Genomic DNA, 144,179 nt, shown 5'->3' on the forward strand with positions numbered 1-144,179 from the left:
TGTGCAAACCCATTTTCACTGCATTTGCATTTACACCAATTGCAGGAAGACCAGAGCATCTCTGACTAGAATAACCTGAGAAAGGAGCGAGGGTAAATATTGGATCCTTCCAGATTTTGTCTCCATTAATTAAATAGAGAATACATTTAGCTGCTCTGACTGAACCTTAAAAGTCTGAATCAGGATACATCCCACTACAGCAGTGCCTCAGATAACCGGATTCAGCACCTGGTTCCTGCCATACCCAGAAAATGTTGAGCCCCCACTCTGCAAATTTAACTGCCTTAATAGAGAACAAGTGTTGACGCTCTCAGAATGCCAATGCATCTTGGTACAGCAAAAATACAGATCTGGCCAGCTTTTGACTCCAACCCTCCAAATTCCATTGCCTAAAGAGAGCTTAGTCTTTATTACAACACTTCAGAAATGCCAGCACAACAGCACCACAAAAACCCAGTTCTGGCACCTGGATCCTGCTAAATTTTGGCTACAAATCCCAGAAATGGTGTAATCAAAATAAAAAGCAAGTGTTGCTTCTACTAATCAACTGAAAAATCTGGACCTGGATAAATCCTGATACAGAAAAGATGCAAAAACTCGAATTTGGCACTGCGATCTTGCTGCATCCAGCTAATTTTTGGCTGCATACCCAAATGGGTATATAGTCTAAATTTAGTACACATGCAGTTTCTCTTAATCCATCAAAAAATCCAGATTCCTATGTATGAATTTGATGGTACAGTTTCTGGGTTTGTGGCCAAAATTTGGCAGGATCCGATGCTTGTTGTGCTGCTGTTGTACTGGAAGGCGTTGGTGTTTGGATTTTTGTGTGCTATAGAAATGGACAAACATGTTCTGTATTTAGGCAGTAGAATTCAGGGGTTTGAGGCCAAGTCTTGGCAGGTTCCAGATGCTGGTCATGAGTTTTTGTGGCACTGCTGTGCCTCTAATGTTCTTTGTTGTTCCTGGAATAGGAGAGAGCCAAATTGGTTCTCTATTGAAGCAGCAGCATTTGCAGGTTGGGGGCCAGAAAACAGTCTGGAACCAGGTGCTAGATATGGGTATTTGTGGCACTATTGCACTGGGATGCTTCAGGGTCTGAATTCTTTCTGAGTGTAAAACAAGCAGCTACATTTGTTCTTTACTTATGCAGTAGCTTTAAGGGAGCAAGGACCAAAAATTGGCTGGACCCACCAGAATCCGGCAGGATCCAGCTTTTACCTTTTTCCCTGAGGGAGAGAGGCAGCCTGACTGACAGGCAGAAATCTGATCCTGTGAAAGACACAGAGAGCCAATGGGAGGCAGAGATCCATCAGTTTGGACTGGAGGCCCCTGGAGGAGAACCCGAGGAAAAACCACCGAATTGAGCTCTGTCAGTGGCGCTTACTGCTTCCAAGGGGGAAGTGCTGGGAAATAATTAATGTTTTTATTAAATTTGGAGGGAATTTTTTGCAGCCGATCGCCTTGCGTTACCTTCAGGTGGGTCTTTCCAGCAACTTTTTACGTAGCTCCAGATAATTGCATGGTTGTGGGTTGCAAAAACGATCCTTTAAAACAAGATAGCTGCGTCTCGCTCGCTCGCTCGCTACTCCCGTTAGGTGCAAAGCGAGTCATGTTGTTCGCCATTACTAGTTCTGCACACGTTTGCGAATCAGAGCTGCCAGTTACACAGATCGCTCTGGGGATACAGCAGGAGTGTAAATAAATACCTCGCCTCTTGTTTTGCTTTCCGCTGCTGTAAAAAGTGGGTTTTGCTCTGTGTTTTAACCTGGCACTTGCTTAGAACCCAGGTGAAAGCAGGGAAGGGAGGGTTGTTTTTATGAATGGGACTCTTTGAGGTTAATTAGCTATGCAAATTCAAGCAGTTCATTCATGTTTTTTTTTTTTTTTTTTTAAATCTAAAAGCCATCTTGTATTCCCCTCTAGGCTGATTGGAGACCAGATCCTGAGGAAATCTTCAGGTCAAATGCTCAGAAAATAAAAACACTGAGCTAAGACTTGCGGAAGAGCTGCAGAATGGATGGATTTTATGACCAGCAAGTGCCTTACATGGTCACCAACGTGAGTGATCAGTTCAAAAGTTGGTGTTTATTAACTTGACGCCGACTTATTTCTCTGGGGGAGTTTTGCGTCCATAGTATCTGCTTTGTTACCGCTGTAGGGACGACTCTTCATCTAGGAGTCGTTCCTGCAAGATGGGCTTATCTTCTAGTTATTTGAATAACGCATAATTTTATTTAAAGACAATTTTTGGATCCTTTTTTTTTTTTCCAAAAAAGTAAAACCATGCACACGATTAGTGGAAGAGGAGGGCACCAGCAGCAGCTGCATGCAAAGTTTCTGGCTGTGTTTGCCTTCAACACCGAGAAGAATGAAGTTGAGGCAAACGTTAACACTTCTTGTTTTCAGGATTTTTGCAAGCAATTTTACAAATAACATTTTGAAACAAAGCAGCCTGCTAGAATGTCCTTATTCGAATTCTCCTGAAGAGTTTAAGCAAAGGGGATTTTTATGCTATTGTGTGCCAGATTGCTAAATATATGTGTTAGTACTGTGCTGCAGCTGGAACATATTGCATCTGTATCTATACAGATAGAGATCTACATGGATAAATAGGAATGTGTTGCATCTAGGCACAAGTATGAAGGATGTTAGGTACTCAGCATAATCCTCTGCTGTAAATTTGTATGTAGAAATTAAGAATAGAAACTGTAGGATAGTCATTTTCTCTGTGGAATATGTAAAGAATCCATGTAGGCTTTGTTTAAATGTGGAAATCAGAGGGTTGTATGTATATATATATATGTGTGTGTGTGTGTTTTTAAAGTAACTGATCTTTCCTGTTTATAGAATCCGCGTGGGAGAAACTGCAATGAGAGACCAACAAATGTCAGGAAAAGAAAATTCATTAACAGAGACCTGGCTCATGATTCAGAAGGTGAGGGCTCACTCCCCTCTCTCCCCCCCCCCCCATGTTTTATTTAATAACGCAGAGAAGCTTCATAAGAGCTAAATAAGACAAGAAAATTGCATTTAAGTTTGTGACACAAACTGGCAAAGGCAATTAACTGTTAAAGTTGCTATTCCTTCCTGACTCACCCTGTTCTGTTTTAGATATTGCTGCACATATGGCTCATAAATGTCACTCACTGAGGTGAGAATTTTGCAGTATCTGACACAGTGCCACAAGTTAAGGATACGCTACAACCCAACATCTTCACCTTCAGGCCTTGCCTACACTCGGCTTCTTTCTTTTTAACATTTTCCCCTATTGCTACCACTGGTACAACTCCAGTAGTGATAGCAAGAGTGCCAGTGCTAGTGTAGACCAGCGGCTGGTATTCTAACCACTGTGGTAGTGCAGGGCTGAAGGGCAAGACAAAACACCAGCAGTTTCTTCTGGCCTATCATCTACACTAGCATTTGCACTATTGTTACCTCCAGTGGAGTTGTGCTGGTAGTTCCTTCCATCCATGGGAAATTTAAGCAAGAAAGTCTAGTTTGGACCAGACTTGGGAGGGCCCAACCATTGTCGACCACACTCATATAATAGCCATGTTAAAGTCAGTGGGAATACTTGCGTGAGTAAGGTGAGCAAGATTTACTCCTACTTGACAAGGGTCAATGCAGTTTCTACACGTACTCGCCAAACACTATGTACACCCATGTAACCGTTCTAAGGGTAAGATGAGCAGAGACCCCTGAATCTGTAAAAACAACGAGGAATCCTTGTGGCATCTTAGAGACTAACGCAGGGGTCGGCAACCTTTCAGAAATGGTGTGCCGAGTCTTCATTTATTCACTCTGATTTAAGGTTTCGCGTGCCAGTAATACATTTTAACATTTTTAGAAGGTCTCTTTCTATAAGTCTATAATATATAACTAAACTTGTTGTATGTAAAGTAAATAAGGTTTTTAAAATGTTTAAGAAGCTTTGTTTAAAATTAAATTAAAATGCAGAGCCCCCCAGGACCTGGGCAGTGTGAGTGCCATTGAAAATCAGCTCGCGTGCCGCCTTTGGCACGCGTGCCATAGGTTGCCTACTCCTGGACTAATGTATGCTTAAAATCCCTGCAAAAATGCCTATTCACAGGACACATCTAAAGCAAAACCATTTGCTGTTTTTACTTAGTGCCAAAATAAACACAGGGCATCATCCCCTCATATGGATTAACATTTAAACATATATTAGATATATTTGCCAATATCATAGAAAAAGGAAGTATCTTTCTAAAAGTTAATAACCTTCAAAAACATTTGTTTATCAGTTCAGACATCATGCTAAGTTTTAGCTCAGAGCAAATTTTCATACTGAGTTGCTCAATCTCTGAAAATAGAGACCACAAATAGGATCAAATTCTGACCTGATTACACCCAGTACGAGCCCATGCATGTCAGTAAAGCAGCGTAAAATTTTGTCCATGGCCGTGGCAGTGCCACTTTAATTTCAAATCTATGTATGATGCTAATAAAGTGGAATCAATATGTAACATGAAAGAGTAACACCTTACTTTACTTCTATGTCTAATAGAGGCTCTGAGTGTCTTTCCTTTTACATTTCGTTTGCTAAGTTCTGCCCTTTACTTATGTTGGATATAGTGTTTTTAAAAAAATCAAACCCCTACTTAGGCAAAATTCCCATGGAAGTCAATAAGAGTTTTGCTGGAGCAAAGATTGCAGGAAGAGGCCTGTATTGTGTAAGGAGAAATAGATCATTTGAATGAGAGGTTATCATCTTAACTTCTCTCTGAGTTACTGAATAGGCATTATTTGCTATAAAAACAAACTTAAAAGATGGTGATTATTATTTCAGGAGTCAATTAAATATTACTGTAGCGTGTATACCTCTTATGGAAAAAAGAGTAGAATAATCATTAATTGCAACCAGGGTCTATCTGTTGTTTTTTATCAGTATGTAAGGTTGCCAAAGTAAAATTCACATGCCTTGTTCTTCAGGAAAATATTTCTTCTAGTGTAGTTTCATCTTATGAGAAGATTAAAGGTGTGCGTCTTTTATATATGTCTTTCTCTTTCTTCAGAACTCTTTCAAGATCTGAGCCAATTACAGGAGACATGGCTTGCAGAAGGTAAGGGGAAAAACTGCTTGTAAAAAGAGGAAAAACAACTCTGGAGGAAAAAAAAAAAAAGTCCTGAACTTGCTGTCTTAATGTTCAGCCCAATTAATTGAGCTCTAAAAGAGCCACCTCATGTGTCATGCATACATTAGAGCCTCTGATGAGTTTGTCTTTGGGGACTCTGGGGCTGCTCTACCCAGTGTCATCACAAATTACCAGGAGAAATTGCTTCCAGCTCACAATCACATCTGCTTTTGGCAAGAACTAATGCACCAAGACTTCAAGTTCTAAGCCTCTGTTCAGATTTTAATTGCAATTGATCAGGTTTATATTATTGTACCTCGAGAGACTGCATACAGCCAGAACTGGGCTTGCTGTTTCCTTTACAGCAGCACATATAATTATTTGGTGTTCTGGTGGAGTACTTTTCTGATGGCAGAAATTAGTTTCTCTGGGTTCATCAGGACGGGATGCTTCAAGATTTAAGTGCAAGTGTCTTCTTTCCACCTTGTTCACAACACAGAACATTAGGTGTGTATCAAATACTTAATAAGGAAGGAGATTTCTTTTTTCATAAGCTTTTTGATATTGTGTATAAGTTAATTTTTTTTTTCATGTCTTACTTTTTATAGGACTGTATATTGGGAACTAATTGGAAATCTGACATTTGTCATTTTACATTTTTTGATATTTCAAGTAACCCTTCAAGGCTCATGATATTGAGGTTGATGGTTTTAAAAACAATAATATTGAATCTGAGTTTAGATTAGCTATTGAGATATGGGTAATAAAAAGGAGGAGATACTGCTACAAGAGAACTTCAACAAAATTTAGAGGAGCTTTCTGCTGCTCAAGGTGTATTTGTTCACTTCAGTAATTTATGTTTATTATTTAATAATGTTTATTTTGAGCATGAAGATTCTTATGCATTGTCTGTCTCATATTACATCAGAGTAAAGATTTTTTTTTTTTTTGGTTGAACTTTAAAAGGAAAACTTTTATAGTCAATTTCAACATGATTTTGATTTAAACTAACATAATTTCTGTGAATTTACCCTGATTTAGGCACTGTGGGTATTAATGTGTTTTATTTTTAGCATATTATACTGGATTATACACTATTGTTGTTTACTGAATAGATGTTTGGTTTCTCTGGGAGTGGGGAGAATTGCATGCGACTGCTTACCATGGAAAGAAGGAAATATTGCTGGTGGCTACTTGGCTTCAGGCTGATTTTTTGATAACCATGCATGTAGTTGGTCAAGCTGTTAGCCTGTAAGTTTGTTTGTTTTACTGATGTTTTAATTCTCTTAGCATGAATTTTTGCCTTTAGTATATGTCTTTGTCAAGGTATAATCAAAAATTCTTTAATGAAGTTATGGAATGGTGTTGGAATATAAGTATTAGTATATTTTTTAAATCACTGAATATAGGGTGTATTGCAACAAGATAGTCTTATATTATAATCATCAGATAAAACTGTGACTGTCTATCTTATGGTAATTTTAGCAAGGATCTGTTATTGTGTCTAATCTGATCATTTTAACAAACTAGAAGGTTGTCCAAACACTAATTAAAAGGTATGATTTTTTTTTTTATGATAAAACAACTTTTAGTTTTATTTTTAGTGGCATGAATCTTCTTTTTGTTCCTGGAAATGATTAAAAAAAATTTATTCTAAATCAAAAAGATTCTTGGCAAGTTGGTAATGTATGTGCAGAGCAGTTTAGTAAACAGAAAAAAAATATGGAAATGAAGATTAACATACGTCATTTCTATAGGTATACAAAGGATTGTAGTGGCGATTTTTACTTTTGAACTCCTTTTGTTTCTTAAGAGTAAATGAATTTTTTTCAGTGCTCTAAGTTTTTCCTTATGTTTTTAAGCAGAGACTACTTTGACAGATCAAAGCTATGTGTCTAGCCCTTTGTAAGTTAGGCTGAGGAAAGCTTGTAAATATTGTTATTATCATATGGTAAGTATAAAAAGTTACTTTTTATCTGGAAAGAAATACCCAAACTACTGAGTTTTACATTTATATTTAATTATATATTTCTGCAGAGTATTAAACTTAGATATTATATGTATCCCACTATTATGAAAATATTTTAGCAAACTATAAATTTCAGATCACTACCATTTTAGTTCTTATTTAAAACAGACAATCTGCTTCCCCCCCTGCTTTTACAGGCTTTGCAGAGAATCTATCAGAACTCAAGAAAAACAATCAAGATCCTGTTTCTGATCCTATTTATTACCTCTGACACCTCTTGTAATGATTGTTTTTAAAAAATCTTTGTAAATAAAAGTTTGTAAACTTGCACTAGTATTTACAATATGCTGGTGTTAAGAATGCTATATTTTAGCTCTGCTGAAATGACTGCATGCATGACTTGTTTACCCATTGCTAGATTTGTCCATTTATGTCCTCCTGGACTTTCATAAACTAGAAATCTGCCAATTTGGCAACATCAGTAATGTTTACATATTTATTTTCATGATGCTCTGTAGCCAGGAAAGTGACCATGAAATTTTAAGAGCAATGGCAACTGACCAGGTTTCTCCCACAAGTTCAAAACCCCACTGGGGAGTAACCAGGTCAGAAAATCTGCTTATTAAACAAGAGAGTCAAGGGAGTTACAATGTATCACACGTGAAGAATGCTGCAAAAAATTATCAAGGCGCCTTTCGTACTTGGGACATGTTAGCCAGCATGTTTTTACGGAACAGGGTGATTTGTTGTTTTCTTTGAAGAATCTTAGTAATAAACAACTAAACACAAAGGGATTTATTCTCTTCTCAGTACTTGTACACAACTTCCATTGTAAATAATAGGATTTGCACATGTATATTAAAGGACAAAAGTAATCCAAAGTACAAAATATAAACAGATTATTGTATTAGTTTGTTTATCTAATATATTTATTACCACCTCCAACCCCAGAAACTGAATGCCACTTGTAGAAAAGTTATGATGTGTTATACTCGCTTCTGCAGTACTTGAATTCTATGAAATAAGTTGCTTTTTCTTCATGTTCTATTAAATGTATCAGGAAGAACACCCACATTATTTTGAGGTAAAATTTAAACTAAATGTGGTTTCCTAAAATCAGTAGGTGGGGGACGGAAAATAATTTTGAACTATTTCCTGATGCCATAATTTGAAAGTGGAAGGATTTTAATAATTGTCTCCACTATTAAACTTGGAAACGAAGAGTTAAAATTGCTTATCGCCAACCAAGATAAATATTGTTCAGATAATGTCTTTGTTTTTTTATTTAAGTATTGTGGCAGCTACATTTTGTCATGATAATAGTGTATAATGCCAGTATTGATTCTGTATATTTGGAATTATATTGCAGTTGGCAGATAGCAATTATTCAGTGACTTGAGATAAATTGGTTCAAATATTAATCTAATCCTATCTCATCATGGTTGCTTCTACATATTCTGGAACAAACAGAGGAGAGAAAACAAACTCTCTGCCACGGAAAGCCTACCATGCGTTGTGGAAGCATTTGGGGTGGGAGAATAATAGACAACAGAAAAGCACATTATTTATTAAAAATGTCTATTCTAGTATTTCTGTCACTAATTCCTGGCCGAAACTTGATAGAGATGAGTAAAAGGCTTCCAAAATGAATATAGGTAACTGAGCTATTCTGTTGTTTTAAAAAGTTAATCTATTGATCTGTATGATGGAGTTCCTTCTTTGGTAGTAACAATGAGAATTTATTACATAAAACTCATTAATATTTATTGTATTTTTTGCTCTGTTCTAGTGCAAGGCAATCGCTTTACAATAAAAGGCACAGGTAACGGGTTTGTTCTCCCACCACAGTTTGTAGCTAGACAGGCACAGCGAGGGTGGCTCTCCCAAGTTTTCCAAACTGAAGAAGGCATCCATACTGATTTCTGTAAAACGTTTATATTTCTGCTACCAATTAATGGCTAAGTTTGGGATGAACTCCAAGAAATGGTTTCCGTGATCTCTGCTACCATTGTCACGTTTGTATACACATGATTCGGTGTTGCCCAATGGATTATCCCTAAATGCGTATATATGAAAGTGATCACTTAATTTGCATTGTTCAGTAATGCTCAAATTCCCATTTTTAACAGAATATAAAACTTTAGGGCTTGACCCTCAGCTGATATAAATCATAGTTGCTCCATTGACTTCAGTGGAGCTATGCTGATTTACACCAGCTGTGGATATGGCTTCTTAGCTTTCTGCTGCCCTATAATGAACCCCACATTTGGTAAGAACACTAATCTGAATATCGGGTATACAACCATTAAGTATTTTTGTATCTGAATATATATGTATTTAGTGAACAAACATGGTCAAACAAAGACCGCTTCACGTCTTGGTTGAAGTTTGCCTAGTAGGGAATGTTCTAAAAGGGAATAAACATGTTAAAGATGAGACTTGTAGCACAGTGAATCACTTCCCTTTTTTGGAGTTCTGGACAGTTAGTGGATTTGACTTTTAAATACGCCTGATTTTAAATAGCTCTGCACAAAAAATGGAGAAAAATTGGATTTGGCAAAATGGTGCTAACCTTTTGTAAAATTGTTGGTCCTGAAAATGTACACAGTACTAATCTGGGGGTTTCTTCTTTGATGGAAAAAAACAGATTAGTAATTTTGTCCCATTACATAGTTACTTATTGACTATGAGGGACGTAGCAGATGTAAAATGTGAGTGTGGATTTTAAACCAACTTCTGTATTATTCTGCATAAAAGTTAAAGTCAAAAACAAAGGCCAGATCTCGCAAACCCTCTTCAGCTTAGTATAGATCATTCACAGCCAGAATGATTTGCAGGATCTGTCCCCTAGTTTTTAAGCTACACATAAGTTTATATGTCAGAGCAGGTCACTTGAGGGGAAAAAAAAAAGTTTGGTTGCTTTGATAGCACATTCGGTGTTCACTTGGTAATGATATTTTCCTTTTCGTATTCAATAAATGGTCATTGTCATGCCTTATGAGTACTTCTATATTATCAACTGTTGACTCTTTTTCATCTTTTTTATTAAAAATATGTTTTTTGTATTAATGTCTGTACTTCATATAACCTTTTAAATGTTCAAAACAGATATTGTATGAAACAAAGCTTACGGGCCTCATTCCTTTGTTTTGTGGCCTAAAACTTTATTTTAGGGTAAGCTGGAAATAGTGCTACTCAGATGTCTTCCTGTCATTTTCAGATTCTTTTGCCACACTGAGTACATCTTTGTTGTTTTGAAACAAATTATGTCTAGGTCAAAAAGTGAGCCTAAAGTTCTGAGAGGGGAGTAGTATAGAAAATGTTAGAATATCTAAAATAAAATTCTTAAGTGAAGCAAGAAGAAATGGCAAACTCTCTGCTTGTCCTGCAACCTTACATGCATGTGGTACTGAATTTCTGGCAGAAGTTTGTGGTTGGGAAAGGAAGGGTTAAATTTTATTGCCTTTTCCTTTATTAAATATGTTCTTTAGCGGGTCTGTGCTACCTCTGAGACAAAGCAATGAAATTGGTGTGTTTATGCAGAAAGTTCAAGTTTACTTTGCTGTTGCGTTCTGGAAGGGTGTGACATGAAAAGATTGTGGTTGAGGCCACATGGTTCAATGTGGACTGTGTTTTTGTGAATGGAGGCAGAACTCCAGTTCTGACTGCTTGTCTTGAGGAATTGCTTAGGAGATCAGCTGTCTCATTCACTGGCAGAAAGAATGACTCATACATCTTCTTCCTTGTTTGGCTCCAGGTCATTGTTACAGTGGCTAGAGCTGGTTTTAATTAAATATTAACTCCTTTTGTACTAGATATTTGTTGATGGTGACTTTTTACATTTTTTTTGTTTGTAATGAAAGAAAGGAAATTGACCCCCCAATGTCAGGTTAAATTGCTTTTCCAAGTTGCTTTCCATTTGCAAGATATATTCTAAGTTTAGCTTTGTAAAGTAATGTGTTAATATTGTCTCTGAAAATCAAAAACAGGTATTAAGTATTTCTTTGCTTTGAACAGTTGCTATTGGCAAGTTGATTTTAATTGAGTAGGTGATGAGACTATAAAATCCAAACTGATACATCCCCCTGTAAAACTAGGATTATAATTAACATTATTGTGCATTTCCCACACACCCATGGGACATAGTGCTGTAGTCAGAAAGAAAAAAAACTTTTGGTAATAATCTCTGCTAAGGCGACTGGCTGATAGTACAGATGTTGCCCACTTCAAGTATGAGAGTCTGAGACTTGATGGCAGCTTGTCTATTAATGTGGAATGACCTGATAGAGCTGCTTCTGCTATTACCAATAAAATCTACATGCTTAATCTCCTTGAAAGCCTTTTATTGGGCTTTTCCCCTCCTCCTTTCCTCTAGATCCTTTAATTAAATAGTGTGGGGAAATAGTCTCATTCTCTGGGTGGTCATTTCAGACATGTTTTCTAATAGTCTGCTAAATGGAGAGAGAAAAAGTTTTGTTGACTTGTGTCTTGTCCTGAATGTGGTGATAGAAGACCGCTGTAGCTGTTATGAGAGCTTTGCCGAATTGCAGTGTCTATGACTAAAGAAAAGAGGAAACGAATGATATATCCATATATAAATGTGCATGAAGTTGCAACACTCCCAAGTCACATTTTCCTTTCAGAGATCCAAGTTAAGATGAAGTTAACTGTGTACTTGCTGGTTTAACTTATTACAAAGACTCCCTTTAATTATCAAAACTTGGGGTACAAAAGCCCTCTTCTGTTTGAGTAATGTGATGGTGCACTCAATCCATTTCCCTTTTCACAGCTAGCTACTGTTGTAAAAAGTCTGTGTATTGGGTGGACAGTTGCTTGAATTTCTGTAATATGATCATGTATGAATTTCAATTCTGTTCAGTTTTTTAAAAAAACATAGTTGAAAAGGGGGAATAAATTGACAGTTCTGATTGCCATGTGTCTTATGGCTAGTGGATCCGTGACTCTTATTTGTGTAGTTTTCAGGATGGGCTCACAGATTTACTTCCTACAGCATTTGTTTTATTTTGGTGCTATGTGGTTTTTTTAAGCATCCCAAGAGAAAATGTATGGAACTATGTGCCTGACATTTTGTGCATTTTTTTTAATGTAAAAAGGAATTGTCAGCTTTGCTATGTTCTCCCCCCCACCCCCACCCCGTAGCTTTTAGAGAAGCGCATACCAGCAAATGTAGTCAAAACTATAATAGTTTTAAATACATTAGTCATCTCCTATTTTTACTGTTCTTGTATAAAGCGGTGTGTTTGGGTTTTTTAACTATTAGGTGTTCAGTAGTACCTTTCAGTCGTCAAACCCAATCCTTCTCTCATTCACCCCAGTGCAAATTAGGAGGGATAAAACCATTGAAGTCAGTGGAATTGTGCTGGTTTACAGGTAGAGACTGGAACTGGACCTTTAAAAGAGGTTTTTGGCCCTACAGTTCTCATCCTCTGGATAGGAAAACAAAGAGTCTGATTCACCACTGTATTAGTCCAGGTTTATGCTGGTGACTCCACTGAAATCAATCAAACTGGCATAATGCAGTGGTGAATCAGGCCCAGAGGCTGGAGTTGGTAATTTGCTGCAAAGAATGTAAAATATGGTGGGGACCCATTTCTGCAACTACCACAAATCAATCTTAAGTGGAGATATTCACATGTGGAGAGCCCATTTATTTCATAACTAGACGGATATTTAACCCCCTGCTAGCTGCATTTAAAAATAACATAAAATTATATATATATATATAATTATATTTATATTTCATGGACAAGGGGTATTGTATGGATATATCCTATTTATAAACAATAAAGTTAATGAATAGAAATGCTACACGGTTATATGTGCCCCAAAATTAAAAAAAAAATTAGGAATGTAAAAGATCCCTACGGTAAAGTTTGTTAACTGGGAGAGCTTGACTTCAGGATTGGAGTTTCCTGTAGCAGTCAAATATTTGGCATATTGAAGGGAAAATTTTAAACTTCTTACATGCACTGATCTGAATGAACCAACTGAAATTTACAGAGTGTTAATTTTTGGTTGACTTTACCTCTCTTGGGCTTTGCATTGCCCTTGAGTTCATCACTGGTCAGAATGCTGAGGTTTCCTTGGAGGGAAGAGAAGTTTAATGCATCAAAAAATTACTTGGAGTATTTGATTTAGTAAATTTGATGTGCATTCTGTAGAACTTTAATTCTTGTTTATTATTTATTTAAAAATGTCTTCAGATATACAGTTTTCTTCTTAAAGGGCTAGTTTTAGTGTAATATAAATGCTAGAAAAAGCTTCAACATCTGTGTTTTCCTCAGATTAACATTAATTGCCATTCACATATTTGTCTTAACACTTGAGCTACATCCTTGTTTATAGTTTATCCACAATTATTTTGTTTTTAAGGTGTATTTGCTTCAATACATTAGGTAGGATTATAAACATATTCTTTGGAATCATGAGAGTACTATTTTACTGCATTATGGGCCTGATCCTGAAATACTTACTCAAGAAAAACTTCCAGTGAAGTCAGTGGAAATTTTTCCTGAATTAAGGAGTTTAGGATCAGGTCCACAGAATATCTTGCACCTTTGCACTAAAGGATCAAGAGTGTCTAAGTCTAAAGAAATATTCTTACCTCTTGACTCACATGCATAATTCCCATTGATATTAGCAGGTGTTAGGTATATGTATAAAAGTGAACCAAGCTCTTCATATTTCCTAACTTGGAAAGCCTTATGAAATGATCAAACAACATATTTTTCTTTATTGCTTTTAATAGTTTGATATTCAGTGTGCCAATAAATGGGTATATAACCACTGTTTACTTTTTCATGAAGCATGTTGGGTTACTCTTGATTTACTTCTCTTTGGACAAGAATTGTCACATACTTTCAAACAGTTCATTTCATGTCACTTTGCCATGGAAGTTCTAGATGAGATAGTTTGACAAAAGAGCAGTATTTTTAAATTATGGCAAGCTGAGTTTTTGCTAACTATGGAATTATCTAGAAAGGTTACACCATGGCTGTCCCATGACCTGGTTTCTGCTAGTTTCCACCTTACACAATTAAACTAAACAGTGTTACAGCTATATGTCTAAACTGTGCTAAAGCCTTGGATGTTTACAAGGCATTAAGACAATTTGGGGAAACTGTTAATGGCTTGACTATGCAACAAAATGGCATTGTATTATCACTGGGGGACAACCATGATGTTTCAGATGCAGTTGGAGTTAGTTGTGTCATAAAGTTGCCTAAAAGTAAAGATATTACAGAAGGCAGAGGGACTCTGGTTATGGTTCATATTTTGGGCCCATCTGAAGACAAAGATTGAAATGAAAATTCTATGGTCCGGCCAAAGACTCTTTTGACCCTTTAAAACACAAAATAAAAAATGTTTTCTGCTATTTTGGCTGCGTTACCCCGAAATGAGTCCAGTTTCTCCTGGTGAAGGAACACGAGGGGTTTAAATGTAGAAAGATGGTTTAAACACTGGGATTTATTTTTGTGCAGAAGTCCCCTTTGAAAATTCATGCTAATGGATTTTAGTCATGGTTGAGGTTGTTCTCATGCCTTATTTCAGTCCTAATAATGGTTGAGCCAACAAAATCCTAGTTTTGACCTTGGCTGAGCTTCAAGGTTAGGACAATAATCTTCACTATGCTTTAGTGGCTTCTCTTAATTTATCCCCCCTTTTTTCCCCCTTTCTTCAGCTCAGGTACCTGACAATGACGAGCAGTTTGTGCCAGACTATCAGGCTGAAAGTTGTAAGTATAGTCTGATTCATCGCTTTCTTAAAATATATATTTTGTCTCAATTTCTAGTATTCATGGTCATGTGACAGTCATGTGGTCGTTCTATTTGCCTGTCAGTGACATCAGCACTAAGAATAGATGAAGCAAGTAGGGCTATGAACTGCAGCCAGTAAAGGTTGTTTTTGCTGAAGGTGTAACCTTTAGCAGGTGGTCCCATTTTTCCGTTTGTCACTGAAGCAGAGAAATTCTCTCTCATTGAGCTCAGTAAGATAGCAGAGCTTTCTGTGTCTCTTGAATAGAGGGAGAAGGATGGTATGCGCTGTATGGATCCAAGTAGTGTAAAACATAAGCAGCTAATCCCTTGCATAAAAATTACTTGAGAGTCTTGGTGGGTTTTCTAAACAGCCCTCTTGTTTTGTATTTACCAAATACAGCCAGTCTCTGTCAACATAGTCTATTAAGTTATATTACTATATACAGCATGGCTCCATGAACCATATGTTGCATTCCTATCTCAAGAGAAATTTCCGTTGGAGTTAGTAGGAGTTTTACCTGAGTTAGAAAAACAGGAATTAGCCCTATGTTGTGTTAATCCACCTGCTTTTTCTGAGCCTTTTTGTGTATGAATCAGCTGGACAGTCTGTCTGGTTTGCCACTCATCTTATTCATGCCGGAAACTTTTTATTTATTTTTTAACACATGCACCCCCAACTCTTCCCTTGCTGCAGTTCTACTTCCCTTTTTGAAGTCCCTTCCACTAGTTCTGCTCTGAGGTTTGACTGTCAGAGGATACATGAAGGCAGTGGCATGAGAGACGTTGCCTGGTGAGGCCAATACTGTCTTGCATCCTCTCTCCGCCCCCACCATACACATGTCACTCCCCTATAGCAAGTCTGGTCTCCATCAAAGGTCACTTCTAGACACTTGTCTGCTTATGGCAGTAGAGTTCATGGCTGCTTTTCCACTGAGCTAAATAACTTCTATTATTGATCCTACTAGAGAAAATTGCTGCAATCAGCTAAACTGAATACCTGTTAAAACTAGCATTCATGTATCATAAAAATACAGTAGTAAAAAATGAAGGCATGAACAATTTTATAATAGAGACGTCAAACAAATTAGAATTAAAAAAAAGATAAAGCTAACCTAGTTTCAGAGTTGCTTAATTTCCCTGCACATCTTGAGATTGTTCAAGATACTTAGATACATTTCCTTATCGTAGTTTCCATCGCGTGCACATAACATACATAGTTGGCAAAACAAGATTTCTTTTCCTAGACTGATTTTATTCCAACACTGAAATTGCTTTTATTTTTGTAATAAGTTGCCTCAAATAATTCCTCGCACTAATTCCTAAAGACACACAAATGAATATGGATAATAGTCATTTTGAAATTACTATTTGTATGAAGTTTTTCCCCTCTCTTCGTATAGCAAGTTTGCCCAGTATAATACCCGTGCAAAATTTGTCTATAAATTTCATTCTACATACACTGTTGTGTCCAAATAAAATTTGCACGGCACAGATCTCTTATATAAGAGTGCAAAGTTCTGCCAGGGCTTCTATTAACCCACAATTATTGTTCCAAAATAAGTCAATGATTCCTGGAGAATAATTTGTGAACTGTGAATGAAAAACCCCATCAAAGTTTGTCACTGCTTCTGGTGATAAAGAAATTCACCTAACATGGATACTTCATTAATGCTGTTGTATTTCAGAGTTCTTTAGCCACAGCTTACACAGTATTATCAAAGGAGCATTTATTTCCTCATTTCAGTTGTTTTCTTTATCTTAAGTAAAGGTCAGGCGAGCTTCCTGGAGAGTACTCTAGCAAAGGTTACAGAGTTTCAAACATAGACTCAAATATAATGTACATAGCTATGAGCTCTTCAGAACAGAAATGGGGAACAGCATAAACAAAGTCAGAAGAAAAGTACCAATGGGAAACATCACTCCCCCACAATTTTGACTACTTCCTCTTGGTTCAGAACTTGCCTTTACAATGTATTATAATTTATTCTGTTGTTTATAGCTCTGTAATGAACCCCGTAGCATGGCAGGAGCACACAAGTCTCACTGTATGCGAGAGGTAGAGTCAGCTGTAGGTTCTGTGCCAGGTATATAGGTGAGCTAAGAGGGGAGGTGAAGGACAGAGATGTGGCCAGTGGAATGGAGGTCCTGGCCACTGTGCCATCCCAGAGGCACCTGCCCCATGCTTGTCTGGATTTTAGAGGCCTAACTTCAGTGAGGTTCCTTGAACAAAGCCTCTTTAGTTGGGCTTTGTACCGAAGGGTGTGTGAGAGAGACAGAATTTCATCCAAGTTGCTTACAAAACATATTAAAAAAAACAAAACAAAAAAAACCAAGGTTCTGCCCTGCAGAATTATAATCTACAAATAGTAGAAGGGAGAACAAATTAGGTGCAAGAAGTAGTGACATTTTCTTTCTAGCTCTTTCCACTCAAAGATAGCCCTCAGATATGGTGTAAATTTGTGGTGTTAACTCCATCATGAAGGAAACTCTTGCTAATCAAATAGCAGCCGTAAGCAAGGTGGGAAAACTATTCCCAGCCACACCCCAAGGTAGTTGCAATGATGACAAAACTTTTCTAGTGCTGAAAACATCAGTGTTGGCAATGATCGAAGCGCTAATGTAGAAGAGATGTTGGCATTTGCTGGCGCTCTTAAGAACCATATCTTTTGACCAGTACTAAGCAGGGTTAGATGACATGGCACTTAAAATACCCTGGGTGCCTGCATCCCTCTATTTGTTAGGGCTACCGCTGCTGAAACTGAACTGGCATTTATGACAGTGGGAAACTTTATCAAAAATATCCTATTGTAGATACACAACCCACCTTGCCTGAATAAGTGCATGTCTACATGCCATGACGAAGCACATTAGAATGTCACTATCTGTTCACAAAAAACACGGTGAAACAGGCAAATTTCATAAAAAAAAATTAGTTGATAATTATTTGCTTTGCAACTATGTCTACAGCTAAGCTTGAGTGTCCGGCTTTGTTGCTTCATACAGCAGCAGAGAAATTCCTAGTTGGTATTTTGCAGAGCTCTTCTGCTTATTCTATATTTGAGGAACAGTGGCTTGATTTAAGGTAAGTGTATGAGAAGTAGCATATATCATAAGTATAAAAAATACTCCAAAAATGAAAAAAAATTCCATCCTGTGTTCTGTAAATGTTGTCTATATTTTTCACTAGTGCTCTCCTCAAAGTTCAATAAACCTATTTTGGTGTTGACCTCCAATGTGTAATTACATGCCAGGAAAAAGTGGTCTGTGTTATCTCTCTGGGATAAGATTTCCTATTGTTTAAAGTCCATTGACACATACTGATGATGGGGGCCAGATCCTGCAACGCTTTTAATTAATGGTAAAGATCTCAGAGATGCGAGGCTGAGGGAGAGTGGGCCCCAGACTTGCCATTGTAGGAGCTAAAATCGTATTTAATGATGAGGTTGGTTGAAAACTTGTTTAGTTTGAGTGGAGATTTTAAAACTTTACCTGCCCCTCCTATTGTTTGATGGTATCTATGAAAGACACAGGAGGTAGGCAGGCTTTGATAAAATTGTCAGATGGCTAAAGGATGTAGCTGGCAGTGAAAACTCATACTGTCAGCAACATACTGATTTGTAAAGTAACCTGGTACATTTGATTATAAACAGGGATTACCCCTGCACCAAGCCAGGAAGTCTGGTCCCTTAATAGCAAATTGTGTGTTTCGCGTTTTGTTTCAGAATTTTTATTTACATTGCTTTTTGGTGTTTTTCCATCCCTTAAAATGTAGATTCATGATAAACTTTTCTTTTGTCTATTACTGAATTTTCTTCTAATGAGAATTTGTGCTGTGCTTTACCAAGTGGACCAGGCTCTCTTTTTATTTTGTTTTTGATTATGTATTTTTTCCCTGACTGTTCAATGCTTTCACTTAATTCTGCCAAGGGGTAAATGTTAATATTAGACCTCAGCTGTTGACAGTAAATCGGTAAGGCTGGCTATAAAATTCTCTCTACTCAGTGTCCGATTAAACTTTAAGATAAGAAAAATACTCTTTAGTAATGATTTTGCATGTGATCTTTCAAGACCTTTTTTTCCTCAGGTTTAGCAAAGAAGTTCTTTCATTGCTGATGCCAGGATCCTTAAATTATTCAGGGGCTGTGCTTTTTAGATTCTCCAGCTTACAGTCTTTAAAAGCCTGTTAAAGAGAGATCTTTTACATAGGCTTCAGGTAGCTGTGTTCTTCTGTCATTTTAAGTAAAGGCACAGTGTATTCTATCTCCTATGTAAGTAGGAGAAGTATTAAAATATTTGCATCCATGTTTGTAATACACAAAATCATGGTTAGTTTTTTTCTGCACCATGAAATGAGAACTATTTTTTTCTTCTTGTTCTTTTGGTGAATTCAAATTACACAAACTACAATTTACACAACTGTAACACTTTCCTATCTACCCTCGTATATCTTGTGAGCGCAGTTCCTAGATGCTTAATAATCATTTAATTCTTGGCTATTTGATGCGAAAGATATTTTTAAATCAGAATTGGAAATATCAGTATAGTGTAAGTTCCAATGTTAGGCCCGATCCAGCTCCCATCAAAGTCAATAAGAGTTTTGTAAGGAGCAACTATATACTGCATTCATTTTTGTCTGTATTTATGATGCTGTGTAGTTTATTGGCATGTAAGTTTGCATCCCCAAGAAAGTCATTAGTGGCCTGAAAAAAAAATCCAATTTTTTTAAGTTCAACATTATGTCCCCTGATTTTAAGTGGTGATTCATTGCCTAGGCAGCTGGTAACTATGTATTACTAGAACAAGATGTCCTAGAAAGTGCAGTTGCTAGTGTTTTGGTTTTTCAAGGTGCAGTGACTAGATAGCTAACACCAGTGCACAATTTTCCTGTGATAAATCAATCTTGCTAGAAATGCCTTTTCTTTTAATATAGTTCTGCAGGCACAATACTGGAACACTTTGACAAATACCCTAGATAGTGGGGCTTTAAGAGTTTTTCAGTCTTAGCCCAGATTTCTCAGATAACTCTTACTAATTTCTCAGATAACTCTTACTAATAGTGCTTTCTGCAGCAATTTTGCTTTATTTTTTTGTGCTTTGCTATAAACGACTTCCTCTATTAGGTCAGATTTTTTTTGTCAAAACACTGATGGAATTTATTTGTTTAGCTTGAACCTAACTCTGAGGGATATTTTTAGGTGATCAGAACAAGGGTCAGGGAAACAGGACTCCTTGGTTCTATTCCTGCCTCTTGACTCTCTCTAACCTCAGGGCAGGTCTTCACTACAGGGGAGGGTTGATTTAAGATACGCAAATTCAGCTATGCGAATAGCGTAGCTGAATTCGACCTATCGGAGCCGACTTACCCCGCTGTGAGGACGGTGACAAAATCGACCTCCACGGCTCCCCGTCGACGGCGCTTACTCCCACCTCCGCTGGTGGAGTAAGAGCGTCGATTCAGGGATCGATTGTCGCGTCCCGACGAGACGCGATAATTCGATCCCCGAGAGATCGATTTCTACCCGCCGATTCAGGCGGGTAGTGTAGACCTAGCCTCAGACAAGTTGCTTAACTGCTGTACCTCAGTTAAGCAACTTGTCTGAGGCTAGGTCTATGAAGTGGATACAAAAATGCATGAATCCCTCACAGCAAAGTGGGACAGCTCCCTTAATCATCTCTTGTAAAATGATTTGAGATCCCTGGATAAAAGGCTTTATGTAGAAAGCATTTGTAATTATTATTATTATTTATTTTATTTCTATTACAGAGTCAGGTTAACAGTTATTGACTGGCCCTTACCTCCTGCCTCCTCACATGTCCTCACCTCTTTCAGTCTCTCCCTTACGATGACTTTCTTCCAGAACTCACTAACATTATATTTTAGCTGCTGTATTTGTGTGTGTTTTTTTTTTTAATTATTTAAAATAAATTCATTTGTGAATGGTGCCTTTTAGAGAACTCTGTGGGCTCATTTGTGGTTCAGCCTTGGGCATTAGCCTGTGCTAAGCAGGGTTTTTTCCTTTCTCTAGGGGATTTTTGGGACTATTCAAACCTACCCCAGCTCAGCCTATTCTCGCTTTTGCTAAATTTAATTCTTGGAAAAGTTTTAACACGAGGCCTTTCTGAGTCCATAATGCTTTTCATCTGTGGTCCTAATAATATCTTGAAAGCTTATGGATTTGTTTTGATTTTAGTAAGCAGATTTTGTTTTCTCTCCTCATTGTATTTTTATACTATATTTCTAGCTCTGAAGCCTTGTTATGGTTTCTTGCAGTGATATTGATAATAAATTAGGTTAGTACAATTGGGGCAATAGTCCTGTGAAACGAGTAGCTAGCTCTTATCCAGAGATGGACTTTGCTGCAGTCAAATCCCTTAAGTCTGAGCTGTTGCTTTTGAAATGGCCTTCGTGCGGTGAAGTGAACATTTACTGCTGAGTAAGGTTGCCTTTCACCATCCCAGCGGAGACTGCAGTCCTATTATGTTGATGTGCTTTGACTGTGTAGTACTTGGCAGTGGGGCCCAGATGTGAAGTGATCTGATAGTCCAGCGAGCTAGGGACTGTAGCACAATCCAAGTAAATGGACAGCATTGCTATGTTGTCTTGGTTTTCTCTAGAGTCCTCCAGGCACTTGTCTGTCCCTTCCAGGCCAGTCCAACCCAGTTTTTCTTCCTCAAAGCCCCATTCTCATTCATGGTTTTAGTGCAGATTAATGGCTTGGGTTGCACGAGAGGTTATCAGCTAATGAATAAACTTCAGTCATCCCATCCTGTGATAAAGCTGTCTCCTAGGTCAAAGATGAAGCATATAACCTTTTCCCCTCTGAAATGGTAATTTCTTAAGGCCGTCAAATAACTTCCTGAAGGCTGTTTACATAAAAACAAAATTTAAACATACTTTATTCAAAATGGGGAATTTTCAGTTCTGCAAAAAAAACTCCCATTCCCTCTCTCTGAGGAAGTTCCATCTAGAATTCTTTGGATCTTCCAATCCGGGAAATACACAAGCCATCCAGACAGTGCAACTTCTAGGCCCTTGCCAGAGTCCTTCTGACAGTTATAATTATTTTGATGTCTAAAAGGACAGTCATTTGTGTATAGGATCAAACGTATGAAGTATCTGTTATGATCTTGTTTGTGTTAATGAATGTAAATAGAAAAGTGGCTGATTTGTTTTCCTATCTTTTTCACAAACAAAGCAAAAATGCAAATTAAAGGGACCCTGTCAACCTATTTTGACACAAACATTTATGCTCCTTAAAGTTAACTACTTCCCATACAGTCTCATTAGAGAACATATTTTGTACTGAAGAAGGGGCCCAAACTAAACCCCTAAATGTGAACGTCATTAACCTTTTGGGGTGTTTGAAACCCAGATCCAATTTTGGAACTCGGGCCCACCTCTACTACTGTGTTTGTTTCCATGGATAAAATAGATATATATTTAAAATGTATTTCATTTGTTCTTCCTTCTGTTTGCTGCATCAGCAACTTAAGACAAATGTCACAGTCCCCAGCAGTCAAATCTGAGTTTTTCATAGGGAAGTGGAGGAGGGAAAGGGAAAAGGAAAGAATGACTGTCCCAGATACACTAAGTATTGACAGCTTGAGGAGGCTGTGATGCACAATGCATCCACGTCCTCTAAGGACAACCCGTAAAGCCGATGAAATACACACAATGTCCCTGATGTCAAGGATCTGTGTCCCTTCATTTAGGATCTCTTTGCTTCACATTATTGGGAAGTAGTCTTACTGGACTGATAAATCAAATGGCACTGGTATATAACAAATGAACATATATTATGGAGGAAGTATAATTAAGTGGTGGTCAATCTCATCAGTCCTGAATACTTGTTTACTAACAGTCTAAAGCTGTAGAAATAAAATGTGTCTTAAAACTTGTGGACAGAATACTGGAGTCTATTTAAAGGTATAGACTCTGAACTCGTAGTTTATATTTGGTGAATGGAAGCTTTGCCTGAGAAAGAATTAGGTCAATTTTTCCTAGCCCATCTCATGCTTTGTGTCTTTCGCACATCACCTCTTACCATTATCTGCTATTAGATTGACCTTGAATGAAGGTGAAGACAGGAGTAAATTAGAGCAGTGTAGAACATATTCATTCTTGTGTATCAACCAGTTCTCTATGCTTAGGGCTATCCATGTTAGAAATGAGTGAACCATTAGCAACTTTATTTCTGGTCATCTTACTCCTTTTTACTGTTTTTGAACTTATTCAGGAAATGTAGTTACTGGTAAGTTAATGTGGTGAAATATTTTGAGAGTTATAGCATTTACTGCCAAGTCATGGAGTCACTGAACAGGCAGGTTGCTTACTGGCTGGGTTTGTCTTCTTTGAATTTAACTTTAAGTATTATGGGTCATGATCAAGGATTCTGGAAATGTGCATGTACAAGAGACTTGCAAATTTTAGGGTCTTTATGCAAATGTTGCTGCTTTTCTACAGACTAACTTTTGGCTTAAAAATAAAATGTTTCTGACTTTTATCCCACTGTAAAGAAAATCTTCAGAATGGAAATTGATGTGATGTTTTCTTATTAATCCAGCCTTGAAGAACATTTCCTCCAGCCAAACCACTAGCAGGAGCTAAGGTGTTAACTACCTCAGTAAGTTTCACAGCTGAAACTATTTGGGACTGTTAGATGTATGCAGTACAGATCTGATGCGGTTGTGTGCATTGTGAGTTTGCGTGCAAAGGTTTAACCTGCAGCTTAAGAAACAACTGCATTCAGGCACATGTTGAAATATAAGTGTGAATTCAGACCTGAATCTCATTTACACTAAGGTCACTTTACACTATTCTGGCCTTGTAAAGGAGTCTTAAGTGACCTCCGTTCAATAAGAATTAGGCCTCTATTATTGTAGGTCGCCGCAAGTCCATTGACTTCAGTGGGCTGTCACTGCTCAGCAGCTCTGAACATCACTACACTTATTAAAATGTCTAATTTTAGGTATCTCTGAAAATTTTCATAATGGCTTCTTTCTTTAACTGCTTATAGAATTATAGTAATAATCAGCTGGCGATAAGTTCTCCTGAGTCACTGCAGTGACCTACGTCTTGTCCAGTGGAGACTGAATAGATTGGTTTTGCAATAGCTAGACTTTTACAGTCTATCAGAACAGAGGGTCCTGTGGCACCTTTAAGACTAATAGAAGTATTGGGAGCATAAGCTTTCGTGGGTAAGAACCTCACTTCTTGCATCTGAAGAAGTGAGGTTCTTACCCACGAAAGCTTATGCTCCCAATACTTCTGTTAGTCTTAAAGGTGCTACAGGACCCTCTGTTGCTTTTTACAGATTCAGACTAACACGGCTACCCCTCTGATACTTATCAGAACAGACTTGAATATAGAATGGACTACAGACTTAGATTTGAGCTTCAGTCTTCCTTTTTACTCTCTGGCGTTGTTTAAGCTGAGTTATTGCCTAAATGGTATTTTTGCTAATGTGTCATTTATAATGTGTCTACAATGTTTGCACATTTTCCCAAGTAAGGTCTCTAAATAGATCTCCCATTGATTTAAGGCTGAGACTGATTTCAGGGGAAAATCTACTTGACAACTTCCTAGTCTCCTGGAACAGTGCACAGGCTTCAGATGTGCAACAATGCTATTATGGAGCAGTGCAAGGATTAATGATGACTTGATATATATGTTATGGTTCTGTACCATAGTGCTGTGTTGTTGTTGTTTTTTTGTTTTGTTTTGGAGGAAGTAAACTGTCATATAATCAATCCTAATACTGTATATAAACTTCCCACTAGGGCCCCCAATTTCTTGTAGGTGGGATCAGCAACCCTCCAGGATGTCAATAAAATGGTAGGCTAGTCTAATCACCAAAAGCCCGACACTGCCTTGCATGCACAGCTCACAGGAGGTTAGTCACTCTGATATGTCTTCATTGCATAATTAGCTCAACACTTCCCTCCATTCACATAGAAAAAACGAGGTGCTTTAAGCCCAGGTTAGCTTACCTGTCGGGGGTTGGACGTGGGGGTTAGAGCGTGAGCTCAACTTTATCTCGGGCTGGAACTCATACACATTCACTCATACACAGTGAAGATGTAGGCAAAATCACTGGTCCGAATAGCCTTTCCCACAGTTCCCCTGCAGCTGATACAAATGACTGTTACTCATCACAAAAAAACAAGGGATATGTCCCAGATACCTATGGGTGAGTGGCGACACAGTTATGAGAATATAGCATTGCAGGAGAGAATGCTTATATCTGGTCGAGGCTAACCTTGGTGCCAATTGCTGGCTTAACTGTGCAGGGAAGACATATCCCTGAGTTCCTAGGTATGCAAAGGCAGCACACCGGACTGTATCTTACTTATCTGGTCAGCTCTGCTGGCCAGTGCAAAGGGGAGGGGCACCATGTGTTGTTGGAGTACAAAGAGAACAGCCACTTTCTGCCTGGGCTTTACCTGGGTGTAGCTTATCCTTAGAGAGTAATAGTTAAACACTCGAAGTCAGCAAACAAAATTTACACTGCTGTGTTGCATTCAGGCCTCAGTGATTTGGCAAATTTTGAAAAAAAGATGCATACCAAGTTCAAGGATTCTTGTTCTCTTTCTTGGAACTACAGTATATGATTGAGCAAGGTTAACAGGGTTGGAATCTGATTAATTACTTTTATGTTTGCTTATAAAACTTGATGTGCATTATGTGCATAGGGTTGCCAGCTTTTTAAATTCTGAAAACTGGACGCCACAGCAGGAAAGCTGGAACCTCCCCCTTTTCCCCCGAGGCCCCATCCATGCTCTGCCTCTTCTCTCTGAGGCCCCACCCCTGTCACTCACTGCTCTTCCCCCTCCCACTTCCTCCTTGCTCAGTACTGTCTACCTCCCTCCCCCGACCAGCTGGGCTCCCTTTGCTCCAGGAGCCTGCCTGCCCACGAGAGGCAGGTAGGAGGCAGCCCCAGCTGAGTAGGGGCTGGCGTGAGTTGATGACACAGCGCCTCCTCCCTTGGCCCCCCCACCTGTGGTAACTGGACTTTTGGTGTCTGGTCAGTACATATGACTGGACACTGTATAGGTCCCCTTTCCATCAAACTTTCTGGTTGAAAACTGGACACCTGGCAACCCTATGTGTGCTGTCTGTAGAATTTAGAGCTGAGCTATAGCATGTTTTGTTGACACATATTTTATTTTCTCTCGCTATTAAAAAGACACGGTCAATTTAAAAATAATACTTTGAAAATGTACTTACTCTTGTTATTTTTAATACTTCTCTACAACTGAGAGAGGCTAAAATAAGACTTTCAGTTTGTTTACTTTGTGCATGGGACAGCACTTTGTATAGTCAATGTTATTGTTTATAGGTTTCTCTATGGCATTTCCCTTCATAGTATCTAAGCACCTGACAGATATGAATGTGTTTATCCTCACAACATCATTGTGAGGTATGGAAATATCGTTATTTCGATTTTACAGGTGAGGGAACTAACATACAATGATTAAGATTTCTCAAGTTGGGCTACCAAAACAGAGGTACCCAAAATCAGAGGCCATCTTTTGAAAATGTAGGCCCAAGTGTCTTGCTCAGGTTCACACAAAAACCAGGAATGGAATCTAGTTTCCTGACTCCCAGTCCTCTTTCTTACACACAAGATTAGCCTCCCTCTCCTGTTTGCTCTGTTCTTTATGTGGATTTGTCACTAAGCTACTGGGAAGTGAGAAAGCATTTTTTAAAAAAACTAGAAAAATGTGAGTGGAAACTCCCCAGAATTGGCAGGCCTGAGTAGGTTCTGCTGTATGTCCTGCTAATTACTGTTTGTTCTTTTTCTTTTGAGGGTGGGGAGGAAGGGAAGTTTCTCTTTACAATAATAGTTTTTATAGGTTTTGCATTTAAGTGATCTATTCATTAAATGATGTGCTAAAAAGAAAAATATAGGCACAGTTCTGGTTAGTTCAGGGGCTCAGGTGAAAGTCTCAACCAAGTTTCCCAAAGTTTCCTTCAGACACCAGTTGTCCCTAGAGAAAAATAATAAGTTGCCAAGTTTGACCCTAAAGCTCTTCTGGAAGAATTCTATAGCACTAAATACAGAAATGACAAACCTACTTACTGAAAACTGCAGCAGGGATATTATCGATCTACTCATGTGAAACGGACAAGCAAAGGCCTGTCTTCTCCCACTTTACGAATGGGCTTAGGCTGGAGATAGGTATCTAGATGCCTACAGTGAGGCAGCAGTAGGCATTCTCAGAGACAGAAACATAGCTGCCTAGGTAACTCTTACCCTGAACACTTAGGCAGCAGGTGAGTTTAGGGGCTACAGGGTTTGGCAGGAGTTTTGTGGACCTGAATGGAATAAACCTGGCCAAGTGCCTTTTTGGAGTGGGGCCAGAGCGCTCTCAACCATGCTTGTAGCTGTTTCCATTGTTTCACACTGACTCAACAGACATTCTAGGCTTCCAGATGAGAATTCTGGACTCTTTATTGTATAGATGTGCTTATGGCTCCCATCATCATAATATCTGAGTGCCTACTACATTCTCTAGCTTAGTGTGAATGGCTGGGTACATATCTTGTTCTCAGCAGAGTACACAGGCCCTGATTTAGTGCCCAAACGCCTCTCCTCCCTGGGATTTGGCTTTATTGATAACTCACAAACAGAAACACAAGAGCTTAAACTTCCTCCTCAAACTTGGCTTCTTTTGAAGGTTTTCCTCCAAGACATTGTTTTCATTTCCTAAGTCCCAAAGAGACACTCCCATTCCCTGTCTGGACTCATTTAACCCACATACTAGCATGACTGTCAGAGGTAATTATGCTAAATCTTAATGTATGATTTTGGAACCTGGGTCTAGTGTGATGCAAAAGAAGAGTCTTTTGCATTTCTATACAGTTTTGGGGGCTGCCATCCTGGTACCATTGAATTAATCATTCTAAAGAATAATTCCATTATCTGTTAAATTCCATAGGTCTTCAGAGTAATTTATGTAGAACCCAATTGGTTTCATCCCAGTTAAGATAGGACTTTTCCATAAGGGGATCCATCAGTGGAACACCTATTTATCCAAAGGCCTGAATTTGGCGCTAATTGCTTCATACTCTATCCCTTCCTTCCCATCAGCAGTCTGAAAAATTTGTTGCATTAGCCCCATAGTTATCTAGCGCTCTGGCATTTAGCAACAAGTTAACTTTCTCCAAAGATGTTTGCTTTGGAGTAATTATTGTACTGAAGTCAGGGCATCTGCCACTAGTACCAGCGCTCTCCCCATCGCTTGTAATTGCGAGTCTCATAAACTCAGACAGGTAAATGTCTCGAATGAAACATGAAGGGGGAACATAAATCAGTGTAAAATACTGCCTGTGACAGCATTTCTGCAAGATTGCTGTGTTCAGAGACTAGCAAACTGTGTCAATAGCTGTAACGCATACCGAATAAAATATCTCAATGCATTTCTGGACTACAGGTTGAAACTTTATGGGGGTGGGAAGATAGGGGTATGTGAACTAACTGAAATCACGTGCCAAATTAATAATTTCCTTTTTTTACAGTGTTGACAGAATCTTCCCTAAATAATGTGGATTTTCAGTCTATTTGTAGCTAAAACAATTTAGACCAAATGACTAATAGTGTCCTAACAAGGTGTTTACTGGCAGGCCATTGAAAAGTTTGCTTTGTAATTGCTTAGTCTTTGTTGTTTTAGAAACAGGTTAACTTTCATTGGCATTTACTGAAAGCTTCCCCCATGCCCCAGTTAACCTGGCTTCCCCTTTGGGCAAGCTTACCTAGTTTTAAGAACAGGAGTACTTGTGGCACCTTAGAGACTAACAAATTTATTAGAGCATAAGCTTTCGTGGGCTACAGCCCACTTCTTCGGATGCATATAGAGTGGAATATATATTGAGGAGATATATATACACACATACAGAGAGCATGAACAGGTGGAGTTGTCTTACCAACTCTGAGAGGCCAATTAAGTAAGAGAAAAAAACTTTTGAAGTGATAATCAAGATAGCCCAGTACAGACAGTTTGATAAGAAGTGTGAGAATACTTACAAGGGGAGATAGATTCAATGTTTGTAATGGCTTTTTGAGCAAGAAGCTATGTGGCTAATAATATCTGGATTGATCTCAGTTGTGCCTTCAGTAGAATTACATCATCAGAACATTGCAGGTGTACTCCTCTAATTCTGAATGTAGCATTTTGTACTATAGTGACTGCATGGTCATGCAAATAAGGGCTTGTCTACACTAGAAAGATTACAACTAGTCTATTAATGTTTCAATTTAAAAAAAAATCTATTAAGTGATGCTAATGTAAGCTCTAGTGTGGACAGAATTATTCTGGTGTAACTGTGCTTTATACCAGTATAGCTTATGCCAGAAACTGATATAACTGCATCCACAGGAGGAGGGTTTTGTTGGTTTAACTATACCAGTATAGTTAAGCCAGCAAAACTTTCCAAGTGTTCCCTTCACATCCATGGTTTAGAAGCAACACATTAACTAATGAATCAGTTATATTATTCCCATGAATAGATAAATGCAGAGAAGATCCTATTTGCTAAAAGGATTCAGGAGGGCTGTTTTCAGCAGCCTGATAGGCAGGAAATTGGTGAATAAGAACTTGTCTACACGGGGACCAGCACAACTATAGCAGCAGAATAATTATACCATTATAGCAATGTGAATATAACTCCCCATGTAGAGACTCTCTCTATTCTGGAATAAAATTGACTTTATTCCAGTATAACAGGTCTGCTTTAATTGTACTGGAATAAAGTCAGTTTTACTCCGGAATAGAGTGTTCATATGGGGAGTTCCACCAGCATTGCTATAGCAATATAATTATACTGCCGTTATAGCTGTGCCGGTCAATTTCTTCATGTAGATAAGCTGTAGTATATACCAGCTCTATGGAAGGTAATGTGACATTTCTTTTCAGTATATAAGGTGGTGATGCGCCATAACATTCAACAAAGCATCCAGCGCAACTGTGGTGCCCAGCTCCACTGAAGCCCACTCTGTTCTTTAGCCATTGCACAGCAAACCTCTTTTTAGTCTTGGACCTGTGTTACTCAAAGGCTATTTGTTCATGACAGTTCATGCTGAAACATTTGGAATGACTGTGGTGGAAATTTAGAACTATAATGTCCTAGAGGTGAAAGGTCAGTGTAATTAATTAGCTAATTTAAATAAGTGCTTACTGATACCTTTCTTAGTCATTAATCTCCTGTTTCTTTGCAATTCTTTTTTTTAAATGTCACCCGTGCAGCTAGAGAAAATGATTCTAATATGGCAATGTTTGCTAATGTAAACTCCTCCAGTAATACAGATTTTAGTGAGGGCCATAAGCATTCAGTATTTTCATAGGTATCAGAACTGGAGGAAATCACCTTTCTATTTTTTCTCCTATCCTAAGTCTTTCAGTGGAACAGAAATTAACTTTCACTTACAATGCGATTTTATCTTGATCTACTACTCTGTTATAAATCTAGGTGAGATTTATAGTCAACATTTTTTCTCCTGTCATACCTTGTCAGGGTGAGAGCAATTAGGGTAGAGATGGAAGAGAGACGCCCATGTATTCTGACATTTTTTTTTGTCCAAAGAGGACTTTAATGACTGCTTTAGTCTGTTTCATGCTGTTATGTAGCATTTATGCAATGCAGTGTTTAAAATGTTTTTGCATATTCCACTGGACCATGAATCAATGTGCATTACACTATGTGTTATAGGCAGGGAGACAGAATAGTCATGTGCTTTGTCATATAGACTGAATTTTTAAATGTTACTAAAGTGCATTTGTGATTTGCATAAAGGTGGCAGCTCACTTCAAAGCTGGTTATTTTCCTTTTGTTTGATGAGGTTCTCTAATAGCTCCATCTTGCCCACATATTCCCTTATTGCCAGTTGGCTCTGAAATCAGGTGCTTGGGCTCATCATACAGAATTAGCTTCCAAAAAAGACGTCCCATGCTGTTTCTATCCACTGGACTGGTGAGGGCTGGAGGGATTGGATTTGAAGCCAAAGCAAAACTGAATCAGATGGTATAATATCTAATATGTATGCCAAGCAATTCCCAGTTCTTGAAGGTCCCATTTCTGGGACAGATCATTGAGAAGGGGGTAGTAGGTCAACTCCAATGACGTTGGATATCCTCAAGTTCCCTTCCAGTTAATCTTAAAACTGGATCAGTGCATAGAAATAGAGCTAATCATGGTGGCCAGTAACCACCCTAGGGGAATGGACAGAGGCCACATGTCCTGAGTCCTGTTGCTTTACTTTTTTCAGTGGCTTTTGCTGCTGCTGCTTTGCAGATACAGCCACAGGGTGGAAAGAATTACCTTATGGAGTTCTACAAATTTACTTAAGAACCATCAACAAAGTAGCTTTAGAAAACTCCTTTCCTAAACTGTGGAGTTCTACACGGCTCAGTCCTTCATCTCTTCTGTTCAATTTTTGTATGAAACTGCTGGGATAGCTCATGAGATTATGCTGATGTAACTCATCAGTATGTTTGATAGCCAGTCTGTGACTGTTCTCCTGTTATCTGGTAGAGACTGGGACCTAAATGAAGTCCAGTTGACTGGAGCTCAGACGAGATCAGATAGAGATGATTCTGATGGGCAGGCACTTTGAGAACCTGGTGAAATATATATTTAGCTTATCTGCTCAACCATTTTCAGAGCAATCAACAATCTTGGGACCTGGCTCATCTCTGTCTCTTCCTCTGCTTTCCCCAGTTGTATCAGTGGTCAGAAACACCTTTTTTCATCTCTGTCTTTCCAAGAGATTGCCCCCAGTCCTCTCAGATGAAGATCTTGTCTCTGTCATCTACACCTTTTAAACTAGACTAACTGTAAACCCTTTCAGCTAGTGCAGAGTGGGATAAGAGCATACCACAAGTAGGATCTGCTGTCTGCACTGTATCCCCGTCAGACCATTGGGCCACTATCTACAAAAGGTCTAGGTGGCCTAGACCAAAGTTATCCAAAAAGATCTCTATCTCTGACTTGCCATGTGACCTTCACCCATCCAGAATGCTGGCACTTACAGTTCAAGGGTGAAGCTCATATCTTCACAGATACTAAAGGAATATTTATAAAGATTGACATTCCTACCTAGAATGTTGTCCAATGAGTTTTCCGTGTTGTGTTCTGTTGTACTTGATACAGGACTATGAATACTGAATTTACCGGCTGTGCATTTAAACAGTAAGTAGCTGTTGGAGCATCATAGTGTTACAGTTCTCATGAGAACCCAGTGTTTGTTTGTTTTTAATGTCTGCCAGTAAGAGCCATTGTAGAACATCTTATCAGCGGAGAAGTAACCAACATTTTGCCTTTTTTTGAATGCACCATTATGTAATTAGTATACTTAAATCTTTTTTGGCTCAAAAAAGTCTACCTGTTGTGACAGAATTAGTCCCTACTTAGAATAATCAGGTGAGTGCTCCTCCCCCCCCCCATATAGGAGGTGAGAGAAATCACAAAAAACACGAAGTAGGGTCCCTGCCCTTAAATGTATTTCAGGTTGCATTTTGATACCAGTTTAGAAATGTTATCGCCTGTTTTGTCACAGGCATAATTCACATCTTTCTTCAGGCACTGTAAACAAGAGAAATGGTTTAATGGCTCCATAAAAGCCACTCTGTGCTGATAGCTGAGATTAGACCCTTTAGTAATGGATTCTTGTGTGTTGGGGGAGGGGAAGGGCTTGGCAGAGGTAAATGTACTGGAAAAGAATCTTTGAGAGGCTCTGATGTATCTGAAGTGCTTGCTGCTTTTCTCTGTGTGTATGGGAAGATGAATTTAAAGAGTCTGTGACACTGTTGGCTTTATCAGTACACAGGCCTTCCCCTTTGCTTCTGGCATTTGACTGACTACTAACTGATGTCATCTCAATCAGTTTATCACCTGGAATTGAAGTGACCTTAACTTAAAGTGAATGGGTTTTCATCTTCTAGCTGGTGTGAAAAACCCCGTGCCACGTATTTATACATGTGTACCATTGGTCCTAAAAGTGAATGAGATCACATACAAAATCTTATTGAAGGTATATTTACACTGGAGTTGGAAAGCATAATTTGTAGCTCAAAGAGACATACCCATGTGAGGCCTGATAGAGCTAACGTGAAAAACAGAAGTGTAGCTGCAGTGATGCTAGCAGCGGGACAGGCGGATTGCCCCAAGAACTTATCTGGGGTCTCAGACGGGATCATACTTGGAACAGTTAGCTTCTCCTGTTGCTCGCACTGCTGTGGCTACACTTCTACATTTAGTGTACGAGCTCGATCAGAGGTAGTATGGATGTGTTTCCTGGAGCTGGACATTACACCGTCCAGCTCCAAGTGTAGACATATACTTAGAGATGATTGTATGACATAAAGGTGAGAAGCAACCCAAAAATGTGTTCAGTAGATATGTCCGGAACGTGACTCATTGTGACTTCTCCATTACTATCTCTTTCTGATAGTGCACAAAATCCTCTAACCTATACGTATGGGTATAGCATTACTAAACGACTGGAAGTTCTCTAGTTTGCAAGTGTCAGTGATTTGATCCTGACACCATTTTTACACCAGCTAGTACATGCATGTCTCCATACATATGCTGATAATAAAGAGAGAACCTTTGGTCTATAGAGTGAAAGTGAACACTTAGAAACTAAGCTGAAAGCGAAGACCACTACACTTACCCGCTTTATGTGGTTTTTTTTCAACACACAACTTTTCTGAAAAGCGTACTTATTTTGTCCTTGGGATCGCAGCAGGAGTCTCAGCTCTGCAAACTGAAAATTAGCTTTGCATTCAAAGGTGAAAGACTTGCAGCCAGTTTCAGACTTTTTTCCCAAGTATTCTCAAGTATTCAACTCACGATTGACTTGAATCAATGGTTTCACGTAGTATAGAAATAATTAAGGGCTTGTCTATATGGACAATTAGTGGACAGTAAACTGGGTTATAAATCTACAGCGCACTTGCCTGCCATGCACTAACTGGCCACATGGACCTTGCTACTGTACAGTACAGAACCTTTCAAGCATGGTAGCAGGGTCCACACTCCAGCTTAATGTGCACTATCTGTGCAGCCAATGCTTGCTATCTGACACAGCTCCTTCCTAGGGCTTTCCCAAGAAAAGATAACCTATTGCACCATATTGGCCCAAATGAGTTACAGTTTGACCATGTGCAGAGAAACGTACTGCCCTATTTATCGCAGGTAGCAGGGCACTAAAGATACAGGCCTGTCGCATCTTATGCGCATTTAACATGCTCAATTTCAGCTTTACGCGGTCGGCAAAAAAAAGAGAAAGAGAAATAACGATTTTAACACTGTACTTGTAGTGCGGGCGATTCCGCCCGCCATTCAACTCAATGTAATTTTGGCTATATGCGGTTTTTACTTTACACCCTGACCACGGAACGTAACCGCAGCGGAAGATGAGACAGACCTGTACCAACATATAAGTCTTAGTCAAGGCAAGGTGATTTCTAATCACTTACAGACCTTTTAATAAAATTGCTCTCCACTGGGTCCTAACGCGAAGACTTCACTCGGGACAAGCCCCATTGACTTGAATGGCAAGTCTGCATGTGTAAGGTAGTCGTGATCAAGCTGTTGATTGGTAACAATAGTCAAAGGAAGACAACACTTCAGACCTAGTGGCAACGGCCTGTAGTGTGTATGTGTGTGTATTTATATGTGCATGCCATTTATGAGTTTATAGCACAGTGGAGTTGTTTGCTTTATTACCTTTTCCATACCAAAAAAAACCTTTTTAACATACACACACTCCACCCCAATGATACATTATAGAATGCAAATATAAAGAGAATACAAATTAGCACATTACATATCAAAAATGTGTATCATTTTATAAGGCACGTAAAGGCACACCAGTCTTATAGAGTGATCCATTCACTGCTAAATGCAATGAGCCAGATAATGCTTGTCTTATGCAAGCAGTCATGGTAACTTCAAAGGGACCACCACTACTAACATGAGCAGTGCATTGAGCAGGATTAATCCAGACTAACCTTACTCACAAAGAATCCCGGCAACTCATCCAAGTAAAGTTTGTAGGATTGGGCCCTTGTTTTTTAAAGGGGCATTTTTATTATTATTTTTTTAGTTTGTAGTTGGCCATCTATGAGTAATTAAGTATTTGGGGGGAAATCCTGGCCCTATTGAAGTCACTGGCAAAATTTCCAGTTATTTCAATAGGGTCAGGATTTCTGGATTTCAGCTGGTGTGTTTTGGGGAGGAAAGGCCTTGGTTGTTTTAAATACCATTATTTTTTAACTTGGATGTATGGGTAGCTTGCTCTTTTCCAGTAAGAATACAGATATAAAAAGAAGCAACCCCACTTTCCCCAAAAGTATTTCACGATTTAAAAAAACTTAAATTCAGTGAAGCAAAACAACAAATAATATTAAAAAATAGTTACAAGAAAATGTTGCAACCTACAATGAACTGTAATGAATGTATGAGGGGGGGGAGGCGGATGGCAGTAAAGATAAATAGGTATTGGCATTCTGAATGCTTAAAATTTGTCCATTGGGGTAACTCAGTCCTCATTAGCCAGCCTCAAGGTGTGATTTGAAAGGTCAAGTAGCCATCAAAGAAAAAATGTAACAAGTATATTCTCAGGCTCTCTTGTCCTCTCCTTCCCCTAAAAGTGCCCATTTAAGGAATGGTGGATAGAGTTTTGCATGACAAGGGGTGTGCCTGAGGAGGACTTTAAATTTTACGGCTATGTTATCTGTCCTGGCCATAGTTAAGATATGGAGATAATATAAAATCGCTTTGGACTGAACTGCTTTCCCTAAATGAAATGAAGGAGTTAACCTGTTTCATTTGATACACTTCACTCTCGCTCATAACTTGGAAGAAGGTGGGGTAAACTTTAATTAAAACTATAGCACAGATGTCTTCTAGCTCTCTGCCCTGGACCTAGCTAGGACGGTACAGTAAGCAAAATAAAATGTGCCTCTCAGCCGAGGCAGCAGGCTGGAGCCGTGTTCAGTGAAAGTAATTTAATTAGTGTTGATCATGACTCCAGATGATGGTGATTTGATAAGGAATAATTTAGTACTTAACAGCCTTTTACGTGCACCAACTCCATGTGGGAAGGTAAAGCAAATTGCACAAAATGAATGTGCTGCTTTCACTTGTGCCTGTGCCAGTGAGCTGGAAAACTGCCTGTTAGCAGACGTTCAGGCTCTCAGCACTGTGATGAAATACCCAACCAGTTCTGCATGCAGGGCTGCGGTGTGGGAGTCTCTGTACTCCCGTTATTTAAAAATAAATAAGGGAAGTCATTTTTCATAACAGATTAACTCTGAGGAAGCAGTAAAGTCAAAAAGAGAAAATAGAGCAGCATGTGGCCTTTGTGTGAATATGCAATTGTTGGCTTTTAAAATAAAAAACCTGTTGCATTCATAGGTTAACTCACAATAGATTCAAATCAAAACAATTCACAGACTTAAGATAAGAGTCACAGTTATTGGGCATGTCAGAGGTGGAACACAGTCTCCGTGGCCAGGACACACAGGATATGTCTACATTGCAATTAGACACCTGTGGCTGGTCCGTGCCAGCTGACTCAGGCTTGCAGAATAGATGTTTGGGCAAACTGGGCCACAGCCTGAGCTCTGGGCCCCTCCCAGCTTGCAGGGTCCTAGAGCCTGGGCTCCAGCAAAAGCCCGAACATCTATACCACAGTTAAACTGCCCCACATCTCAGGTCCCGTGAGCCACAGTCAGCTGGCATGGTTTAGCCAGGGGTTTTAATTGCAGAATAATTTGCACCCTAGCCTTAACATGGGTTAGCTAACACGGGTTAAAATAGTGGTAAAGACACAGCAACTCAGCTTTTAACTTGGGTTAGCAGCTAGAGTTATATAAGGAAGCGTGGGGTTGAACTCAAGCTGCTAACTTGAGTTAAAAGCCAAGTTGCTGTGTCTTCCCTGCTATTTTAACCCGAATTAGCTAACATGGGCTAGCTAACCCGAGTTGTGAACACCTTTTTTTGTGGTGGAGACATACGTGGAGTCTGGACCTACATGCTGACTCCTATTGGGTGGATAGGTGGGTGTAGGAGTTAGCACACAGATAAAGACCTGATCCTGCTCTCACATGGGTGTGAATTCAGATGTAATTCTGTTGAAGTGAATGGAATTACACCAATTTCTTCCTGTGTAAATAACTGAGAGAACAGTCCAGCCTTAAGAGGGGGAGAAAGTTGTATTTAAAGAAAGATTGAGTTTCTTCTTACTTTTTTTTTCATTTAAGACAGATTTACCCAAACTCTGTGATAGAGTGGAGAGAATTGGCAACTAATCAAGAGCTCTAGGGCCACAACTAATTTGCATATATGTTTACATAAAGGGATAGATCTTGCTCATTGTAATCATACATGGAGTCGCATTTCTTCCAACTTATTACCTGATTAATGAGAGCTAGATTTGGCCCCAAATCCTTTGATTAAAGGTAAATGCACACAACTGTTGTACTTGCATCATAGAAATTGTGGCTAAAGTACACCAGCAATAAAATCCTGTAGCATATCAGCATTGTTCTACCCTTCAGTGACAGGAAAAGCCTGACCATGGACCACATTTTGACCTCTGATTGAAATTTTGGCACCCTTAATTCAGACTTGCCCTTGGTTTTCCTCTAGTGCACGTTCACTTTTAAGAAGACTGCACGATCTGTTGCAATATATATTACCTTAGGAAAATGTATATGAGTGTGCACATGCTCAACTCCCCCCTGCCACCCTCCCACACATATTTGAAGGTAGCACATGTTGTCAAACTGTCACTTTTAAGATTACATGCAAGCTAAGGAATGATGTGAAGCCTAAGGGTACATAATAATGCTCTGATGCTGCACTGAGATTCTCTAACGTGGAGCCCTGCATGTGTTTGGAGTCCCACAGAAGTCACTAAAACTCCCCAGAGGTATAGGGTTGTAGAAGGATCCCAGTGTGATACAGGTGTCGTAAGCTGATATTTCAACAGGATGTTCTGGTGATATCATCGACCACAAGAGTTAAGATGAAAGGTTTTAGGCATGCTAACAGAGTCCAGAGATGGAATTGTAGCCTCATTGTGTATTGGACTGTATTTTTTAAAAAAATAATATATTTGTAAATTGTCTTTCAGGACAGCTCTTCTCTAACATTTTTATGCTCCCATGCCCCTATTCTTTTCCCCCTTAGTGGATTAGCAAAAGGGGTTGAGGTAATCCCAAGGTGTTCCTGTAGATGCAGATTAGCATCTTTTACCTTTGTTTTGGCTAAGGTGGACCTTGAACTACAGAAAAGGTTGAGGTTAGCTAGCTAGCCCTAACCTGACTTTGACCTCTTTGCCCAATCTAGATAAACCCGGTGCTTCTCATTCATAGCCCATTTCTGTCCCATCCCTTCCTCTTGCTGCCTTTGAATAAACTGGGTAAAATCCTGGCCCCATTCAAGTCAATGGCAAAATTCCCATTGTCTTCAGCTGGGCGAGGATTTCAGCTAATAAATCTTTTAGTGAAATATATAAGGCTTTTATTGTGTACTTTTCTGACATTACTTTGTTATTATAACATCAACTGTTAAGCCTGTAATCTGCTAATTTCATAAATTTTATTACAAATTTTCACATATTTTGTGAGACCACAAAAATTAGTGGTGCTGTATTTGAGGCTCATATATGAGAAATTAATTATGCAGTAATAGGTGTGTTACTCTTTAAAGTGAACTACTGTGCCTTTACAGCTGAAAGCTACCACGCTAATATTACTTAGAAGCATTTTGTGCCTGGGAAGTATTTTGCCTCTGACAACATTTACAGTAGCTAAGCCAAATATAAGTGGGCTGTTATTTTCCTGCTAGTGAGATGGGACCCTGGCCATCATTCTATTAAACAATAAAAGTGCTAATAGCCAATGCAAGGGATCTCTGGTGTCTATTTCTCAATTTGACACCCAAAGAAATGCCTGAAATGTTCATTTCTTAAACTGTGTCTATTATTACAGTGGTTTAATTAATTGTGTTTCATTAGCAGCATCTAACTTGCTTGATAATGCACACTGTTTAATACCATGCTTGGTTTCTAACTCCATGTTTTTGTTGTTGTTTTTTCTCCTTTCCAGTGGCTTTTCATGGTCTCCCAGTGAAAATCAAGAAAGAACCCCATAGTCCATGTTCGGAACTTGGCTCTGCTTGTAGTCAAGAACAGCCATTCAAGTTCAGTTATGGGGAAAAGTGCCTGTACAATGTCAGGTAAAATAGCCAGGATTACTTTTATAGTAGCTTCAGTGAGGACTGCAGATTTAAATGAGGACCGATTAAAGAGAAATAAAACCAAAATAGAGATCTTATAAAAGTTACCTCTTCAGCAGATAACAGACTCATGAGATAATGCATTTAGCTGAACACTGATGAAACTGTTTACAGTCCTATCAAGCACTTAATCATTTCAAAGCAATAATTTTCATTGAAATACTCGTGGCTGCACTCCTCCGCTAGATATAGCCACAGTTTAAAAAATGGGGGAGGGAGTCTTATTTACTGCGAGCTGTGTTGAAAGTACTTTTAAAAAGCATTATGCACTTTAGGCTGAGAGAGAGCTCCTGGTAACCGGCGAGAGATTGGCAGGTCTGAGCAACACATTAGGTATTTGCCGAGTTTTGCAGATGATATACGTGTGCATTCATGGACAATTACAGTATAAAAATAGTATATTATTAGGCGTTGCAGATACTTTTATTTTTTCAGAAGGAAGTGGTCTCCCTCTGATAATCAGGATAGATAGTAAATGTTTTAATTATTTTAGGAGATAAAAAATTTAGTTTAATATCATTGCATTCTTTATGGATGTTATTTTGGTTCACATTTCTGTCTTCCTTTTCTCCTCAAATGTTAGCAGTTGCTGGGTGTCTTATTGATGTTTTGGGAATCTTCAACCCAGTCAGCACAGAATTTTTGTTCACATAAGTACACTACCATTATAGGTATCAGCAAAACCACCTACATCTACCTCTTCATGTGACAGACAGGTCACCCCTGTTGCAAACGTGATGAAACTCAGTCACAGAGGAATAATCTTGGGGATTTCTGCTTTACTTACCACGGTGACCCTTATCACCTATTAGGTACCCTTTTAGACCCCTTATTGTTTTAGCCCCCACAGATGCTGAAACTTTGAGCACACAAGTAATTCCACTGACTTCAGCGGGACTACCTATGGTCTTGATTCAGGAAAACACTTAAGCATGTGCTTAACTCTAAGCACCTCCATTAGTCCTTTCTTGAATAGAAGTGGACTTACGTATGTGCTTTAGTGTTTTCCAGAATCAGGAAACGTGAATAATGTTAAGCACATGGATAAGTGTTTGCAGGATCAGTGTTTCAGTTTTGAGAGAGGAAAAAGTTCATCAGTGGAGGCCACTGACATCTGCGTGTGGGTAGATAAACTAACAGAGCTGTATTTTTCTGGGTCAGATTCCTTTTCTCCAGTTGCATTCTTTATTGTCGCACTCTGAGGTCTGTGCAGACCACTGGAAAGCAGGGCAGGCTCTTTCTACTCTGGTCCAGCTGCCTGTGCTTTGAAACTTTCTTTATGCTTGTCTCCCTGTAACACCAAATCCTTTTTAAAATACATCTCTGCCCCACAGAGGCAAAGAACATGATCACCATGTGTAACTGCTGACTAATTTTTCTCTGTACTTTTCCATGTACAGAAAAGAGAACTCCACCAGGTGCCCTCAGAATAAAAGGAAGATGAATAGGATAATGTTTCTGTGGTACTTCATTTTATTTGCAGAGAAATTAACTTCTCACCTTTTCCCCCCCACACTCTGCTGTTAGTGCCTATGACCAGAAGCCACAAGTTGGAATGAGGCCCTCTAACCCACCAACGCCATCCAGCACTCCAGTGTCACCACTGCACCATGCATCCCCAAACTCAGCTCAGACTCCTAAATCCGACCGGGCTTTCCCTACTCACCTCCCTCCATCCCAGTCCATTCAAGAGAACAGCTTCCCTATGGATCACAGGTAAAAAAAACAGAAAACCAATATCCTAATGACCACAATAAAAGGCATTGGGTTGGTCCCTTGGCATTGATAGTTAAGGCTGTGGGCTGATTCTGCTACCCTTCCTCGGTTTGAGTAGTACTTGACTCGATAGCTCTTCCTGTTGAAATCAGTGGGACCAAGATACTAGTCAGTAATGGCTAAAGGTGGCAGAAGCATCCTCAATAATTGCATTTCTGTAACTCCCTTACAGGGGACTGTCAGCCTGAGATTTCAGCAGTGGAAACTCAGAGTGGAAACTACAGTGTATCAGGGGCCTGTTTCTGCCACCTTTACTTACCATGAGTGGTACCGTACTCCTCAAGTAATTTCATCGAAGCCAATAGAACTACCTGAGGAGTGAGGGTCTCAGAATCTGAGAACCAGGGTCTCAGAATCTGGCCCCTTGCTAACAAATAAGTATATAAGATTGTCTAATACCCACATATCTGAATAGATGTTTATCTTCTGGAGTTGCTGTTAGAGAGTGTAGTCTCACTTTGCATACTCTTCCCTGAAAGGGTGAGTATTATTTTTTGAGAGTTTTTTGAAATACAACAGCTTATAAAGAGGAAATTTAAGCTGCCAAAATAAACCATGTTCAAACAACATTAGACTGAGTAAAACCCACAGAAGCTAAAAAAATCCAGAATTAAAGCTGAAACTGTGCCCTTAAGTCACCTTGTTCTGTTTTGCTATTTTAGAGGTCTCCCGACAATGGATGGTCTTTCTTAGCTCACTCCCCTGTGCCTAAGTTTTGCAGCACATATGCTCAGGATGGAGTTTCTTATTTTTGCAATTGTCACTTTACCTGCTTGTATGCGAATATAAGTAAGATCTTAACCTTATTATTTGAACATGGTTTTGTTTGTTAAATAGTGTGTATACCCATAAATACACACATGTTCAGAGTAACACACTAGCGCTTCAGAAATATAAAAAAAACCCCAACCCATGTTCAAATAAAATTAAGATCTTACTCCATAGAGCATATGAGTCAGATTCACCCCTGCTATGCCAGGAGATGCATGTAAGCTCCTGCACCAGCAAGCACTGCTGTTTGCAGGGGTCCCTAGCCTCATTTCCAGGGAGGGCTGATGGTGTTTCCATTCTTGCTGCCTATTTTGGGTTCTGCTGGGGCAACTTTAAGTTCTGTCTGAGACTATATGAGCCCCACTGGCAGGAGATGGAGTAAGGAGGCAATGAATCAACACATTCAGTTGCCTTAACCGGGGTCCTGCCCCATCCTTCTTGGGCTGCTTGGAACTGTGCAGGCCCTCAACAGAGGGCAGATTGTGGTTTTGATTGCAGGACATTGAACAAGTGTATTTCTGTAAGTACACCAAACTCAGAGGGCTGAGCAGGTTTGGCTGAACGTTCAATTGCTCTCTATTCAGAGAGCAAGATGGACTATTTCAGATTAACAGATTTTTGTTTGGGAGCAACTGAAAAGGAAGGTTATAGCGGAAGCTGCATTTCAGCCTTAACATATACATTTGGAGAGGCTCACATATACCTTTTCTGCAGTGTGTCTAGTTTCTCATGACACTCAGCTTTATAATAGGTTTGTCACATGATGTCTTAATTGTATTACCATATGGTTTGATGCACACCCTCCTAAGGACATTTTGCATTATGCTTCCCTTCAGTGAAGAAATAACTAGTGCACAACCTTTTAGCAAAGCCCCAAGTAATAAACTCAAAGAGTAAGGGTAATGTTTTGTGGTTAAAAATTTCACTCTTCTTTATTTCCAAAGAATGGTACATTTTGCTGTGGAAGGTAATTTTTCCTTTCTGTTTTTAATCCTGAATTTGTTTCATGTTCTCCTCCCACCATTCCTCACTTCCCTTACTGAACTCAGTGGTGTGTATTCAGATCTTGTAAATAGTTTTGTGAGGAGCATATGGAAAGGTCTGGATTGCAGGATGATCTATTGCATTCTGCACAGGTCTGGTAGGAGAGAGGCAGGCTTCCTTTATTAGTGTATTCAAAAAATACTGTCGTTTAAAAAAAATCAGTTCTATGGTTGAATATGATTGTATGTATCTATATAAAATGGGTGTACATTTCTCTGGACCATAGATTCTGTGGCTTAGGATAACAGCAGCCTCAAGAACATGCAGCTTCATACAAGGCATGAGTGTATGGGGGACAAATGGTCCTAACAAGTACTAAAAGGAATCAAATTCACTTGTATAAACAAATGGCTTGATTCCATACAAAGCTTCCAGTACAACAAGTATTATTAACTTCCTTTGAGGCTTTGCAAGTGAGCCTGTTTCTTATTTTAACTTCAAGTTGCAATTTTCTGATTCACTCCTTGACAGTTCTTAATGATAATTTCTGTTTCTTTTTTTGGCTAATGAAAAAAGGAAGAGAGGGGAAATGAATGCAGTGCCAGCCAGCCTAACTATTTCATAATACGTTTGAGTTTCTAAGTTTATTTTGTGCAGGTGTAGGTGGAATTGCAAAACCTAATGTTACAGTGTACCACTGCAGAGTGGAATATTCTTAATGTTTTTAGACTAATTAAAGTTCAGTCTCCATTGCTACCTTATTCTTCAGTTGTTTCTACGCATGACAGTAAATATTTGGGTTCATGGCAGTGTTTTGATGAAAGTTTAATAGATTTAATTTGCATTTGAAATGTGTACTGCATAAGATTTATATTAAAGAATTTATTGACCTAACGATCAAATCCTACTCTCTTTCTCCAGCCAATTTTCTCAATGCGAGCATCTGAGTTTACTTGCATGAACCGAGTTAGTTCAGTCCCAAAGTAAAAGAAACTGAAAAATCATTGGTTCCTGGTCGTATATATTTTGACAGAGGGAAACTTCCATCTCTCTCTTGAAGAGGGTTGTATTAAATAACTTCTTGTCTTACTCTTTTAGGATGTGTCCACAGTTAGAGCTGAGGGTCTGATTCTCAGCTCAGGAAGACAATTGTGTGTTCACTGTGATCAAGCTAGTGTGCTAACAATAGTGTGGCCACAACAGTGTGAGCAGCAGTAGGGGCTAGCCACGCCATGTACATTCCTAGAGTGTTTGATGGGCAGGGACTTGGGGCAGCTAGTGACTTGTGCTGCTGTGACTACATTTTATTTTTAGCACTCTAACTCAGTCAGAGCAGTGGTGAATATGTCTCCTTGAGCTGGAAATCGCACCCCCATTTTCAAGTGTAGACATACCTTTGGTTGCGGGATGGCAGGACAAACAAACAGTTTACTTCAAAAATATCCCAGTTGCTGTTCTGTGGATCAGCACAGAGGCAATAGGTCCCATCTCCACCACGGTTGTTCAAAACCAAGCGACCTGGGGCTGGCTGATCACTTCCCTTTATGGGAGGGTGGGGAAGCCGCGTGAAAATGTATAATTCACTGGGGAACCATGCCACTGAACCTCTTTCCTCATATCTCTAAACCTGCAGAAGCCCAACTGCTCAAATTCAGCACACATAGTTGGGGCTCTGAGGTTTTGTGGGGGGAAACATGCCAGAGCCAGGGGAGGGGGGATCATGGAACATGCTCCTTTCCTTTCTGGTGCACTAACTCCCCTCCACAGCTTCCACTTCCCTTGGAGAGGAAGATTGTGTACAAATGGTTGGGGGAGCAGTGAACTCTTATGAGACCCTTATTTCCATGACAGCAGTATGAGTAGGAAAGCCATCCTTGGGGCTGTGTTCTTTTTCTTTTTTTTCTTTTTTTTTTTTTTATTTTGTTTTGGTCTCCCTGTAGATCTGTTGGGTCTGTGGGATTTTCAAGGTGCACGCCTCCTTTTTCCAGAGGGGTGAAAAGTCCTCCCCACTGAGACAGGAATATGACACCAATTCTGAAAGGCGAAGCTCCCATGGTTTATTCACTATGAGGAGACAATTGAGGATTTTTAATTTTGTGGAATGATACCCAGATCTTACCACTGACATCTTTATTTGTTTGGAGATGGCATTTGTAAGCAAACAGATACAGCTCTCTGTTCTTCCATAAACACAAAGACCTGATTCGCTAAGGTGCCTTTATGCCACCCCCATGAGAGTGTCTTCTGTGCAGGCCTGCCCCATGTGGAGAGCTGGTGTAAGGCACAATGCTGCTCACTGCCCCTGTTGAAATAGCTGAGGAAGTGTGTGTCTTTTTAGACTGTAAACCTTCTGGGACAGGGATTGTGTGTAGTCTTTTTATACAGTGCCCAGCACAATGGAGCTCAGATCCTGACTGGGACATTTGGGAAGTACCATAATATAAATATTTACTACTAATAAAATAATAGGGCTCTTCTCTGCTTCCCATGTCCCATAGGGGGCCTTGGGAATTAGAGTGTATCTGAGAGTTGCTCTAATTTATGCTGGAAATAGGCAGGACCATAAACAGCCCCAGCGTATGGGAAATGTAAAGGCAGTTGAAAGCCATCTTTCTCCCTCTGAATTCCTGTCCCATTTTTAGGGACAGAGTAACTGAGAATTGGGCCCAAAAATGTGGACTCTTTTTTAATTTTTTTTCTTAATTCCATCTTTTGCTGATTAAGGATAAAAGAAAGCAGTTTAAAAATTATACCTGGTTTTGGTTTGTTTTTATATATCATCTTGGCTCTTGAGTTACCAAGTCACTCTGCCATTGTACTTTTGAGTGACTTTTCTCACTTGTGTCATAGATTTCGCCGCCAGCTCTCCGAACCTTGCAATTCTTTCCCGCCTTTGCCTGCAATGTCAAGGGAAGGACGCCCAATATACCAACGCCAGATGTCTGAGCCAAACATCCCTTTCCCGCCTCAAGGTTTTAAGCAGGAGTACCATGATCCAGTCTATGAACACAATGCCATGGTTGGCAATGCAGCCAATCAAAATTTCCCCCCTCCTCTGATGATTAAACAGGAACCTAGAGATTTTGCATATGATTCAGGTAGGTAAGACTTTTTTCTTTAGTTCTGTGGGATAAAATAATAAAGCCTAACCGGGGTTAGGCCAACTGGTCTTTATTCTAAGTGATGTTTAGATGCATCTGAATTCAGACTTTCTTTCTGAAGGCTTTTAAACCCCTTTCATTCATTTAGGCTTGGCAGAGTAGCCTCTTTAGATAATAATGCTGGTAAAGCAGTGTGGGGAACCTTGCACTGCAATTGTCTTCTCATGTTTGGTCTGTAGAGGACTTCAGTTTATAGAACTATCTAGAAATTAAATATGAAAGACAGAGAGGAGATGGGGAGGAAGGTGTGAGGGACAGGTGTGGAGAAACTGAGATGAGGCAGCTGGGGGCTAGAGCAAACAGTCTACTACCACAAGGTAGAGACACTCCATTCAAAACTAGAAAATATTCTCAGTGTCCCTCCATCCCATTTAAGGTGCTTCTGCTGGCTCTGGTCTCTGACTGGTTCCTCCTTTCATTTTTCCCCAAAGACCACAATGCTGTGAGGGGAGGCACCATGTGGGTCCCAGTGCATCCTGAAGTGGAAGTGGGGGAAGGGGTGTGTCTCCTGCACAATTCTTCATTGGGACACTCTGGGGAGTGGGGTGAAGGATGGCCCTGACTGGGCTCATATTACTTCCTTCCTCCCCCAGTGCATCCGTACTTGCTTAAACAGTTTCTACAGCTTCTCTGCCAGCTTCAGTTTCTGTCCCAAAGGCCACATGGAGGCTGAGTTGAAGCCCCTTTGAAAGTTCAGTCCATAATAAATTATCTTGTATTTCCACTGCATATGAGAATAATTTTTAATGTCTTCTCCATGGATCCACTCAGCTGACTAACCTTTGTGAGTGTGTTTTCATAGGCAAATCATTATAGTGTGCTTGTTTTTAATTAGCTGATGTTAGAACACAAGAATTTACAATGTAGGGCTGTCTTCTCCTTTGTTGTGTGACAGGTAGCAGATTAAGTGGAAAGAGAAGCTGAAAGCCATCTAATCTTTTTTTTTTTTTTTTTGGTTAATTTATTTTTTGGGGGCTGATGGGGGTTCCTCTTGAAGCTGAAGTACAATGTAGAAATGGGCTTGAACTGCAAAGGATCAGATCCAGAGCTGAACTTTTCCATAATTGGGGGGTTGCTGAGATCCCTGGTTTTGGTTTTCATGTACCTCTGTTCTTCACAGAGCAGCACGAGAGAGACTATCAGCACAGTTAACATGGTCGTGGATAATAGAGGACTTCACAAGTCCCTTACAATCTTCAAAAGCACTGTTATTCATCCTACTAAATTAAAGGGTTAAAGAAAGGCTCTTTTGTATGCATGCTTCATACTTGGCAAGGGAAAGGGATCTCCTTATTGCATACTGTTACTTTAAATCTGAGGCAGTGTTAATTTTCATTTCTGTTCCAAATTTTCTTTTTAGAGCTGAAAAGGGAAATTTAATCTGAAAGAAAGATGTGTAATCTTTTACCTCTCTCTTTTTTCACTGCCAGTGACAGAAATGTTCCATTTTAGAGTAATGACATTCAAGCAAAGTTGTTGTTTCGTTTGTAGATGAATAATTAGAGTTTTTAAAAATGTAATAGCTGTGTAACCAGTGGTCATGAAAAATTAATCTCTTGGTATCAGAAAGTATTTTTATTGGCCTTAGAATCACTGCATTTAAGTTGACACATCTGTACACTCCATAAATTGCAGTCAACAACTGTGGTCTGTTGATATTTTGTCTTGCTGCCATCTGTTCTCTAGAAACCATCATTTTTCCATCTTTGCTAAGAGTACATTAAATAACCCCTTAGGAAACATAATGTATTTGTCACTGAATCATTGATTTCATTTTTCACCTATGGATGTTGAGGGGGGACAAATGCCAGAGTGGAAAATCTTTTTTGCATGATATTTCCTTGCAGCTCAAATAAGAATACTGAAACATATTTAAAAGTTCATTGCAATTCACTGAAGATGTTCCTTTTGGGATGTTTTTAAAGGAGCCTCATAAAAGTTCATTGCTTTTGTGCACTATACTTTTATACGTTGTGGAAATCTGGTGAATGAAAAGCATTATTATGGAATGATTATAACTCTATTAAAACATGACATTAATTATGACATGGGAAATGGCAGATCAATTAGTTGTAATTATAATTGCAGGTATGCAATTTCTATTGCAGAATGTTTGAGATAATGGAAAGAGAAAAAAAAAAGAAAAATGTCAACAGAGCAGAGGCTCTTTCCTCCCTCCTTCCTCCTCCCCCCTTCCCCCGCTCCTCCTCCTCTTGGAAAATACAGTTTCTCATATATGTTGAATTGCAACAGAAAATTAAGTCTAAATCTTCTGGCTGTCACTTAATGGATGTATATAATATTGTACATTTTATACAGCACCTTTTAACTCCGAGGGTAAGACCCTTATCTGGTATAAATTATCACGGCTCCGTTGAAGTCAAAGGAGCTATGACAATTTTGCTATGACAATTTACATCTGCTGAGACTCTGCCCCAATGTGCTTTAGACGCTGTATATATATATATGGGCACCTCAATGGTTCTTCTATGTGCTTGTAACTTTTTAAAACCAAGCATGTAAATAAGTATAGATTGAGGAGTCTAGCAGCCGATGTCCATTTTTGAAAATCTTGGCCTAATTTTTTCTAGGTAGTTTCCATCAGGGCCTGACCCTATTCTGATCTTATGAAATATGACAACAGCACGGCCCAAGTGGTATACCAGGAGGTACACTGAATCTGACCGCAATTGTGCCTATGTATGTGTGCAATATTAAATATCTGCTTTTAAAATGACTCCTTTTACAATTCCAGAATAATATAAGTTTCACCTTCTACGACCAGTGAATTATTCAAAGAAAACAAATAAGTATGAGCACTGTTCATTCTGTCATGCTGTTTGCTATGCTGATGCCATACAAAATGTATTATTATTCAGGTTGCCTGTCACTTACCCTTATAAGACAGTGTTTTTATTTCTTCATAGCTTTGCCAAACATTAACTGTTTGGGTTGCGATTTTCAATACTGGGTGTCTTCCTCAGGCTGAATGTTTCAGCTAAAACAGCTGAAATTTTCAGCTAAAACAGTTCCACCATTTCTGAGAGAGAAAGCTAGTGAAAAATACATTGTTTTGGCCACGTTAAGAAAATCTGGCAAACTTTTATTTGAAAAGCTCTAGCGCTTCCATGCTGTGGAGCAGGGAGTTTGTTTGACAGGGGTGGCCTTTGAGTCACAGATGTGCCTTTGCCATCCATGCGAAAATATGCCCAAAGTCGGCCAAGTTATAAGCTTTTGAAAAATCACAGTTTATATCTCAATGGAGACGTCTTAGATTTTAGCGCCTAAATTCCCCAAAGCTTTTGTTAGCACTGGGCATGCAGCAGCAGCTGGGAAGCTTTCCCTACACTTGCAGCTCTTGGCTGCTGTTGGCCAGGTTGGGTCCAAGTACTGGAACTGAGAGCAGGGAACCTATCTCTCATGTGCTCTCAATGACTCCTTTGGGCCCAGAATGAAGCTGTCTGATTCATACACAGAGGGGATAAGAGCTGGACCTGCAAAGTGTGTGTGACGTTGGTGGGGGGAGGATAGGACAGGGAGATGATTGGGATAGGGAAGCAGTAAGAGACGGGGACTGGGATGTGGAGTGGGGATGGATTGGGTGGGCAAGGGGCCTGGAACTAGATGTCCTAGTCAGGGGCAGTGACTAGGTCTGGAAGGCTGAGGGAGACTGGGACTGGCTGGGCAAAGAGATGGGGACTGAGAACCAATGGGTTGAGGCAAAGAGGTGAGAGGAGTAGGGGAGACAGATTTGATGAGACTGTAGGGGGAGAACTGGGACTGGTTGGGCAAAGAACTGGGACAAGGAGCCATAGAGAGGCAGAGATTGAATGAGTATCCCGGAGAGGGAGATTGAGACTGGGAGCCAATGGGAACAGGAAGTGGGGTTGTGGGTTGCGGGGGACTGGAAGCCATTGTAGGGGAGAGAGACGGATTGGATGAGTGTCCGGGGAAGGGAGGGAATGGGCCTGGCATTAGAAGTTTGAGGATTGGCGGCTGGGACTGGCTGGGTGAGGAGAATGGGATTGAGACAAAGATCCAGTGGTTGGTCAGAGATAGGAGTGGGATAGGGACAGGGTGCAGGTAGCAGGGCAGAAGGGGCAGCCTTAATTCTGACATGTCCTAACTTTTTGAGTGCTTGACTTTACAGCCTTAATGTTCTTTTAACTTAGTTTTTTGTGCCATGTTACAATGTTATATGTGTGTGTTTAAAGATAGAACGGGAACAAAATAAAACGTTTTAGACTTCCCCCCGACCCATTCTCCCTCCCCCTCCCCCCCCAAATAGTGTTTAAGTGTCATTGTCATTTTTAAAAGACTTAGGTCAATGTGAGTGAAACTAAAAAGATTCCTTCCCATGCTTTGTTCAGCATTTGTGGCCATCACTGGGGGAGGGGAGAGGGCTGGTGACATTGTTTAAATTTGGAGGCCTGCTGTGCCACACTGGTAGAGAGGCTGAATTAAATTTTGAAGCAAAACTATTTTAAAATGTATTTGTTGGAGACTTATTTTATTTGCCTAGTTTTTTTTTTTTTTTTTTTTTTTACTTATTCGGGGTAGAAATAATAATTGTCTGACCCCCCTCCCCATCTCAATGGCCCCACCCCACCTTCATATTTTCCCACCACTGTGAACAATTAATTTGATAAAAATCGGGGAAAATGTTTAAAAATAAATATTGATACTATCCATCAAAATTATAAAAAAATAAAAATTGAATTCTGCCAAGCCTAAATATATAAGTGTTAAATATTATTACTACTCCTGTTGTTGTTTTTATTCCCTTAGAAGATTATTCCATACTCTAACAGACTTCACAGTTAATAAATATTTCTTAATAATGAGCTTAAATTTTCCTTTGATCAATTTCATTCCATTGCTCCAAGTTATACCTCCTTGAATTGTACTAAACAATTCCTTGGTATTAACATACCACCTCTAAATCTTTGTAGGAAGTTTGCATGTATTCTCCTTGTCTGTCTGTGTGTCTAGTTGTTGAAATCTTGCTTTATAAATCCGCTAGCTCTTAATCCTGCTTTTCCTCAAATTTAATGTGATTTCCCTCCTTCTGTTGTTATGCTGCTCGCAACTCTGTGCTGTATTTTCTGCATAGTCTCACCAGTGTTCCATAAAGTGGAACTAACGCTTTCCTAGTGCTTCTGAATGTGCAGCTCAAAATTACGTCCTTTTTATCACCATACTGTTGTGCAACAACATATATAATTTTCAGTTCACTATCATGGCTACGGGTGAAACGCTGGCCCCATTGGAGTTTTGCCACCCAGTATTTCACCCTATATATTTTCCAGCATTGCTTCTTTTTTCCCCAGAGTCTTCCTGGAATAGATGAGCATGGTTAAAATACCTGACAATCTTGCTTCAGGAGCTTGTCTTCGCTGCGTTGCTTAAGTAAATGAGCTTGGATTTCATTCTCTTGCTTAAATGCTCGGTGTAAAACTTGCCCCTAAAACAACGAGTGCACATATCCTCAGTCAGATGTGTACAACAGTGGAAAACAATGTGATGACCTAAGTGAGGTGCAGGAAATACTTGGACTTGTTGGGAGGTCATTGTTAAAGCAGCAGATTTACTGTCTCACTTGATTTCTGGATAGCTATTTTCCTCTAAATATTTGCTATTTCTGTCCTTAAAAAGCTAGGACCTAATCTTACAAGCTATTCCTACTCTTACCTTATTTTATAAAGAAAATCTCAGCAACATATTTTTCTCCTGTGTACAGCAAAATATCTATTGTGTATTTTTTCATTTCAAAGCAACAACAAAAAACTAAAAAGTTGTCCTCTGGCTGCTGTTTTTCAAAGAAATGGATAAATATCCTCTAAATCTACAGTTACAGTAAGTGGCACTGGCTAATGATTTGATTTGAGAATTGAGAGTACAGTCTGGATTTACTCTTTGTGCATTAACGCAGGTCAGATGGACACAAGCTGCATTTTAAATCAGTAATGGAAGGCTGAAGCCTGTCTTAAACCAATCACATCAGCCTTACCCAAGACCGATTGATCCCTAGGGGCTGAACCCTGTGAGCGCAGCTTTTATATGAATGGACTCTGTACAGCCTGAAGTTTCATTCATAAAATGGATGCTGAAGGGGGAAAAAAAACTAACCCTGGAATGTCCATTTATATAGAACTAAAGAGTGTAGTGTTCCATCAGCTGCTGCTTTTGCCAGTTGACTTGAAGTAATGATTAATGCTCATTGGCCCTGCCTGCATGTAACTTGACACCATTTATGGCCTTGGTGTGTTTCTAATGTATAGTGAATGAGAAGCCTACATTCTCAAATCAGAAACATAAACAGGAACTGGTTGGTCTGAATTCCATTCAAATATGTCACTTCAGCCATGCAGTGTTTGTCCAACTTAGATTTTACAGGCAGGGAACCAGGCGGGGGAGAAAAAGCAACACAGACATTTTTTGCAGTAAGCTCACAAAAAAAAAAAAAAAGGAAGGAAGTAGAGAAAAAGTCCGTTTTGCTTTTTTGTTGAATTTAAAGGGAAAGTTATGTTTAAACTCAAAACAAATTTTAAAGTTAATGAAAGTGATGGAAATGAATATCTGCTTTTAAAATATCCTTCAAAGATCAGATCTATGTGGAATTTAATTTCTGATTTTAATATCGGAGCCTTTGTTTTCTGTTCTTAGGTATAAAGTTACATGTTGCCCAGACTGTTGTCTTGAAAATATATTTTCAGAGACCAGATGTCATGATGTTGTCATACTGAAGCCCCATTTCACTATAGAAACCAAAGTTGGTGCATTTCAGAGGGGAAAGGAAGATGTTTATTTAGAGTTTGTTTTTTTAACTATTTTCACTTAGATGTAAACTGGTTGGCCTAAATCTGATTCTTGCTGATAGGTTTATGTTAGGTGTTATAGGTAAGAATTAATCTTGCCATGGTTACCTTTTAGGAAGATTTTTGTGTGTGTCATAAGAGTGTTTCTGTAATACTGGGATGCAGGTGGAAAATAATGAATAATTCAAATGTAGAGCCTTGGGAAATGAGCCTTTCTTTGAGCCTTCCTCAAACAGGATCCTGTGAGCTCTGCATGCAGATTTAAGTCTTGCTACCACTGCTCCTATTCATAGCACCATGGTGGCACCCTGCAAACACTTGCCTGTGTGCTTAGCTTTATGCATGAGAGTAGTCCCATTGAATGTTATGGGGTTCTGCGCAGGTGTTTGCAGGATCAGGATATAAGTGAGATCCCTGGACAGACAAGCTACAGACTGGGGCAGGGAGGAAGAGCTTACTCCGCTGTTACCACCTGTCTAATGAAGAATGAAAAAATTATTCATTATGTTTTCCACTTGGTGTGTCTTCATTTTCCAGAAAACTAAATGAGTGAGTCACCATAAATTCTGAGATTAGATTTTTTTTTTTTTGGTGGAGCAAATTACACTACTTATTTGATATATAACAATGCTACTAAAATACAGAGGCTCTCATTTAACAAAATTACTTTGTTCTCTTGTGCAATATTTTTGCCCAAGCCAAACAATATTGGGTTGAAGTGCTGTAGTAGAATTGTCAGATGAAAGCAATCTATGTCGTTTTAAATTAAGATTTTAGAAAGAACATTAGGCATTTGTCTGAACTGCAACATGTCTACATTTTGGGTTGAATCCTGGCCCCATTCAAGACTGTACCAAATCCCACATTATGGTGTTAGCGACTGATCCTCCAACAGATCTGTGTGCAAGGATCTTTACTGCTGGGCAGCAGGAGTAGGGGTCCACAGGTGTATATCTGTTTGCAAAATCTGTCCCTTAAACAGCATTGTGGAAGTGCTGTCCATCTGATGAGATGTAACACCGAAGCCCTACACATTTGTGGTATGTGAAGGTCCCAAAAAGCAAGAGGTGATCTAGCTGTATTGCAGCTGGAATCATTGCGTTCTGCCTACCAGGGTGGATAAAAAGCAATAATTTTTTTTTAAATATAAAAAATCTGATTTTTTTGATAAAATGCTTTTTGAGGAAAAAACCTATCTAAAGATAGTTTTAATTAAGATACATTATAGCTCAAAGATCTCTCATCATGGCATAGGGATTATAAATTTTAATTCTATAGTATGAGATAATATATTCATGTAATGTTTATGAAAAGTTTTGTAAATGAGTTCCAATAGTTCATGGATTAGGGACCCAATCTTATGGGGTTCCACAAGCTTCTGTATAGATTAAAGAGGCTAGGACTTTTCATCTTGGAAAAGAGGAGACTAAGGGGGGACATGATAGAGATATATAAAATCATGAGTGGTGTGGAGAAAGTGAATAAGGAAAAGTTATTTACTTGTTCCCATAATATAAGAACTAGGGGCCACCAAATGAAATTAATGGGCAGCAGGTTTAAAACAAATAAAAGGAAATTCTTCTTCACACAGCGCACAGTCAACCTGTGGAACTCCTTGCCTGAGGAGGTTGTGAAGGCTAGGACTATAACAGGGTTTAAAAGAGAACTAGATAAATTCATGGAGGTTAAGTCCATTAATGGCTATTAGCCAGGGTGGGTAAGGAATGCTGTCCTTAGCCACTGTTTGTCAGAGGGTGGAGATGGATGGCAGGAGAGAGATCACTTGATCATTACCTGTTAGGTTCACTCCCTCTGGGGCACCTGGCATTGGCCACTGTTGGTAGACAGGATACTGGGCTGGATGGACCTTTGGTCTGACCCAGTATGGTCATTCTTATGTTCTTATAGATTATTTAGGTTAATCTTTCTATCTACCCAATGGGACTCAGTGTTCAGTCTAGAAGATACCATCAGAGATGCTTAGTTTTGCAGTTCTCAACCTATGTCTCCAAAGGTAACATGCTTGTTAACAGCAAAAAATGTTTTAAAATAAATAAATAATATAGAGAGGTGAGAAATAACAGACCTCAACTCTATTGTCCCTCTGCAAATTTGTGTACACAGGGTCAATCCCTTACCTCTCTCTAAAAGTACAAGGTTTCAAAAAGTTCAATCAATAGAAGTTTGTTGGGGGGCGCAATAGATCTGGACAAGGAGAAGAAGTCTTGAGATAAATGTGGGAAGCGAGGGACATATGCTTGTTTTGTTAAAATATTGTATGTTTGCTGTTGAAGAAAAAAATCCAGAATACTTAACGTTGTTGTTTTAGTTAAATAAAACAATTTAAATGTCTGTCTGGTGATGTTCTCCTCCTAATACAGCATAGCAAGAAAATCCTCCAAATATTAATGATTAACCTGTTGAATCGGAGATACACCTCTATATAACGCTGTCCTCGGGAGCCAAAAAAATCTTACTGCATTATAGGTGAAACCGCGTTATATTGAACTTGCTTTGATCCGCCAGAGTGCGCAGCCCGGCCCCCCCGAGCGCTGCTTTACCGCGTTCTATCCGAATTCATGTTATATAGGGGTAGAGGTGTAGCTCACCTCCCAATGACTTCATAAATATCTGCTTCAATTATCTTTGGTAAATGAGATAACCAAACACTCATTCATTTTCTGATATAGCTGTAAAACAAATCTGAATAGGTTTTTTCAAAATAAATCACTGTTTAAAAATGTATAGTGTGTACCTTCTAAAAATGAAACCGATGTCTATCTCTGAGTTGTGAAGAATATGTATTAAGGTTCTAACAACCAACAAGAATGCACTTCTATGTAGAAATCCATGATTAAATCGAGTCTTCCTGACTAGTGATTTAAATCGTGCTTTAAATCATGATTTAAATCAAATCCATCCTGCTGCCTACCTAAAAATTCCCCTTGTGGTTTCAGCTGATTACTGTATTCTTCTTCGCCTCACACTCTAAACTGTTGGGGTTAAGTTGCTGTATTAAACAGATGTTACTTTCCATCCTGGAGCTGGCTGCATTTTAGTGATAGATGTAATGACCCTGGTGCATAGGCAGTATATTAATTTCAATTTGAAGTGCTCCTGGTTCACAGATGATAAATACTATGTGCATATACATTATTATTTTATTAAAATGAGACGCCATTGAGGTTGGGAGTCCTAAAATATAACCTGTCCTAACTTTAACATTTTCTTTAAAAACTAAAATGGGCTCTTGAGCCTAGAAAAGAAAAGGTGAAAAAATTCTACTGATTTTTTTCTGTCTTGCCCACTTATAACAACAGCAGGCAGAGCAGAGGGACAGAATGTGTGTGTCTACTTGTGAAACCAAATACAGCTACGGATTTGAGCCACAGTCATGAAAGTTTGGGATTTGACCTACATCATAGCCCTTCTTTTGAGGGGCTGATGGATTTATATTTATTTTAAGGACCAAAAGAACAGTTCAGAAGGAAATGCTGTCAGGTCAAGTTAAACGATTGGCTGTTTCTCTAGCCAAACCCCTTGAAGTTTTAGTGATTAGCTTCCATTCTTATAATAGTATCCTATCCAGTCCCAGAGGGTAAGTGAGAGAAGAACTAGGAAAGTAAACAGGAAGACAAGAGCATGGTCCCAGTGCCAATACTATCATTTTATTTTCTGACTTTAAGGAAGAAAACAGGTTTTGTCTGTGGATGGGGTCTTTTGATCAAAGCGAGACTTGTTTACAGGCTCAATATAAGTTACTGCCACTGGGGGCAGAATCACATCTGTGCTTCCTTGCTTTGTGTTTTTTGTACAGAATTTAATCTCTGCTGTGTTATCGTTGTCACCAGACCCTTATCTGCTATGGGTTGTAAAGAGGTGTGAACCAGAAGGTTTGCCCCTTTTAGAGCAATGGAGCTCAGTGGCAGAGTATTTCTTCTAGGAAAGCTAGAACTTCAGATTTCTAATAGAACTATCGTTTTGTCCCAGAAATCCATTTATTCTGGGATAGGTACTAAATCATTCAGGGCTAGACTGCAATTTTGCAGCCTGCCCTTGGGGAAGGGATAGCTCAGTGGTTTGAGGATTGGCCTGCTAAACCCAGGGTTGTGAGTTCAATCCTTGAGGGGGCCACTTAGGGATCTGGGGCAAAATCAGTACTTGGTCCTGCTAGTGAAGGCAGGGGGCTGGATTCAATGACTTTTCAAGGTCCCTTCCAGTTCTAGGAGATAGGATATCTCCATTAATTTAGTTTTATTTATTTATTTTGTTAGGGTGCTGTGGAGCTGCACTGTGCCAGGAGGAGACCTGAGAATGAATTGTGATTCGAATTCCCAGTTCCTCCTCTTCTTCTCCCTTGCTCTGAGGGAGGAAGAAGTTACTTCACCCTTTCTCATGGCAAACCTGACTTTCCCCTGTGCAGCAGGCCAATTACTCTGTGGGAGAGGGTGGAGCTAGAATGCGTCCCACTCTACCTACTTCTTCACAACAGGGAGTATTGGGGGCAAGTAGCCCTTGCTCTCTTCATCTCAGTCAGAGTCATGGTCTGAGAAGTGGACTTCAAGAGCGCTGAGTCACTCCTTTTGTGTCTGTGACAGTCCCTCAGGTTGCAGTATATTAATATGAAAGTGTGCTAAACAAGAAGGGTCTAATCTTATTCCCTATTTGAGTACAGAATCCAGTATGAGCTGCTCAGTTAGGACCTGACCGTGCTCGCACTGGAGTTAGTAGTTGATTTCCCTGTTTTCAGTGGGAGGAAGATTGGGTTCTTACTTTGTACTTCTTGATGAAGGCACAGCATAGTTCATCAAGTTCCTCCTTGGCATTCCCCGAAGAGCAGGTGTTGCTGCAGTCTCAAGATTATATATTTTAAAATAACACTTACTGGGGGGCGGAGCGGGTAATGGTGTCAGGACAGTACGAAATAAGGCTAGTTTCACTATTTTAAGACGATTGCTCTATTGCTCTTAGGGTTCAGGGAGACCAGCATGACCTCAGAGTGTTCCAGATTAATAGCACTCCTTATGCATCCTTACTTTTTCACTGGACTCTTCCCTTCGTAAGGTGATAGAACTTTATAATATGAGCTAAGAATGTGCCACATGTGGGTTCCATATCCAAAAGCCAGGCATATTTATTTAATATCTGTAAGCCTCTAAAAGATCTGAAGGTGATACAATCAGTTCACCTCAACTACTTGCAGTGTGCCCTGAAAGTAGCTCCATGCCTTTGCGCTATTGCGTTTATCTTCTTGAGACCATAATTTAACAAGAAGAAAATACACAATTGCTCTGCAATTTCTGCTCTAAAATGTTTGCTTTTGAAGTAACTCCGCTTAGCTAGTTAAAATACTTCTGGGTCTTAGTTAAGCATTTAGTACAATTTAAAACTGCAATGTTAAATTTCATTGGTTGGAGTTTTTATTAGATAAGGTTGAAATGAAAGCAGCAGGCAATTTAATTAGGAGTAATTTTTCTGGGCAAGTCATTACTTTGATGAACTTCAGAGCAATGTTTATGGCTTCTAATTAACCATGTTAGTCATTTGATTGAATAATCACTTTGGAAATGTTTCTACAATTTGATTAGAGTCTGACCCACTCTGATAGTCATAAATTAACTGATAGCACTTTAGAATAACAAGACTTTAGTTACTTTATGAGGAATAGATTCTTCTCTACTATATTTTTTAGTCCTCTATGGAGTATTTAATCTTAGAGTTCGGTTGCATTTAAACAATGTTGGTAAAAACAAGAGTTGTCTTAAAAAAAAAAAGTCTCCAGATGTTAATTATAATTGATTTTGACGCACAAGAGATATTACCAAGTTTGGCTAAAAACACAACTGTATTGATAGATACATGCATAGCTCCCTTGTGCTGTCAGTTAGATCATTTTGCAAGAGCCAGCATCATGAGTTGCAAATAGGTTTTGTTGCCAATATTAGTGAATTTTTACCTAAAATAGAAAATAACGTCTGTTTCAATTCTCAAGCTTCCTCCTTTTACATAGATTCTTTTTCCGTTCTCTTAAAATCTAATCTGTTTGGTAACCTGAGTGATTCTTTGCTTGTGAACCACTGCTTGCAGCTTTGACTTCTGGTGTACAAAATTACACTTGACCTGTCTGAACATTGAATCACTGATTCCTGTGATTACTCAGAATAGTTGTAAAAGATGCTTGAAATACTAGAGCCCAAGGAGACAAGTACTGAATGCTTAATAGGGAAAACAAGAAATAAAAGAGGGACGGGGCTTTCAGACACTTAGAGGAAACTTATTACTAACTTGTGCTGTGCTTGCTGTGGGAATTCAGTGTAAAACCTCATTTTCTTATCCTACCAAGCCCTTGATACTCATCACCAGTCAGTGAACAGTGAAATTTAGAATTGCGTTCTGAAAAGGGGTTGTAGACAATGTTAGAAGAATAATGTTCGTTTCTCCTGACCTCTCTTTGCATCTCTTCCAGAGTCATGTATTATAAGATTGCATGGCTTAGGGTAGGGGTTTATCACAAGATCAAGTAGACTCTCTTAAGCAAGACTTTTGGTATTCAATAGGCAGGTTAAAAAAATGGACTAGAAGGGCAACCATCTGTGGTCCGGTTTGTTTGCATGGGGTATAACTAGGGATAGAGTCAGGTGAGGGGAAAAGACAAAGATGGGTGTCTGCACAGAGCATACCATATTAATTAGTATTGTTTGGTTTTCTCATTCTTCTTCCATGCTTAAGGAAACATTGGCAACGTAGATAGTAGAAATGATAAACTCTATATGCATTTGTATTGCCTTAAAAGTGCAGAATGCTGTAAAAAAAATGGTAATCAATACCACTGAATTCCTTAAATGTGTTTTAAAGTGTCTTAACAGTTAGAGAAAATGCCTTTAAACTTTCAGAACTTGAAACCCAGGCTCAGAAGCCAGGCATTCCCTGTGGTAATTATGCCATATTTTGTGGTTTATTAGTCTCTGCTATGATTGGCGAGCTATTGATTTCAAAATCATTGCTATGTCAGTTTGGTTACCAAAAGACCTAGATGCATAAGTGTGGGGTTTAGAAAATTAATTCTGACTTGTGTATTTTGGTCTGTAATCACACTGAAGTGTGATTGTCATGGGAGTTGACCTTTAACAAGGTTAATTATGATAAAAATTTGAGTTCAAGTGCCTGTGTTAGACAAGATCAATGTTCCACACATTATGCTTTTCTTTTTTGCCATGCTTTGTGCATGCTGCTCTGAAATGCTAACTATGTGTTGACAGGTTCCCCCTCGCTGTGACTTATGTCCCTTTCTGTTACTCTTCTATCTGTAGCCTGTCTCATTGATAACCTGCACACTTTCAATTCCAGACAGTCTTTTGACTAGCGTTGTCTTCTTCTCCTTTCAGAAGTGCCTAGCTGCCATTCCATTTACATGAGGCAAGAAGGCTTCCTGGCTCACCCAAATAGAACAGAAGTTAAGTTTTCTATTTTTTATGTCCCTTTTGTACAAGAGAAACTTTTGGGATTTTTTTAGTGGAGAAATTTGGAGATTACACGAATTATTGTGCTGCTTAGAAAACTCCATCCTCTACTGCCGCCTGCTCTATCCCTGTGTTTTTGATGTGCCAAATCATTGCAACCTATACTAGTACCAAAGGTTAGATAGGATACAAGCAGCTGAAATGTGGACTTACTCAATATTCTTTCCAGTGGCACTAGCTGTTGAATGGGCACTTCTCATAAATTTGCCCCCCCCCTGCTTAGCCCATCCTGCTAAAATGCTGCTCCCCAGTCTGTTGGTTTGACAATCTCAGTCACCTGTTAAGGACTCTAGCTAACATGTTAAAGTTTGGAATGCTGTTTTAAAAATCTCTTTGGGTTCTCTTTGGGCCTGATCCTGCACCCATTTAAAAGTGGCAGTCCTCTGACTTCAGTAGGTGCATCTTTGGGGCCTTTGTCAAAATGAAGTTTGTTAGCGCACAGTAAAGGCATTTTATACATTTAATGGAAGTAGTCCAGAACTAGAAGAAATTACCAGTAAAAGACAGATATTTTGCTTCTCAGTCTTCTGCTTTAACACATATTTTAAGACAATATGCAATGTGCTTTCTCCCTTCATTACTCATACATCTAGCAAATAAACTTTTCTCTTCAATTTACAGGTTGTATGTATGAAAAGGGACCTAGACAGTTTTATGATGATACTTGTGTTGTTCCAGAAAAGTTTGATGGTATGTATTCCATATTTCTGTTCTTTTTTTTTTCCTGGTGTGGGGAGTTGGAAAGGGAGTTGTTGATCAAAAAGGTCAGTAACATTCCAATTTAAGATTCCTTAACACACCATTTGCTGTGCACCCAACCAAAGCTGACCTCTGCCTCTTGAAACCAAAGTCTCCTTTTCAAGAGGATGTCAGTCTATTTTTGCTAGTGAGAGATTCTGTATCCAGAGATATGTTAGAGGAGCACAGTTCTGGCTGTGCTGAGAAGTAATAGGAGGATTTCCATTGCACTGATGATCACATACAGCTTGTTATTAGAGATTTATTGAAAGCTGATCCTGTAATTAACAAAGCAGAACAGAAAGCAGCTCCTCTGGATTTACTGATGACTAATGCAGCCTGTTGTGTCTCATTGTCCATGAAGAATTGAATTATTGAACATAAGTGCAACAGAGCAATTCAGGGTTTGATGTATTTTTTTTTCTAGAGAGATGTCTGTATTAAACCTTGTGCTACTTGGTAATTGTTGAAAGGGGTTCGTACCAAAAGAATTACCTTTTCATAGCACTGGCCATTATAACAAACATTTTCCAAAGATGAGTAATGGGGTCACGTCAGATAAAATAGCCCAAAGTCATCTCAGTATATGGATTACCTGGTGCAACTCTGATTTACTATTGTTCTGTACCATTGTAACCAAAGGCATAATTAGGCCCAGTATGTGATAGTCTGCAACTTTGGGTAAGTGATTTGCAGACTGAACAGCTAATTGATTTACAGGAGAACCTCAGAGTTATGAACTGACTAGTCAACCACACTTTTGGAACCAGAAGTACACCATCAGGGACCAAAAAAAAAAAATAATAATACAGTAGGGTACTGTGTTAAACGTAAAGTACTGCAAAAATAAAGGGGAAGCAGCATTTTTCTTCTTCATAGTAAAGTTTCAAAGCTATATTAAGTCAATGTTCAGTTGTAAACTTTTGACAGACCAACCATAACGTTTTGTTCAGAGTTACGAACAGCCTCCATTCCCGAGGTGCTCGGAACTCTGAGGTTCTATTGTAGTTGCTGCTTTGGCTTAGTCTCTGTACATCCACCTTTGCTTGTTTAACAGGATTGAGTGGATGTCCTTCTGATAAGTGACTGTGAAAGGCTCTCTGAACGTTGCTTAACGGAGTTTGGAGAGCTCCAATTTTTCCCTAGGACATTTGTGCGTGTTATCAAACCTTTGCATGTCTATCACACTGGTTGCATCTGCTTATGAATGGGAGGGCTCAAATTAAAATCAACCTGGAGAATTACATACTTTTGAAACTGAGGTGCCACCAGCATATCAGAGCTGATGTGGAATAGCAAGAAGCAAATGGAGGATTCTGAATGCTATTAGACCTAAGCTCTGATGATTGCTAAATCCAGCACTATTGTCATGGGGTTGACGCTTTCACAGAAAGAATGGTTTTACTCACAGTCACCCTTGTACTCTGGGTGATGGAACATAAGCTAATTGTGTTTTTATTTAGCACATCAACTCAGATTTTTATTTCTAAACAAGAAACATTATGTGTCTGGTCCTACTTCCATGGGCACCGGTGACAAATTCCTGTTTACATCACTGGGAGCAGGATTGGGCCCTCTATTTCTTTACTTCATAAAGTTAAAATTATCTGTAGGAGCAATACCCATCTATTTCATTCCTGAACAGCTGCACGTTTTATTTTAAAAAAATAAGAATCGAAAGGTGTGGAGCAGATTGCTTCAGAAAATAAATCTTTGGAAATAGGTATGCTCTTCCAAGGGAAACAGCTGACTTGAAGCTGCTGTAAGTGGACAGTGCAGTGCTCTTCACAAGATCAGGCTCACGTGTAATAAGAATCAGTGAGTTTGTACGTACGTCTAATGTGTGGGGAGCAGAGAAAACGAGCAGAATCACCCATTGTTCTAAAAATGGTATTGACTCTTCATTGCATGTGGCCCATAGGGTAAAAGTGGGATATATCCAGCAATGTGCCTAACGTTTTGGGGCTAGATTCTCTGCCGTTTCTGTTGAAATCAATAGATCTCTCTCTGCCAGCTTACACTAAGAATCGGGTCCTCGGTAATACTGCACTTGCCGTTTACATGTTACGCAACTATAGTTAGAAGAAAAAGCTTGTCCTTGAAAAATAAGTGGTTTCAGGATCAGGATTTAACATAAATCAAAGAGCCAGATGTTGATTTATTTGTTTTTTTCCCAACTATTGCCTTAGTTTTCTCTCCTTTTTATAAAAGGCTGTATTCTATTTGTAATGCTCTTATTCTTTTGACTACATTGAGCCCTTCTATAATGGCAATGAGGCTATCCTTATGCTTTTGGTTAATGTAAAATCCTGACTTCTATCACTAGCCAGACAAGGTGGGTGAGGTAATATCTTTTATTGGACCAATTTCTGTTGCTGAGGGAGAAAAGCTTTTGAGCTACACAAAGCTCTTCTTCAGGTCTGAGAAAGGTACTAAGAGTGTCACAGCTAAATACAAGATCAAACAGATAGTTTGGCATAAGTAGTTAGCCCATATTCTAAGGGACCATTCAACAGGAAGTGGCCCATTAATGCCACTGTAGTCATAGAACAAAAAGGGGGATTAGTGGGTTACAGATTGTTGTAATAAACCATAAATTCAGTGTCCTAAATGTTCCCTTAGAATATGTGCTAACTACTTATGCTAAAGTGTTCCATCTTGTATTTAGCTGTGACACCTTTAGTACCTTTCCCAGACCTAATAATAATAATAATAATAATATATGGAGATATCCTATCTTCTAGAACTGGAAGGGACCCAGAAAGGTCATCGAGTCCAGCCCCCTGCCTTCACTAGCAGGACCGAGTACTGATTTTGCCCTAGATCTCTAAGTGGCCCCCTCAAGGATTGAACTCACAAGCCTGGGTTTAGCAGGCCAATGCTCAAACCACTGAGCTCTCCCTCCCCAAGAAGAAGACTTGAAGAAGAGCTCTGTGTAACTCAAGAGCTTGTCTCTGTCACCAACAGAAGTTGGTCCAATAAAAGGTATTACTTCACCCACCTTGTCTCTCCCAATATCCTGGAACATACACGCTACAACAATGCTGCATACAGGTCAGGCTGCTTGGCAAAAGTTGCTGTTCTGGTGGTGAAGTGGGGAATAGAGTTTTACAAGTAGACCGAGGATTGCTGTCATCATTAGCAGAAACAAAATCTCTGTTCTATCCCCAGACCTTTTAGCTAATGTTGTTTCCCTGAGCTGTTCAGTAGACATACAATTTAAAAACAAGCAAACACACAGTATGGATGTAACAGTGTTTCATTAGCAGCAATTTGTGCAGAGCAGTTAGCAAAATGTTATTTATTTGATAGATTTCCCTGGGTCTGAAATTTAAGCAAAAATAACTTACTGCTTTTTAAGGGGAAATGCTAATCTCATATGCAGGTATGAGTAAATTATAAAGCGTGCTAAAAATGAACCATCTTTTATGCAAGTCCAATATGCCACAGAGGAACTCACATATCTGTAGGATTTGCATGCCTATACATAAAGCCAATGCTGTTTAAGTCCAAGTCAAATGCTCTGTCAAATTTCCCTTAGAAGTATTTGCATGCAAAAGAAGTTTTAGTCAATAGGGTTTTGCAGCTATATGAAGCATACATTACATTTTCAAAATGGGGGTTGTGCAAAGTATTGTATACAAATGAAATTCTTCAGGCATCAGAATTGTTTAGAGAAACAGTTCATGGTCTTTCAGATATAGGGTATTGCAAAATGTTGTTTGCAAGTGAGATTTGCATATATCAGAGTTAGATGAAAAACAACAAAGACTGACATGAAGCGTGACTGAGTTTAGGTACTCTACTTTTTTGTCTTAATTTGCTAGTAAATTACCTGTATGAGTGTATTATATATAATCAGCAAGAAGAAGGGAAGGTAGTATATGCGGGCTTGTAAGGTGATAAGGATTTTTTTTTTTTTGGTTTGGCATTTCATCTAACTAACTGATCACTGATGAATATTTGACATTATTTTGTGTGTGTGTAGGTGACATCAAACAAGAGCCAGGGATGTACCGTGAGGGACCCACATATCAGCGGCGGGGCTCACTTCAGCTCTGGCAGTTTTTGGTAGCCCTTCTTGATGACCCATCAAACTCTCACTTCATTGCTTGGACCGGCCGAGGCATGGAATTCAAACTGATTGAGCCAGAAGAGGTGGGTGTGGAAGTTTGCTGTTTGAAGGACAGCACATCTCAAAATAGATTTATGCATCCTACAAATTAATTGTATTCCTTTTCTGGAGAGATGTATTCCTCTCCTTCTGAAACTTTACTTAAGGAATATAGGGAGGACAGGTACTCTACGTGCTGGTAGGTTTAGAATAGATGCACATTATTTTAAGTGTCTTGATTCAACTAATCATGCACAGGCAATCACTAAAACAAATGGAAGCTTAAGTGCCATATTTCAAAATACTCAGCACTCCACAGTTGGAGGCCAGATTTTCAGATGAGTTACATGGAAAATAGTGGGAGCTACTGGGTGCTGAGCTGTCTTGAAAATGTGCTCCCCTGCCCCCGTGTGTCTATGAAATGCAAGGTTATTAACCCTGTATCTTCAAATTGAAGAATGCTAAGGTAACTTTAAAGGGCTCGGGCCTTAGCATGGGAGGTCCAAAGTCTATTGCTAGAATTTTCAAACAAGCTTAAGGGAGATGGGCACCAAGCTTACATTCAATTTCAGTAGGAGTTAGACGCCTTTGAAAATCCTCACCCATGTGCCACCAGCTCAGGCGCCCATCCTGCAAACGCTTCTACACATGCATAATTCCATTGAAATCAGGATTGGTCAGGGTTATGACATTACTCACATGCATAAATATTTGCTGAATGGGGGCTTAAATCAAGTGTGGAACAAAAGGAACAGGAATAATTAACAGGCTATTTTATAAATAAACTTTCTTTTCACTAGCTAGAGTATGAACCAGCCTACATCTTCCCTGCCTGAAAATCTGGTTGTGCGAGCTCCGTAAAATACCTGTGCTGATATTTTGATCAGTGCAATCACAAAGTGATGTGATTGGTTGAATACTACACATGGGGATGAGGTATGTGGAGGTGGGTGGGGATTAGGACTCACTCCCAGCTGCGGCTAAGGCACACAGTGCAGCTCAGGAGAGGGTGCAAAGTTGTTTTCACACACACACACACACACACACACACACTCACACTCATCTAGGCCTGCTATTGCCAGGCATAATTTAAGATGGTTTTCATTTGGCCCTCAATTATACCAGCTTCCCACCGCTACAGTGGGCAGTTAGAGCAGTCAAGGATCAGCAGGTTACAGCTATGTCCTCCATCCTCCAGATATGGCCCCTACAGTAGCAGTAAGGAGGGGTATTCATAGGAGCTTCTATGCTGGCTCTGCTCCATTCAAGTGTCCCTCTACACTGGGATGAGCTTCACACTCAACTGCCAACAGATTCTAGCTCCAGTTTAGCTGGTCATTGAAAGTGGCTGTGTTGCATCATGGAAATTGGTTCTTTTAACTGTGTCAGTTGATTTGACGGTGAAAGTTTTCAAGCCCTACAGCACACTACGTGTGTGCATTGGTGTTAAGAAAGTTAGATGACCATTAATTTCTATTTCTTTTGTGGCCTGATCCAAAACCTACAGAAGTCAATGGAAAGACTCCCTTTGATTTCATTGGATGTCATAACAGGCCCACGAAATGTATTTTCATCAACTTCCTGTAGAGTTCACAAGCTCCTGCTGCTTATGCCTCATGTAGAGTAATATTCCAGCAAGTAATTGTGATTTCACGAACAGTGGATTATGACTTCAGGTACAGAATGAGTAAGAAAAAGCCTGATTTCATGGAAGTATATCTGGTAATAAAACAAGAGGCATAAAGACAGACAAAAAATAAAGATGACAGCAGCAGACATATAACTCTCCATTGAGTAACTTTCATAGTTTTCCATGAGTTGTCTGCAATTCATCTAAAAATAAATAAATAAACAGGCAGGTTCTAAGGTGTGATCGGTGCTGCCTATGTTTACTATCTAGTCTTTTCGCCAACCTGGTTATCCAACAAGCTCTAGTATCAGAATAGGGTTTTTTAGTTTCTCTGCCTTCTTCACCTATAGTAGCATGTACATGGGGAAAGGTGGTTTTCTTTTATCTTGTATCTTCTAATAGCCTCACTACTGTGACTATTACAGCTGCAATCTCTATGACTTCCTGAACTGAAGTGGAAAGGTTTTGTGTGATATACAGTGTTCCAGTAACAAAAATGATACAGGAAAAGCAGGCAGCTCATCTACAAAGTAGCATGAAAGAAGAGTTTTCTTCTTGTCTTTGGGAGGCTTAGGGCTGGTCCACACTAACCCCCCAGTTCGAACTAAGATACGCAACTTCAGCTACGTGAATAACATAGCTGAAGTCAAAGTATCTTAGTTCGAACTACAAGGTACTTACCGCGGGGCCACACGTTGCAGGCAGGCTTCCCCGTCGACTCCGCGTACTCCTCTTGCGGAGCAGGAGTACCGGTGTTGACAGCGAGCACTTCTGGGATCAATTTATCGCATCTACACAAGACGCGATAAATCGATCCCAGAAGATCAATTGCTTACCGCCGAACCCAGAGGTAAGTCTAGACGTACCCTCAGTCTACCCACTCTTTAAATGTGTTTATCTTTATTTCTTTTAATTTTTTTTTAATTAAGCCACCATATTGACAAATAAAGAGGCCTGTTGTCGTGTTATAGTAAAAAGATTGCATGCATGGTTTAAAAATCATACTAGGACACAGGAAATTCAGATATCGCACCAACCTTTTCTATTTTTTTTATGCCTCCCACCTGCAGTGGCTGTTTTTGTATAAAAAAATAATCTGATTCTAAGGTCTGCTTGTTAAATGCATTTAACAGATCACTGCTAATCCATTTCTGTGGCAGGTGGCCCGTCGCTGGGGGATTCAGAAAAATAGACCAGCTATGAACTATGATAAACTTAGCCGTTCACTTCGCTATTATTATGAGAAGGGAATCATGCAAAAGGTGAGCAGCTAATGCAGCATTAAATTTCACTGGAATGTTGCACATTAATCCATAAATCATGCTATAAGAAGAAACACTGGTAATTGCATTGCTCAAGCAGGTTTTTCACTCTTTTGGACATATACTGAAGTTTTGTATTTTACATGCTATAGGTCTGTGTCTAGTATGTGTGTGTGTACACACATATAATTATTACACTGTTAATGTGTCATTGTGTGTACATATGTTTTCTGATCATTCACATTGAGCTGATCATGATGCAAGGACAAAAACTAGCATCCAAAAAATAGGTGAAGGGACACCTGTGGGACCTGAGAGAGGCAAAGTACAGAATCCACTATGGATAGTGCTTTGCAGATCTAAATTACCTGTCCAGCAAATAGATTCTTTAGTAACTGCAAAGTAGAAGAAACATGGATAGTTACAATATTATTGGTTCGATATCACAGTGATAGTGATTTTTAATGGATTCTGGAATGTAATATAAAAACCATACTGACAAACACTTTAATATTTAAAATAACTGATATGCAATAGGTGTGGTCCCAGTGACAAACCGCTCCCATATTCCTGTGGACTAGATTGTATTTGAAGTTGTTGCAGGCATTCAACTCAGAAGTCAATAGGAGTTTCCTGCTTGCAGCAGCTGCCAAATCAGGCTCTTGTGTTCCTTGATGTTACCAGAGATTCTAATTATCTCCTTGCATTACTTGCTTCCTTATCTATTATTCACATTAACTTTGTGAATCCACACAACTAATAAGTTTAAACCTGGAATTGGCACTGTGCAATCCAGTGATCTGAACATGCTTTTACAACTATAAAGTACAACACTTGTGTTATTTCAGCCTTAAGCTTTTGAGATCAAGCTTTCCAAAGTTGGGAAGTTTCAAAGTCAGGAACTGATTCTGCAAAGTACTAAGGTCCAGGTTTTTAAAGGTGTTTAGGTGCCTAAATTTTGGCCTAGATCCTCAGATGTGTTTAGCCATCTAACTTCCATTGATTCCAATGGCAGTTTGATGCCTAAGTAACTGAGGATTGTGCATAGGCATCTTTAAAAATCCCAGTAGGTGACTCTCTATATATTTAGGTGCCTAAATACCTTCAAATATCTGACCATAAGTGGCTCTTGTGAAGTGTCGAGAGCCCTCAGCTTCCAGTTAATTCAATTCAGCACCTCACAGGCGGTGCTCAGCACCTGCTTCCCCAGAGTGGGCCCATAAGCTGCTGCAGCAGTGTTAACTCGCCTGCATTGCACATCCTGTCTGTTTTACAGTATCCATTAATAACCACAGCTAACTTTCATATTTTACAAGTAAAGATACTTTACTTAGCCATGTTGCGCAGAAGATAACATAATTGAACAAACGTCACTTTTGGAATTTCCAGACTTCTGACCCTTTGAGCTCACTCCATTAATTTGTGCTAGCTTTTAGCATTTACTTTTCTGGGTGTTTCTGATTTTTTTCCAGGGGAAGAGAAGAAAAGGCAGTTGGCCCAAACAATTTATAAACTTGCTTTCCCAGCAAAGCTTGTATAGCCCTAGCTTAGACTGTGCACTTTAATGGCTCGGCCAGTGGAGCATATTAGTTTCTTCCTCATCTGCTATTGGTCCACTTAGCACAGTTTACAAGCCCTCATGGCAAGTAGCTAGCTAGCCACTTACCTAACTGCACATATGTGCATTGTGCTTTTAAGGTGGTGCCTGGGGCAGCCCTCACTGGAAATGCCAAGGTCAGGGCAGGCTGCCAAAGGGAGAGCAGATACTCCCAAGACTGGTGGGTAACACTGAAGTTAAACTCCCCAGCCAGTCACAAACTGTGCTTCTGATCGCCTACACTGGTTATCAAGAAGCAAGAAAAGAAATCACACAGCCCCCTTATTGCATTCCAGTGCTCTGGCTCCCAATCAGCACCTAAGTCCTGTACAGTGAGAAGTTATTTAAAAAACTCTGTTCACTAAACCAAATGTTCTTCTAACCCCAAAGGGTCAGCCACGTTACCCGGTCAGTATAAGTTTGGATCTTTCCCAAAATACCACACTGTTAGCCAATCCTTCAGTGTCTAAAACTAAAGGTTTTTTATAAAGGAAAAAGAAGAGAGATGTTAAATAGTAAAACAGTCACATCCATGCAAAGATTCCAAATTCCATATATCAGGTTCCAAGCAGTATTGGTGAGTTTGCTGGCTTGAAAATCCCTCTGGAGTACATCCACAGCTTGAATGGGTCATTTGATCCTTTGTTCAGAGCTTCAGTTTGTAGCAAAGTTCCTCCAGAGGTAAGAAGCAGGATTGAAGACAAAATGTAGAAGAAGCAGCTGCCTTTTATAGTCTTTTGCCATGCGGCCTGTGCCTCCTTTGTTTCAAACACAAGCTGCCCAGCACATGGCTTGAAAACCTTAGAGTTCTGTCCATACGCATGCCCGTGCATACCTTGCTGAGTCATAAGGTGTATCCCTTGCCTTCTCTCAATGAGTCAGTTGTATAGCTGATGGTCCTTAATGGGCCATCAAGCAGGCTAGGCAGTGCTGCTGCCAAACTGTCTGGGGTGTGTCACCCAGAAGCATAGCACAAGTTTTGAAATACAGACATGCATACATATCTATAACCCAAAATACAAGGGTGATACAAACACATACATGAGATTATCATATCTGGCAAATTATAACATTTTTGCAGATATCTTATGTGGCATATCTGTCATAACTCCTTGCAATTTTACAATATTGGTATTCATAATATCCTCAAGTGTCCCCCAAATTCCATACAGTGCCACAGGTATGCCTCCACTAGAGTTTTTTTGGACAGTACTTAACAATGTTTGTAAAGGATGGATGCTTGTTTGTTGTAGGGTAAAAATATTTATCACCCCAGATAATCAACTAACTTGAGGTAAAACCAGGGAAGATAAGCCCTAAGTTGTAATGGGTACTTGTAGACTTAAGACAGTGTTCTGTTTTCCATGCTCAATATGTGTCTCTGTTAAATTAAAACTTTGTTCCAAACCAAGCAAAGACAGATGTAATGAGTATTATGTTCCCGTTCACTTTCAAAAACATTACATTTTTAAAGGGAAATATATATTTTAAATTCTAAAGGAATTTTTAAATAGTGCTCTGTAAACTTGATAGGGATTGAGGTAAGCCCAGTTTTCAAGTAAGATGTTAAATTTAGCACATTTTTGCTCATATTTGGTTGCTATGCAGATAGAAGTCAGAGGCCCCCCAACGCCTTTTGGAAAAGAGTAAGGGATGACCCAAGTGTCTTAGGCCAACAGGCTTTCACTCAGTAAACAAATCCAAATGCCTTAGCCTTTGCAGGAACTACTGCTTAATACATGAAGGCATCCTTGTTTGCGTGCAGTCCCTGCTCTACCAACATGTGCTGTGTATATTTGAGATAACTTGAGTATGACTTGATTTATATCAAACCAAATTCAGTTCTGTTCTATCATGGATTATCTATATTTTAGTTGACACAACATGGTGCGTAACTTTGTGGTTTTATCGTACTACTGTGGTAAAAAGTGTTTTATGTAGTCTGCTTTTGCACAACTCCCTCTAGCCGCAATGGGACCAGGATTTCACTCCCAGTGTTGGTGCCCGAGAACTCCCATGGCACATTATTTCATTGTCTAGTGAAAGCAGATTCCTCAGAAATCTGTAACTACAAGTTGTTAAAATGCTAAAACTTACACTATTCTTTTTTCTTCCCTTCTCCTTTTTAACCTTGTGTTAAGGTTGCTGGAGAGAGATATGTCTACAAGTTTGTTTGTGATCCCGAAGCGCTTTTCTCCATGGCCTTTCCAGACAACCAGCGCCCCTTGCTGAAGACGGACATGGAGCGGCACATCAACGAGGAGGATACCGTGCCACTGTCCCACTTTGACGAGAGCATGGTCTACATGCAGGAGGGTGGCTGCTGTAACACCCACCCCTATAATGAAGGCTATGTGTATTAATAGCAATGACAGAAAAGGGGGCATCCTCCCCTGTGCTTCTCCTATATCTCAAGATCCAGAGGAGAGCAGAATCCACTTCAGTTTGTTTTTTAAATAGTATACTAAAAGGGGCTTTTCCTGTTGCATTACTCCTATGTTCTGCCATGGACAGCGCACTTTATTTGAAAGGAGAGGGTTGGAATCTAAACATTTATTCTGTGCAACAGGAGGAAAAGGGTGGGTTTACTTTTTACTTAAGTTTGGGAAGGGAACATACAGGTTTTAAGTACAATGAAGCTATATCGTCTGTTTTGTTTCATATCGGCATAAGATATTGTACATTTTCTCTGGGTATCCATAGTACAGTTAATTCTTATTGTGTAAATTAACTGTTTGGATATTATTATCAGAGTACCATCACTTGGGCATTTGTCTCCGGTCATTCCTAATTGTCTTTCTGCTATAAAGAGGATCAAAGCATAGATTGCAGGATTTAATGTAGAAGCTAGACATGACAGACTGCCCACCTTTCATGTACACATTTGAACATCTTTTTGTCATTCTGTTTGCATTTTATATTTTTGTTTTCCCTGCCTTACAGAAGATGCCCATTTACTTGGCTGTTAGGCAGAGCACACACCATTACTGGTGTCCAAGGAGCACAATTCCTGACTTCAAACTGCAGGTTGCAAACTCGTAGCATAGCATGTTGATCTAGTGCCACCTTGCTATGCAAATACAGTCCATTCTATTATTTTCGACCTTTCAAAGTCCAGTTGAGGGTACTAATTACATATGGTGGGCTTTTCTCATTATCATGTCAGCGTTAAATGCAGGATCATGATCAGGGGAAAAACATTTTCTTTCCTTCCATTTCCTTTGCAACATAAATAAGTTATTTAATCAATAGGAATTAACTGTACTAAGTCACATATCTAATTATGCTGTTTAGACACAGCAAGCACTCCTTGAGAAAAATATCCAATACACTAAATAGGTACTTTAGTAATTTTTAGACACGGTACCCATTAATATGCATTTAAACCTTTTACTGCTGTGTTATGTTGATAACATATATAAATACTAGATAACGCTAATGCTTCTGCTGCTGTCTTTTTCTGTAATATTCTCTTTGATGCTGAATTTACTATGACCATTTATAAGCAATGCTGTAACTACAGATAGCATTTCAGGACAAAATAGATGACTTGAACCATTTATTGCTTAGAAAATAGCTTACGCCATAGCTGTGCTATAAGCAGCTTTTATGCGCATCGACAAATGAATAGTAAGCTTCAGCTTGCTAAGGGAAGCTCTGCGGAACCTTTTGTAACTTTCGGTGGAACGGAGACTTATGCGAACTGTCAAAGAACACAATGAAGTCGCTGTATGACGTTGTAGTGCTGGCACTGATGTTATCAACCAACTTGTTTTGGACACGAAATGTAAATGTGATCAGATATGTTTGGAAGACAATTTAAAGTTTTGAGGTTTGTTTTTTGTTTTGTTTTAAATCATTTTATTTTTGAGAGGGGGTAATCTTGAAAAAGCAAGACACATTCTTCTACATGTAAAACAAAAAGAAAAAAATATGTTTTAAATATTTATGAGCACCTTTTCTGAAACGTAACGTTTCTGAGTTTGAAGAGGGTAAAAAATGGGATTTGAAGAGCCCAGTGAAATTTAAAAAGCTACAGTATTACTTCACAGGAGTGCCTCACTTTCCAATTCTATAACAAATCTAGGGGAGGAAGGAAAGATGAACTCATAAACATAAAACAACAATCATTGTAATAGATGTGATTTCAAAGACACCCCTTGGTGGTGGCTTAATTTTCCACTCAATGTCAATCAAGAAACCAGTACGCTATAAATGATTTCGTATGCAATTCATTCAAAATTAAAAAGCAGTGACTACTAGAGACCAAAGGTGCAGAAGAACTCTCTGGGCATGCATCTGATTCACCTAAATCCTATAGGGCAACATATTTTATGGGTGTATATATGCCTTAATATGCCATCTTGTTCTGTCAATAATTTATAGGTCTCAATGGCACTTAAAATTTCAATGATCAACCAAAAATCAAAGCAAGACCACTGAAGCTGTAGCAGTTTCACCAAGAAGGGGAAAAGTCAGAACTTTGAACATTGTGGCTTCCATTGAAATAAGATTTGAAGGAAACACATTTTGATTAAAAGTCCTTTGATCTGTTTTGATTCCATTAATGTCATTGTGGAGCACTTCCTGTCTGGAGCAGGGCATTGGTGGGAGGGGGAGGGTCTCAAAAAAAAAAAAAAAAGAGAACATTGCATCAAATGTGTAATATTTAAAGAGAATATATATGTGTGTGTGTATATATATATATATATATATATACACACGGTGTATGGTAGTGACTCACTGAACAAAACAAGCAAGCAGCCCAACATTACATGATCTCCCAGCAAAAGAAGAAAGGCTTTCATTGAACTGATTAACCCTTTTGAAATTGTACCTAAAAGGCTTGTTTAAAGTTCTGGTTTTATTCCATTTTTTTGTTTTGTTTTCAGGTAGATTAATAAATCTGGCAGCTGATTTCTGCAAGATTCTTGTGTATTTTAATTGGAGAGGAGCTTGTTTCAATGTGTTATAAAGTTCTCCTTTTGGAAGCAAGGAACTGACGGGTCTGTTTCAGTGGTTAGCATTGCTTCTCACCAAACGTTAAAGCAAAAAAAAGGCGATCAGGCAGTATGTATGTGATTATATCATGAAATTTAACCAATATTTCTGATGCCAAAGCAAGTATATTTGGAAGGGGGGGGGGGGAAATGCCTGACTGCACTGGGGTCAAGTCCATCCTTAAAGAACAGTTGCAGCGAGTAAAGTACATCTTTTTTGCTTGTTTGTTTTTTGTAATAGCGGACAACACCTCGGTGGCATTTGCAAAAGATGAACTACTATAGGGAAGAGACAGGCAAGTCTTTGATTAGTTAGTGGCTCTATGTGTGGACTCTTGCTTCTCATGAAGGATGTTAGGCCAGGTTCTTCATGTAAGTGCAACCATTGCTCCCTTGTCCAACTTAACACTTTCAGGGAGTACTCTGCACATTTCCAAATGTGCTTAGCTGAAAGAGGATGATGAGGATTCATTACTTAAAAATGTACGGCATTAGATGCGCCAAATATAATTTATTGCTTTTATCTTCAAAATGCTGCACATACCCACCAGTCCTTGCCAGTGCCTTTGAGTTGGGTAACTAAAAAGAATTGTTATTCTCCTGTCTTACTGCATGAGCTGGGGCCATTTCACTTCCCTTGTAAATGGAATACCCCATTCCTTGCTGTGGAAAGAAGAATTTTGTAACAACTTGTTACGGGAAATTCCTGTAATAAGCCTCCAAGGTATGCTTCCATTGAGCCATCCCCTGCGTTCAGATATCCACAGCGGAGTTGCCAAAGAGGACATACATAGGTTACAAGGGGCAGGTGTCCACCTCAGACTAATGCTGTACGTCTACCCTCAAAAAACACTAGCTCATCTCTTACTGTGAGAACCCACTTTATACTAATGCTGGTACAGGCAGTATTATCTTCTGTTACTCAGCCCTGTTGGTGGGAATCAGAAACATGCAGTCAACACCATTGATAGCAGAGGAAAGGAGCTGGCCATAGTTCTAGGAGGAAGCTAACAAAGAGATATAATGATGGTGCTTGAGAGCATCTGGGCTTTCATTTGCTTCTCCTGGTGCTTCTCAGTCGCTGCTTCTTTGCTTTCCTTGCTAGTTCCATAGGCGGTGCCCTTTGCCAGTTGAGACCGCAGTTAGACTTGCCTTACACGGAGGAGAAGGTGGCAGAACAGCATGACACCTGGGGCTACCGACATTTCAAAGTCCTCCCCTCTGGACTTAATGAGTATGCTTTCTATGCAATCTGCAGTATGTGCTATGCCACTGAAAGTGTTTTACTTGGGGAAAGAATGGTAGAAGCAGAGAGTTGAGGGATTTCTGTCATTAATTTTTCTGACTGATGATGCTCCATTTCTTCAAGTCTTGTTAAAGTAGTTCTTCATTCTCCCATGATTTCTCACTGAGTAATGTGGTCCGGTGCCAGTGCTGTGGCATTTATGGCACTCCAAGCAGTTGACACCTCAGTAGCGTGTTGAACATACTGCAAAGAACTGTGCTCTGACTTTCAACCACAGCCTTCCACTGGGAGTAGCATGTACGTAAATTGCCACACCACCGGAGTGAGACCACCAGGAGTCGCTGCTCTCCCAAAGCTCCCCTCTAGGCCGGAGGGAGCACACCCACTTCAGAAATTGCAACATTCGCTCCACTGTAACCAAGACCAAAGGCTGGCGGGGAGGTGAGGTGGGGGCCATCGCTCGCGCCTGCTCCCGTGGGGGTGAATTGTGACCCAGGAGATCTAGGAGAAAGCAATCCCTGCACATAGAAAAACAGAGGGCCTGATCTCAGCCCTGTCCTGGGGTGGTGGGACAAAAGGGGAAACTGTTGTTTCCCTGCCTTCTCTAGCTGGGGGTCAGCTATAATTTGGCCCCTACCAGCTGGAAATCCAGAGTGGAAGGTGCTGGAAAACCGAAGAAAATACAGATGGGAGAATAGATGTGTACATGTGCTTCCCTGATCTAACCAATTAGTCAAGGATGGTGCAGCCAGGGGATGAGGGGGAACATGGATAGAATCATAGGACTGGCAGGACTATATTATCTAGACCATTCCTGACAGGTGTTTGTCTAACCTGCTCTTAAAAATTGCTGGTGATGGAGATTCCACAACCCTGACAGATAGGAAGTTTTTCCTAATGTCCAATTTAAGCCCATTGCTTCTTGTCCTATCCTCAGAAGTTAAGAGAGACAATTTTTCTCCCTCTTCCATGTAATAACCTTTCATGTATTATCATGTCCCCTCTCAGTCTTCTCTTTTCCAGACTAAACAAACCCAATTTTTTCAGTCTTCCCCCATAGGTCATGTTTTCAAGATTTTTAATCATTTTTGTTGCTCTTCTCTGGACTTTCTCCAATTTGTCCACATTTTTCCTGAAATGTGGCTCCCAGAACGGGACACAATACTCTAGTTGAGGCCTAATCAGCGCGCAGTAGAGTGGAAGAATTATTTCTTGTGTCTTGCTTACAACACTCCTGCTAATACATCCCCAAATGATCACTTTTTTTGCAACAGTATTACACTGTTGACTCATATTTAGCTTGTGGCCCACTCTGAGCCCCAGATCCCTTTCCACAGTACTCCTTCCCAGGCAGTCATTTCCCTCTTTGTATGTGTGCAGCTGATTGTTCCTTCCTAAGTGGAGAAGCAGTGGAAGGGCTGGCAAGCAATAGGCTCCTGGAACCTGCAATAGACTTCTGGCACCAATGACCACAGGGCTTCGGGAATGAGAGAGAATCACAAAAGGCAGCAAAATGCAGAACGGGACAGTGACAGTAGCAGTAAAACCATGACACACATTAGGGGACCTGGAAGATGGTGGTGTTTTAGATAAGGAGGTAAAGGACTCAGATAAGTGCTGAAGTAGTAAACCAAGATAAGAGCCCCCCCCTTCCCCATCCCCAGGAGATAATTCGAAGCAATGTGCTTGGTGGTTAGTGGGCCAAGCTTCTTGTGATGTATGGCGTTACACTAGGGATGATGAGTCTGGCCCAGTAACTTTATCCCCGAGGCGAGGAAGATCAGAACTGACTTTGGAGTGACTGTCGATAATGTAGTTACCTCCCTGCACAGTGGTTGGTAGCTGTTAAAAGAGCAAATGAGAGTTTGCAATATGCCTAAAGTTACAGGATGGAAATGCAGAGAAATTATTGTCACACAGTATAAAAAAATCAGCAAAGACAATGGGCCAGATTCTGAGCTGCTGTAAATCAGATTAGTACTACTGAAGTCAACAGAGCCACTGGCTGAGGTTCTGGCCCTATTTTCGGCCTATGATATGCAGTTCTGGTCAGTGTATTCAGCCTGGGCTTTGAAACCAGGGGTGAGGGGTGGGGAGGTCTCCAGCCTGCGCAGGAACAGCCACACTGCTATTTTTAGCCTTGCAGTGCGAGCCTGAGTCAATTGACTTGGGTTCTGAGACTTTCTGCCGCAGGTCTTTTTCTCCTGCTGGGTAGCCATACCCAGAGAGACCTCCACTCCATGATGGACAGTGACCCAGTGGTTAGGGTGCTCAGATAGGCACCTAAGTCCCACAGCCTAACTGACACTTTGGGTGTAACTGACATCCTCATAACCCCCACTCAGCTGCAACCCAACCCTGTAGGCACCTAAGGGTTCGCAGATGAATATGTACAAAGCTGCCCGAGTCCCTTTGTAGATCTAGCCCTAAGTGAGTTGCCCAAGAATCCTACAGGCAGTCTGGGGTAGAGCAGGCACTTGAACCCACACGCACCCCCAGCTCCCTAACCAATGGCCCAGCAGCATTCCTTTCTCTCCGTGCATAGAGTATTAAGGATCTAGCCCAAACGTTTTAAGCCGATGCTAAAATAAAAAGTTTGTTGCTTTCTCTTCGGGGGGTGGGGGGGAGCGGGGGATGCAGGGGTATGGAATACATTGCCAGTAACAATTACAGACTTAATGGGCTCAGGCATGAAGTCCTTGCTCAAACAAACCTCTATTGCCATCAGTGGGAAGGTTACAGATAGCTGAGTATAGCAGTCAGCGTTGGGGTCCAAACGCCAGAGATAGTGCAGAACAACTCCAAGAGCTGAAATGAAGCCATAGGACCAGATGCTGCATTACAGCAACGAAGGGCGTTAAGAATCTCATTTGCTACCTGTGGACTAAGTCCTGTTCACACTATTTTTGTACGGTGCTTACTCAGACAAACTTACTCAGGGCTAGATTGTCACCCTCCCTCCACTATGCCAGGCTAGAGTAGCCGGCTTAGTTGCACAGGGACTAACCCCCGCCCCCCCATCTCCTGCACAGATCCTCACGCTGGCTGCAGGGGGGAGTGCAGGGCTGCTCACCCCAGGCTGCCCACTGGGAGCTGGTGGGCAGGGAGGAGTTAGAGAGTGGGAGTAGTCCTGCCCCCTCCACTTTGCACTCAGGGGCCAGAGTAGCTACCTATACACACAGTAGTCACAAACCCACTACTTCGGCACTGACCCATTATTGCAGTCAGGGAAACAGCGGTTTTGACGGGATGCCCGAGGGTGCCCTACCAGTTCTCATCAGGGATTCACCCACAATAGAGCTTCCCTTCTCCAACCCGAAGACCAAAGGGGGGCTCAGGCCCATCCTGGATCTGCGAGGCCTGAACCAGTACATGGTGAAGCTCAAGTTCTGCTTGGTCTCCCTGGCCTCCATCATTCCCTCCCTGGATCCCAGGGACTGGTACGCCACCCTTGATCTGCAGGACACGTACTTCCACATCCATATATTCGAGGGGCACAGACACGTCCTCTGTTTCACGGTTGGGCAGGAACACTACCAATTCGTGGCCCTCCCATTTGGCCTGTACACTGCCCCCAGGGCATTTACAAAGTATATGTCAGTGGTGGCAGCCTCCCTCAGGCACCATGGGGTCCAGATCTTCTCCTATCTGGAGGAGTGACTGGTCAGGGCAGCTCCTGGTTGCAGGTGTGGGATCATGTGGCGCTCCTTCGGTCCACGTGCGCCACTTTGGGCCTGTTGGTAAACGACACCAAGTCCACGTTAGTCCCAGTACAACGCATAGAGTTATTGGGGCGGTCTTGAACGCCACGTTGGCCAAAGCCTCCCTCCTGTCAGACAGTTTCGAGACCCTTAAAGGGCTCATCGACACGGTCACAAGGTTTCCAGTGACAACATCCAGTGTGTGCCTCCAGCTCTTGGGTCACATGTTGGAGTGCACATATGTGGTCCGCCATGCCAGACTCAGGATGAGGCTCCTCCAGCTCTGGTTAGCCTCGGCGTTCTCCCAGGCCAGAGACAGGATGGACAAAGTCCTCACTGTGCCTGAACCGGTGATCGCCTCCCTACGATGGTGGTCTTCCCCCAGGAACATGCTCCCACGGGGTCCCGATCAGAGACAGGCCCCTGTCGATGGAACTGGTGTCTGATGCATCAGACCTGGGGTGGAGAGCCCATGTGGGGGACGTTCAGACCCAAGGTCTGTGGTCTGCACATGACCTGGCCCTCCACATAAATGTCAAGGAGCTCAGGGCAGTGTGGCTGGCATGCATGGCCTTCCACTCACACCTGGAGGGCCGGGTGATCAGGGTTCTCATGGACAAAATGGCCTCAACGTTTTACATCAACAGGCAAGGTGGGGCCCGATCCTCTGTCCTCTGCCAGGAAGCCCTCAGGCTGTGGGACTTCTGTGTAGCCCACAACATTTGCCTACAGGCCTACTACCTACTGGACGCCCAGAACTCGTGGGTGGATTGCTGGAGCAGGGACTTCTCTCAGCACAAGTGGTCCCTTCACCCAGAGGTGGTGTACAGACTTTTCCAAGAGTGGGTAACTCCCCAGGTGAACCTGTTTATGACCCAGCAGACTCATCACTGTCCCCGATTCTGCTCCAGGGTGGGGCTGGGATGGGGCGCTATCTCTGATGCCTTCCTCCTGTCCTGGTCGGGCCAGTTTCTCTATGCATTTCCCCCATTCCCACTGACAGGCAAGGTCCTGGAAAAGATAACGATGGACAGGGCCCGGGTCCTCCTGATTGCCCCAGGATGGCTCAGGCAGCGTTGGTATGGGACCATCACAAACCTGGCGGTTACCCTGCCGTGGCCATTGCCGTCCCACCAGGACCTGCTCTCCCAGGACCAGGGCCGCCTCCTCCACCTCACAGCATGGCTGCTCAATGGTTAGGCCAGGAGGAGAGGACGTGCTCGGAAGGGGTTCAGCGTGTCCTCTTAGAAAACAGGTGACCCTCCAAGCGCTGAGCCTACTTAGCAAAGGGGTCTCGGTTCTCCCGATGGGCCGATGAGTGGGGCGTTTCCCCTGTGGCTGCCCCGATCTAGCTCATTTTGGACTACCACCTTCCCCTTAGAGCCTAGGGCCTGGCGCCCTTGTCCATCAAGGTGCACTTGGTGGCCATATCGGCCTTCCAGCCACTGATGCAGGACCACACAGTATTCTCCCATGCTATGACTGGCCGATTCCTCAAGGGATTGGATAGTCTCTTCCTGTACGTCAGGGCCCCAGTCCCACAGTTGGACCAGAAGCTGGTGCTGGCCCGCCTCACGGGCCCCCGCTTTTGAGTTGCTAGCTATGTGCTCCCGGTCGCACCTCTCGTGGAAGGTAGCCTTCCTGGTGGCAATCACATCAGCTAGGCGGGTCTCAGAACTCAGGGCCCTGACCTCTGAACCCCTGTACGTGGTTTTCAATAAGGATAAGGTCCAGCTCTGCCCACATCCTTCGGTCCTCTCGAAGGTGATCTCTGCCTACCACATGGATCAGGACATTTTCTTGCTGGTCCTCTGCCCCAAACCCCATGCGTCCAGTGAAAAGCGCCGCCGCCACACGCTGGATGTGAGACGGGCTCTGGCCTTTTACCTGAAGTGGACTAAACCGTTCAGAAAGTCCTCGCAGCTGTTCATCGCCTCAGCCGAACGCATGAAGGGCTGGCCGATCTCCACTCAGCGGCTCTCCAACTGGATCACATCATGCTTCCGTACCTGTTAGGACCTGGTGGGAATCCTCCCGCCGTCAATTGTGAAGGCGCACTCGACTTGGGCGCAGGCCTCGTCGGCTGCCTTTTTGGCCCATGTCCCCATCCAGGACATTTGTAGGGCTGCCATGTGATCTTCAGTTCACATTTTCTCCTCGCATTATGCGATCATCTCCCAAACAACGGAGGACGCCGGGTTCGGCAGGGCTGTGCTCTGTCCTGAGAATTTGTGAACTCCTACCCACCACCAACAGATAGAGCTTAGAATCACCTATTGTGGAATACACATGAGCAATCACTCAAAGAAGAAAAGACAGTTACCTTTTCTGTAACTGGTGTTCTTCGAGATGTGACGCTCATGTCTGTTCCACATCCCACACTCCTTCCCCTTTGTGGGAGTTGTCTGGCAAGAAGGAACTGAGGTTGGGGGGAGCATGCCCCTTATACTGCGCCATGGAGGTGCCACTCCAGGGGGGTCACTGGGGTGCTCCCCTACTGGTACTGCTAGGGGAAAAACTTTCAACACCAGTGCACATGGCAAGCACACACACCTATTGTTGAATAGACATGAGCAACACATCTCAAAGAACACCAGTTACAGAAAAGGTAACTGTCTTTTACCTTAAGATGTGGACATAGACGTGTGCCGGGTGTGCCTCGGCACACCCTAATGCGGGGGCGGGCAAATGGCTCCACTCCCCAGCGCGGCAAGCCACAGGGTCCGCGCTCCCGGGCCGGAGTGCCCGGCCGAACGCAGCAAGCCGCTGGCCCCTCCCCCACCTTCTCCCCTCCCCTGGAGCCATGCTGCCGCGCGCAGCGCTCTGGGGGCCGGGGCTCCGCGGGGAGTCAGCCACACTCCCCCCCCTCCCCTGGAGCCATGCTGCGGCATGTGCACAGTGCCCTGGGGGCCGGAGCTGCGCGCTCCTGAGGGGCGGTATTTGGCTCCACGGGGAGGCTAGGAGCCTCATCTCATGGTAAAGGGTCTGGAGCCAGGGGGGTTGGATAAGGGGTGGGGGTAGTAAGGGGATAGGGAGCAGGGTGGGTTGGATGGGGGTGGGATCCTGGGGTGGTAGTTAGGGGCGGGGGCTCTGGAGGGGTCAGTCAGGGAGCAGGGGGGATTGGATGGGGCATGGGAGTCCCGGGGGTCTCTCAGGGGTGGGGGGTGGCTAGGGGTCAGGGCAGTCAGGGGACAGGGAGCAAGGAGGGTCCTGGGGGGGGCAGTTAGTGGGGGAGTCTCTGGAGGGGGTGGTCAGGGGACAAGGAGCTGGGAGGGGTGTTGAATGAGTCAGGAGTTCTGGGGGAGCTGTCAGGAGGCAGGGGTGTGGAGAGGGGTTGGGGAAGGCATGGAGCGGGGCTTGTATGGGTCGGGAGTTCTGGGGGTCCTGTCAGGGCATGGGGAGCAGTTGGATATGCATGGGAGTCCTGGGGGGGTCTGTCTGGGGGCGGAGGTGTGGATAAGGGTCGGGGCAGTCAGGGGACAAGGAGCAGGGAGGCTTAGGTAGGGGGTGGAGTCCTAGGGGGCAGTTAGGGGCAGGATTCCCAGGAGGGGGTAGTCAGGGACAAGGAGCGGGGGGGGTTGGAGTTCTGAGGGGGGAAGTCAGGGGGCGGGAAGTAGGAGGAAGTGGATGGGTTGCGGGGCTAGGGTGGGGCTTCCTGGGTGCACACCCTAATGAAATGGGCTGAGCACGCCTATGGGTGTGGACTCAGTCTTGACTGGTCCCTCTGAAATGATGTGTACAGAGGTCCATCCTGCAGTGCTTGGAGCTTGCATCTTAACTTCATCAGCTGTGAGACGACTAAGTATGACTGTTTTGGAGCATGACACACCAGTATTTCTGTAAGGTGGATTTTGAACTAGCTGCTAGTCCAGCATGCTTCATAAGGAACTTTGGTATTGGGGCTTCTCCTGGGTCCAGCTTATGCTGGACTTCCATAAGGAGAACTTAAAATGGAAGAATCCCATGCACTGCTACAGGCTGGGGACCGACTGGCTAAGCGGCAGTTCTGCAGAAAAGGACCTGGGGATTACAGTGTACAGTGAACAAGAAGCTGGATATGAATCAACAGTGTGCCCTTGTTGCAAAGAAGGCTAACGGTATATTGGACAGCAGATCAAAGGAAGTGATTATTCCCCTCTATTCAGCACTGGGGAGGCCACATCTGAAGTATTGCATCCAGTTTTGGGCCCACCACTACAGAAAGGATGTGGACAAATTGGAGAGAGTCCAGCAGAGGGCAATGAAAATGATCAGGGGGCACATGACTTATGAGGAAAGGCTGAGGGAACTGGGCTTGTTTAGTCTCCAGAAGAGAAGAGTGAGGTGGGATTTGATTGCAGCCTTCAACTACCTGAAGGGGGGTTCCAAAGAGATGGAGCTTGGCTGTTCTCAGGGGTGGCAGATGATAGAACAAGGAGCAATGGTCTCAAGTTGCAATGGGGGAGGTCTAGGTTGGATATTAGGAAACATTATTTCACTAGGAGGGATGTGAAGCCCTGGTTTCAGTGGTATCCATGAGTAGGAGTTTGTGGCTACAGTCCTCTGGCATCCCAACTGAGGTTCAGCAATCTCTTCAGGACCTCTCCTTTGAAGGGACATGATCCTTTTTGGAGCAGATGGACACAAAGCTCCATGGGCTGAAGGACTCCAGAGCTACCCTGAAGTCCCTGTATATGCACTGATGGAAAAAAATGGTGCTCAGCACCCACTGGCATCCCCCCTGATCAGCTCCTCCCCCTCCCCTCAGAGCCTCCCAAGTGCTAGTGATCGGCTGTACCACGGCATGCAGGAGGTGCTGGGAGGGAGGGGGAGGAGCGAGAATGGGGCATGCTCAGGGGTGGGGGCAGAACAGGGCAGGAAGAGGCAGGTGGGGGGGTGGAGCATTGGGGGAAGGAGTGGAATGGGGATGAGGCCTGAGGCGGAGTCGGGGGTGACATTAGAAAGTGAGCACCTCTGAATCCCTGGGCCTTATACTCTGTCAATTTTGAGGAAGCATTATAGGTCTCAGCAGCCTGGCCATTTTTTGGCCCTGCTGTCCCACCAACATCTGCATAAGAAATGCAACAGGGGTTTTAGGCATAGGCAGCCATCCCTGCCTACCTCAGTGTTCTCGTCAGGCCCTCCCAGGCACTCAGGGGGCCCGAAACACTCCTTTTGATGGTACACCTGAGATCATTATACCAGTTCCCGCATTACCGGATCCGGTGTCCCCTTTATTTTCAGACTGCCTGTCCCATTTCAGCTCGATGTGGTCTCTCATCACCATGGACTGCTGGGTGCTGAATATGGTGCAGACGGGTTACATGCTCCAGTTCATTTCTATGCCCTTTTCAAGGACCTTTCGCATAAGCAACTTCTAGTCCAGGAAGTACAAGCCCTCGTGTGAGTGGGGGCCATGGAAAAGGTTCCACAGGACCTAAGAGGGAAAGGGTTTTACTCCTGCTATTTCCTAATCCCAAAAGCCAAGGGTGGTCTCCAACCTATTCTAGACCTGTGCTCTCTCAACGGCTACTTCAGGAGCCTAAAGTTCTGCATGGTCTCCCTGTCTTCCATCCCCTTCCTGGATCCTGTGGACTGGTATGCTGCCCTGGACTTAAAAGATGCTTATTTCCATATCTCAATTTTCCAAGGCTACAGGAAGTTTCTCAGGTTTGTCGTGAACAGAGCCCGTTATCAGTTCGTGGTTCTCCTGTTCAGCCTGTTGGTGGCCCCGCAGGTCTTTACAAAGTACCTGGTGGTAGTGGCAGCCTTCCTGAGAAGACAGGATGTGCAAGTCTATCTGTATCTGAACGACTGGTTTGTCAAAGACCAGTCCATGGCTCAGGTAGAATCCAAAATTCACCTCATACAGTCTACCTTCCAAGCTCTGGGCCTGTTAATAAATGATCAGAAGTTTATTTTCACTCTAGTGCAAAGAATAGAATTAATTGGAGTGGTGCTTGACTCCACACGGGCCAGGGCCTTCTTCCCAGAGGGCCAATTTCAGACAATGGCATGGCTAATAGCGCATGTCAGGAACCACCCCATTACGACAGCCTGTTTCTGCCTCAGACTTTTAGGTTATATGGCCGCATGCACGTATATGGTGCAGCATGGGATTAAATGCCTTCCCAGCTCAACTCAGAGGATCTCCTCCTGGATCACATTGTGCATTTGCACACGTTACGAACAGGCAGGTATTCCCCCACCAGCTATCCTGACTGCCCATTCCACAAGGGCACAGAGTTAGTCAGCAGCGTTCTTGGCCCAGCTCCTTATTCAGGAGATCTGCAGAGCAGTGACTTGGTTGTCTGTGCAGGTTGTCACTGTCCAGTGTTTTGGAATGTGAGATGCTCCAGTGGAGCGGGAGAGAGAAAGTCAAAGATGTATGATAAATGTTTTTATCACATAGCTCTATGATTTATCACATGGACATCACCTTCTTATAGGTATTGTGTGTGTATACACACACACACACACACACACACACACACACACACATATATATATACGCACACAGACACACACACTACCTATAGGGAGGTGATGTCCATGTGATAAATCACAGAACTGTGTGATACACACTCCCGGATGTAATAACAAATTCATATAAACACGTGCATTATATATTATTCATTGCCACACATACATAAAAGTGCTTCTGTTAATGTATGTAACTAATAATTTCAGTCATGTAATTTCACGGGGTGGTAAGGTACAACTTTCTCTGTCCAAAATAGGACATTTATTAAGGTCAGACAAAAAGACAAAATGAAATCAATCCTGTTCATAATTCAAATTTCAGGCGCAGTTAAAGAATAAAATCTCAGTGTCAAAAAGATTATCAGAAGCTAATCTGGAGGTGAGATAGGTAAGTAAGATCTGGAACTGGATCAAGGTAAACTTAAAATAAGCTAATAAAAATCAATTTTCCAGGAACAGAATAGATCAACTACTGCACAAGTAAAATGTATAATGTATTCACACTAATATCCAACATTTTCCTTCATCCTTTGTCCAAAGGTAAAAAATGGTAGTGGAAATTGGAAAAGGATAGAGAAACACATTTAAAGTGAAGATAATTTAAAAGTTTCCTGTTACCTCAGTGAGACAATCCACTTATTTGCTCCAAGATTTTGAAGAGTAATGGGACATTTTTTTCAACTATCTGTGTGTCTTTAAAAGCAAAGAAAATTATATTTTCCTAAGAGTTATGGGGAAAGAGGAATTAGTAAGTGTAGGCTAACTATAATAGCTGTGAACAGTAGCAGGAATCTTAGATTTGCAATGGTAAATGCAAAAGTACTGTGAAAATTACTCTCATTCAAGCGAAGAAACTATATGGGGCTCTACCTATCTTGGAATATATGGCCCTGATTACTGTAGTGTGTGTGCACCTCACAATTTTTTCCTCCCAACACCCATGGGATTGGACATAATTTCTCCTATTTTATAGTGAGGGAACTAAGGCACAGCGAAGTTTAAATAACTTAATCCTGATCACTCAGGAAGTCTGTGGTTGAGCCAAGAGTTGAATCCAGGTTTCGAGTCCCAGTTTAGTGCGTTATTCAGTAGGCCATCCTTCCTAACTTCTCCTCAGAAAGTCTCCAGTGCATTCTTCAAGCAAGACCCATGCGTATCTCAGGGGTCTGTTGAAGTACAGATCATTCATGAAGAGAGCTAGGGCCTGTCACTGGATCCTAACCCCTCTATGGTGATCTGCCAGCATTTTTTTCTGCAAGGGCTGTGTTGACAGGTTGTCCCCTGAGGCTGTTGGTCATGTCCTCAAAATTTATTCCTAAATTGTGGTCTCAGAGAGGCCTGGTCAAGTTAATGCTGTCAGGATCAACGTAAACTTATTTAGAAAAGTCCTGTGGATTTCATGTGGGAGACAGGGGTGCTGGAACAATTTGTATAGTGCGGGTGCTGAGAGCCATTGAATCAAACTGTATATAGTGGAAACCACTTCAAGCCAGGGGGTGTGACAGACCCCCTAATTCCAGCATCAATGCCAGTGGCTCATAACCCCCATTTAAAGCCCAACGTAGATCTTCTGTAGAGGGAAAGGAAGGGCAGAATGATACCGCAAAAGGTGGTATCCACACCTTCAGTGACTCCTAGACCAGGATCTGCTGGCTCTCTATGCTCTTCATTTGTGAAGGAGGAGGAGTCAATCTGGTCCTTTGATTTTAACTTATTTTAAATCAACAAGTGAATGAATTTAGTGTTCACCAAAATCAGGGAGTAATGAACATTGATGTGAGACAGGCATGGCTGTAGGCATTGTGCAAACTGCCCCACAGAGCTCTGTCAATGCACTTCAGTCCTTACTTGCATCAAGCCTGCTGTTCCAGACCTGGCCCTCCCTTGAACATTAATGATCAAATGTATGGTGTGTTTTGTTTGTGTGCACAAATATGGACTTGGAGAAGACCTCAACATTTGTTTGCCTTTCTACATAATGCCAGGAATTAAACCTCCACGCCTCAGGTTGATAGGCTAATGCATTCACTTACAGTGTCATGCAGCTGCCTATTTGGTTGGAAGGTTGATTTCCATGAAAGGGATTTTGATTTGCCTGGGCTTGTTTGGATGAGAATTTGTTGGATTTTGTTTCAGTCACAGTGTTTGATGTCTATTGCATAAAGAAAGGTAGCACAAGAATGAGAGAACACTGTTTAATTTTTCACTAAAACATCCTATCAAATGGCTTTTTGTATTAAATGTATGCGCAGGTATATTATGCCCTTTTGGTCTAGTGGAGCATTTGGCTTAGTCTCTCTTTCTTATTACTAGTGAATGCTACAGATGCCCACTTAGGTTAATACAGTGCTTTGTATCCTTATAGATTTCATGTGGACTGTTTTCAAGGGATACTAAACAGAAGAAAGAACTTTCATAAAGCAGAAGAAGAGTATCTGGATGAAACTAGGAGCTGGAATGGTCCACTTTTCAAATTCCTAGAGTGTCAGTGAACTGGGGACAATTACTGATTTATTGATGACCCAACAGAAAATTATTGCAGAACTTCTTGCACAATACATGTGTATTGAAAGTATGGTGATGGGCGCTATAGCAAACCTAAGATAGAAGGCGAGCCTGATCCAAACATCCCTAATATTGGGAAAAGTTTGGATTTACTAGTCAAAGGTAGCTAGAGTTAATGCTGGTAATTAATAATACAGAGACAGGTGAAAGCTCCTACTAGAATTAATTGTGCTGATCATTGTAGTACACCAGGCTCTCTCTGGATTGGGTACTAGAATCAAAATAAAACACAAGAATATCCAGAGATCTATAATAAAACTACCACAAAAGTCTCAACACACTAAACAAAATCCACCTTCTTCAATGTCTGGTTGTATATGAGTCAAATTCTCTCCTATATAACCTCACTGAATGTAAAATTTGCACAGGGGTAACTGATGGCATTGTTTGCGCTGGCAATTTGTTCCAAAATACATCTTCATTTGGTACAATCCAGCAAAAGTGAAAGGCAACAGCACTTTGTGAATTTTACAGAACAAGGTTTAAAGTAGCTCATGCATCATACATGCTACTGTATAAGCGTGTATTGATTGTTCTTGAGGGCACCTCTTTGTGCAGGAGGTTTGATTTGTGTGTATATGAGTGTGTGTGATACAAAGGGATTTTAATAGTCTTTGTGGTTGCTGTCATGTTGCAAGCCCCACAAGCAAGACATGTCTGATACAAAACTTTACATGATCAGGCTCTCAGTCTTCAATAAACATCCATTCATAAACTCATCCAATACAGTTACTCAGAGGGTGGTTTCTGTAAGTTGCAAGGCCAAATTCTGCTCTCCTTTAGTCACGCAACCCCAGTGATGCCACCTGCTGATTAAATCAGCTCAACTGTAGAGGTGTATTTAAGTGTAACATTTAGTTCAAACCAAGATGTACAAAATATTTAACCCATAGTCACTTGAGAACTTAAAATTACATATTTTCTTAATTGTAAAATAAAATAATGTAATTACTTGATTAGAATTAGTTCTAGTTTTTAGTTCAGAAATTTCACATTTTAGCTGGGGGGTGGGTGGCAGGGGGAAGGGAAATCAGGGAAATCAGGGAAGTTACCGACTAGAGAGTTACCTTTTGAAATTTAGGTAGAAAAAGCACTAACCACATTCTGCATTCTGCATTTTCATGCATTATTTATTTGGCCACATGCAAACTACTGTAATAATCTCAAATGTTTCTCAAAGACAAATTTGATAATTTAACTAGGATAAACCTATTAGGGTTCTAGAGATCTTAATATAATATACAAATGTTAAAATGTAATAAAGAAAGAAATTCTGGCTCCAGGCTTTTTAAACCATTTACAATTCTATAATAGGAATATAGTTCTGTATTGAATTCCATAGGATGGTTCTCAAAGCTCTCTGAAGTTCTTTTCCATAAGGGTCAAGCATGGGATATTCCTTTGTTCCTAATCCCAAGCCTCATTGATCATCATGAAGGCAGTAATAGACGTAGAATCTATCAGTCTTAATAGAGATTCAATCTTGGAGCTCATCGGATCTCACACACTGCAGGTGCTGCATTAAGTGGTGTTTGGTGATTCAATAGGAGGTGCTCTTGTCTCAGAGTCAGCACCAAAGCGCAGAGGGGGCTGTAATGCTGCAGCTTCCATATGTCAGATGACACATGAAACCAAGGTTCGGTCCACTTGTAGCCATTAACTAGTCCATGGTACAGTTCATAAACATAGAAGTTTAAACTCCAGTACCTCTGACAGATTCCAGCACAGGAAATTTCATTCTTCCTTCCTAAATTCCCACTGGGAATTCAGTTGTATTAATATTGTTCAATATCTGTCTCGTTGTCTTAGTGTTGCTAACAGAACCGTTGTTTCACTCAAGATGTGGCTGCAGTTTAGCAGTGGCCATTGTAATTCTAATGTATAGTACCCAATCCAACTCCCATGGAAATCAATGGGAATCTTTCCATTGACTTTCATAAGAGCTGGAACTGCCCTGTTCTGTTCAAACTGTAAAACTTCGGATGCAGGGACTGCCTGTTACATTGCAGTCATACAGCACTTAGCACAGAAGTGCCCTAATCTTAGTGGTGCTACTGTAATAAAATTAACTCAACCACCACCATGACGGGAATTGCAAACTGCTCATTTTAAAACTGAATCTACTATTCAAAATGAGCTTTTGATGATGACAGAATGGTCAGGCTTTGAAACTTTTCACAAGTATTTACACCAGTAAAGCTTGATTTTGCACAAATGTTTGTGAAAAGCGAATAGGAAAGGTTCACAAATACAACTGAAGGAACATTCACTTTCCAAGAGGAATTAATATTTACGGACAGTATTTCCCTGCTGTTCACAGAGCTCACTTTCCACTAGGATTAAATATTTATGGACAGTTTTTTCCCCTACTGTTCACAGAGCTCTACTCATTGTCGTTTCTCACACAATTGCATGGACTCATAAAAGTTATATTGCTCTCTTTTATGCTAGCCCCACTAAATGTTCATGGATACCAAAGCCCATGACAGCAGTAGCATAAACATTTGCTCTCCCTTCACAATAGTCATAAATCCCTCTCATGAAAACAATGACTGAAGTAATTGAGTAGGAGATGGAAAAAGCTACATCACTTCTTGGAAATTTAAGATGTAGCCTTCCCAAAAGTCAGCCCAACTTGCATTCATGTGGTTGCATGTTGCTGAGAGGTACCTAGGAAGGAATCAGGATGAGGAAAAAGAAGTAAACAGAATACAATTATTGTAACTGAAACAAAGATTAAATAAATATTTCAAGACAAATCAACCTCCAGTTGCTACCAAAAGCATCAGCAACATTTTCTCAGATCGAGTATGAAAGGATAGCGAAAGGCCATTGCTTCTGGGCAGAATGCTCAGGGAAATGAAAAGGACAAAAATAAGAAGCAGCGACTAAAATCACTTTGTGACTCAGCAAGTGTTGGCAGTACGTCTTAAACTCTTTACTGACCAGAAAATTTGGCTTTGAACATAAACTTTGAGAGAGAATCTGCATATTATGCTGGATGGATGAATGAGGAAGCAGCCATATTAACTGCTTAGTTAATGAAGACAAATTAAATCATAATAAAGGCCAAAAGCCTCCTGGACCAATGGGGCAAAACCCTATGGATCCTCGCCTGGGACTCAAGATGATGGGAATGTTGCCTCTGCAGAATAGTTTTCCCATTCCCAGAAGGAGGTCTTCCTTAGGATGGTGGGATCTGTTCATGAAGAAGAGACTGGTTGAGGAGCAAAAGGGGGTGGTGGTGGTAGGCACATTTTCTCCTTATAAATTCCTAAGGAGTTATGAAGCACAGTTAATATTGAGAGAAACAGACTAATTTTTGCATGGACCACTCATCTTCCCCACAAGCCACTGCCCCTGGAACAATGTTTCAGGGTAGTGCAGACGTACAGGACTTACGTATACACAGCCCTGGCTTTTTGTAGATCTCCTGCTTTCTGCAAAGGTTTTGAGACTATGGGACAATAGTGCAGACCGGCTTAGAGGTTAGAGAAGAGTGAGACTATCTCCCTCTCAGTGCTTGCTGTGGGATGGGGCAATTAGGTCCAAAGTAGTTCACCTAATTATTATAGTTGATAGAGCTTCACCGCTGGGTTAAGATCTTTGGGGAACAAACACATTATTTTACGTAAGCCAGCCTGGGTGGAATCATGGTCCTAGAAACATATATAATCAGAGATGGAAAAGCAGAGATGGTCATTCAGTGATGCCGGGGTGTTCAATACTGCTTTGCAAAGTATTGTTCTAAGTGTCCCTAGAATGGTGTTTCCATCATTTCTCTTGTGAGACTATTCCTCAGTCAAAAGATATTCAGCGAAGACTATTTTAGTCACAGATGGCTGTGCTAGACAAGCGTAAAGTACATGCATGTAAGAAGAGAATCAGTGCACAAAATACATCAATGTAAAAGGCAATCCTTTAACATCTGGCCTTTTAAAAATTGTGGTGAGTGATCAAGTGAGACTATTATTGCACAGAGGGTGGTATCTAGTGCTTAGAACTAGTACAGAGTATGTAGTAAATATTGTGGCGAAATCATTGTGGTAATACAGTTGGTGCTGCCTAGAATTCAACAGCTATTTACAAGCATTTTTTGGATAAATGTCAAATCTTCTGTTACGTAGTCATCAGCCATTTCATGTGATCTGTTACAGAACCAAAGATGTCCCTAGTGATCTCTTTCTTGTCCTCTGTAAATATAAAGATATGGCTAAAAGGTTATAAAACCTTGCAAGAAACATTGTGTGTGAGTGCGTCAGCAGATGTTTTTCCTCTGACTGGAAGACAGAATGATGCCAATTATAGGTTAAACATCTGAGAAAGGATAAGAGCGAATGAGATTGAGGGATCAGTTCTTATTGCAGAAACATAAATGGGTATGGATGATTTATTGGGTTCCATGTCAATTTAACTTTCATGGTTCTGAGATGCAGTATGTGTTTTTATATTGGAGACTGGAAGTTAGCTCTGAAAGATATATTTTCACCTGCATGTGTGTTGGTGTGCATGGGTAACTTTTGTTTTATGTTTATAAGGAGAAAATAAATGTTAAAAGTACTATAAAATATTTCCCATAAGAATTTAAGAGATTTTTGGAAAACTAACAGCATGGTCCAGTGAATAACCCATAGGACTGCAAGTCAGGTATGTGGATTTGATTTCCTATTTTGTGACTTGAGGGGGGCTAGTCATTAATCTCTCTGGGCCTCACTTTCCCCTCCCACAAAATGAAGGAGATATTCCTTTATGGCAAATGGACACTTTCTACATGTGTCTGTGTTGGGAGTGGTTATCTGCAACATGGAATTATTAAACTTCAGAGTAGTGTAAAATATGGGATTTCTCAATCTCAGTATCCAATAAAAGTCAACAGGCCTGAATTTTTTAATGGGGGAGGGACACGATTTTTTTTATTAAATAATGTGCTTTTGCTAAAGATCAACTTTTTTGTTGTTGACTATTTAGTTTCCTTTCCCATATTTTAAAATAGAAACTACAAGCTACGTGTTAAACCAATCAAAGGATTATCTGGTTTCATTGTAAATTCGGTATTGTCCTCTAAAGTCTTCTAATTGATCTTCCCAAGGAAATACTTTGTGACTAAACAGCTCTTCCAAAGCTTCCAATTGAAATAGTGCACTACTGTGATGGTTGTTGCTCTTCATGTATAGTGACTCTATTCAATGGAAAGACTAGCCATCTTGATACCGTTACCAATAGGTGGCTCCTGCCATGACAAAGTCATGACAATAAACAGACCCCAGACTTGGAGTCTAGCTCAGCCACACTCTAGAAAGAACCCAAGGGGTGGAAATGTTGGTTATATGTCACCTTCATGCTCCCCCTATGCCTGGAATGGTGCCCTCTACACAAGTCACAGTAGGCCCATGGCTGCTCTTATTTGTACCAGCAGTTACAGTCCTAAAGGCTATTACAATTGCTATTCCCCTTCCTCACTCTGGTTTATCCATGAGATGTCCCATATACATATACAGCAAATAATGGGGGATTCCCTATGACAAGGGGGATCCTCAATGGCCCAGTTAGAGCAATTTTACAACTCATTGTGACTGCAATGCTTGCCGGGGCACACATTAAATGAAAGATAATTGCTAAGCAATGCTTTTGATCAATTTTTGTATATTATCAGCAACACAGTAGCTATATTTTCAATCTCTGTCCCACTTTACAGAAGCATGGACAAGATCCTGTAGCTGCTTTTATGTACAGTATGTGGAGGAGTTTTAAGATGAAGCTCAGTACTTGGTATAATGATATATTATTTATGGGGGAGAAATGCTGTATTATATCTATGGTGCAATTGTGCATTTGAGCCATTCAAGATACAGTCAGTACCTGAAATATCGGTAAAAGGCTCAATTGTATATTTGAGTAAAAATTACAGAAAACAACAAAGATCAAATGAGATTTAAAAGCAAGAGAAAACCATGGGCCAAAGGGAACATGTATGATCCAGAAAGTTATTAAGACTCACAGCTTCTGAAGTGAGACTTCTCTGGTCAAAAGAGTCCAGTATGTAGCCTTTTAAAAGTAACAAATAATAGTATTAACCAAATGGTTTATTACATTTTATTTACCATAGGACTTTCTGAAAAAAGACTGAGTTTTTATTTAAGTGGACCATAGAAACTAATTTGAAAGTGAAACACTGATGATATTTTTATGTTTATTAGACCATATTTCAGTGGGAGATTAAGCTTTCCTTGAAAACCATAAACTACAGATTTTAATGGTTGAAAAACAGGGTCATCCATCTGTTAGAGACCAACAAAACAATTACCTCAAGTTACCTGTATAAGCTGGTTTCTCTGTAAATGTATTTTTAAATAGGCACAATGAGAACTGATAATACTGCTCATTTTTTATACAGCATGTCAAATTTAGGGTAAATGATGCTAAAAATATTGTAAAATGGTCCCTAGCTTCTGTGAGTACAATAAAATGATCACAGCAGTTCTTTTTCTCATCAAAGCAGATGGCTTTAATGATTTTTCAAGCCATGGTTAATTCATCTGCAAACAACAGAGATCGGTTTGCAAATGGGAACTGAAAGAGAGAGACGTTACTCTTCATAAATGCTCCTTACGTTTGTTTTGCCCTATCATTAGTGGCAAATGGTGTTTACTTAAGGTAAATTATTTGTGTGAACCATCTCAGAGTCAGTGTTGCAGCTACAATAAATTACCTGTAAAGTGAAATGAACATCACCTGGTTAATGTGGTTAGTGCAATTGACCTCATGGAATATGTGAAATTATCTATTTTCTTTTGAATTAAAATGACATTAAAGAAATGATTTACATCTTTGCTAAATGCAGACTTTCTGGTTCCTTCTTTTGTGTGTGATTTAATTGGTTGCCTTTTTAAAATAAGTTTCTGCTTTGACTTTATTATTAATGTAATGTTGTTGTTGTTGTTATTTAATAACATGCAGAAAAAACCACATGATCAATGCACCTCTGGGTTCATATTTAAATAACAGTATTCAATAGAATTTGTCAAGTATGAGAAATAAATTTAGTCCAGATCCAACTGAAGAAATATTCTGGATATGAAAACTTTCTGGAGGGGATTTAACATATGCTAAATAAGCATAACCGCCCACTCCCACAAACCTCATTCTTGCCCTTTTACACCAAGAGAGAAGAAAATTATATTGATCCACTATAGATAATAATTAAATTATATACCCACTAATATTACAGATTTCTGGCAAAATGTGCACAAGTTCTTTCTCAGTTTACTTAGTGACGAATATGTAGTGGGACAAAAATATTTTTATTTTATTGGTGAAACACTGAATATACTTCTGAACTTTGAGACTCAATTCTGAAGATCCTTTCTCCCATTAAAGGCATTGGATTTATCAATATCTTGGTAGCTCCAGGTTACAAGGGAACTGGAGATTTTTAATTCTGTCCATATTATACAATAAGAATCTGGGGAAAAAATTCTCTCTCAGAACAGGCATTTATCACTTATAGATGTGAGTAATGTATCCAATTAGACCATACAGGACTTGTTTTCTTTCTAAACTGATCTTTCTTGAAGTTAAAATATGTTTCATGATTTATGATTGATGGTTTGCCAGCTAAACCATTTAAAATGTAGCAGGAATAGACAAAGGTGTTGGGATGACACTGACTATAATAAATAACATGAGATATGTGTTAAGAAAACTGTGAAATTAGATATTGAAGAGCATTGATGCTTGGGGTTGTAGATGTTCATGATTTCTAACTGGAATTATAAACAAAAGAAAGTTGTATTAAATCATTTAAACTAAAGAAAGTTGCAGGTGGCATTTTTGATGGGCATTATCTACTTCTTTATAATGCTATACTTTGTCAGGGTGAGCATTCAAAACCCAAATGTGTCAGTATGCTAAACAGTTTTGTTATAATCTGTAATAATTCATTTTAAATTATGCTACACAGGTAGTGATGTCTGGAGGTCTTGCAAACAGCCTTGCAACATACCGTATTCCAAGCACTGCTCATAAAGTTAAAGGCTTATGTAATTAATTACAAGTGATATGCTACTTGCGGCTTTCACAGTAAATTGTTACCTTTTCTCAAAGAGCAAAATGTTCTTTCAGTACATAATAATTTTTCTTTTATTTAAGAAAATAAATCCAACACACACAGCTGCCCCCCCGCCCAAAGTCTCTGAGAGGGTACTCTCTGTGGCTTGATCTACACTACAGGTTTATGTTGGTAGAACTACGTCACTCAGGGGTGTGGAAAATCCATGCAATGCAATTCTACCGACCTAACCCCAATAGACAGCACTAGGTTGATGGTTAATCATTTGATCAGCCGTTCAAATTCCAATGGTGGATTACATTCTGCCTACCTGAATTCCCTCTGCAATTTCATTTGGCTATGTCATTCGTCTCCACTTCCTGGCCTAAGCTTGTGTATAGTATTGCTCCTGTCAAAGGGCTTGTCTCCACAAACAGTGCTGCAATGGTGCAGCTGTACTGATGCAGCTGTGCCACTGTAGCGCTTAATGAAGATGCTACAGGTGATGTGGTGTTTTTGTCTTTTGTCATTTTCCTGTGTGAGTTCATTGCAGAGCACAGTGATTGTCTGGTTTCACCCACATCATTTTTATTGGGACATTTAGTGCACTGGATGAGACACACCACAGTTATGATAAGCATGTGTTAGGACCCATGGGTCTTGAGAGGTGTGCTGTGCGGGGGGGAGGAGGGGACGGTGTTGATCATTGTAGTGGAGATATGTCTGCCGGCTTTGCATTTGGTGTTCTGGCAGGATCTGGTGCTGCTTTGAATTGGTGTGTCCTGGTCTGTGGGGAGCTTCCTTCTGATGATGAGCTTGGAGAGGTGTGCGTGAGGGGGGGTTGTTTGAGAGCCAGAAGAGGGGGTTCAAGAAAGAAATGCCCCAATAAAAAACGTTGTGGGTAAAACCAGTCAATCACAACGCTCTCAAAAGAATTCACACAGGAAAATGATAAAAACACCACATCACCTGTGCATGAACACTTTTCACAAAGTGATCACTCTATAACTGACCTGTCAGTTCCCAGCCTCAAAGGAAACCTGCACAACACTTTCAAAAGATGAGCCCGGGAGCTTAAATTCATAACTTTGCTTGACACAAAATCATGTGTTAATTTTACTCTGAAACCTGACAAAATCATGGTGTTAATAAAGACACCACTGGATTTATGGTGTTTACAACAATCTTGTAAGCCACTACCCCACTTTTTATCCTATAAGTACAGGGGTGTTAATGGGCCACTTCACCTTGAATGGTCCCTTGAAATATGTGCTAACTATTTATACTAAACTATTTGTTTGATCTTGTATTCAGCTGGGACACTTTGAGTATCTTTCCCAGACCTGATGAAGAGCTCTGTGTAGCTTGAAAGCTTGTCTCCCTCACCAACAGAAGTTGGTCCAATAAAAGATATTACCTCACCCACCTTTTCTTTCTAACATGTTACTTTGGCAGTGTAGGGTGCTCATTGGTCAGTCAGTAGACTAGGCCCTTCCACATGTGTTTCACCTTTAGAAAGAAGAACTTAAAATCATATTCATTTTTAAATTCTTGGCTATATAACATCTCATGATGTCAATTGTCCTGAAAGGAAGACAGCAAGCCACTGCATGCAAAGTTGTGAAATTTCTGAATAACAGCAATCAGTTCAGTTATCTAACACGATACAATCAACAGCGACAAAGGAGCATGTATTCAAAAAGGCCAGAACAAGAATAATCTACACACCGTGCTTTTCCATTCAACCTGGAGGTCGGGGTTATGAGGATGGCATTAAAGATGCTAGCAATAGTGTTAGTGCATAATTTAGCCTCAACATCCACGCCTAATGCCAGGAAAGCAGCTAGCATCCTGCAAGAAATACCCTTTAATGAAGCACATTTCAAGAGATAATATCAGTCAGGGATGCAGAAGTCTGGATAAAAAAAAAAAGCAGTTTCATTAGAAAGTGAAGGGTCTCCCTGGCACCGACATAGTGGCATTGTGTAAAAGAGGGGCAGAGGGCTGTATCCCTCTAACCAGGGAGTTTCAATAATAAAGGCTTTACTAAGAGAAGTGCAGAACAACTATATTCAACATACATTCCAGAAAAGCAATCAGATCATATAGCCAGAGCTTCTGTGAATAATTCATGTGAAACCTGATGAGATAAGAGGACTGACATGAAAGAAAATCATAAATAACATACTTTAAAAAGACCAGAGACCAAGAATCTCATCTTTCATCAGTAGGTACAAGGCACCATCCTCCTCTGGACATTTTGGTCCCTCTGCTGCCAGGCTCACACCGTGTTCGACTTGTATTTTCACGTTTTAGCTAAGAAAGTGGCAGAATGCAGATTCCCCATTTGACAAGTTTAGTATCACTGTTCTCCCACCTAAAAAATTTGCTGAGCAACATTACATGGTAGGATTCCCCCTTCTTTCACTGTGGACCCCACTACTAGATGGCAAGTTCTTTGGAGCAGGAAGAGTCTTTTGGGGCTATGTTTGTACAGCACCTAGTACAATAGGCTCCTGGTCCATGACTGAGGCTCCTAAATGATAAAATACAAAGATCATCTTTAACTGTGCCCTCTCTCTAGACCCACATATCCAGGCCCTGGCTAAATCTTGCTGCGACTTCCTGTACTACATCACTAAGATCTAGCCTTTCTTCTCCATTTATACACTATAGCTCTTTTCCAGGCCCACGTCATGATAGCTTTTGACTATTGCAACCTTCTTCTTTCTGGCCTTTGCAAATGCTATCTTGAACCCCAACCCGCCTCTATATCCATTCCCAACACTATTGCCAAAATCATCTTCCTGACTACTTCCTCTGGTAAAAAATGGACACATATCAATGAAATTTTCCGCAAAGTTTGAGCTATTGTGCCGATACTTGTCAAACTCAAAACCCAGCACCTTTTTTTTTTTTTAATTAATTTCATGATGGATCAACTCATTTGAAGTCAATAGGACTACTCGTATGCTTAAAGTTAAACATAAGCTCAGGTGCTTGTTGGACTGGAGCCAGCTCAGCACCAGGTAGGTTCAAGCCCTTAGTGCACATCAACTAGAGTTGGATGGGAATTTTCCACTCGAATAATTTTCTGAAGGCAAATGCAGTTTTGGCAGAATCAAAATTTTTGGCAGGAAAACCAAAATTAAATATTTCATTTCCAGTCAGTTCATCCCAAATCAGAATATTTCATTTTGCCTTGCTGATCCAAAAGGTTCGATTTCAAGTCAGTTCAACATTAAACTGCATTTCCCTATTGAAATGCATTGCCTCATGGGAATTGTAGTTTGGGCATCTCATGTCCCAATTCTCTTCTGTGAGCTGGGATCCCATTTCCTTTTTTTGGAATGCAGACTCTCCCTGGCTAAGCTGAGTGGTACATCATGGAAGGTATAGTTCAGCCAGGGACCCTAGCCAACAATGAAAAATGGGACAAAAGGCTCCTGAACTACAATTCCCATGATGCAATTCAGCACCATATACAGTTTAATGCTGAACTGACTTGAAATTGAACATTTTGGGTCAGCTCAACAAATGGAAGTGAAATATTTTGATTTCAGAAATGTCAAAATGTTTCCTTTTGACATTTCTGAATTAAATTTTTCAGAGTATTTTGAACTGTGAAAAATTATTTCAAATTTTCATCCTGAATTTAAATGAAAACAAGTGGAAACATCAGAATTTCCCATAGGGTGGAACTGCTGATGCTCAGTCATACCTGAGGAACAGAGCCGGAACATTGGATCTTACAGACTGCTGCTGTGCTGTCATCTGGCAGAGAGAGAGAGAGAGAGAGTGTGAGTGTGAGTGTGTGTCCTCCTCTAGTGGTTCACTTAGAGAATATAGAGATTTCTAGTGGTAAAGACGTGTGTGTTAGGAGCAAAAAAAGACCAAGGTACTAGTCCCAGTTCTGCTGGTTTATCTTTGAACTTTGTCTGCAGACATGGGCTCATTAAAAAAATGGATCCAAAGCCAAATAGCCGTTGTTTTTATGTACTTAACTGAGGACCAGAAATTTGCATGAAGCATTCAAACCAATGGTGGAGGAAATTAGTTCAATACAAAAGTAGGCCTATATTTTCAGAGGCAAGACCAGCTCTCATTAACAGTGTTGGCAGTCATGCAGCCAAATCCCAAGCACATAACTTGAACTCTTCCTGGTTGGTTAAAGGGCCAAGTGTTTTCAATGAGTTTCTAAACTTGTAGTAGGCTCAAAAAATTATATTTTGCTGTGACAAAAGGTTGGATTCCAGCATAGCTGCACATAGTGCTTTTAGCAGGCCAACACCATTTATCAAAGAAACACACTGACCTTTTGAAAAAAATAAAACCCCAACAACATCATCATTTTTATTATGCCTTTTTAGCTATATTCCCAGCAGCCTTCTGAAGCACATGCAGTAGATTTGACAGTGGTAATGATTAACAAGTTCAGGGCCCCTGCTGGTAAACTAAAATGAGCTCTGTTTTTGATGTTCAGCTCCTTTCCTTCATTACTCCCCAAGAAACAAAATTGGCAAGTCTCCACTCAACTCTGAGAATACAGTGACAACATAACTAGCAAAGTCAAGATTTAAACTGCAATCTCACGAGGACAGGGGCTTTCAGAACAAGAGATGGTAGGTATTTTCATTTCAAATCTTTGCAAGGAAAGGATGAAAGAAACTGGGGGAAAAATCCCCAAGAAAAAGTTGTCTGATAAACTTTGGTTACAGTAGCTGTTCTCTGTAGCTCAAACAAAGTGACTGAAGTCTGAATACAAGTCTTGCTCACAGTAGTGTCATGGCTTGGAGTTCATGGAAGCAGAAGCTTCTCCTGGAACAATTTTATTCTTGAATACCGCAACCTTGCAAAGAGCATTGATATAACAAAAGGAGAGAAAAGTGGAACATAAATCTTAGCTTCTGGCTGTAGATTCTGAAAAGCCCTTACTCCTAAAAAGGATCAGGATAATTATACCCTTAGCTTGTAGAGCATTGTGTGAAGCCATGCTTTAGACATCTAGTTGACTGCTGTCATTACATACCCAGGAATAAATTCTCTATGGATAAAATTCACCCACCACACTCCCAACCTCACAACCATACACTCCCTATGTGAAGCTTATGAGTTCTGGATCCACACAAGTGTGGCTACATTAGCTTTACTCCAATGGCTCCCTCTGCACTGGCCTGTTTGTTGCTGGCATGTGTCCTCCCTCCTCCATCTTCAATTGGTGCAGTTTCTTCCTGACAGGGGGAAAGTAATCTGCATGAGAAACAGGGCAGGAAGGTCAACAAGAATTCAAACCAAAATGCACAGCCCATTCTCCCAATGCTCCATGCTTCACCTTAGAATGCTTCTCACATGGACCTTGTCCTAGAAAACCTGTGGGCTGTGACCTATGTGGATGTCAGTGATCCTAGAATTTGGCATTACGGTTGCACCCCACTGGACATCCCTTTTCCAAGGCCAGCATATATGAAAAAGGAGGCTTTAAAACAATAGCTGTTGCATCAACAGTAACGTGAGTACAAGAAATTGGGCCAGATCCTGCCTTTGCACTGCTCCAACAGTGCAACGAGGACATAAAGCTGCCCTAACTAGGTAGCTGAATATTCCAACCACATGAGAAACTCCTTGATTGAGGAGAGCTGGTATAGCCCTCATTGTAGAGGAATTTTCAGAGATACAACTGGAGTGCCCCTTTGCCCTGGAAACATCCAGCTGGTGTAATTACCATTTGGGGCTGATACCAGCTGAGACATACTTAGACCAGCCCTGAGATATGGCTTGGCTTGAGCTGTGGGGTTGAGTGTGGAATGGTACGGGCAAGTGCTAATACCTGGGAAGAGCTGACTGGGTCTATTACAAGGGTGTGGAGTATAGTGGCATAAAGGTTGGGACCCTGAGTAGGTGAGTCATTCTGGGCTGTGGATGTGGGTAGTGGTACATAGCAGGTGTGAGGGTCTGGATCAGGGCAGGGGATCAGGGAGCAACGCAGGACAGGTGCTAAGGTCCTAGAGAAGGAAACTGGTTCTGAACTGCAAGATGGGGAGAATGGCAAATAGTTGGAGGAGAAAAATGGACTTGAGGTGCAGGGTCTGAAGAGAGGGCAGAGGATGGGTGATAAATCTTTGGAGCCAGCTATGTCCAAGCCAGGAGCAGGTCAGTAGTAGGGCACAGAGGAGTCAGATAATGCAAAGGCCTAGAGGGGATAAACAGACTACCAGCTATCATGGGGAGAGGAAGATGAAGAGTGGTGCTAGGGTCAAAGGGATCCTGGATGAGATAGGGTGTGGGTAGGAGGGTGGCAATAGGGCTGATGGGATGGTCAGGTAAACCAAGTGTCTGCCAATAACGTGAGAAAAGAGATGGAGGCCTCTTCCATAGTGCTCTTCTCCTAGTGCAAAACAACGTGGGGTCGGTCTCACTGATCGCCCAATGGCAAAAGAGACTACAGTTGCTTGCAAAACTCTGTGGAATATGCAGTGTCCATGTTTGCTCTCTTTATTCTTCAGTATCATTGTATAGGTTTTTTTGGTGCAGCACTCTACACACACGCTAATGTTTTATTGACAAGCAGAGTGGTGTCAAGTTAAACCCTTTATTAGGAACTGGAACTAGGTACAGAAGGGAGGTAATAAACCTACTAATACTTTGTGTAGCTGCAACCTATGGTGCCCTGTCGTGGGATGCTTTGCATCTGCCCCAGCAGGAAGTATCCGAGGAAACCAAAGACTACATCAAGAATGCACAGGAAGTGTGGCATCCCTGCACTTCCTGAAGGCCTTACTCTATAGCACACACACTGTAACACACTTCAGGAAGAAGGAAACAGAGATAGCTCCATAGCCAAAAATTCTTTAGTCCCAACTCCATTCTTCAAGAACTCTCACTGTCAATCCAGTATCAGCCTAACAGGCTCCCACTTTAGCCACTCTACACAGCAGTCCCTTCATAAATAATTGTGTAAACAAATACAAAGTCAATCCCCTGGTACCACAGTTAGAGGATGCGCCTTATATATACCTGGGTCAAGTAGGCAACATGATAGCCTATTGTTTTATAATCATCTTATCCTTTGCATACAGAGCTTAGTTTAAAGGAAATCAGGGTCCTATTACCACTTAATACCACTCATCTTTATAGACCACAATAGGGATACAAAAAAAAAAAAAAAAAACACCCTTGGATTGAATAACTCTCCCTGCCGGTGACAATTGCCCAACTGCTTTCTGGCAAGTCCAGTCCTCTCTGTACTCACTTTAAAGCTGATATGTGCAAATTGCTTTGCAGTGGTAATAAATATATTCCTGGTCAGAACTGGAGAAAGTAAATGAATTTCTACTTGAAAGTTGAGGTTAGTGATTGAGCAGTGCAGGCTTACGTGGTAGTTTTGTAAAATCTGTTGTTTCCAGGAACACAGTTCAGGAGCTGTGAATCAACCTGTAAACTATCAGTGTCCTTTAATATCCTTAGGTTTTAAAATATAGATTGGTAAAAGAGTACATACTGATTCATAAGTCCTTCCCAGAGCTCTGAACAGATATATGGCCAGAACTGAACAAGGTGCCATGACCAATATGTGCTGAAAAAACATCATTTTGAAATTTGAGTTGGTCAAGGTGTTCCCCCTATTTTCCATTATCCATACCAATGTGCCAGAGGTCCTCACGTAACTGAGCAAGGACGCACTGAGACCTGGCAGCTTTGGCATGAGAATACATCCATTAGTATGAATGCTGAGTGCCATATAATAGGGGAAGATGGATAAGAATAGAAACACTTAACTGGAAGATACAGTAAATATTATTCTCATTTTGACATGTGAAAATCAAGACCCAATTCTTTCTCCCCCCAGTCAGTACAGTGGCAAACAATAGAGACAGACCATCTGCATTGGCTGGAACCAACAGCTTTGGAGTAATCAGAATTGATAGGAGAAGTAGGATAGTGGTAAAGCCGGGCCTGATTTTCTGGAGTAGGGATCAAGTAGAGAGGTAATTTCTGCAAAGTCTTCTTTATAGAGTCCCTCCACTATTATTCCTTTGGGGGCTGGATGGAGGTAGGGCTGCTTCTTCATTTAAAACCTGATTCTGCACCCTTTGCCCATGTTGGTGCTGAGTCAGTGAGGTACTTAAATGGGTGCCTAAGCTTAAGCACATGGATAGTCCCATGTGGTCTAAGTTAGGCATGTTTTAAGCACCAGGACTCTTTCTTGGTTTGCTAGTCTTCTTATTTTTTTAACCTCATCCACCTTTCTTCCTAAATGATGCAACAACTGGAATGCTCAACCCTGGACCTAGAATGACCTCTCTCATGAGATATCATCTTCAGTTACTGGAGTCAAACTAAATCATTGCCAAGACACCAGAAGTAAGTAATAAACATTATATCAGAACGGATCCAAAAAAAGGGCAATGCAAAACATGGTTCAGGTGCTTGAAAACCCTGTAGTTCCAGATGTTTTGGATTTTGCCAGAGTAAATTCATCTCAAATCCTTATAAATTTCAAGTTTTTATTCTTCAGTTGCTATTAAAATACACAAATATCATTATCTCAACCTGTAACATTTCAGAGGAGAGGGCCCATGTATGTTGTGATTTGTAAAGTGCTATTTGAAAATCCTAGACTATAATTGCATATGCCTGGAGTGAAAAGCATACAGAGTATTAGGTAATGTGCACTGGTAACATCAAATTGATTTTGAAGGCTGAGTTTCAAGTCTGCTGCTCTTTGTAGCAGAAATATTGTTTCTGCTACTCTTGTGACATACAGCAGTTATTCATCTGCAAATAATGTTGGATTACATAGTACCGTGGCACATGTTGCCTCACTTGACAGAAATAGATGGCCAGTTACAGTATCATGCTGTATCCCAAATCCAACCCATGTGCAGTGAAGTGAGGACAACACAACACATTAATGACACTTAACCCATGCACAATACTAAGTGAGGGAGATGTGCTATGTGCTCTTCCCACAAATGTGGGTATTATAAAGACGCCAGAACAGCATATAATAAAGCAGACAAACATCTGTAAAAAAATACAGCTAGGAATGAACAGCATGTCTGAAAGAGGGATTTGGCACAGCTGGAATAGGGTTTCTCACTGTCAGCACCTGCTCTTCTTGTGACCACTTGCTCTTGCTTCCATTCTCTTCTATACCGCCCTCATCACTGTAATTTCTAAGAACCAGAGATTTGTACTATCCATTTCCTGTGTCTGTATTGTGATGTGTGGGCTGTGGTCAGGATGGTCACTTCCTCAATGCGGGAGTGATCTGATACCCCTGGGCAGTTGTTTCTGTGCCTTGGAATTGCTGCTGTGGCCAAGAGTGTTTCTTGACGCTCCTGTTGTCTGTACTTTTGTCTCCGCTTCCTCCGCCTAGGTGCTCTCATGCTCTGCTTTGTGCTCTTTGATTTCTGTGGTGTGCTAATGTGACCACTGAGTAGGCTAATGCAATTTCCACTTGCATGAGTCTTGCACCTAATGTGTGGCTATGTGAACTGGAAGTAGCTGTGTTCTCCCCTTTAAACAATTTCCCATGTCTGTAGCTATGTAACTTCATAAGTGCACCCATGTCTGTTTATCATGGATCTTTGCTTCAACCCTCTGTGATCATACCTTTTTCTGTATATTACCTGGTCTTTTATAATGTCACTGATGGGATATTCACTTTGTTAGCTCTATACCTCATCCTTCCACCCTACCTTGTGGCCCCCATCCCTTTTTATTGTAGTTATTGGGTTCAGACGTGCTACCACAACTTATACACATTTCAAACCAACAACCCTAGGACCTTTTATACACATAGGGAGGCTATGCATTGACCCACTGGGCTCTAGATCAGCCCTACAGGCTTCTAGGTGTCTTTTTACACAAGGGGACGAGTGTATATATTAAAAAACTATCTTTCTGCATAATGCTTTACATTATTTTCCACTATGTAATTTTTCATGTGATGCAAACATAGGGGTGATACTATGAGATGCTGACCTTGTCACATTTATCCATGTCCTGTAACTTCCAGACTGGGTGCAATATCCCCTACATGGTACTACCGTACGTTAGGATTGCCAGGTGTCTGTTTTTTGACCGGAATGCCTGATTGAAAAGGGACCTTGGTGGCTCCGGTCAGCACTGCTGACTGGGCTGTTAAAAGTCTGGTTGGTGGCACAGTGGGGCTAAGGCAGGCTCCCTGCCTGACATTGCTCCGCACAGCTACCGGAAGCAGCAGCATGTTCCCCCTACAGCTCTTATGTGTAGGGGCAGCCAGGGGACTTCCTGCGCTGCCCCCACCACAAAGCACTGGTTCTGCAGCTCCCATTGGTCAGGAACCAGGACAATGGGAGCTGCGGGAGTGGTACCTGCAGAGGGGGCAGCGTGCAGAGGCGCCTGGCCTCACCTCCGTGTTGGAGCCAGAGGGGGAACATGCCGCTGCTTCTGGGAGCTACCTGAGGTAAGCGCCACCCGGAGCCTGCACCCTGACCCCCTCCTATGCCCCCAACCCCCTGTCCAAGCCCTGATCCCCCTCCCACCCTCCAAAACCCTTGGTCCCAGCCTGGAGCAACCTGCTGCACCCCAAATCCCTTATCCACGACCCTACCCGAAAGCCCACATCCCCAGCTGGAGCCCTCACCCCTTTCACACCCTAACTCCCTGCCCCAGTCCTTTCTTGCACCCCAAATCCCTCATCCCCAGCCCCACACCAGAGCCCGCACCCACAGCCAGAGCCCTAACTCCACCAGCACCCCAACCCCCTGAGCCAGCAGTGAAAATGAGTAAGTGAGTGAGGGTGGGGAGAGCGAACAACAGAGGGAGGTGGAGTGAGCGTGAGGTGGGGCCTCGGAGAAGGGGTGGGGGAGGGACCTCAGAGAAGGGGCGGGACAGTGGTGGAGCAAGGGTGTTCGGTTTTGTGCGAGTAGAAGGTTGGCAACCCTATGCTACATTGTAAGAGCATTTGAAAATTTCAGCTGGGGTAGAAACATGACCGCATGCTTGTTAAATGGCATTTCATGCACATGACACCTTTGCTCTGTAATCAGCATTGGCATCACATTTCTGAGTGAGATTTAAGGTGTTGGTTTTGACCCTTAAAAAAACCTTTAAATGGTTTGACTTCTAGCTAGTTGTAGCAAGGTGGCTGTTTACTGAGCACCCGCTATTGGGCAGAAGTCACTCTGCAGCACCCTGCTTTTGTTCCCCTCCGCCCCGCTCCTAGGGCCCCTTAAGAATGGCACACAGGCTTTCCCAAAATAAAGACCATTACCACATTAAAAAAAAAAAATCTATACTTAACTTGGTGTCTTCTCTCACAGCTAGGGCTCTTCTTCTGTTCTCACAGCCCATTCTCCAAACTTTAGCTGAGCCTTCTGACTCTGGCCTCTAGGCCCCAAACTTCTCAGCCCAAATCCTGTCCAGATTTCCCCATAGAAGCTTCTCCTACTTCCTGGGCTCTGGCCCCCAAATCCTCCTTGTGCCAGGGCTTTCACCTGTAGGAGCTTCTCTCACTGCATGCAGTTTCCTGATGCTGTTATAAAGGAATCACCTGGTCCAGACCCAGTTGTGCTTCTTTAGTAATCTGGGTTGACTAACCCCAGGCCCTCCAACCCTTAAGGGGTGAGCTACCTGTTACAGTACCTCAGTGACAGCCTATGTCCTCATCATTGACAGTTGAGATCAGCTTGGGGACCAAGCTAAAAGCCCCCAGTTTTAAACAGAAGGAGCTATTGACGAAGTGTTTTAAATGAAGGGCCCTCAGCTCACAAAGCCTGGATTTGTTGGCCTATTTGTAAGGCCTATCTAATCTCCTAGGCTGTCCTTGAAGGAGCGTGTTGGTTAGGGTAGCAGTGAATTGAGCGGGTGGGGAATTTTTGGCAATATTTTGTGACTAGTAAGTGAAGGTTAGGGGGCGAATATTAATGGTGGATAATACTTGATGGCTATGAATCCAACAGAAATGTTGTATATATTTTTATACTTGTAAAGCATCTAGAGCTCCAAATAGGCATTTATTAAACTGAAAAAAAACCCCCATCATATTTCTGCCTCTCTCCCTTGCTAAGCATTTGGGTTTTGCTCTGCCAGCTGGAAATTCCAACATTCTAAGGGTTAAGGTTTGTCCTTCAGAACCTAAAGATTCTTTAACTAAAAAAAATAGATCCTTGTAAAGAAAAGAAAAGCGAAGTCTCGCTGGCTTCTTTCTTCCTTTTAGTTGTGCTCTCTCTCTCTTTCTCGCTCCACCACTTGACTGTATCATACTGTGTTGCTGGTTGCTGAGGTGCTGCTTCACCTTCTGCAATGTTGCTTGATCTTTGATTTCCTGTGAAGCACAATGAATCTTACATTAGACTGTTCAGAGTCAGGTGGTGCACCATCTGTTCCCAGGCTTGGAAAACACTGAGTAACAGAGATCAACAGAAAGCAACAGCTATACCAGTTTCATCAGAATATTCATATTCACACAGTGACAAGGAGGCAGATGACTCTGTTTTCAAGCACCGAAAAAGCTTTTTTGGTTTCCCAACAGTTACCTATTAAATCTAACATGTTATTTTTAAAGACTTTATTAAAACTTATTTAATATTCATTAACATGACAGCACTTTAAAATATGTTAATGAATTCTGTATTATTTGGGTGATACGTTATGGAGATCGTGTGATTTAGGCTGGAAAATAGTTTTAATTTAACTGTATTTAATAGCAGCTGTGCATGCAGCTACCCAAAGATAGCTGGAGCAGCTGGCAAACCTCGGTACTAGCACAGAGAAGCACAGGTAATGCAGTAAATATTACAAATTGAGAGATCAGTGAATCCCTAGCTGCCAACCTATGATAACTCTTTTTGAAAAATGGGTACTAACATTCTGTTAAGAAAAATGTTGTGTACCTGCCTTGCAGGTAGAAATCCCTATGCTAAATTATTAAACACAGATTATGAACCAGAGGTTACAGCTATTTTAACTATATGTTGTTTCAGCTGCAATTTAATCAGAAAAAAAAACCAATAACAGAAAGAACACCCACAAGCCCCCCAAAGCAAACAAAAAACCCCACCCTGAGTGCTCTGGAATATGCTCATCAGTTTAGAGGAATAATTCAAATGATAAAAACCCAAGTTGCTAGGATATATGCCTCTAATGCTTTCACATTCCACGGTCTCTACTTAATTCTAGAACAGCTTAAGTCAGATTTACAGGAGCCCGAAGTTGCTTTAACCACTTTGCTAAATATTTGCCTATTACAGAAGAAATTTTTACTTTCCATCATACTTTTTTCCAAGCACTACAATGAAAAGGCTGAAAAAAAAAACTTCTGCCAAAAATGAGGAAAACAAGAAAGAACAGACTGACAGATTCACATTTTATACATGTATCCGGTGTTCTCTTTTTGTCCTGTCTTGAATGGTTATAGCACTGAGGACTGCATGTTACTGGTAGATGTATCATATGACTAGGCAGTCCTATTCTTAGTCCTATCACTGACTTCCTGAATGATCTTGAGAAAGTTACTCCGTGTCTCAGTTTACCCATCTGTAAAAGAGGGATAATTACATATGCATTTTGCAGGGATGTTATCAGGCAAAATGAATGGATGTTTGTAAAGTGCTCTGAGATGTTCAAATGAAAGATACTGATTAAGTGCAAAGCACAATTTTCCCACTTTAAAAGAATACTGACCACACAGTGTTGAACAGGGCGGTGGGGGGGAAAGCAGCTGACATTTGAAAGTTGACACAAACACAGGGATTTTATGTTTTGCTATGCTTGAAACAAAATTTGTTTTGATCTTTCAAAGTAAGGAGCAGTAATTTAAAAAAGAATTAGATGTACAGATGGGCAAATGAGAATGATACCACAGATATACATGGACCTATATGGTTATGGCCTTTGGAAACAAATTAAAGTAGAAGGTGGCAATTGGGCTTGGCCTGCCTTCTACTCTTTAACCTGTACTCTCTAGTCCTCAAGATTTAAGTGGCTCAGGCACAATCCCAGGCCTCAGATAGCCCATCCTAGCTAAATTGCTCTATCTTAAAGCACTTAAATTAAAGACTTCTGATCCCCTGAGCTGCAGACATGTTCTAGATGTGTTAAGCTTAGAAGTTCTTCAGGATTGGAGCATCAGTCCTATGATGACTGAGCTGCAAAGATGCTTCCTTTCTTTCTTCTCCTTAATAAACTTAGGAAATTATATGCAAAAAACTGTATCAATGCATCACAAGGATCTAGTGTTTTCTCTTCCTGGTTTTCTCATTAAATATATGACTAAACATATTAGGGCCTGAGTCAGTACCCACCAAAGTGAATGGCAATACACCTCTACCCCGATATAACACCGTCCTCGGGAGCCAAAAAATCTTACTGCATTATAGGTTAAACCGCGTTATATCGAACTTGCTTTGATCTGCCGGAGTGCGCAGGCCCCCCCCCACCCAGAGCACTACTTTACCGCATTATATCCGAATTCGTGTTATATCGGGTCGCGTTATATCGGTGTAGAGGTGTACTTCCATTGAATTCAATGGATACACGATAGTACTTCTATTTCTGGGCCCAATCCTTCCTTTTGCCAATAAGAACAGAGGAGATTCAGAGTGGACACAGCTACTCAGATGGGATGTTTAAAGCAGAGAGGGTGGTTGTGAGGAGACAAGCTGTGGACAGGGAGTGAGTAAGGCCAGCTGGCCGATGCTTCTCCACCTCTATCTAGGTTCTTATATGGTCCTGATCACTGTGGCATCTGAGTGTCTCACACTCATTAATGATTTTATCCATTCAACAATATCCCTGTGAAGCCAGGAAGTATTCCTCCCATTTTGCAAATGAGGAAATGAGGCACAGGATAGATTAAGTGATTTGCCCAAGGTCACCAAGGATGTTTGTGGCAGAGTTAGAAATTGAACTCAGATCTCTCGAGTCACATGCCAGTTCCCCGTCATCTACTAGAGCATCCTTTCTACCCCTCCCAACCCACTCAGCACCATGGGGATTCCTGGTGCAACATAATGCTGCCCATTGACTTGAATTGGAGGAGTTGGCTGTGAATTTCAGCAGCTGAATTTGGCCCCATGTGCACTCCTCATTACCTGGAATTATAATGACACTAATCTTCCCTATTTGGAATAATACAATCTCATGCATATTTATGTTTCTGCTATAAGAAGAGTTTCCCAATGGAGAATCTAGATGATGATGATAATATCCATGATGATAGTTTCCAAATGCCATATATCATAGGAAAGTCAAGTATCAGAGAACTCTTGTACTGGACTCATCCTCAAGTTTCTTTGATTGTCCCTAAAAAGATACATTATTTCCATTTGTTTAGCATTAATATTTAATATTACTATTAATATGTTTATACATATTAATATTTTTATACAAAAGGTGATTTATTAAATAAAGAAGTTGTGCAGCATTTTGAGGCACAGGGGTCATTACAGTTCAAGAAAGGTCATTCTGCTTTTCAAACGTGGACTATAAACTAGCAGCAAGAAGATGTCATCTGCAAGTGTCCATAGCTGAAAAGCAGGCATGTAACATGTTTTATACTTAGGCCATGTAGCCATGTTGGGCCCAGTAGATTAGCCTACCTCAAAGAAGAGCTCTGAGGAGCTCAAAAGCTTGTCTCTTTCACCAAAAGAAGTTGGGCCAATAGAAGATATTAACTCACTCATCTTCTCTCTTTCATAGTCAGGCTTGGCAGAATTCTATTTTTTTTATAATGTTGACAAATAATATCAATGTTTATTTTTAAGAATTTTTTTATTGTTATGTATTTAATTTTTCACAGTTGTGCAAAATTATGGGGTTTAAGCATTTTATTTTTTTTTACCTGTTTAAATTGCCACAGTTGTGGGGAATTATAGGGGGGTCTGGGAAAAGGGGGAGGGAATCAAACAATAATTATTTAATAACAATAGACATTGAGATTCAAAAGGTAAAGCTGTATAAATATTAAAACACAAATTGTCAAATTCACATGTCAAAAAATACAAAGTATATATCAAGTCAAACTGTAATAATTCAAGCTACATTTTTCTTAATTTCCCTAGTTGTACATTTAGATTATTACACCTGGAAATATTTTTTGTCGGTTTGTGTGTGTGTATGGTGAAATGGGCGTATACTGACATTACCGATAAAAGTCGAATCCTTCCAAGCCTATTCTGATTTCTGTCTGTCTCAGAATGCTAGCAACCTCTCTTACTATCTGTTGGAATATAACCCTGCAGTCAGATTTCATACTGTGCTGGCCTGAGGCAAATAGTCTGAGACAGCATAGTGGGTAGTCTGTGTCACAGTTTAACGTTTGTCTCCATAGACTCAAACTCCACTAGGACTCATCCCAACTCCAGGTGAGGTTACAGAGTGCATAAATTTGTGCTGGGATCTTTACATTAGTAAATATGTTAGTACAAACACAGGTTGAAAATTGTCTCCCCACTGACAGTGTAGAGTGAGTGATATACTTCTGTTTAGGAGAGGATTAAGTTGAGCACTAGAAATGGTGTATGGAACTCATTTAAGCCATTTTTTAAGGTGGTAGAAGTTGCAAGAATTGGTCACTGTGCTGAAAATGACCCTTTTAAAATCATGACCTCATTTTGTGCTCCGTCACCTCTACGTGAATCTAGATATAAGAACATTTTGGATTGTACATGAATCTTGAATAGCATCAGTTAAGGGTTTCATCCACAACTGACAGAAAGCCCAATTGGTCTAGTTGTATTTCTTCTACCCGGAGCCTATAACTGGTTTATTTTAAGTCCCCTTCAGACAAGCATATGCCAGTTTGACATCAGAATTTTGCCTTTACTGGCTGAAAATAGGGGCGGGAAAGACTAAACCTGTTTTAAAAATAATTCTAATTACATGGTTCTCTTCACTGGGATCACCTTTGTGAAAGAATCAAACTTTATTTCCACTTTAACTCATGACATGATCAATTGTCAGAGACTTGGTAATAAAAATTAATGTATTCATCATATTTAAGGCTCTGTTGCTTAAAGTTCACCTACACAGGATTTTAAAACAGAATTTTACCCTTTTATTTGCTTCTTTATGATATATAAAGAAAAATCAGGAATTTCAAGTATTATCTTCCCTGTTTTTAGCAGAGGCTACAGAGGTGGAATGGGAGTGTTTTCAGCCCTTAGTCAACAAGGAGAGTGTTGGATATTTAACAGAAAGTCTATTTTCTTTTGTTTGTTAAGTGTTCCAGGAATGCTGTATATCTGTGTACCATATATACTCATTCATAAGCCGATTTTTTTTTAGTAAAAAAGGGAAGCACCAGAGAAGGGGGTCAGCTTATGGATGGGTATAGAGAGGGAGGACACAGCTCCTCGCCCCAACAGAGGGAGCAAGGAGAGGCAGCACAGCCAGCAGAGCCAGAAGGGATGAGGTGGGGCCAGAGTCTCTCCGCTTCTGGCCACGCTGCTCTCCCCCCAGCCTCCGAAGCAGCTGCAGCTCCGGGGCTGGCAGGCTGCAGCCGTGCCGCTCGGCCCAGCCCGACGGAACATGCTGCGGCTGCGCTGCCCAGCCTGCCGGAGCAGCTCCAGCCAGGTCAGAGACATCCTCCCCTGGCCCTCCCCAGATAAGGTGGGAAGGGATGGGATGGGATGGGGAGAGTGTGGGGGTCCCGGGCTAGGAGTGGGGTCATGTGGGGGGTGGTCACAGGGGTTACTCCCCTGACCCCCAGCTTCTCCCCCCAAAAAACATTTCCCCACCAGTTGCTGTCCCAGCCCGTCAGGGTAAGCAGCTGGCGTGTCGGGACACTTTGTTTACTTAGCTCTATCTCTGTGCCTGCGGACGCTCGAGGTAAACAAACCATCTCGGTCCACCAGTGGCTAATCCTGATGGCCCGGGAACCAAAGTTTGCTGACCCCTGAATTATAGGGTCGGCTTATAAATGGGTCATAAAAATTTTCTATTTTTACTTATCCATCTTGGGGGGGGGGTCGGCTTATAAAAGAACCGGCTTATGATCGAGTATATACGGTGTATGTAAATAGTTACGCCAGAACATCTAGTGACAAAGAAATATCTTGAGGATAAAGAGTAGAAGGAAGAGATTCAGAGTGGAACCAAACAAAGTGGAAGTAGTATGATGTTGCCTACTCATATGAAAAAGTGGATAGTTAATTGACATTACTCAGGGGCCATGGTAGGAGGAAAGGTGATTCAGGAGTGTTCAATCTCTGTGTATATGCTAATAGTTAATAAATAAAATGCCAGTAGATGGTGCTCAAGAATACGTAGCATAGTTCCTTGCAGGGCCGGCTCCAGGCACCAGCCTGGCAAGCAGGTGCTTGGGGCGGCCGCTCCGGATAGGGGCGGCACGTCCAGGTATTCGGCGGCAATTCGGCGGACGGTCCCTCACTCCTGCTGGGAGCAAAGGACCTCCTGCCGAATTGCCGCCGCAGATCGCGATTGCGATCGCGGCTTTTTTTTTTTTTTTTTTGGCTGCTTGGGGCAGCCAAAACCCTGGAGCCGGCCCTGGTTCCTTGATTTTGTAGGGCCAATAATATGTGCTGTTTTGTACTGTCTGCTCTCCACTTCAGCTGTTAGCATAGCCAAGTAGGTAACAACAAATTGAAACCTATGAGTTTTCAGCAGGCTGATTTACCCTGTCAATCAGGATTCACTTCCTTGGTAATGTAATATCATAATCCTACTCCTTCTCCAGCTGTCTACAGTGTCTTCTAGGAAAGATGGAGTTGACAAGGTCTTAGTTTCTAATGTAACAAAAAAAAAACAAAAAAAACAACACAGGCCCAGATTACCTTCATGTGGGTGCATGGGGTTGTGGAGACCATCTTGAGAACCTCCTCTCCAGGGTCTGGCACAATAGCAGTCCCAGCTTTTGGGGAAGTGCAGGGATTGGTTGCTATGGGGTCAAGGCAAGGGTACAACTTTGCTTCCCTTCCCTCTGCACGGGCCTATAGAGAGGGGAACAGGCTATAGTATCCCCACAGACAGGGCAGCCTGTGCAGTCCCCTCATGTGCTGGGGCACTCAGAAAAGATATGTCTTCTTGAGGCCCATAGTCCCTGATATTCTCATGCGCAGGCAGCTCTGCAGGTCCTCTACACAGTGGCTAAACGTCTCAATTTGCCCAACAATGCTCCCCCTCCCTTTTTTTTCCCTTTACAGTTCACCTTTAATTGGAAAATTACTTAATAAACCCTTGTATTTTGTCTCATCAAAGAGAGCCATAACGTGTGTAAATATTCATTACCATTGCCTGGTTCAAAACCACTTTGATAAATTAACTTCATAACCTTTAGAGAACAGGAAGAGATAGGAAACCAGGACATAGCAGAGACAGAACATTAAAAATGGAATGAAAATCTGAATGTGTAGTTCAACTGAGTCATTTTAAAATCTGTTTATACTGGGTTTGATTGTGACGTTTGGCACAGCCCTAAGAAAGGGTGGCAGATAAGATGCATCACCTCAGGAGTAGCTATACTAAGAGCTCTGAGTCACAGTCACCCCTTGGAGGCATAAATCTTCCCCAGCTTCCTACTTGCTCCAGAGTTGTTTATGGGGGGTGGCGTTTAGCAATTTGGTGCTGGCCTATAACAACAACAAAATACAACAGACCCCTGTGCCCGCTCAGCTGAGCTGGACAGCAAGCAGGAGGAGTGGAGAGAGAGTAACACCCACCCACCATCTCCACCAACAGAAGTAAGCAGGTATGCAAGGCCTACTACTTAGACCATAAGGGGCAGGAACTATCTTTTCGTCAGCACAATGGGGTCCTGGTTCATGACTGAGGCTCCTAGTATCACATTGATTCAAATAATAAAAATAATCTATAAATAAAATGCCTGCTTACCCCTAAACGCCTGGCCTCAAGGTCCAGGTAGGCCATGCAGAGGTGAAAGGAGAGTCCTTACTCTCTTGTACATCCACATAGTCTAAGGCACAGTCTAGCCCTAAGTCATTTAGACACATACCACAAAATATATTTAAAGAACCATAGAACAGAAGTAAGAGGATGTAGCTGAGGTCTGAGTCTGGTTCATGTTTTGAGGAAAGTAGGGTGACCATACTTCCCAAAGTGAAAATGGGACACTGCAGGGGGCAAGCAGGGCTCAGGACAGCAGTGACCATATACTAGATAGCTGATCATATTTCCCAAAGGCTGGGGCTGGCATTGCGGCTGATCGAGCCTTGCCAGCCTCCCCCACCTGAGTGGGGCTGGCATTGCCGCTCGCCCCTCTGCACGTTCCTCTGCACCCTACTTTTTTGATAAAAGTGGGCATTTGTCCATTTGCTTTCACCAACTGATCAAGTTGCCAAAAGCAAACGGGCCAAATGCCCATTTTTGCCAAAAAAAGTCAGTACGGCTGGGACAGGGCTTAAAAAAGGGACTGTCCTGGCCAAAACAGGATGTATGGTCCCATGTTAAGGATCCATACCAGATCATCCATCTGTAATCAGAAAATAGCCATGGTGATTAGTGAGAGTAGTACAAGCCTCAGCAAGGATTGATGAAAAACAAGCATACAAAAAAATCCCTGCTACTACACTACACCACTTTGTACCAGCCCACTAGCAGCACAGGCACATCATGCAATTTTTTCTGGTTTAATTAGAGATCTGTGAAGAGTGGATTCTCTAGAGATAAAAACTCCTGTTTACCCTATCCACTAATTATCTACTTTTTCTTTGAACAGATATGTGATATTAGAATCTACTGTTCTTGGGTAGAATTTTTTTTTTTTTTTGCTTTGACCTTTGATGTGCCATCACACAAAGTGAATGAATGAAGCAAGACGTGATGAAATGTTACAGAGACAAGGTGGGTGAGAGAATATCCTTTATTGGACCAACAGAAGTTGGTGAGAGAGACATGTTGTTGGATTCGCTTTGAGAGTGCAGAGATACAAAGCAGTATGATAAATAAAAAGAGATAAATGTGGAATTTATTAGTGATTTCCACCATTTTTAGCACTCATATCACAGTTATATTTGCAAACCAATAAATGCTATTCATAAACTATTGTAGAGTTCACCCTCATCCCCCACCAGTTAGTTTAGTCTATTTTAACCAATGTATATGACAAAAAACATTGTTGATAATTATTTTCTAAGAGGACACTCAGAACTACAAGATCCCAACACATCTAAAGGAACTGTCACAACAGCTATAGGATTTGAAGGGCAACACTAATTTTTTTGAAATAAAATAGATGGACAAGGTTGGAGATAAGTATAATAATAATGATTAAGTTAATTGCCACAAGGTACTGCAATTTCCCTTAGTTATTTTGTACATTTTCCTTTACAGAAACTATTGAATGAGCTGAGTTTAGCAGTTATTGTATGGAATATTATTATTAGGGTTTGGGAGGAAACAGTTTTCCCATCCTGTGAGATTTTTTGACATTTTGAAAGCTTCTCCCCTCCCAAATTGGGATGAAAAGTCTTCTTGAAAACTTTTGCAAAATGAAAATACGGGAAAAATATCAGTTCAGGTCAATCAAAATGTTTTGTTTAGATAATTCTGAAATGTTTTGTTTTGACGTCAACCTGTCTCCCTTTAAAAAAACCTTTTTTAGTGTGAATTCACTAAAACTTCTAAACAAATTTGTTTCAGCTCAACCCCCTCAAAATTTTCTAGCCTGGTCATCTCAAAACCTTTCTTTTGAACTGCACCAAAAATGTTCTGAGTTGGATGTGTTGGAAAATCCAACACTGTTTAGGAAACAGTTTTGGTTTTGAGACAGCAGCATTTTTTGTCAAAAAAATAATGAGTTGAAAATTTCCTGACTATCTATAATTATTATTAGGGGCACATCTTGTTATAAAGTAGGTAAGATTATGACATTGTTGTATTACGAGCTCCTTGTGATACATGTGAGACCTGGGAAGCGTAAGGTCTTAAAAGGACTATTATACTGAAATGTGCTAGACTGACATGGATTTTTGTGACAATAAGTGTAAAATGTGTTTTTGGAGTCCTGGTTTGCTGAGTTAGTTTCCTGGGGAATCTTTAGGGTGGAGAAGTGGGGGAGGGTAATGTAAATTCCCCAACACTGGTTATACAAAAAAACAGCCTTTGAACTCTGGCCTCTGTGCAGAGGGCCATGGACTGGAGTTACCTGTTAGAGGAGGCCAGAGATCAAAGGTCCAAACTGTACAAAGAGACAGCTGAACTATCCAGGATGGTTCCTGTTCTTGATCTAAAACCGGACATGAACTTGTAACCAGGACAGCAAACCTGGTTGAGTGGTTTGAAAGACTGACACTTATCAGAGCCCTAGACTGGAGCAGGGGTGACCTCTGGTAAGATTTTAGTATGTGTGCAGGACTGTTGATTTTAATATGTTTTCTCTGTGATGCTTTAGTCCTAAGAATAAAAGTACTTGGATTTGAGAAGTCTGACTGGTGTATGCTGGTGTAGCCCCTGGAGAAAGAGTGAACCACAAGTGCTGGACCCCGGTGAGACCTGCTGAGGAAATCACAGTGAGGTGGAAAGGGACTGCAAGCCTAAATCCCCAGTCTGGAGAGAGAGAGAGAGAGAGGTTTCAGAGAGAGAGGCAGGTCTCTGCCTGAGAAAGGTGATGACTAACAAGCCTGAAACCTTAAGTGGGTGCCCTCAAGGAGGCCAAAAGGTGGGTGAGGGCAAAGGTAGAGTTAACCCTAGACCTGTGACATTCCTATTTTCAGGAGGTTAAGCCAAGGCAGTACAAAATATAGACCAATCACCAGATCTTCAGCAACAACCAAACCACACAGTTTGTTCTTCAAATGTAGCTGTAAAGATCAGTGTCCTGACCCTGGTGCTGTTCTGTGCATCTTTAGCAATTAGAACTGTTAAAGGCTGCTCTACCTTACTCTGGGTGTAAATGCTCATGGCATCCACAAATACAGCCAAAGATCAGTGAGGCACAGGGGTATACGGACCATATCCCTTTTCCTTCAGTCACACCCTCTTTTCCCCCACTATGCTGGCTGGCAACAGGGACTTGGAGTGACCTAAGAACATCTACACTGGATTGCTTACAGGATAAAGTACTGCTCAATGGAAGGGTGATAGAATCTGGCGCCCTGAAGCCAATTTCTAATGCTTTCAAATGGGGAAGCCAACTCTTTCAGTCCTGCACTACGCCATCAGACTTGCTAAAATAGCAGCTTCCAAACTGACTCTTGATCATTGCCTTTCCCTCCTTATATTTTAAAGAAATAGAGCTTTCTGGCCATTTACACTTCTCAGGTGTAATGATGTCATTACACTGAAGTTTTCCATATTAAGGGCCAGATTCTGCCACTCTGACTCAGGCTGAGTGACAGCCTCAGGGCATTCATGGAATAAGGTGCTATTCAGTTTAAGGGTATCACAACCTGGGACTCAGGTATTAATCAACCTGAGTAAAGTGGCAGAATCTAGCTCTAAATTCTGGTCTCCACCTTAATGTTGCTTTAGTAACCATCTTGGACCAGACTAAATATGTGACTATTTCCAAGGGATATGGGAAAGGAGCTTTAAGGTATAGGGAACTTTTATATTTATCTGTGAGCTCAAGAAATGCTAAGGCATTAAGACACTCTGTCTGTGTAAATTCTAACCCAATACAGTATTCTCCACTGCCTCTCTCAAAGTGTTGTGTATTCTGTCTGTGAGGTACTACACAGCAGCTGCTTTCCACTCAAGAAGTGGCTGCATTTCTGCAGTTGGTGAAGTGATTCCAGTGCATGTAAAAATGTGAAGCTAGGCACTATTATTAATTACTACTTATTGTCTGCATCACTCTGACAGAAAAAGGACCTATCAGAGCCACATTGTGCTAGGTGCTGTACAAATATACAGAAAGATGCTGTCCCTAATCTAATTAAAACACTTATAAGTGCAAGATATTATTCTTATATTATATACTGTATTCATAGCCAGTAGTATGTAGTCCTCCTGTCAGTAAATCTAACATGATTGTAGAAGAGGATGCTGAATTTGACAAACATCAATATTTTTAAACATGGGTGCCTAGGGCTAGGCCACTAAAATTATATTTACTCATCTAAACAATTAAATACCCCAAATTAAAGACCCAAAATTTGCAGCCCCAAAATGTAGAGGTCAGTTTTAAAAGCTATAAGTGCCAATAAGTTGACCTTTACAACTTCACTGATTGCAAAGGGATTTGCACAAATGTCACTGAGAGCTCAATAGGGCCCGCAGAATCTTTATTACTGCATTCCGAGACAACTATTCTAACCCCCTGAGCTACAGAGCCGGGTCCTAGGTCTCCTCAGCAAAGGGAGGAGGTAGGTTAACACTGAGAGTCGTGAGCCTCCGAGGAAGGAACGACGAGCCACCAGTGAAGAGAGTCTGAGGCAGAGACTGATAATGACTGAGAAGGCCTGATTCTCGGAGGGAAATTCACCTCTGAACTATGGCCCCTCTGTGCACATGGGCTAAGAAGAGGCTTACCTTCCGATTAAAGGCCCTGGGCGCAGGAGAAGTGGTAAGGGAACAAGTTAGGGCAGCCTTCATAACTGCCCTGATCAGTGCCGGAGACAACATAGGTATCCCTGAATGAGTCCTCTGAGGTCAGGTTACACTTTGCAAGGCTGGTAGTCAGAAAATAAAATTAATTCTGGATGTGGCACATAGGATACGGAAATTATCGATTCACAATGAACAAGGAACCCCACAATGCCACTTCCATGGACTAAAAATGCATTTTATTTTGCAGCTTTAGTAGTGTTAGCATTTCCTTTGCCAATTCAGCTAGAGTCTTGAAATTTCAGCTCAAAAAACCACAAAAGGGTGAATCATTGGTGATTATTTTCTGGAACCCTACTGGAAATTATCTTCTGACACCAACCCAACGATACTGAAAAACTCCAGCTTTCTGATCACTTGGGGGAACATCTAGAAGCAGAAGTAAAACACTTGATAGGCAAAATATGCTGACTCTTTGATAGCCTTAATTAGAAATCCTGTGATTGGGTACCATGTCAGTTATCATGTTACTGGCAGCAATCATCAGGAACACATCTAAATCCCTATTCTTTCATTCTCTCGCAAACACTGTCAGTCATTTGGGTGACTATTCATGCATAATAAGATAGCCCTGGGGGGCAATTAATTTTAGCAGTTGTACAACTTAGTATGAAAAAAGAAAAAAAAGCATTATCAGGACCATGTGCACACTGAAGGTCAGATGATACCACAATTTACACCTTTGTGGCAAGAAATGAAAATTAGCAATTAACACACATCTATTAATTAACATATGGATAGTTTAGCTTGATGCTAATCATATGGAGTTAATCATATTTTTCACATATGTAAGCATTCAACTGGTTCTGTAACTGTAAAAAATTTTTTAGACCTTTTAAAAAGACCGCATGGTCTGAAAGGAATGTTTAGCACTGATGAAAAATGGAATACAGAGTAACTGTAGCATAAAAAGAATAATGTGGCTACCACTGAAAGACCTGCTATGGTCAAATAACTACATAACTTGGTAACCTTATTTACCTTCTTTTTCACTTTTTATTTTTAAATTTCCTGGGAATTTCTTGGGTTTTATTCAAAAATTTTAAAAATGGGAGAAAATGAGTGTAAACTGAAAACGAAGGGCGGTAGTAGGGTATGTGTGTTTGGTGCTCATGGGGACTGGGGCATAGAGGTAAAGGTGTGTCTGGTACTCACAGCGGATGTGGGGGCGGGGAGGTGGTACTCACCATGTGGCAGTTGAGGAAGTTTTCTGCTCCCTGCAGCGGTTGGATGATTTCAGCTTCTGGGACCCAGGCTTCTGCCAGTCTTGCTCCCTCCACTGAACATAGAAAGCAAATGGGGCCAGGCCAAAGGCTGAAATCCATGAGTACTGCCCCCTGTGGGACAGAGACCCCTCCTGAACTCATCCTGCAAAAAAAGCCAAAATTCAGGTGAAAATCAGTAAAACTCGAATACTGACTTTTTCAAAAACCCGGGAATTTTTCAGGGAAAATAAGCAGATACTGATAATGAAGGGCCTTAATTATCTGCTAGCTAAATAAGCAGGGAGGAGGTGTTCTATACCCAAAGCTAATACTTGCAGTAACAACAAAAGCCCGCTCCTTAAAAAGAAAGAAAGACTGTTTAACCTTTTGTAAAACTCCGAGCATTAGTACTTGGCACTTAAAAAAGAGCCATTCTTCTATAACCCTTCTGCTAGGCAATGGTAGCCACTAAAGGTGCTTTTTAAAAGAACTAAAACTATGCCTCGAGCCCCCATCCAGAGCTGTACTCCTATTTCAGTCTAACATACAGGGCATGTCTACACTATAATCTTAGATTGACCTCTGAGTGTCTGCTGCTGGGACAGTTGGTCAGTTTGACCGTGTGCTTGATTGCTTGCTTGTTTGTTTGAAAAGTGTGAATTGGGAGTGCTTTGTTCCAGCTGGGCCTTGAGTGGGCCTGACTGGTATATAAGGGCAGTCAGCAGCGAACCAGCTGAGCGGCGAACAGCAGAGGCTAACAGCGGGAGTTTGCCTGGGAGCTGTCCGAGAGGAGGTACGCTAAGTGCTGCATTAGGGGGGCTGTGTTGGTGAGTATCTGAGTGTCTGCTGCTGGGACAGTTGGTCAGTTTGACCGTGTGCTTGATTGCTTGCTTGTTTGTTTGAAAAGTGTGAATTGGGAGTGCTTTGTTCCAGCTGGGCCTTGAGTGGGCCTGACTGGTATATAAGGGCAGTCAGCAGCGAACCAGCTGAGCGGCGAACAGCAGAGGCTAACAGCGGGAGTTTGCCTGGGAGCTGTCCGAGAGGAGGTACGCTAAGTGCTGCATTAGGGGGGCTGTGTTGGTGAGTATCTGAGTGTCTGCTGCTGGGACAGTTGGTCAGTTTGACCGTGTGCTTGATTGCTTGCTTGTTTGTTTGAAAAGTGTGAATTGGGAGTGCTTTGTTCCAGCTGGGCCTTGAGTGGGCCTGACTGGTATATAAGGGCAGTCAGCAGTGAACCAGCTGAGCGGCGAACAGCAGAGGCTAACAGCGGGAGTTTGCCTGGGAGTTCGCCTAGGGAGAGCGCACTGAGGCTTTCATCTGCAGGTTTCTCCGAGTAGTTCCTGCAACAGTTGAGGAAGCTCCTAAGAGGACGGAGATATGGAAGGTGAGCGATCAGCTGTTGTAACCTGCACAGGTTGTGCCATGTTTGTCTTTCTTCCGCAGGACAGAAGCGACTTTGTCTGCACAAAGTGCAAGCTGGTCTCCATATTGGAGGAGAAGGTTCGAGGGCTGGAGAAACAAGTATCAACTCTGCGTTGCATAAGGGAAAATGAAGATTTCCTGGACAGACGTCAGGAGATGCTTCTACGGCCACAATGTTCTGAAGATTCAGAGCAGGCGCAGCAGGGACAGAAGGATTGTGAGGAGGTTTGGCAGCATGTGACCTCCAGAAGAAGAAAGAGGAGCGTCCATGCACCAGCAATGGAGATACAGGTGAGGAATCATTTCCATGTTCTCTCTACAGGTGCTAATGCGGAGAGTGGACTAGATGGCCCATCTGAGGGAAGGGAGCAGAAGGAGACTCCACTGATTGGAAGGCAAAAGATGCACTGTCCTAGGGATGGGGGTTCCACGACCACCACTCCCAAGAGGAGGAGGAGGGTGGTGGTGGTCGGGGACTCCCTCCTCAGGGGGACTGAGTCATCTATCTGCCGCCCTGACCGGGAAAACCGAGAGGTCTGCTGCTTGCCAGGAGCTAGGATACACGATGTGACGGAGAGACTGCCGAGACTCATCAAGCCCTCGGATCGCTACCCCTTCCTGCTTCTCCACGTGGGCACCAATGATACTGCCAAGAATGACCTTGAGCGGATCACTGCAGACTACGTGGCTCTGGGAAGAAGGATAAAGGAGTTTGAGGCGCAAGTGGTGTTCTCGTCCATCCTCCCTGTGCAAGGAAAAGGCCGGGGTAGAGACCGTCGAATCGTGGAAGTCAACGAATGGCTACGCAGGTGGTGTCGGAGAGAAGGCTTTGGATTCTTCGACCATGGGATGGTCTTCCAAGAAGAAGGAGTGCTAGGCAGAGACGGGCTCCACCTAACGAAGAGAGGGAAGAGCATCTTCGCCAGCAGGCTGGCTAACCTAGTGAGGAGGGCTTTAAACTAGGTTCACCGGGGGAAGGAGACCAAAGCCCTGAGGTAAGTGGGGAAATGGGATCCTGGGAGGAAGCACAAGCAGGAGAGCGCAACAGGGGAGGACTCCTGTCTCATGCTGAGAAAGAGGGACGATCGTTGAGTTATCTTAAGTGCCTATACACAAATGCAAGAAGCCTGGGAAACAAGCAGGGAGAACTGGAAGTCCTGGCACAGTCAGGGAACTATGATGTGATTGGAATAACAGAGACTTGGTGGGATAACTCACATGACTGGAGTACTGTCATGGATGGATATAAACTGTTCAGGAAGGACAGGCAGGGCAGAAAAGGTGGGGGAGTTGCGTTGTATGTAAGAGAGGAGTATGACTGCTCAGAGCTCCGGTATGATACTGCAGAAAAACCTGAGAGTCTCTGGATAAAGTTGAGAAGTGTGAGCAACAAGGGTGATGTCGTGGTTGGAGTCTGCTATAGACCACCAGACCAGGGGGACGAGGTGGACGAGGCTTTCTTCTGGCAACTAGCAGAAGTTGCTAGATCACAGGCCTTGGTTCTCATGGGAGACTTTAATCACCCTGATATCTGCTGGGAGAGCAATACAGCGGTGCACAGGCAATCCAGGAAATTTTTGGAAAGTGTAGGGGACAATTTCCTGGTGCAAGTGCTGGAGGAACCAACTAGGGGCAAAGCTTTTCTTGACCTGCTGCTCACAAACAGGGAAGAACTAGTAGGGGAAGCAAAAGTGGATGGGAACCTGGGAGGCAGTGACCATGAGATGGTCGAGTTCAGGATCCTGACACAAGGAAGAAAGGAGAGCAGCAGAATACGGACCCTGGACTTCAGAAAAGCAGACTTTGACTCCCTCAGGGAACAGATGGGCAGGATCCCCTGGGAGAATAACATGAAGGGCAAAGGGGTCCAGGAGAGCTGGCTGTATTTTAAAGAATCCTTATTGAGGTTGCAGGAACAAACCATCCCGATGTGTAGAAAGAATAGTAAATATGGCAGGCGACCAGCTTGGCTAAACAGTGTAATCCTTGCTGATCTTAAACGCAAAAAAGAGGCTTATAAGGAGTGGAAGATTGGACAAATGACCAGGGAGGAGTATAAAAATATTGCTCAGGCGTGCAGGAGTGAAATCAGGAAGGCCAAATCACTCTTGGAGTTGCAGTTAGCAAGAGATGTTAAGAGTAACAAGAAGGGTTTCTTCAGGTATGTTAGCAACAAGAAGAAAATCAAGGAAAGTGTGGGCCCCTTACTGAATGAGGGAGGCAACCTAGTGACCGAGGATGTGGAAAAAGCTAATGTACTCAATGATTTTTTTGCCTCTGTCTTCACGCACAAGGTCAGCTCCCAGATTGCTGCACTGGGCAGTACAGCATGGGGAGAAGGTGGCCAACCCTCTGTGGAGAAAGAAGTGGTTCGGGACTATTTAGAAAAACTGGACGTGCACAAGTCCATGGGGCCGGATGCGCTGCATCCGAGGGTGCTAAAGGAGTTGGCGGGTGAGATTGCAGAGCCATTAGCCATTATTTTTGAAAACTCATGGCGATCGGGGGAGGTCCCAGATGACTGGAAAAAGGCTAATGTAGTGCCCATCTTTAAAAAAGGGAAGAAGGAGGATCCGGGGAACTACAGGCCAGTCAGCCTCACCTCAGTCCCTGGAAAAATCATGGAGCAGGTCCTCAAGGAATCAATTATGAAACATTTAGAGGAGAGGAAAGTGATCAGGAACAGTCAGCATGGATTCACGAAGGGGAAGTCGTGCCTGACTAACCTAATTGCCTTCTATGATGAGATAACTGGCTCTGTGGATGAGGGGAAAGCAGTGGATGGGTTATTTCTTGACTTTAGCAAAGCTTTTGATACTGTCTCCCACAGTATTCTTGCCACCAAGTTAAAGAAGTATGGGCTGGATGAATGGACTGTAAGGTGGATAGAAAGCTGGCTAGATCGTCGGGCTCAACGGGTAGTGATCAATGGCTCCATGTCTAGTTGGCAGCCGGTTTCAAGTGGAGTGCCCCAAGGGTCGGTCCTGGGGCCGGTTTTGTTTAATATCTTTATTAATGATCTGGAGGATGGTGTGGACTGCACTCTCAGCAAGTTTGCAGATGACACTAAACTAGGAGGCGTGGTAGATACACTAGAGGGTAGGGATCGGATACAGAGGGACCTAGACAAATTAGAGGATTGGGCAGAAAAAAACCTGATGAGGTTCAACAAGGACAAGTGCAGAGTCCTGCACTTAGGACAGAAGAATCCCATGCACTGCTACAGACTAGGGACCGAATGGCTAGGTAGCAGTTCTGCTGAAAAGGACCTAGGGGTCACAGTGGACGAGAAGCTGGATATGAGTCAACAGTGTGCTCTTGTTGCCAAGAAGGCTAACGGCATTTTGGGCTGTATAAGTAGGGGCATTGCCAGCAGATCGAGGAACGTGATCGTTCCCCTTTATTCGACATTGGTGAGGCCTCATCTGGAATACTGTGTCCAGTTTTGGTCCCCACACTACAAGAAGGATGTGGAAAAATTGGAAAGAGTCCAGCGGAGGGCAACAAAAATGATTAGGGGTCTGGAGCACATGACTTATGAGGAGAGGCTGAGAGAACTGGGATTGTTTAGTCTCCAGAAGAGAAGAATGAGGGGGGATTTGATAGCAGCCTTCAACTACCTGAAGGGGGGTTCCAAAGAGGATGGAGCTCGGCTGTTCTCAGTGGTGGCAGATGACAGAACAAGGAGCAATGGTCTCAAGCTGCAGTGGGGGAGGTCCAGGTTGGATATCAGGAAAAACTATTTCACTAGGAGGGTGGTGAAACACTGGAATGCGTTACCTAGGGAGGTGGTGGAGTCTCCTTCCTTGGAGGTTTTTAAGGCCCGGCTTGACAAAGCCCTGGCTGGGATGATTTAGCTGGGAATTGGTCCTGCTTTGAGCAGGGGGTTGGACTAGATGACCTCTTGAGGTCCCTTCCAACTCTGATATTCTATGATTCTATGATTCTATGATTCTGTTAGGTCTATTTACAGCCACTGCAGTAATTACTGCCATGGTTCATGTCCACACCAGTGATCCCTCTAATTTTTCCCATGCATGTGCGGCATGAATTTTGTGACATATCACCTCCATATCGGTGCACATAACAAAAGTCATGTGGCGGGGCAGAGCCGTGAGGTTCGGAGTGTGGGACGGGGCTCAGGGCTGGGGCGGAGGGTTGAGGTGTGGAGGGATGAGGGCTCTGGCTGGGAGAGAGGGCTCTGGAGTGGGGCCAGGGATGAGGGGCTCAGGTCTGAGGCAGAGGGTTGGAGTGTGTGTGTGTGGGGGTGAGGGCTCTGGCTGGGGGTGCGGGCTCTGGGGTGGGGCCGGGGATGAGGGGTTTGAGGTGCAGTGGGGCTCCCTGGGGTTAATGGTGGAGAGAGAGGACACATCCCAGCTCTCTCTCCCTGCAGCAGCATCTGGGCTGGGGGGAGAGGCACCTCTCCCCTGGCCGTGGCAGATCTGGGGTTGAGCTGGGTTGGAGCCAGGGGAGGGGCACTGTGACAGGTCTGGGGCTTGGGGAGAGGCATCTCTCCTTGCCGCAGCCCTGAGTACCTGCGCGGTGCTTAATAGGCAGCTGCGCAGCCGTGTAGCCACGCAGCTTAGCAGGAACTTAGGTCCACACTGTCCTTCTTTTGTCAGTGGTGAATGTCCTCACCAGGAGCAGTGCCAAAGATCTAAGAGGGGCAGTGTGGAGGGGCTGAAAGCCAGGGCTCTCAGCCCTGTGCACAGCTCCCTGATGGGAGCCTGGCTCCCCAATCCTTGATGGGAGCCCAGCTACCCCCCGGGCTCTTGGCTCCTCGCTCCCCACTGGGAGCATGGCAGCCGACTGGACTCCAGGTGTGGAGCTCCCTGCCGTGTGCAGCCGTACTCCCAGTGGGGAGTGGGAAGCCAAGAACTCATGGCAGGGAGATCCGTGCTCAGAGTCCGGTCAGCTGCCGTGATCCTGCAGGGGAGGGAGGAGCCAAGAACCCAGGGCAGCAACCGGGGTCCCAGCAGGGAGATCCACACCCGGTGTCTGGTTTGCTGCCCTCTTCCCGTTGGGGAGCCAAGAAGCCAGGTGAGGCTGCCCAGTTCCCGGCAGGGAGTGGGGAACTGAGAAGCCCGTTGTGGCTGGCCTGTTCCTGGCGGGAAGTGGGGAACTGAGAAGCCTGTTGTGGCTGGCCTGTTCCCGGTGGGGAGCGGGGAGCAGAAAGTGTGTGTGTGTTTGGGGGAGTGGGAGGATGGAGTCGGGCTGGAAGTGAGGAGTTAGGACCTCAGGGGGCAGCAGGGTTCACCACAAGCCTGGGTGTCTGCCTGAGCTGGGAGCCTGGGTGGCAGCCCAGCTTGGAGGGGAGACCAGCCTGACTGGGGAGCCAGCCTTCTTGTCAATTTCATGGCTCTGAAATTGACAAGAACGACAGCCAGTAGATGTAAGTAACACAGTATCTACAGGGATAGTGCATCATCCTAACTACACTGACATTAGCCCTATGCCTCTCGTGGAGGTGGAGTTATGATGTTGGTGTAGTAGGGCACTTATATCAGCAGAAGCAAGACTGTAGTGTGTACAACACTGACATAATAAGCTCAATGGAATCTGCCTTACGTCAACCTAACACTGTAGTGTAGACCAGCCCATAACCTCCTTGGTCACTTTTGCAGGTGGTTTTTCCTCACTCCCAAGCAGGAGACCTTGGGTTTTCCCTTACAGAGGAAGCAGAGAATCCATCCCTCTATACCTTCTAGCTCTGGGGCTTGTACTTCCAAGGATCTTCAAAGTGCTTTCCAAATATTCTAGGTTAGCCTATATTGTAGGCACAACTATATATAAAGGATAGTGCATAACCATGCTGCCCAACGAGCTATCCCAGAATGGAACTACACACAAAAATTCCTTCCCTTTTCCCCAATCACTCCAGGAGGAAACAATTTGCTACTGTCAGGTGCAAATTACTTCCCCTTACAGCTCTGGCCTGTACATTGGAGGGGTGGAGTCAGTCAGGGCTCCTCCCCATTCCCCAGCCATTCTCTGCCCACTAGCTTGCAGGGGGAAGTAGGAGCCATTTGGAGTCTTATTTTTCCCCCCAATATGCCTAAACCTGGAATACAGGGAGGCCATACAGAAGAGTGTGTTTTCTTAACTTCCCTTGATCCCCTTTGTAGGCATGGCAGAAGTAGTCAAAATCTTGCCCATAATGAATTATAACCCCCAACACTTCTAGTAGATAGCCATTATTATTTCTATTTTACAGATGGGTAAACTAAGGGATATTGGGTGGGATTTTCAAAAGTACCTAAAAAAAAAAAGGAAGTTAGGGTACGTCTACACTTACTTCCTGGTTCGGCGGCAGGCAATCGATCTTCTGGGATCGATTTATCGCGCCTTGTCTAGACGTGATAAATCAATCCCGGATCGATCCCGGAAGTGCTCACCGTCGACGCCGGTACTCCAGCTTGGCGAGAGGAGTACGCGGCATCGACGGGGGAGCCCGCCTGCCACATCTGGACCCGCGGTAAGTTCGGACTAAGGTACTTCGAATTCAGCTACGTTATCAACGTAGCTGAATTTGCGTACCTTAGTCCGAAGTGGGGGGTTAGTGTGGACCAGGCCTTAGGCATCAAATTCACTTAGGCATTTTGTGAATCTGACTCATTAAGGTTAAGTTACCTGTCCAAAATTTCACAGCACGTCAGTGGCAACCACCACTATTTTCCCTTCCAGGAGGAAAGATCTTCAAGTTAAATTATTTTAAATAATGAAGACAAAAAGATCAAATAGCGTTCTCTCTAAAACTCTACGGGCCAGGAAACCTGCACAACACTTATGAGCTTAAATTCACAAAAGCGCTTAAATTCACTACTCTGTTAGACACCAACTTTCATGGACTGAACAGAGACATTGGATTTATGCCTTATTACAACAATCTGTAATTCACTAACCCCCTCTTTTTGTCCTATGAAGAGGCGTCTTTTTGTCCTATGACAGAGGTGCTAATGGGCCACTCTACTTTAAATGGTCCTTTACAGTATGTGCTAACTGCTTATGCTAAACAATCTCTTCCACCTTGCATTTTGTAGTGATGCTGGGATTTTCTTTCCTAGACCTGAAGTAAAGCTCTCAGTGGTTTGAAATCTTGTCTTTCACCAGGAGAAGTTGGTCCAATAAAAGACATTACCTCACCCACCTTGTCTCTCTAACAAGTGTTGCAGTCATTAGTATGAACTGTGAATTAGTGAAGTTTCACTTTACCTAAGACTGGACTTTGAGACACATTCACTATGGGCTTGGAATTTCAAGCCAACAATTGTCTACTTTAACTTACTCTTATTTAATTAAACCATCCTACCATAAAAGTGTAAGTGGAAGTGTGAATTTTCCTCTTATATTACATTTGCCACTAAATAACTCTGTACAACATCACTGTACAAATGTAGTGTTGAATAGGTCTTAGATATCAGGTTAACTTTTGCTTGTCTAGCAGTTGCAGGTTTAACTTCAACATAAAATTGTCTTTTTCTGTTATCAACAAGATGGCCTGTAGGTGTCCTCTGCCATGACTTCTTTCTCTCAGATCATCTATGACAAGTTAAATGAGAGTAAAATAATGGAGCTGCCTGGGGGATGACAATTCTGTTTCATGGAAACTTTCAAGCTTTAGACATTATTTTTTGTTCCACATTGGAATGAAACCAAAACCCTTAGAATGGTTTTGAAAAAATGAAATTGGGCCAGGGGGCATGTGTGTGTCTCTCATCTGTTGGGAAAGGCACTGGCCTTATATGTGGGAGATCCAGGTTCAAATCCTTGCTCAGATTCAGAGCAGAGGGTTTTTCATCTCAGACAACGCCATATCCAGCAGAGTAGGAACTTGATCCTGGGTTTTCTACATCCAAGGCCAGTACCCTAAACACCCTGGTATAGCGTCAGAGTCTCACTCAGCTTCACGAAAACTACTAGAGTGACAGTATCAGAAGTCTCTGGCTGAATAATGATTGTGTCATAAAGATGGTTTAAAAAACTAATGCTTCTGACTACACAGGGGGCAAAAAAGAGCTTCTTTGTCTTCACTACAGCATACACAAAATCCCAGTTAGGAGATCTACTTCAAGTTGATAACAGCAGATTTGGGCCAAAGTATCTGCTTTTGTGATAATAGAGTGATGCATCGTGATGTAAAACAATGTATTCTGTTCTCGAGTTTCAGCCTGTGCACTTACTGAGGCAATGGCGTTCTTGGGTGAACTTCAGACCATTTGTGATTTAGTTCCATATCCTTCCAGGCTGGGGAAGGTCCATGGGGCCTGTTATTGTCAACATCTTCTTACAGGATGCTGTCTCCTTTGAAGGAAACTGGCATATATCCCTTGCTCAGAAAACCACTGGAGGGCATTGATAATCAAATCCATTGTCAACTAGTTTCAAATCTTCACATTTTGTTTAGGAAAGGGTAATGGTGAGACAATACTCACAGTACCTAAATGCCCCAGATCTCCTTAATGTTTGTAAGATCCTTGGTAAAAGATAGCATACAAAGTGCAAAGAATGACTTTTGGCATGGTTCACCTTCCATATACAATTGCTAATAAAAACTTAATTTGATGCTTGAAAAATTCAGTTCTGTAGACTTGTTGAGGTGGAATTTTTTTTTTTGCTACTGAATCAAAATTAGCCTCTGTTGGTTCCAAGTTGGGGAAGCCCGTGAGAAGGCTCCAGAGCAAATTCCATGCCAAATACTGTAGGGCTCTATTCAGCAGAAATTATATGCTGGCTTCCATAGATTTGGCTTTTGTACCTAGATGAGCCATTCAGCAGGGAAATTGGATGGGCCCAAAAGTATCTTTGCTGATACATGTGGGTGTCTCCCAAGCTGAGCTATAAATGTTATTCGTCCCATTCCTCCTTCTCCCAGCAAAACACTAATTATAATTCTCCAGAGTTCAGGTTGGTCCTAGATAGCTTTGGAAAACATTTTTTATTTGTAAAAGTGAATCTGTCTTTGATCTTGATTAATGATGGTATATTCCTTTAACCATTGGCACAGAAGCTTTGCACAGACACTCTCATTTCCACATTCTTGGATGCAAGTCTGGCCTATTGTACTCAAACGTGATGCACATACTGATTCTCAGCATGCCAACACTCATGCCCATCTGTTCCGATGGCATTGTGCCTACCACAAAGGTGGTACACCATTCTCAAGAGGCATAGGTGCCAACTACACACAGATCTAAAAGGATAGTTTACAGAATACAAAAAGTGACTCTTCCTTGCAGGTGTCCCTGCTGAAACCACAAACTATTTCTAATGTTACCTGCCTGCACCAGACAAAACTTTGCTAACCCTACAATATCCTCTCACAATGAGGATCCCCTTCTGGGCGAGGGGATCCCAGTTGTTAGGAAGAGACAGGTAATAGTAATGGGGGATTTGATCATTAGAAATATAGATAGCTGGCTTTGAGATGAACGGGAGAACCATATGATGAATTGCCTGCTAGGCATGAAGGTTGCAAATCTCTCGAGACATCTAGACAGACTTATGTGCAGTGCTGTGGAGGAACTGGAGGTCATGGTACATGTAGGTACCAATGACATAAGAAAGGAAAGGAGAGAGGTCCTGGAGATCAAATTTAGGCTGCTAGGTAAGAGATTAAAGTCCAGGACCTCCATGGTAGCATTCTCTGAAATGCTTCCAGTTCGATGCGCAGGGCCAGTCAGACAGGGAGAAGTGCAGGGTCTCAATATGTGGATGAGACTATTGTGGAGGGAGGAGGGTTTTAGGTTTATTAGGAACTGGGGAGCCTTTTGGGAAAGGAGAACACTATACAGAAGGGATGGGCTCCAGCTAAACCAAAACAGAATCAGGTTGCTGGCCTGTAAAATTAAAAAGGTTGTAGAGGAGTTTTTAAACTAAGGTCTGGGGAAAAGGTGCAAAGGAGCACACAGTTTGGACAGAGACATCTCTTATGGGAGGCTCTATTAACAGAAATTCTTTACATCCTTGTAAATAGGAGAGGATAGAAGTTGATAAAGTACAGGTAGGAGTTGAAGACAGACAATCAAATGGAAGAGTCCCATTCAATTACATCACATCAAGACAGACAACTAAATATTGACAATTTTTATAAGTACTAGTATACAAATGCTATAAATCTAAATATTAAGATGGGTGAACTTGAGTGCCTGGCATTAAATGAGGATATTGATATAATAAGCATCACAGAAACTTGGTGGAACAATGATAATTAATGGGACACTGTAATACTAAGGTATAAAATATATAGGAATGACAGAGTAGGTCATGCTGGTGGGGAAGTGGCACTATATATGTAAGAAAGCATAGAGTCAAATTAATAAAAATCTTAAAGAATCAAACCATACCATAGAATATCTATGGATAGAAATCCCATGCTTGAATAATAATAATATAATAGCAGGAATATACTAATGACCACCTGGGGATGGTGACTGTGAAATGTTTAGGGACATTAGAGAGGCTACAGAAACAGAAAACCCAGTAATAATGAGGGATTTCAACTATCTCCATATTGACCGGGAACATGTCCCCTCAGGGCAGGATGCAGAGATAAAATTTCTAGACATCATTAATGACTGTTTCTTGGAGCAGGTAGTTCTGGAACTGACAAGTGGCTCAAATTAAATGTATACTCCAAATAAAAAAAAACAGTAAGAGGACCAAAAAAAAAAAAGTCATCATGGCTGACCAACACAGTGAAAGAGGTGGTTAGAGGCACAAAGGCATCCTTTAAAAACTGGAAATCAAACGCTACTGAGGAAGATAGAAAGGAGCATAAACTCTGTCAAGTCAAGTATAAAAGTATAATTAGGCAGGCCAAAGAAAAAATTGAAGAGCAACTAGCAAAAGACAGAAAACCTAACAGCAATTTTTTTTACGTATATCAGAAACAGGAAGCCTGCCAAACAATCAGTGGGGCCACTGGATGATAGAGGTACTAAAGGAGCACTCAAGGAAGACAAGGGCATTGTGGAGAAGCTACATGAATTCTTCATGTCGGTCTTTACTTCAGAGGGTGTCAGGGAGATTCCCACACCTGAGCCATTTTTGTTAGGTGACAATTCTGAGAAACTGTCCCAGATTGAGGTGTCAATATGAGATTTTGGAACAAATACATAAATTAAAGAGTAATAAGTCACCAAAACCAGATGGTATTATTAATCCAAGAGTCTTGAGGGAATTCAAATATGAAATTGCAGAACTACAGACTGTGGCAACAAACTGATTAGAGGTGTGGAACAGCTTCCACATGACTTTAACTTAGGGTACATCTACACTACAGGGGGGAGTCGATTTAAGATACGCAAATTCAGCTACGTGAATAGCGTAGCTGAATTCGACGTATCGCAGCCGACTCACCCCGTTGTGAGGACGGCGGCAAAATCGACTTCTGCGGCTTTTTGTCGGCGGCGCTTACTACCACCTCCGCTGGTGGAGTTAGAGCGCCGATTTGGGGATCGATTGTCGCGTCCCGATGGGACGCGATAAATCGATCCCCGAGAGGTCGATTTCTACCCGCCGATTCAGGCGGGTAGTATAGACCTAGCCTAAGACCTTAGTCCATCCCATGCTTTGCTGCACATTGGGTTACCTACATTTGCCATCCTTGCCTGTCAACTGCCCTTCTCTCCAAATCTTCCCATTTCATGTTGAGGTGCTTGATGTCATTCAGAACTGTTCGTTTCCTTGTCATTTGCTCTTTCCGCTCGCTCTTCTTGCATCACTTGCATTTAGTGATCAATGGCTCCATGTCTAGTTGGCAGCCGGTTTCAAGTGGAGTGCCCCAAGGGTCGGTCCTGGGGCCGGTTTTGTTTAATATCTTTATTAATGATCTGGAGGATGGTGTGGACTGCACTCTCAGCAAGTTTGCAGATGACACTAAACTAGGAGGCGTGGTAGATACACTAGAGGGTAGGGATCGGATACAGAGGGACCTAGACAAATTAGAGGATTGGGCAGAAAAAAACCTGATGAGGTTCAACAAGGACAAGTGCAGAGTCCTGCACTTAGGACGGAAGAATCCCATGCACTGCTACAGACTAGGGACTGAATGGCTAGGTAGCAGTTCTGCTGAAAAGGACCTAGGGGTCACAGTGGACGAGAAGCTGGATATGAGTCAACAGTGTGCTCTTGTTGCCAAGAAGGCTAACGGCATTTGGGGCTGTATAAGTAGGGGAATTGCCAGCAGATCGAGGAACGTGATCGTTCCCCTTTATTCGACATTGGTGAGGCCTCATCTGGAATACTGTGTCCAGTTTTGGTCCCCACACTACAAGAAGGATGTGGAAAAATTGGAAAGAGTCCAGCGGAGGGCAACAAAAATGATTAGGGGTCTGGAGCACATGACTTATGAGGAGAGGCTGAGAGAACTGGGATTGTTTAGTCTCCAGAAGAGAAGAATGAGGGGGGATTTGATAGCAGCCTTCAACTACCTGAAGGGGGGTTCCAAAGAGGATGGAGCTCGGCTGTTCTCAGTGGTGGCAGATGACAGAACAAGGAGCAATGGTCTCAAGTTGCAGTGGGGGAGGTCCAGGTTGGATATCAGGAAAAACTATTTCACTAGGAGGGTGGTGAAACACTGGAATGCGTTACCTAGGGAGGTGGTGGAGTCTCCTTCCTTGGAGGTTTTTAAGGCCCGGCTTGACAAAGCCCTGGCTGGGATGATTTAGCTGGGAATTGGTCCTGCTTTGAGCAGGGGGTTGGACTAGATGACCTCTTGAGGTCCCTTCCAACTCTGATATTCTATGATTCTATGATTCTATGATCTGGCTTCCATTCCAGGGCAGTATTTGGTAAGCATTCTTTTTCCATTCTCAGCACATGTTCCAGTCACTGATATCTTCTTTTGTAGACTATTTGTGAGAGGGTGCCTTGTCCAGTAATTTTTCTGACTTCTTCATTCGTCTTCCTATATGTTATTCCCAATATTCTTCTCAGACATTTGTGATGAACTGCATCCAGCTTTTGTGTATCTTTTTTGGTAAGTTGTCATGTCTCACTACTATATGTTGTGATGGCAATAACAATTGGTTTGGTCATGTTCAGTTTTGTTTTGAGGGAGATGTTTTTGAATTGCCAGATGTTTTTGAGTCTTCCAAATGCAGTGTTTGCTTTCCAGATTCCTTTTCTTATTTCCTCGGAACTAGTACCATCTTGGCTGATAGTATTTCCCATTACTTCTTTTACTTGGTTTGTGCATTCTTGTAGTCTGTTGGCATCTTCATTGATAAGAGCGCTTCCACATGAGGAGAAACTAAAAAGACTAGGACTGTTCAGCTTAGAAAAGAGACAAGTAATGGGGGATAAGATAGAGGTTTATAAAATTATGAGTGGTGTGGAGAAAGTGAATAAGGAAGTGTCAAGTTCATTCAGATAACACCAGAGCCAGAAATCACCCAATAAAACTAATGGGCATCAGGTTTAAAACAAACAAAAGGAAGTATTTCTTCACATAACTCAGTCACTTTTTGGAATTCATTGCCAGGGGATGTTGTGAAGGCCAAAAGTATAACTGGGTCAAAAAAGAATTAGATAAGTTCATGGAGGATAGGTCCATCAATGATTATTAGACAAGATGGTCAAGGACGCAACCTCATGCTCTGGCTGCCAGAAGGTGGACATCAGGGGATGGATCACTGAATAATTGCCTGTTCATTGCCTCTCAAGCATTTGGCACCGGCCACTGTCAGAAGAGAGAATACTGGGCTAGATGGACCATTGGTCTGACCCAATATAGACATTCTTATGCTCTTGGAGCAGTTCCTAAGAGCTGATCTCTGCAACATTTAATAGAAAGATTTCAGATCGGAAAACTGAATCTTAAAAAGTTTACTAGACAAAGACAACAACCTTAAGGTAGACAACAACCTCTACAGTTGCTCCTGCTCTAAAAATGAAAAAAAAAAAAAAATCAAACTCTAGGAAAAAAGCCAAGAGTCAGGTAATATCAGGTAATATAGAGAATGGAGAGAAAATGTGCTATTACTAGCCCATGGAACTCCAGGCAGCTGCTTGTCTCCTTTCTCAGCTCTCCTCGTGTTTTATTTTGGAAAATGCCGTTTCTTTCAAATCAGAGTGATTGTACACAAAGCTCAATGCACAATCAGTCTGATTTGCAAAAAGAAACTGTATGTACCAAAACAAATCCCCCAATCCTCTCTGAAAGGGAAGAAGGGGGGAGGGGGAAGAGCAAGAAATGTTACCTAGTTTGTTACACTTTTCTGTAATATTTTTGTTTGCTTTCCAGGACTGGGAACCTCTGGTTTATTAAAGCCTTTGGGGACACTCAAAACATTTATAAAATCAGGGATTTTTAGAATCAAAAAGGCTGAATACCCTTACTCACATTCAGTAGCACCTTACTTTGTGAATTGTCACATTGACTTCAGTGAGAGATCTCATGGAGTAAGGTGTTACTCAAGGACACCACTTTCTAACCTAGAGTGAGGGGCACAATGGCCTTTTGAATTAAAGATGGTTTAATAAAATCAATGTTATTGAAACTAGGTGGTATTTGGCTTTTCAGCAGGAAAAAGTGTGTGGTCTTTCTACTATATGGCTGTCAACACTGATACACTATCTAATCTAACCATTTATACTCCGATAATATTTTGCAAATTGTAAAAGCCACACACACTCTTTCTTTTTCTCTCCCCATCACCCTGTTGTCAAGTTTTACTCTTTACATTTCACTCTGAAGGCAAGGGAAGTTGTGGATCTTCAGGCCCATGGCTACTAGTCCTGGGTTTAGGCAAACACAGGTACTCACATTGATTTAATTAAGGTTCAGTGGTTTGAGCATTGGCCTGCTAAACCCAGGGTTGTGAGTTCAATCCTTGAGGGGGCCATTTAGGGATCTCGGGCAAAAATCTGTCTGGGGATTGGTCCTGTTTTGAGCAGGGCGTTGGACTAGATGACCTCCTGAGGTCCCTTCCCACCCTGATATTCTATGATTCTAAGAGAAAAGGAAAATGAGTTATTGCTATGGTAAAACTGTTAATATTAAAATTGAAAAGTTTGCTTTGCATTTCAAGTGTAAGAATAAACATGTCAAGCTCCAATGTTTTAAAATGTAACACTTTGCTCAAGTCCATGTCAGATAATGAAAGCACAACCAAAATGGTCAATGTCTTTAAAGGTATTTGGGGTACAGCAATGGCAAAGAAAATAGATCATAATGAGAATCCCAATTGCCCAGTTGGAATGGCTTTTGCTAATACTGTTTATAATACACCTGGGCAAAATTTTTCTACCAAAACCTTTTTTTGGTGAAAAATTCATATTCAAGTCAACCAGAACATTTTTCAAATTCATCTAGAATTTGCTTAATTGTTTCAGTCGAAAAACGAAACAAATTCTGAAAAATCAAAACATTTCTTTTCAACATTTTCAGAACAAAACATTTAAATTTTTTTGATTCAAAATGATTTTTCATTCAGAAATGTCCTTCAATTTTATTTTAAAACCCCTAAAAAAGTTTCAATATTGAAATGAAACATTTTGGCCTGGTCCACACTAACCCCCCACTTCGGACTAAGGTACGCAAATTTTAGCTACGTTAATAACATAGCTGAATTTGAAGTACCTTAGTCCGAACTTACCGCGGGTCCAGACGCGGCAGGCAGGTTCCCCTGTCGATGCTGTGTACTCCTCTCGCCGAGCTGGAGTACCGGCGTCGACGGCGAGCACTTCCGGTATCGATCCCAGAAGATTGATTGCCTGCCACCGAACTAGGAAGTAAGTGTAGATCTACCCTTTGTTTCAGGTTTACCTAATGTTTCATTTGACCTCAAACTACTTTTTTTTTTTAAATTTGGAACTGCTAGTGAACCAAAAAATTACTTATTCACACAACTCTAGTTTATAAGTGTCTTGTGTGTGACATAGACACATTATTTGAAAATTGGCTCACTCACCTGTGCTCAAACAATTAGCAAGCCATGTATCAATGTCTCAACATTACCAACATTACCCTGGAATACTATGATACAGAGAATGGAAACTAAATATTTTGTCTTCTGCCAATAGAACACAGGAGGTAAAACCAAATTATAACTGTCATTACAGTGAGGTTGTAATGAGGTGTACACACCAACTGGGCTGGGGTATGGAAGAAGATGCATGAGCCAGAAAAAACTCCAGCTTGAGTTTGCAGGGATGGCAGTTAGAGGAATAACAGCTTTATTCTTGTAAAGTGAGCAAATTTGAGGTGTGCAATGAAACACCATTGAGGTTGCATATGAATGACCTGTAAAAACTTAGAATGTTTTGTCCTTACTCATGGTGACTAAGGAACCTACAGCTTTATCTCTTAGTTCTTTGAATCTATAGAATAAGAATGACTTCTTTTAGATATTTCTTTGGAAAGAATCAGAGTCTAATTCTGACAGTGGCTACACTGTTACAGTTCTGATTCATTTCATTTTGCTGGCATTTGTGTGGCGTGATGGCTCACTGTTATAAAGGAGAAATCTTAAGCTGGGCCTCTACCCAGAGTCCGTTTGAGTTCTAACAAAATTGTATGAGCGTAAACAAGAAATCCCCCAAATGCCATATTTATAAACCAAGCAGCTCATCCTTGCATTAGTATACTCTGTTTGTAGTGAAAGCCAGACCTCCGTGAATTGTTGTCCATCTATATGGAGAAGGGTAGATTATGCTTCACTGTTAAAATGTACAAAGGATCTTTACTAAAGACTGTATACTGCAGCCATTCACTTTCACAAGGGCATGGCAATGGAGTTGAGTACTGGTGAGCCAACAGAGAAATCATTTTTTTAAAATTGTCACACTCTTTAAAATCTCAAAAAAGTTTTGATTTGGGTACAGTCTGAGTTTTGGTAATTTGTGTCACTTCTTACTTTATGTAGTTGCTTTGCCCATCTCTCATTCTGGCGTCTTCAAATCAAGATTGAATGCCTTTCTGGAAGACATGCTTCAGCCCATGACAAGAACAAGTTGTTGGGCTCAATGCAGGGGTAACTGGGTATAATTTAATGGTCCGTGAAATACAGGAGGTCAGACTAGACGATCTAATTGTCCTTTATGGCCTTAAACGCTGACATTTCTATTAATATGATTTTCCCTGAAAGGTTTTGGTATAATCAGAACTTCATTTATAAATTAATCAATAGACTAACCAGAATCAAAGACAAATCTGAAAACAAACTATTTAAAACCAATTTTTATTTTATTTGACTGTCCTGTTCCTTGCATTACAGATATATAGTAGACCATTACAGGTCAAGGACATTTGCTTAGCTAATTTGATAGATCGCTTTAAGATTCTTTTGTTGGGTCTGGCTTATATATAATTAATACTTTTCCCTCTCTTTCTTCCTTTCTTTGTTTGTCTGCAAAGCAGGGACTGTGCAAATAGCCTGCACCCCCAATCAGTGGTGCCTGCACAATGAACTACTAGAGAACAGCCATAACCAGTGGGTAGCTGATAGGTGTTTGAATTTAGGCTGACTCCTTTAAACAGGAAAAGAGATAGTAAATGCATCTCTGCTGGGATGGCTCCATGGGAAAGACAATAGATTACTCGGTCTGGTGATGGGATGTAACGTTTCATAGCCGTAAATACAGAATATTGCACATTGTATGGGCCTGATCCTGTGAGGTGTTTTAATGTCAGAATCTTCAACTACCATTGAACGTTAGTACAAAATGAAGGTAGTGCTCAGAGATAACCTGACTCTTATCCATTGAGGAAATTGTATTAATTGCATTTCCTTACATTTTCAGAATATGTGGATCAACTCCCTCACTTTCTAACAGTCCAACTGGTACTAGCTCCCAAGACTTAATGGGAGCAAAGGCTCCGAGCTGAATAGTTACAAAGGAAAAGGAAGAAAGGCAGACAGAGACATAAAATCATAGGAATTGATCCACTGAGTAACCTCAGTGAAGTATAACTACAGTTCTGGAACAAAGCAAAACACACTAAGAGGGGATAGAAGCAAAATGACACAAACCCTGGAGAAAAATTCTACAGCTTTCTTTCAGTAGTTGCATTCCCCTCCCCCCATTTACAGTTTAGTCAGGAAGAGTGTTCTTCAAGCAGCTATACTAAGAATCAATACAGGGCATCAAGAGTCTCTCTTACTGTATGAAAACATTGTCCAATGAGAGGCATAGGTATGAGAAGCAAAGCCAGACTTTGAACATGACACACTTACACCATAAAGCAGAACCCTTAATCACTTCGTCAATAATTGTAATATTTTTTCCATCCACCCTACTATAAAGCAACAGTAAAACTAGCCTTCTCAAAAGCTAGCCACGATTTACTAGTATTCTGTGAACTGTGCAATGTTATGTTAGGAACTTAAATATTATATTAATTATTACCATTATTTATTATTTGTATCACAGTAACACTACAAAACCCAGTGAGGTCAGGGATCATGGTGCTAAGCACTGTATAGACACAAAGTGTGAGAGAATCTTTGCCTTGAAGATCTTACAATCTAAACAGACAAGAGAGACAAAGGGTGAGAGAAAAGAAGTATTATTATTTCCCATTTTATAGGTGGGGAACTGAGTGACAGAGAGATTGAGTGAATTGCCCAAGGTCACACAGGGAGTCTGTGATGGAGATGGGAACGGAACCCAGATCTCCTGAGTCCCAGGCCATAACCTCCTCTTACACATGAAATACATACCACTGTATGTCAGCAACAAACTCCTATGATATTTTTCATTTACAGAGACAGACTTAAAATGAGTGTAGCCATTCTGTAATTTTTTAAGGTAGCAGTCTGTACAAGGACTATTCTTCATGGTTTTTTTGAACAATTAGCCAACCTCTAATTGTAGACATGCTACAGTTTTTTTAAGGTAGTGTATTAAGATTAAAGAACAGGAGTACTTGTGGCACCTTAGAGACTAACAAATTTATTGGAGCATAAGCTTTCGTGGGCTACAACCCACTTCTTCGGATGCATAGAATGGAACATATATTGAGGAGATATATATACACACACATACAGAGAGCATGAACAGGAGGGAGTTGTCTTACCAACTCTGAGAAGCCAATTAAGTAAGAGAAAAAAAACTTTTGAAGTGATAAGCAAGATACCCCAGTACAGACAGGTTGATAAGAAGTGTGAGAGTACTTACATGGGGAGATAGATTCAATGTTTGTAATGGCTCAGCCATTCCCAGTCTTTATTCAAACCTAAATTGATGGTGTCTAATTTGCATATCAATTCGAGTTCAGCAGTTTCTCCTAGGAGTCTGTTTTAGAAGCTTTTCTGTTGTAAAATAGCCACCCGCAGGTCTGTCATTGAATGACCAGACAGGTTAAAGTGTTCTCCCACTGGTTTTTGAGTATTATGATTCCTGATGTCAGATTTGTGTCCATTAATTCTTTTGCGTAGAGACTGTCCGGTTTGGCCAATGTACATGGCAGAGGGGCATTGCTGGCACATGATGGCATATATCAGATTGGTAGATGTGCAGGTGAACGAGCCCCTGATGGTATGGCTGATGTGATTAGGTCCTATGATGATGTCACTTTAATAGATATGTGGACAGAGTTGGCATCGGGCTTTGCTGCAAGGATAGGTTCCTGGGTCAGTGTTTTTGTTCAGTGATGTGTGGTTGCTGGTGAATATTTGCTTCAACCCCCCAACCTGTCTGTACTGGGCTATCTTGATTATCACTTCAAAAGTTTTTTTCTCTTACTTAATTGGCTTCTCAGAGTTGGTAAGACAACTCCCACCTGTTCATGCTCTCTGTATGTGTGTGTATATATATCTCCTCAATATATGTTCCATTCTATGCTTCTGAAGAAGTGGGCTGTAGCCCACGAAAGCTTATGCTCCAATAAATGTGTTAGTCTCTAAGGTGCCACAAGTATTCCTGTTCTTTTTGCAGATACAGACTAAAATGGCTGCTACTCTGAAACCTGTTATTAAGATTAAAGCTGTTTTATACAGTACTACCTTAAGGAGCATTCTTCCCATGGAAAGTTGTAAAGAATAAATACATAACAAAGAATGTAAAACATACTGAAATGACAGTGCTTCCGATTACTGGGAAACCCTGGATATTGATGGACTGGTGAGGATTTAGAATAATTCTAAGAGCTTCTCTAATTTCTCTTGGTTTATTGCTTTCGTTCCAAATGTAGTCATCCCTATTTCAAAAACAAGAAGCAATTTTAGCTAAATCAAAGAGAATAAAATGGGGGTTCAGTTTTAGCAATCGCACCACATGCAGCGCTTATCTAAATTTCCTCTTAACAAATAAAATAAAATAAAATAAAATAAAATAAAATGACCCCCACAACTGAATAACTTCCCACAGCCTCTACTTTTAATGGCAACTCATGCCTATCTTCAAACCCCTGCCAACAAAGAAGTTTTTTTTTTTTTTTTTCCTGACATAGGAGCCTGTGAGGATAAATCTGTCAATAGCTTGGTGGTCAGATGGGTAACCAAAAGCTACATTATAGGTATGGCAGCCCTTCATGACCATGACTAAC

General features: G+C 41.4%; 1 protein-coding gene across 3 annotated transcripts; it reads left to right on the forward strand.

Moving 5' to 3' along the window:
• The first annotated feature begins 1,363 nt into the window (after nt 1-1,363).
• Nucleotides 1,364-74,455, forward strand: ETV1 (ETS variant transcription factor 1). 3 transcript variants are annotated; one of them, XM_054020300.1, is made up of 13 exons: nt 1,364-1,479; nt 1,927-2,061; nt 2,851-2,938; nt 5,040-5,087; nt 14,771-14,824; nt 38,967-39,096; nt 40,684-40,872; nt 45,538-45,785; nt 60,052-60,118; nt 60,806-60,876; nt 64,913-65,082; nt 67,829-67,930; nt 71,669-74,455. In XM_054020300.1, exons 2-13 carry the CDS (start codon nt 2,017-2,019, stop codon nt 71,888-71,890), a joined length of 1,434 nt encoding a protein of 477 aa, XP_053876275.1. In that variant the 5' UTR covers nt 1,364-1,479; nt 1,927-2,016; the 3' UTR covers nt 71,891-74,455. The 3 variants fall into 3 exon arrangements, with proteins under 3 accessions (XP_053876275.1, XP_053876276.1, XP_053876277.1); XM_054020301.1 differs by lacking the exon at nt 1,364-1,479 and adding an exon at nt 1,658-1,744; XM_054020302.1 differs by lacking the exons at nt 1,364-1,479; nt 1,927-2,061; nt 2,851-2,938; nt 5,040-5,087 and adding an exon at nt 5,242-5,606.
• Nucleotides 74,456-144,179: the final 69,724 nt, after the last annotated feature.

The sequence above is a fragment of the Malaclemys terrapin genome, chromosome 2, assembly GCF_027887155.1.
Source record: "Malaclemys terrapin pileata isolate rMalTer1 chromosome 2, rMalTer1.hap1, whole genome shotgun sequence".
Lineage (NCBI taxonomy): Eukaryota > Metazoa > Chordata > Testudines > Emydidae > Malaclemys > Malaclemys terrapin.

Bases quoted from the DNA above. Each gene is read 5' to 3' on its own strand.
- ETV1 (XM_054020300.1), top strand. From the start codon at position 2,017: ATGGATGGATTTTATGACCAGCAAGTGCCTTACATGGTCACCAAC. The intron at 40,873-45,537 runs GTAAAAAAAACA...CTTGTGTCATAG, and splicing joins AGCTTCCCTATGGATCACAG to ATTTCGCCGCCAGCTCTCCG. The intron at 65,083-67,828 runs GTGGGTGTGGAA...TTTCTGTGGCAG, and splicing joins AACTGATTGAGCCAGAAGAG to GTGGCCCGTCGCTGGGGGAT.